General features: G+C 43.2%; 2 protein-coding genes and 2 long non-coding RNA genes across 7 annotated transcripts in view; 2 read left to right on the top strand and 2 right to left on the bottom strand.

The window, feature by feature from the left end:
- LOC109025592 (uncharacterized) overlaps nt 1-34522 on the top strand; it is a 79194-nt gene extending 44672 nt beyond the window's left edge. The window contains exon 3 of the long non-coding RNA XR_010131251.1: nt 33576-34522. This is a non-coding gene — a long non-coding RNA (uncharacterized lncRNA). The remainder of the gene's footprint in view (nt 1-33575) is intronic.
- On the bottom strand, nt 23644-24354 carry LOC115935825 (coiled-coil domain-containing protein 3-like). Its single transcript, XM_055355248.1, has one exon. It carries the CDS (start codon nt 24233-24235, stop codon nt 23672-23674), a length of 564 nt encoding a protein of 187 aa, XP_055211223.1. The 5' UTR covers nt 24236-24354; the 3' UTR covers nt 23644-23671.
- Nucleotides 34523-65520: 30998 nt separating the features above from the next.
- Nucleotides 65521-73509, bottom strand: LOC129525328 (uncharacterized). The gene is made up of 2 exons (XR_008669544.2): nt 73300-73509; nt 65521-66541 (listed from the first exon to the last, which is right to left on the bottom strand). It is a non-coding gene; the product is annotated as an uncharacterized lncRNA (long non-coding RNA).
- A 29-nt stretch (nt 73510-73538) lies between these two features.
- LRIG2 (leucine rich repeats and immunoglobulin like domains 2) lies at nt 73539-132582 on the top strand. Of its 4 annotated transcripts, none has more exons than XM_055355215.2 (18): nt 73539-74006; nt 91676-91741; nt 93567-93641; nt 93796-93930; nt 94699-94842; nt 94972-95115; nt 96233-96376; nt 96581-96724; nt 99036-99116; nt 100556-100627; nt 100765-100833; nt 107934-108097; nt 110588-110908; nt 112825-113106; nt 114737-115186; nt 116606-116755; nt 119558-119848; nt 124182-132582. In XM_055355215.2, the coding sequence occupies exons 1-18, from the start codon at nt 73768-73770 to the stop codon at nt 124406-124408; spliced, it is 3198 nt and encodes a 1065-aa protein (XP_055211190.1). In that variant the 5' UTR covers nt 73539-73767; the 3' UTR covers nt 124409-132582. The 4 variants fall into 4 exon arrangements, with proteins under 4 accessions (XP_055211190.1, XP_055211198.2, XP_063555218.1 ...); XM_055355223.2 differs by having other exon boundaries at nt 73545-73643; XM_055355231.2 differs by lacking the exon at nt 73539-74006 and adding an exon at nt 74355-74585.
- The last annotated feature ends 11597 nt before the right edge of the window (nt 132583-144179 follow it).

Genomic DNA, 144179 nt, shown 5'->3' with positions numbered 1-144179 from the left:
GTCTGGGCACGGTGGCTGAAGCCTATAATCCCAGCACTTTGGGAGGCTGGGGCAGGTGGATCGCTGGAGGTCAGCAGTTCGAGACCAGCCTGGCCAACATGGTGAAACCCCATCACCACTAAAAATACAAAAATTAGCCAGGCGTGGTGGTTCATGCCTGTAGTCCCAGCTACTTGGGAGACTGAGGCAGGAGAATCACTTGAACCCAGGAGGAAGAGGTTGCAGTGAGCTGAGATTGTGCCACTGTACTTCAGCCTGGGCGACACAGTGAGACTCTTGTCTATAAAAAAAAAAGGATATTATAAAGGATACAGATGAAGAGATAAAGAGATGCATAGGACGAGGTACAGGAAAGGACACAGAACTTGCATGCCCTCCCCAGGCTTGCCACCCTCTGGGAACCTTCATGTGTTCAGCTATCTAGAAGTTCTCCAAACTCAGTTCTTTGGGGGTTTTATGGAAACTCCATTATGCAATCATGATTGATTACACCTTTGGCCATTGGTGAGCAACTAAACTTTCAGCCCCTCTTCCCTCCCTGGAAGCTGGGGGCTGGGGCTAAAAGTCCCACCCCTCTAATTATGCCTTGGTCTTTCTGGTGACCAGCCCCTCACCACCAGTCATCTCACTAGCATACAAAACCCATCACTTTGGAAACTGTAAGTCTTTTTTAGAAGTTGTAGGTCAAGAAATGGGGTTGAAAACCAAATATATGTATTACAATATCGCACTCCTTTTTTATAGCTCTCACTAGATGTTAGGTATTGTGCTAAGCACTGATAAACTTGCCCAAAGTCAAACACTTGGCAAGTGGTAGAACCAGGAGTTGAACCAGGCCAAAGCTTATGTATTTGACTAATGGGCTAAACTGTCTCTGATGGTTTAACAAATACAGCAAAACTTGCAGTTCCAAAGTGTTTTGTGCCTTTTAAAGGAATAGATTTGGAAGAATATATATTTATTCTTAAGTTTACTTGAAGCTCTTCTTTTGGAGTTACCTGAGAAATCCTTGATATATTTTTTGAACATCCTTAACAAGGGCAAATTTTTGTTCTTTAAGATTTGATCTTCTTAATTACCAAAACTTGCTTAGTGACAAGCACAGTAAATAAGGTGGAAAATCACAATAGATATTTTAGTCCATTTTTTGTTGCTGTAACTGAATATCTGAGACTTGAGAATTCATGAAGGACAGAGGTTTATTTTTTACAGTCTGGAGGCTGAGCAATCCAAGAGCGTGGTGCCAACATTCAGTGAGGCATCTCGGCATCATAGCATGGCGGAGGGCATCAATCACATGGTGAGAGGGCAAGAGCATGCATGTCAGCTCAGGCCTCTCTTCCTTTTTTTTTTTTTTTAATCTTTCCGAGACAGTGTCTCACTCTGTCACCCAGGCTGGAGTGCAGTGGCGTGATCTCAGCTCATTGCAACGTCCACCTCCCGGGTTCAAGCAATTCTCCTGCCTCAGCCTCCCGAGTAGCTGGGATTACAGGCATGCACCACCACTCCCGGCTAATTTTTTTTTTTTTTTTTTTTTGAGACAGACTCTCGCTCTGTCGCCAGCTTGGAGTGCAGTGGCGCAATCTCAGCTCACTGCAACCTCTGCCTCCTGGGTTCAAGCGATTCTCCTGCCTCAGCCTCCCGAGTAGCTGGGATTACAGGCATGCGCCACAGTGCCTGGCTAATTTTGTATTTTTAGTAGAGACGGGGTTTCTCTATGTTGGTCAGGCTAGTCCCAAACTCTCGACCTCAGGTGATCCGCCCGCCTCGGCCTCCCAAAGTGCTGGGATTACAGGCTTGAGCCACTGTGCCCGGCCATTTTTTGGTATTTTTAGTAGAGATGGGGTTTCACCATATTGGCCAGGCTGGTCTGGAACTCCTGAACTTTTTTTTTTTTTTTTTTTTTTTTGAGACAGAGCCTTGCTCTGTCGCCCAGGCTGGAGTGCAGTGGCGCGATCTCAGCTCACTGCAAACTCCGCCTCCCAGGTTCACACCATTTTCCTGCCTCAGCCTCCTGAGTAGCTGGGACCACAGGCACCCGCCACCACGCCTGGCTAATTTTTTTGTATTTTTTAGTAGAGACGGGGTTTCACAGTGTTAGCCAGGATGGATCTCCTGACCTCGTGATCCGCCCGCCTTGGCCTCCCAAAGTGCTGAGATTACAGGCGTGAGCCGCCACGCCTGGCCCTCTTCGTCTTCTTTTAAAGCCACCCACCAGTAACATCATGGAGGCCCCACCCTGATGACCTTACCTATTATCTAATCCTGATTACATCCCAAAGGCCCCACTTCTAATCAACATATGCATTGGGGATTAAAGTTTGGAATACATAAAATTTGGGAGACACATTCAAATCATAGCAATACGAAATACCATCTTTGGTGGAAAAACATGTGGCTTAGAAAGCAAGTCTATGGTTTTGATGGAAGTAGCAAAATACGTTATCATCACAAAGCAGTATCTACTGTTGCTGACTTTACTTTCCCATCACATTAGCCTTGTATTAGATGAAGTAAAGAAATATGAGTTTTTAAGTAAATTAGGTTAACCAGAAATGCATTAAATTGTTGTAAGTAAAAATTAATTAATGGATTAATATAAACATAAAGAAAAGTTTCCAAACAAGGCTTTGTCCTTTTAATAATTCTGTAATTGACATGAATAAAGTCCTAGAAAGTGTGTTCATCAAACCTAGGAATCAAAGTTGGGAATAGGTGATTTTAAAAAAACAGAGAGAGTTTGAAAACTAAGTTTAACAAAGTTAAATGTAAGATCCTGCACTTCAAACCAAGAAAAAATAACTGCACAAGTACAAGATAAGGAATATAGCCTACCAGAAGTACACGAGAAAAATGCTTCTAAGTTTTAGTAGATGAGAACTAAATCGATGTTAATGACTTCCAAGAAAAATATTAAGATATTAGGCTGAATTAAAGGAAGCATAGACTCTAGAACAAAGGAGGGGACGCATCCACTCTACTCTGCTGGTTATTTCTAGAAACTACAATTTAAGAGGAATACGGTCAAATAAAAATGTATTCAGAAGAGAGTAATCACAATTATAAAAGAATATGAGAAATGTTAAATAGGGAGAAGACGTGTTGTTTGAAGATTAAAAAGAAAAAAATACTGCTGGTAGGGATGGCATTGGCAGGGCACTGTGGCTTTATACTGTTAATCCTAGTACTTTGGGAGGCCAAGGTAGGAGGATCCCTTGAAACCAGCATGAGCAACATAGCAAGACCTCGTGTCTACATTTTTTTTTAAGTTTCTTTAAATTGGGGGACATGATAGATTTCTATTTTTTTTTTTTGAGATGGAGTCTCGCTCTGTCGCCCAGGCTGGAGTGCAGTGGCACGATCTCTGCTCACTGCAACCTCCGCCTCCTGTGTTCAAGCAATTCTCTGCCTCAGCCTCCTGAGTAGCTGGGAGTACAGGCACCTGCCACCACGCGCAGCTAATTTTTGTGTTTTTAGTAGAGACGGGGTTTCACCATCTTGGCCAGGCTGGTCTTGAACTCCTGACCTCTTAATCCACCCGCCTTGGCCTCCCAAAGTGTTGGGATTAATTGTCTGGGCTAAATAGCTGCAGTCTTGACTCTTGGACAGAGGGATTTCCTGGTGTGTGGGACTTATTCCAGTTTTAGCATTGGGAATGTCCCAGCAAACTGAAAAGAGTTGATTACCTCTGAGCTGAGGGAATTTTAAACAAAATGGGTCCATTAAGACATGATTGAGACAAACATAAAAGATATGCAGAGAGTCAAACCTGCTTTGTTTTTTGTTTGTTTGTTTGTTTTTGAGACAGAGTCTTGCTCTGTTGCCCAGGCGGCAGTGCAGTGGCATAATCTCCGCTCACTGCAGTCTCTGCCTCCCAGGTTCAAGTGATTCTCCTGCCTCAGCCCCTGGAGTAGCTGGGATTACAGGCATGCTATCATGCCCAACTAATTTTTGTATTTTTAGTAGGGATGGGGTTTCACTGTGCTAGCCAGGATGGTCTGGATCTCCTGACCTCGTGATCCACCCATCTCAGCCTCCCAAAGTGCTGGGATTACAGATGTGAGCCACCACACCGGCCTGTCAAACCTTTGAACCAACATATGAATAAATGAAGGCATTAACTTTTCTCTCCCATGTGAGTGAAATTTGTAGATATTTGAAGCTTACTCTTCAAATGCCAACAAATGTATACATACTAGATTTAAAATGTCCTGAGACACATTAAGTATAGTTCCCTATGCTGTTTATCAAAGAATATAAAAAATAGATTTGCCTTTTTTGTTTGTTTTTTGAGATGGAGTTTCGCTCTTGTTGCCCAGGCTGGAGTGCAATGGCGAGATCTCGGCTCGTCGCTACCTCCGCTTCCTGGGTTCAAGCGATTCTCCTGCCTCAGCCTCCTGAGTAGCTGGGATTACAGGCATGCGCCATCACGCCCGGCTAATTTTGTATTTTTAGTAGAGACGGGGGGGTTTCTCCATGTTGGTCACGCTGGTCTCAAACTTCTGACCTCTGACCTCAGGCGATCCGCCTGCTCAGCCTCCCAAAGTGCAGGGAGTATAGGCGAGAGCCACTGCACCCGGACTTTTTTTTGGGACAGAGTCCCCATTAAAGTCATTCTCTTAAATCCATAGTACTCCCCTAAGGTGTTCCCTTAGAGAGAGTAAATGCTTCAGAAAAACAGATAAAGTCAAGAATACTGGCATCATTCACGTGTCTATTTGAAAGCTGAGAATTTTTTAAAAATCTCGCCAGTCCAAAGTAAACCTATTTGAAAGTGACCACTGAGAGTTGGCCTCCTGTCTAAAGGTTTAGCTGTAAGTAAACAATCTAAAAAAAAAAAAAAATTAAAGACCTTGTTTTTGTTTTTGATCACTGTTCAAAGAAAGTCTTTTGTGGGTGAAAGTTCACTAGGCTGAAATAATAGAAACATTGGAGAGTGGAATATGACCTTTACCCTTAAAGCAGGGGCCTTAGTTTATTTTTGCTAGCTTCCTTCATGGGAGAACGTGGACACTGCTTGTCCCACTTCTCAGAATATTTTGCAAGTTGATATTTGATATGAGGAGAACCAACCGAAGAGAATATGTTAAGCAGTTGGGCATCTACTAGGTCTAGGAAAACTGGGAAGAAATTTCAGGAGGGCTGGTCTTCACTTGGCAAATAACCTCCCAAATCATCTATAATGATTAAAAAGCAAAAGGAAGCTGGGTGCAGTGGCTCATGCCTGTAATCCCAGCACTTTGGGAGGCCGAGGCAGGCAGATCACGAGGTCAGGAGTTGGAGACCAGCCTGGCCAACATAGTGAAACCCCATCTCTACTAAAATACAAAAATTAGCCGGGTGTGGTGGCATGTGCTTGTAGTCCCAGCGACTTGGGAGGCTGAGGCGGGAGAATCACTTGAACCCGGGAGGTGGAGGTTACAGCGAGCTGAGACCACGCCATTGCACTCCAGCCTGGGTGAGAGAGTGAGACTCCCTCTCAAAAAAACAAAAAAAAAAGAAGGCTGGGTGCGGTGGCTCACACCTGTATTCCCAGTACTTTGGAAGGCAGAGGCGGGTGGATCACGTATGGTCAGGAATTTGAGACCAGCCTGACCAACATGGTGAAACCCATCACTACTGAAAATACAAAAAATTAGCCAGGCGTGGTGGCGCACACCTGTAATCCCAGCTACTCGGGAAGCTGAGGCAGGAGAATCGCTTGAACCCAGGAGGCAGAGGTTGCAGTGAGTCGAGATCGTGCCGTTGCACTCCAGCCTGGGCAACAAGAGTGAAGCTCTGTCTCAAAAAAATAAAATAAAAAATAAATAAAAATAAAAAGCAAAAGGAAAAAAGTAAGAGGAATTTTTCCACTCCCATAGCTCTGTATCTATCTTGCTACAGATTGCTATAAAAACCACCAGAAGCCGGGCGCAGTTGTTCATGCCTGTAATGCCAGCACTTTGGGAGGCCGAGGCAGGCAGATCACGAGGTCAGGAGATCGAGACCATCCTGGCTAACACAGTGAAACCCCATCTCTACTAAAAATACAAAAAAATTAGCTGGGTGTGGTGGCACGTGCCTGTAATCCCAGCTATTTGGGAGGCTGAGGCATGAGAATCGCTTGAACCCAGAGGCGGAGGTTGCAATGAGCTGAGCTGAGATCACGCCACTGCACTCCAGCCTGGGCGACAGCGAGACTCCGTCTCAAAAAAAGAAAAAAAAAAAAAAAGAGAAACCACCCAGAACTGAAAAAGAGAATATAGCTATTCTGACCCATTCCCTGATTTAAACCTTACTTTTGAACCTTTGCTCAAGAGATAGCAACATAAACTTAATCCTTCCTTAATGAGCCTCTAAATTAAGGGAGGTCAAAATTACAATTTCAAGAGCGTAAAGGTAATTATTAATACATGCCCATGAGTTTGCCTATGTGTTTTGGTTGGGGCAATGATATGTCCTAAATTATCTGGAAAGGTCCAGATTTCATATTTTATCTCATAAGTCCTTTATTCCACACATCATGAAGTTCAAAAGTTTTTCAGTTGGAAACTATGATTATTTTAGTTATAGTCTCATAAGCTCTATTAACAGTAACGATAAGCATGGCTGGGTGTGAAGGCTCACACCTGTAATCTCAGCACTTTGGGAGGCCGAGGAGGGTGGATCACCTGAGGTCAGGAGTTCGAGACCAGCCTGGCCAACATGGTGAAACCCAGTCTCTACTAAAAATACAAAAATCAGCTGGGTGTGGTGTCATGCGGCTGTAATCCCAGCTACTTGGGAGGCTGAGGCAGGAGAACGGCTTGAACCCCGGAGGCAGAGGTTGTAGTGAGCTGACATCCTGCCACTGCACTTCAGCCTGGGTGACAGAGCAAGACTCCATCTCAAAAAAAAAAAATAATAATGATAAACAAAGCTGTTGTAGGCTAAGAAAAGGCTGTTGAAAAGCAAATAGTCATCTTCCATCCCCTTATAACATTTTTTGAAATTATTTTTTATTATTATTATTTTTTGAGACGGAGTCTCGCTCTGTCGCCCAAGCTGGAGTGCAGTGGCGATCTCAGCTCACTACAAGCTCCGCCTCCCGGGTTCACGCCATTCTGCTGCCTCAGCCTCCCGAGTAGCTGGGACTACAGGTGCCAGCCACCATATCCGGCTAATTTTTCGTATTTTTAGTAGAGACAGGGTTACACTGTGTTAGCCAGGATGGTCTTGTTCTCCTGACCTCATGATCCGCCCGTCTCGGCCTCCCAAAATGCTGGGATTACAGGTGTGAGCCACCGCGCCCGGCCCCGTTATAAAATTTTACCAACGTAGTAACAGTCATATCCCCTATGTGGTTTTAATGCACACTAAAATAATAGGGGGCTGGGCATGGTGGCTCATGCCTGTAATCTCAACACTTTGGAAGGCCGAGGTGGGCGGATCACGAGGTCAGGAGTTCCAGACCAGCCTGGGCAACATGGTGAAACCCCATTTCTACTAAAAATACAAGAATTAGCCAGGCGTTGTGGCGCATGCCTGTAATCGCAGCTACTCGGGAGGCTGAGGCAGGAGAATCGCTTGAACCTGGGAGGTGGAGGTTGCAGTGAGCTGAGATCGTGCCACTGCACTCCAGCCTGGTCGAGAGAGTGAGACTTTGTCTCAAAAAAAAAAAAAAAAAAAGAATACCACTTAGCATGACTACTGCTAGAATTAGCCTCTCTCCTTACTCTAGTGTAGGTGGAGAGGTGGAGGGTTATTGGTTTATGTCCCTTCAGAGTTATCACCCTAGTACTTGGAAATTGCACGCTGTTCCCAGGAGCATCATATGCTCTCCCCCAACCATCTGCTCCATCATGGGTCCCCACTCACTTAATTGCAGAGCACTGCCCCAAACTCCTGGACACACTTTCTTTTGTAGGATATTATTCCCTGTGATGGGTGTAGCAAAAGAGTAAATGTGAGGCAAGGCACATTTTTCTTTAATTCTTTATCCCCTCATTCTCCACGCCTTCACCACATAAGATAGTATAAGTCTATTAGACTTAGTGAATCATTGAAGTAACTTAAGGAAATAATATTTTAGGAAGAGGGAAAAATTAAACATAACACAGTCTGCTCTGGTTGCACAATTATAGTGCATTTGATAAGTAGGAGCTCTATTTAAGCTGTCTTCCTAGAAGTCCCATCAATACTTTCAGTTAATCTCATTCATTAGGAACCTAGACTCATGGCCACACAGACTCACTGCTTTAAGAATAAAGTCTGTGTTCCACTCTCAAATTTCTCATGTCACTATGGTTTTTTTAGCTTAATGAACTTCTACCACAAAGGCTCTACAAGGGAGGTGAGCAAAATGAGTCCCTTGCCCTGCAACTACCACCGTAAGAGGAAGTCAGGTGTTGGGAAACAAAATGAGATTAGTCATACTAATGGATCAAGTTATGGATTTTTTGTACATCCAAGTTTTAGTGTATCAGTGATGGTCTTGCTAAATGACCTTTCTGATTGTCCCAGGAAAGCTAACAAGATATTACTTCCTTCCCAGGGGGTTGCCTTGTAGAAAACCTAATTTATAATCTTTTTACCCTACCCACAGGTCTGACAGTCCTGCCATTTCCTAACTTCTCCTGTGTGGTCATCCACCTACCTTTGGGAACCTCCAGTCATTACTCACAGAGTTGGTCTCATCCTGGGAACTCTCTCTTGCCTCTCCCAGTGGTTCATTCTCCAGGTCTGAGTTATTTGGTCAAAAAAAACCCCAAATGCTTCAGACAACTCTCGTAAACTTGCCATAGCTTTTGGTATTCCAGGCCACAGAAGAGCCCAGGTGGGTACATGGGCCCTCCAAGTGTTTGTTTCCTCACCACTGTGAGTGACAAATATGCTTCTTTATCCTTAAAATTGTCCAGCCAGTAACTGTTGGAACACACTGACCTAGATCCACACATGCAAACACACCTTTCAAGGGCAAATGTTAATTCACAAAGACAATTGTAAAATCTAAGCTAAAGTTCACAAATGGGAGCTGCCTTTGAAGTGAATTCAGCCCACAGACATCTTTGATTAGCACCGTGTGTTGTTGTTGTTGCTGTTTTAAATTTTTTTTTTTTTTTTTTTTTGAGACAGCGTTTTGCTCTTGTTGCCAAGACTGGAGTGCAATGGCGCGATCTCGGCTCACCACAACCTCTGCCTCCTGGGTTCAAGCAATTCTCCTGCCTCAGCCTCCCGAGTAGCTGGGATTACAGGCATGTGGCACCATTCCTGGCTAATTTTGTATTTTTAGTGCAGACGGGGTTTCTCCATGTTGGTCAGGCTGTTCTCGAACTCCTGACCTCAGGTGATCCACCCACCTCGGCCTCCCAAAATGCTGGGATTACAGGCATGAGCCACCAAGCCCGGCCCTTAAAATTATTTTTAATGTCTTTAGAAGAGGCATGCAATTTCGGATGGGTGCAGCACTCACGACTGTAATCCCAGCACTTTGGGAGGCCGAGGTGGGTGGACCACCTGAGGTCAGGAGTTGGAGACCAGCCTGGCCAACATGGTGAAACCCCATCTCTACTAAAAATACAAAAATTAGCTGGCCATGGTGGCGGGCACCTGTAATCCCAGCTACTTGGGAGGCTGAGGCAGGAGAATTGCTTGAACCCAGGAGGCGGAGGTTGCAGTGAGCCTAGATCACGCCATTGCACTGAAGCCTGGGCAACAAGAGCAAGACTCCATCTTAAAAAAAAAAAAAAAAAAGAGGCATGCAATTTCCATTCCCCACCCCCCACAGTCTCTACTCCTCCCTATTATATCTAATTGCTTCACCCATGTATAGTATAGGCTGTCCTCTGAAATAATTGGAGTTTAAGATCCCTGAATCTAAACCTGTAAGCAGGAAAATAGATATTTTCCTAATGCTCTATAATACATAAACATGTTTCCTTTTTCTCCTTCTGCTTTTATTTTTATTTTTATTTTTTTGAAATGGAGTCTCACTCTGTTGCCCAGGCTGGAGTGCAGTGGTGCAATTTCGGCTCACTGCAACCCCACCTCCCGACTTCAAGCGATTCTTCTGCCTCAGCTTCCCGAGTAGCTGGGACTACAGGCACCTGCCACCTAGTAGAGGTAGGGTTTCACCATGTTTGCCAGGCTGGTCTCAAACTCCCAACCTCAGGTGATCCACCCATCTCGGCCTCTGAAAGTGTTGGGATTACAGGTGTGAGCCACTGTGCCTGGCAAGAAGGAACATTTATGGGTGCTTGGGTGTAGTAGTTAAGAGTGGTTCCACAGAGGCCAGGCGCAGTGGCTCACACCTGTAATCCCAGCACTTTGGGAGGCCGAGGTAGGCGGATTGCCTGAGGTTGGGAGTTCGAGACCAGCCTGGACAACATGGTGAAACATGGTGAAACCCCGTCTCCACTACAAATACAAAAACTTAGCTGGGCGTGGTGGCAGGCGCCTGTAATCCCAACTACTCGGGAGGCTGAGGCAGGAGAATCACTTGAACCCAGGAGGTGGAGGTTGCAGTGAGCCGAGATTGTGCTATATAGCACTTCAGCCAGGGCGAAAAGAGTGAAACTCCGTCTCAAAATAAATAAATAAACAAATATGGAAAGGGGGATGGCTAGAATGAACTCTGCAGTGCTGGATCAGAATTGGAAATATCAATGGGAGCACATAGTTTTATAAATTTGTGTGTGTGTGTGTGCATATGTGTGCATTTGTGTATTAGTGTGATAGTCTGTCCTCTGAAAGGGCCTACAAGCCATGATACTCCAGTACAAATTAGTACACCTAGAACCCAGATTGTTCTAAATACAATTCTCCCTAAAGGAACCAGGGCTTTTTTTTTTTTTTTTTTTTTTTTGAGACAGAGTTTTGCTCTTGTAACCCAGGCTGGAGTGCAATGCCACAATCTTGGCTCCTTGCAACCTCCGCTTCCAGAGTTCAAGCAATTCTCCTGCCTCAGCCTCCCAAGTAGCTGGGATTACAGGCGCCTGCAACCACGCCAGGCTAATTTTTGTATTTTTAGTAGAGCCTGGTTTCACCATGTTGGCCAGGCTGGTCTCAAACTCCTGATCTCAGGTGATCCACCCTTCTCAGCCTCCCAAAGTGCTGGGATTACAGGCATGAGCCACTGTGCCTGGCCTTTTTTTTTTTTTTTTTTTTAAGACGGAGTCTCGCTCTGTTGCCAAGCTGGAGTGCAGCAGCGCGATCTTGGCCACTGCAACCTCCGCCTCCCTGGTTCAAGTGATTCTCCTGCCTCAGGCTCCCGAGTAGCTGGGGTTCTGGGATTACAGGTGCCTGCCACCATGCCCAGCTAATTTTTTTGTATTTTTAGTAGAGACGGTGTTTCACCATGTTGGCCAGGCTGGTCTCGAACTCCTGACCTCAGGTGATCCACCCTCCTCGGCCTTCGAAAGTGCTGGGATTACAGGCATGAGCCATGGCGCCCGGCCAGAGGAAGAGGATATTTACATAGTCTCAGAGTATCTCCTCACAAGATATTTGTTAACTATTAAGGGAAAAGTAAAGGCTGGGTGCAGTGGCTCATGCCTGTAATCCCAGCACTTTGGGAGGCTGAGGTAGGCAGATCACGAGGTCAGGAGTTCAAGACCAGCCTGGCCAACATGGTGAAACCCCATCTCTACTAAAAATACAAAAAAATTTAGCTGGTGTGATGGTGGGCGCCTGTAATCCCAGCTACTTGGGAGGCTGAGGCGGGAGAATTGCTTGAACCCGGGAGGCAGAGGTTGCAGTGAGCTGAGATCGTGCCACTGCACTCCTGCCTGGGTGACAGAGCAAGACTGTCTCAGAAAAAAAAAAAAAAAAGGAAAGATAGTCCTTTTAAAGTGAAGAAACCTGGTAGACATCCCCTTAACCAAGTAATCAAAGTTAACTTCAACAGTAATGGAACAAGTCAACTAATATTATGTAGGGATCACAACATCACTTCTGTGCTATTCCTGCTAAGAATGCATAACCTGAATGTAATCATGAAGAAACATCAGACAACCCAAGTTAGGGGACACTCTATAAAACAACTGGCCTGTAACTCCTCAAATATGTCAAGGTTGTGAAAGACGAAGTGTGGAAAATTCTATTCCAGATTAAAGGAGACTAAAGACACTTGACAACTGAACACAATGTATGATATAGAATTTATTTTACCATAATGGACATTATTGGAACATTTGAGCAAATTCAAATGAGGTCTGTAGGTTAGAAAATATTATTGAATCAATATTGATTTCTTAATTTTTATAATTGTGGTTATGAAAGAGAATATCCTTGTTTTTAGAAAATATACACTGGCGGGGCGTGGTGGCTCACTCCTGTAATCCCAGCACTTTGGGAGGCCGAGGCGGGCAGATCACGAGGTCAGGAGTTTGAGACCAGCCTGGCCAACATGGTGAAACCCTGTCTCTACTAAAAATACAAAATTAGCTGGGCATGGTGGCATGTGCATGTAGTCCCAGCTACCTGGAGGCTGAGGCAGGAGAATAGCTGGAATCCAGGAGGCAGAGGTTGCAGTGAGTTGAAATCATGCCACTGCACTCCAGCCTGGGCGACAGAGCAAAACTCTGTCTCAAAAAAAAAAAAAGCAACAAAGAAAAGAAAATATACACTGAAGTGCTTAATGGAAAGGGGCATCATGTCTGTAAGTTATTATCAAACAGAAACAAGTTCAGAAAAAAATTACGCACATACACATGCACAGAAATACAGTGAGAGAGAGAGAGCAAGTATGCAGTAGGTATTAGCCTAGGTTGCTAGGAGAATTAAAGTTAACAAGCAATTAATTCATGACTAACACCAGAAACTTGGAGAATATGCCCAATGCCCTTTTATCAAGTGCCCAGTGCCAATTTATCATTTAAGATAGCACTCCACATGGCAGAAAGACTTAAATGCCAGTAAGTCACTCTGTATGTTTGGGACATCTATAGAACACTTTTTTTTTTTGAAAACTCCTCTAGCAAAAAAATGTTTAAACTTTCATCTCACATTGGGTGACTGCAGTCATAAATTTCACACAATGATCCTGCTTGTATCATAGAATAACCCATTTTCTGATGAACAGGTTGAATCCAAATAAATTCCAAACACGTGTATAATGTAGAGTTAAAACATTTTAGACTCAAAGCTCAAAGCTAATTAAGAACCGGCATGGGCCACAGTTTGAACCACCACCAACTTGTCTTTGCTCTGTTATTGGTTTGCTGTCTTTGTCTGTTATTCCATATCACTTGCTGGAAGGAAGCAGCCATACTGAAATACAAATTTTGTTTGTTTCTTTTTTAAAAAAGGAAACAAATAGATGGTTTATTCTAAGAATGTACAGGAACTTATATTCTAAACGTCCATAAATGCATATTCTAGGGACTCTTATCATCTCAGAACCCTACTACAGATTCTCTTTAATCTTTTTAAACATCCTGTTACATAAATTGCAGCTGTATCTATAGCAGGAAGAACAATAAGATAATAATTGGTCAAACATCAAAAGCACTTGGGTGGGTCTTCCACAAACCTTTAGTCTTCTCTCCCACCAAAACTATGTTCTTAGATTTTTTTTCCAACCACATTAATGTATTTTTTGTTTGTTTGTTTCTTCTTTTTCCTTTCCCCTGAGTAATTACTATGAATTTTTGCCAGGTCAAGAATTCTTCCCAGAAACAAACCCCAAGTATTAAAAAAAATCAAACAAACAGTACCTGAAGATAAGATGTACTCTTTCCAGGCCCACCCCCTCCCTTTGATTTCTTTCTCCAGATTGAGTGGGTTTAATTGGAATTGCACGTCCTCAGCGTTTCATGAAGGACAGATTTTCTATCTGACCTATGACCTGCTAGGAATTCCCTATTAACTTTCATGGGATGAATTTGGAATTGTCCTTACCACTCAGTATTTACTAAGTAAGAAATGACACAAACTCTTATGCAGGCTGTGAATCTAATGTATGTATACATATAGCAAGCATTTCTTGATGATTAATGTTAGAGTTATGGTCGGGCACAGTGGCTCATGCCTGTAATCGCAGCACTTTGGAAGGCCCAGGCGGGTGGATCACTTGAGGTCAGGAGTTCAAGACCAGCCTGGCCAATATGGTGAAACCCCGTCTCTACTAAAAATACAAAAATTAGCCAGGTGTGGTGGTGCACGCCTGTAGTCACAGCTACTCAGGAGGCTGAAGCAGGAGAATGGCTTGAACCCAGGAGGAGGAGATTGCGGTGAGCCAAGATTACACCATGGCACTACAGCCTGGGTGATAGGGCAAGATTCTGTCTAAAAAAAAAAAAGTTAGAGTTAGGAAGAGTTTTAGAGGTCATTCAACTTGACGTCTTTTCAATAACTTTTTTTGTCAAATGGTTGCAAGCCAAAAACTCAGTTGTTATAACAAGGAGCTCCATATGGTGTTGGGCAGCTCAATCTATTGCTGGACAGCTCTCATCATAACCCTTGCTTCTTCCTGTGGTTCTCTGGAGCCTCACAGAATATGTCTACCTCTCTTCCATATGACAACCCTTCACACACTGGTAGCTGCTAATTTGTGCCAATTAAGCTGTCACCAGGTCTCATAATGATTTTTCAGATCACATTGGGTAACGCATGAACATCCAAAAGTTAATGTTTAACTCTGGAAGGTAAGATTATGGTTATGTTTTTACTTTCTTGTTTATATGTAAATTCTAAGTTTCACAATAAATATTTACTTTAATAGTGAAAACATTTGGCCGGGCATGGTGGCTCACGCCTGTAATCCCAGCACTTTGGGAAGCCGAGGTGGGAGGATCACCAGGCCAGGAGTTTGAGACCAGCCTGGCCAACAAGGCAAAACCCTGTTTCTACTAAAAATATGAAAATTAGCCAAGCGTGGTGGTGGGTGCCTGTAGTCCCAGCTACTCGGGAGGCTGAGGCAGGAGAATCTCTTAAACCCTGGAGGCAGAGGTTGCAGTGAGCTGAGATCATGCCACTACACTACAGCCTGGGCAACAGAGCGAGACTCCATCTCAAAATAAGAAGAAGAAGAAGAAGAAAATTTTTATTGAGCTTATTCTAGATGCCACTTCCTTTTAAAAAAGGAAACAAATAGATGGTTTGTTTTAATTACAATAACCCTGAGGGATAGGCACTGTAATTATCCCCATTGTACAGATGAGGAAACTGGGGCATAGAGGGATTAAGTAATTTTCCCAAGGCCGCATAGCTAAGTAAGTGGCTGATATGATATTGGAACCCAGGTTTGCCTGATTTTTAAGTATTCCTCTTTTTTTTTTTTCTTTGAGACAAGGTCTCACTTCGTCACCCAGGCTGGAGTGCAGTGGTGTGATCACTGCTCACTGCAGCCTAGATTTCCTGGGCTCAAGTAGTCCTCCCACTTCAGCTTCCCAAGCAGATGGGACCACAGGCACGAGCCACCATACCCAGCTAATTCTTTTTTTCTCTGTTAGAGATAGGGTCTCCCTATGTTGCCCAAGCTGCTATCAAACTCCTGGGCTCAAAGGATCCTCCCACTTCAGCCTCCCAAATTGTTGGAGCCACCGTGCCTGGCCAGCCTCCCAAAGTGTTGGAGCCAGCTTCCTAAGGTGTGAGCCACCGTGCCTGGCTGACCGTTCCTCTTATAAGAAAAACAATTTATTTATTTTGGCAGCAACAAGTAGGGCGTTATTTGTTTTGTTTTGTTTTGTTTTTAGTGTGGTGTCCAGAAATTAATATAATATGCTAGATTTGATGTGAACAGCATAAAGCACACTGGGATTATTATGTCCTTTGATTTGGTGACAGTATAATATATCAATGCCCCTAAGACTGCATTTGATTTTTTACCTGTAATACAAGATTACCGGCTCATACAGAGATTACAAAAAATCCTCTGGTTCTTATTTTACTTTTTCTTTCTCCCTTGACTCTACCATCCCCCGTCCTCATCTACTACCCCATCACCTGTCCCCTCCACCCCCATAATCAATTTATCAACCTAGTTGTTAATATTTTTCTCTATGCTCATATAATCACATATAGACAAATACAAATGCACACATATTCAATGCAGTTTTTTTTGTCATTTAAAAAGTGACTACTTTTTTGCCTTTTACTCAAAACATTTTTGTGTGTAAAATCCCTCTAAGTCAACTGGTAGAGTACAAATTCATTCCTCTCCATGGATGTGCCAAAATGTGAATGTACTATAATTTTTACAACCATCACTCTATTGATGGACATCCATAGTATTCACAATTTGTGTGTGTGTGTTGCCACTTAAAATGCTGCAACAAATGTCCTTGTACATACGTCCTATAGTGTTTTTACTCCAATAGTTTTATTGAAACTAATAGTTTTTTTCAGAGGATAGATTCCCAGGACTGTAATTGGGGGTCAAAGGGTATATATATTTTTATTTATTTTTTATTTTATTTTATTTTATTTTTTGAGACCGAGTCTCACTGTATCGCCCAGGCTGGAGTGCAGTTGCACAGTCTTGGCTCACTGCAACCTCTGCCTCCCGGGTTCAAGTGATTCTCCTGCCTCAGCCTCCTGAGTAGCTGGGATTACAGGCACGCGCTATCACGCCCGGCTAATTTTTGTATTTCTAGTAGAGACAGGGTTTCACCATGTTGGCCAGGCTGGTCTCAAACTCCTGACCTCAGGTGATCCACCCTCCCTGGCCTCCCAAAGTGTTGAGATTACAGGCGTGAGCCGCCACACCTGGCCAAAGGGTATATTTAAAATAATAGCTGTTGCCAGACTGCTTTCCAAAAAGGCTATAACACTTCATATTTCAGTAGCAGCACATGAAAATACGCCTTGCCCCTATCCCTGCAGCAATAGGTGTTATAGTGTATTCAGTAGCCATTCTAACAAAAACTGTGAAAGAAAATCAAAAGAAACTACTTCAACATAATAAAAACTATTTACCCCAAATGAAAAGCAACTATGATACTAACTGGCAAAATGTTAAAATTCTTTTATTCAAAATCAGGAACTACACAGGAGTTTTTAGTTAAGGCTGGGTGCGGTGGTTCACACCTGTAATCCCAGAACTTTGGGAGGCCGAGGTGGGTGGATCACGAGGTCAAGAGATTGAGACCATCCTGGCTAACACGGTGAAACCCTGTCTCTACTAAAAATACAAAAAATTAGCCAGGCATGGTGGTGGGTGCCTGTAGTACCAGCTATTCGGGAGGCTGAGGCAGGAGAATGGCGTGAACCTGGGAGGCGGAGCTTGCAGTGAGCTGAGATTGCACCATTGCACTCCAACCTGGGCGACACAGCAAGACTCCATCTCAAAAAAAAAAAAAAAGGAGTTTTTAGTTAAATAAATCTCCCAAGTCTATTTCACTCTTAACTTTAAAATTAACATATAATAGGCCAGGCACCGTGGCTTACGCCTGTAATCCCAGCACTTTGGGAGGCCCAGGCGGGCAGATCACCTGAGGTCAGGAGTTCGAGACCAGCCTGGCCAACACGGTGAAACCTCGTCTCTACTAAAAATACAAAATTAGCCGAGCGTGGTGGCACATGCCTGTAATCACAGCTACTTGGGAGGCTGAGGCAAAAGAATCACTTGAACCTGGGAGGTGGAGGTTGCAGTGAGCTGAGATCACACCATGGCACTCCAGTCTGGGCAATAAGAGCAAAACTCCATCTAAAAAAAAAAAATGAGTTAATTAACATAATACACATATAAAATGTGCACAAATCCTAAGTGCACACATCAATGATCAATGAATTTTTGCAAAGTAAACATATTTATATAACTACCACATAGGTCAAGAAAGTTATTACCAGCACTTCAGAAGCCTAACTCATGCCCCCTTCCTCCTTCCTATAGAGAACCAGTCCTGACTTTTAACACCACTGAATAGTTTTGCCTGGATTGGAAACATACATACATGTGGCATCATGCAATCTATACTCCTTTGTGTGTGTTTGGTTTATTTCTTTCAACATTTTCTTTGTGAAGTTTCTTCATGTTTCTGATAGCAGTAGTTCACTCACTTTCATTGCTGTACAATAGTTTATTGCTTGAATAATATACCACAATTCAATGTCCATTCTGTTGTTGATGAACTTTCAGGTCCTTCTGAATCTGAAACCCATCATCCAATATTTTAGCCATCAATACTCCCAGCTTTGTGTCATCAGAAATTTGGATGATCACAACATTTCTGATACAAATCATTGACTTTTAACTGTTTGATAGGACCAGACAGACTTGTATCAGCCAACTAGAGATCTCCCTTCAGGTTAACCTTAATACTAATAAATATTATTTGGACAAAATTTAGTTAGCTAAAACTGTAGCTATCTGTAGTATCATTCAACGTACCTTTCTGCATTTCAGAGGCCGAGATAGGAGAATCACTTGAAGCCAGGAGTTTGAGACCAGCCTGGACAACCTAGTGAGACCTCATCTCCACAAAAAATTTTAAAAATTAGCCAGGTGTTGTGGTACATGCCTGTAGTCTTAGCTACTTGGGAGGCTGTGGCAGGAGAATCACTTGAGCCCAGGAGTTTGAGGCTACAGTGAGCTATGATCACACCTCCACATTCCAGCCTGGGCAACAGAGCAAGATCGCATCTTTAAAAAAAAACAAAAAACAGGCTGGGCACAGGGGCTCACGCCTGTAATCCCAGCACTTTGGGAGGCCGAGGTGGGCAGATCATGAGGTCAGGAGATCGAGACCACCCTGGCTAACACGGTGAAACCCTGTCTCTACTAAAAATACAAAAAATTAGCTGGGCATGGTGGCGAGCGCCTGTAGTCCTAGCTACTCGGGAGGCTGAGGCAGGAGAATGGCGTGAACCTGGGAGGCGGAGCTTGCAGTGAGCCAAGGTCACACCACTGCATTCCAGCCTGGGCGACAGAGCGAGACTCTGTCTCAAAAAAAAAAATAAAAAAAAGCAAAAGAACCATAAATATTTGTGGAGGTCTACTGTGTTCTAGGTACTGAGTGGGGTTAGAGAAGTGGAAAAAACAGACCACACCGAGACTCTCACGAAATTTACATTCTAGTTGATGAGACAGATGTAAATAAAAATTCAGATCATTTTATGAGGAAAGTGAAATGGAGCAACACTAAACAGAATAATGAGGAGAAAGGCACACAACTTCTGAAGGCACTAGCCATGTGAAGACTGGGAGTATACCATTCCAGGCAAGGGGAACAGCAAGCACAAAGTCCTTGAGGAAGGGATGGGCTTAAAAAAACAAGGAGGGCAGTGTACCTAGAGCAAAATGTGAACAAAGGCAAGTAGAGGAAAGGTAGACAGAAACTAGATTATGTAAGGTCTTGAAATTCTTTTATTTACTCACTTACTTTTTTAGAGATGGGGTCTCCCTGTGTCACCTGGGCTAGGGTACAGTGGCTATTCACAGGAGCAATCATAGCACACTGCAGCCTGGAACTCTGAAGCTCAAACAATCCTCACCCCTCAGCTTCCCAATAGCTGAGACTACAGACTCACACAATGTGCTTGGCAAGGCCTTTTATTCTAAATGCAGTGGTGAGATGGACAAGAGATGTACCATCCATATCCTCCTTTAAGGAAGGACTTGATGCCCAGATGTAAAGAGTGTAGTCACCAAACAGCCCTTTCAGGATCTGCCCCAGGCACAGAGAGCCTCACTGCTTAAGGATATACCCTTCTTAGAGCAGACCGCTTCTAGAGATTAAGTGAGCAGGGTTATAAAGCCCCAGCTATTTTAACCTAACAATTCTGATGGATAATACTCGTTTTTCAGAGCTCCTTGATAGGTTGGCCAAGGCTATTTTTGGTCTGCATCACTGATTTGTTCCTCAGTCCAACTCAGATTTCTCTTTCTTCCTTGTCACAGATGTTAAACCTTAATAACATGTTGAATCCCAAACTCCACCTCTGCATCTGTGACTAACTTAACCTGTGACAAATGGGAAGCCATAAAAGGATTTTTTTTTTTTTTTTTGAGACAGAGTTTCACTCTTGTTGCCCAGGCTGGAGTGCAATGGCATGATCTCAATCTTGGCTCACCGCAACCTCCGCCTCCCAGGTTCAAGTGATTCTCCTGCCTCAGCCTCCCTAGTAGCCTGCCTAGTAATAGGCATGTGCCACCATGCCCGGCTAATTTTGTATTTTTAGTAGAGACGGGGTTTCTCCATGTTGGTCAGGCTGGTCTTGAACTCCTGACCTCAGGTGATCCACTCGCCTTGGCCTCCCAAAGTGCTGGGATTACAGGCGTGAGCCACCGCGCCCGGCTGCCATTGAAGGATTTTTAAGCAAAGAATTCAAATGGCCTGATTTACATTTTAGATCACTCTAGCTGCTGTATAGAGGATGGACTTTGGGAAGTAAAAGTGAAAACAAGACCAGTAGCAGTAGCCCAGGGGAGATGGTGGTGATTTGATCTAGGGAGGAGAAAGCGGGAAGTGGATGGATTTGGGATATAATTTGGTTGTAGAAGTGATAACTGTGCGGTGGCTCACGCCTGTAATCCCAGCACTTTGGGAGGCCGAGGCAGGCAGGTCACGAGGTCAGGAGATCAAGACCATCCTGGCTAACATGGTGAAACCCCGTCTCTACTAAAAATACAAAAAATTAGCCAGGCATGATGGCGGGCGCCTGTAGTCCCACCTACTCTGGAGGCTGAGGCAGGAGAATGGTGTGAACCGGGAGCCGGATCTTGCAGTGAGCCTAGACAGCGCCACTGCACTCCAGCCTGGGTGACAGAGCGAGACTCCATCTCAAAAAAAAAAAAAAAAGTGATAACGGTTCATCCCAATCATTTTGATCAGTTACCTTGCAGAAAACAAATTTAGTGTGTTGAAGGAAACCAAAATATTTCTCGCTAAAATACTGGGGATTTTAGTTTAAAAGCTTAAAACACATGGGCACACTGCCCTTCCTAACTCTGCCTTCATCCGCTCAGAAACAGCTCAGCGGTGCTAGAGGATCCAGGAGCAGACTTTACTCTTCCCATTAATTTACCTTCCCACATTTTCCTGCCTTTTGGAAGCCTAAAGATACTCTTCTTTGTTTCAGCACTTCGTAAGATTCATGGCTCTGGCCGAGTGCGGTGGCTCACGCCTGTAATCCCAGCACTTTGGGAGGCCTAGGCAGGTGGATTGCTTGAGTCCAGGAGCTCGAAACCAGCCTGTCCAACATGGCATTACCCTGTCTCTACTGAAAATACAAAAATCAGCCGGGCGTGGTGGCACACGCCTGTAACCCCAGCTACTCAGGAGGCTGAGGCACAATAATTGCTTGAACCCAGGAGGTGAGGTTGCAGTGAGCCGAGATCATGCCACTGCACTCCAGCCTGGGCGACAGAGCAAGACTCTGTCAAAAAAAAAAAAAAAAAAATTCATGGTTCTTTGTTAAAATACTATTTAAACAAGGTCCCTAAGCCACTGCCTGGAGAAAGAAATACTTTTGAACTGAGGCCTCTCCCACTTGATGGGTACAGCATGTTAATAAACTTGTTTTTCTTTTGTTAATCTGACGCTTGTTTTCAAGTGTCTCAACTAAGAACCTAAAAAGGGTAAAAAAAGAAATGATGTTGTCTCTCCAACAGTGTGTTTTTATTTCTTTCATCTACCTGTCCAGTAATCATTTTAAAAAAGAAAATAGCATTAGTTACTGCCTGTGTGATGTGGCCCCTGCTTATCTGCACTCTCCCTCCTGTTTACTGTTCCAGCCACCTCAGCTTTTTCTCTGTTCCTCTAGCATGGCAAGCTTATTCCTGCCTCATGACTCTTTCACATGGTGTTTTCAGATTTTCTCTGTAGCACTCTGCACGCATTGTCCACCTAAATTCTATTCATCCCTCAGGTAGCAGTTTAAACACTGTGTCCCCACAGAGGATTTCTCTAGCACTGCCTCCTCTCCCAGTGAAGCTAGTTCCTGTAATTATGGGCTCACATAAATCCCTGGGTTTTCTTTTTTGGCACTTATCACAAGCTGTAATTATACCATACGTTTTATTATTTGTCTTCCTCACCAGAGTTCCACAAGGGGCAGGAATGTGCCTGTTTTGTTTTCTGCTTCATCCCTTGTGTCTTGCACAGTAACTATAACTCAGAATTTGCACAACAAATATTTGCTGAATGAAAGAACTTGCCCGTAGTGGACCCATGTTAGTGCCTAGAGTCAATTTCTTTACATGCTCGTAAAACATCTTTTGATAATCCATGCCAAAATGTTCTAGAGATCATTGAAAATTTTCCTACTAGTTTTCAGAATGTAATTTTTTTCCACATGGGGAACTTTTTTTTTTTTTTCTTTGAGATGGAGCCTCCACCGTGTCTCTACTAAAAATACAAAAAATCTGTCACTGAGTCTCACTCTGTCACCCAGGCTGGAGTGCAGTGTCAAGATCTTGGCTCACTGCAACCTCCGCCTCCCAGGTTGAAGCAATTCTCCTGCCTCAGCCTCCCAAGTAGCTGGGTCTACAGGTGCCCGCCACCAGGCCCGGCTAAGTTTTTGTATTATTAGTAGAGACGGGGTTTCACCATGTTGGCCAGGCTGGTCTCAAACTCCTGACCTCGTGATCCACCCGCCTTGGCCTCCCAAAGTGCTGGGATTACAGGTGTGAGCCACCGTGCCCAGCCTGAGAACATTTTTTAAAATAAAGTTTGATTATTGTATTGTGTGTGTGTATATAGATATATATATATATATATGTTTATTTTTTTTTGAGATGGAGTCTTGCTTTTGCCGCCGTCCAGGCTGGAGTACAGTGGCACGATCCCGGCTCATTGCAACCTTCACCTTCTTGGTTCAAGGGATTCTCCTGCCTCAGCCTCCCAAGTAGCTGTGATTTCAGGTCCCGCCACCACGCCCAGCTACTTCTCAAATTTTTAGTAGAGATGGGGTTTCACCATGGTGGTCAGGCTGGTCTCAAATTCCTGACCTCAGGTGATCCACCCAGCTCAGCCTCCCAAAATGCTAGGATTACAGGCGTGAGCCACCACACCCAGCCTATATGGATGTAATTTTAAAGTAATACCAAATATTTATAACAACAACAAAACCCTACTCTATTCCACAGTCTTACTCTCTAGATATGCAACTACTTAAGCTAAGCAGGTTTGGTCAATCTCTATCTTTTTTTTTTTTTTAACAGTCGTAACAGCTCACATGTATTGAGCACTTACTCTTTTAAGCATTATGCTAACGGATTTACATAATTATAGTTTTTACATATTTAAATCATATTGCATTAGCCCTCTGACATAGATCAGGGGTGTCCAATCTTTTGGGCCCCACTGGAAGAAGAATTGTCTTGGGCCACACATAAAATACACTAACACTAACGATAGTTGATAAGCAAAAAAAAAATTGCAGACAAATCTCGTAATGTTCTAAGAAAGTTTACAAATTTGTGTTGGCCCACATTCAAACTGTCCTGGGCTGCAGGTTGGACAAGCCTGATATAGATGCTACTATTGTCCCTGTTCTGTAGAAGAGGAAACTGAGGCTCAGCATGCCAATCTTCATCTCATCTTGTTCTCATACTTTGGGAAGAACTCCTTATCCAACAGTAAAGCTTCAGGGATCCAAAGTTTATGAATGGTCTTTTTTAACAGCTGGGAGGTAAGGAGGGATAGTAGGAGAGAGAGAGGGCATACGATAATACTCTCTGATCTGGGCTTTTGGAAGAGTATTCTTGATTCCTTTGGTCACAAAATTCACACAAGGTGTAGCTACACCTTGTTTTGCTCTGGCACAGGATTTAGCCGATTCCTACCCTATTGTCTTCCTGGATTTCCCAGTCACTGGAGAAAGTCGCCAGCTGCTGCCCTTGCGAACAGTTTGAAAACTGGAAAAGGCTAGAAAACATCCTTCTGTTCTCTTGAGTGTCTGGGAAGATGGCATCTTGGAAATTGACTCCGTGAGGCAAGAGGTTATAATTTTCATCCATCCTGAGGAAGAAGAAATAGGAGTAGTCCTGGACCACGGTGTGGGAGTGGCACGAGAAGTAGCCCAGGCCGGTGAGGTTGAGCCTGGAGCCGGCGGGCACCTCCAGCATGCTGCCCCACGCCTGGTCGCACAGCATCTGGACCTCGGCCGAGTAGAAGAGGCCCCCCTGGCCGGCGTGGTACTGCCAGGGCAGGTGGTTGTAGAGGCCGGGCGCCTCGGGGTGCAGCGCCAGCACCCTGGCGTACACGACGGTCTCGGCCAGCTCGGCGCGGCAGCCCTCGCTCAGGGGCCTCCACTCGGAGGGCAGCTGGCAGGCGCGCGCGGGCGCTGGGGGACCCGCCAGGCAGAGCTTGGCGAGCAGCAGCTGGCGCAGCATGCCGGGCCCTCCCGGGGCGCACGGGGCGGCGGCGGGGAGCCCGGGGAGCCCGCCGGCCCGGGAAGGGCAGCCCTGGGCGCTCGGCTGCTCGGGCCGCTCCCGGGAGCTGGGCTCACCGCTGTCTCTGCCACGGGGCTCGGACCAATCTCTATCTTTAAAAGAAGTCTTTTTTCATACTTAAAAAATCAAAGACATTTTACCCTCTGACCCTTTCCCCACTGTCAATAATTTCAATAGTATTTCTATTTGCGGTTTGCAACCCCATTGGCAATTTCTTTCAGTATCTTTTAGTATTGGGGACTAGAAATTTTACTTTTTAAAAATTTATTTATTTCTTATTTTTTCTTTTTCTTTTTTTTTTTTTGGTAGAGATGGTGCCTCTCCATGTTACCCAGGCTGGTCTGAAACTCCTGGTCTCCCAAAGTACTGGGATTATAGGCGTGAGTCACCACACCTAGCCGAAATTTTAATTGTTTTAAAAGTAGCAGAATATCTCTTATTATCTCACCTCAATGGTGTCACATTTCTTTTCTTTTCTTTTTTTTTTGAGACAGGGTCTTGCCCTGTTGCCCAGGCTGGAGTGTAGTGGCACATTCGTAGCCTCAGCCTCCTAGGCTCAAGGGATACTCCTGCATCAGCCTCTTGAGACTACAGGTAAGTGTTCCCATGTTGAGACAGGGTTTCACCATGTTGGCCAGGCTGGTCTCAAATTCCCGACCTCAAGTAATCCACCGGCCTCGGCCTCCCAAAGTGCTGGGATTACAAGTGTGAGCCACCATGCTTGGCCTGATTTCAGGATTTTAAATGTGATATGTTTCCCCACAAGCCCCACATTTTCCAGAAGAGCTAGCTTGACACAAACTAAATTTTGCTCATGGGTGAAATGTAAAGAATTTATAATCAGCCGGGTGCAGTGGCTCACGCCTGTAATCCCGGCACTTTGGGAGGCTAAGGTGGGCGGATCATGAGGTCAGGAGATCGAGACCAGCCTGGCCAACATGGTGAAACACTGTCTCTACTAAAAATACAAAAATTAGCTGGGTGTGGTGGCATATGCCTTTAATCCCAGCTACTCAGGAGGCTGAGGCAGGAGAACTGCTTGAACCAAGGAGGTGGAGGTTGCGGTGAGCCAAGATCATGCCATTGCACTCCAGTCTGGGCAACAAGAGTGAAACTCTGTCTCAGGAAAAAAAAAAAAAAAAAGAATTTATAATCAAGCAGCTTCCTCCCCTCCCCAATGCCCTGCCACTGATCCCTTATGAACATTATTTAGGAAGACCCTTTGCCTCTACTTGTTTTTTAAAAAGTGAAATAACAGAAAGTGAAGAGGTTTTCTCAGGATGTTAGCAATTCTCCACTGTTAAGCAGGTCTTCTCTAGGTTTACAACAGAAATAGCTAAGGAGGCAGAGCTCACACCTACTTTGTCTATCTTTCTAATACTGAACAAAACCTTTACTCAACTTTGCTGCTTTCTAATGATTCTGTCCTATTTCTACTCTTTTTTGGCAAACTCCTCTAGCAAATTATCTGCACAGTTATCGTCACCTCTTAATGTCAAATAACAAATAATTTGGTTTTAGTCTCTATTGAAATATAATTAAGGGCCATTATCTACTCCTGAATAGCCCCATTAAAATGCCTCTTCTCAGTCTTTACTGAGTTCCCTATTGAGTTTGTTATTGCAAACCACTCTATTAAGGAATGGTTTTTCTTCTCTTTATAATTAAAGAAAATTACATGAACAGTATAGCAACATTAATACAGCTCTAGAAAAAAGACAGAAAAAGTCACCCACAATGTCACTACCCATCCAAAAGTAAACATTTTTTAAAAGTTTTTGTTGTTGTTGTTGTTTGAGACAGAGTTTCGTCTTGTTGCCCAGGCTGGAGTGCAGTGGCGCAATCTCTGCTCACCACAACCTCCATCTCCTGGGTTAAAGCAATTCTCCTGCCTCAGCCTCCTGAATACCTGGGATTACAGGCATGTGCCACCACACCTGGCTAATTTTGTATTTTTAGTAGCGACAGAGTTTCTCCAACTTGGTCAGGCTGGTCTCAAACTCCTGACCTCAGGTGATCCGCCCTCCTCGGCCTCCCAAACTGCTAGGATTACAGGCATGAGCCACCGCGCCTGGCCAAAAAGTTATGTTTATAGGACACTAGTGGCTGGGTGCGGTGGCTCAGCCTGGCCAGCATGGTGAAACCCTGTCTCTACTTAAAATACAAAAACTTAGTCAGGCATGGTGGCGTGCACCTGTAATCCCAGCTACTCAGAAGGCTGAGGCAGGAGAATTGCTTGAACCTGGGAGGCAGAGTTGGCAGTGAGCCGTGATCGTGCCACTGTACTCCAGCCTGGGCGACAGAGTGAGACTCCATCTAAAAAAAAAAAATTCTTCACATTTCACCCATGAGCAAAATCTAGTTTGTGTTAAGCTAGCTCTTCTGGAAAATGTGGGGCTGGTGGGGAAATGTATTATATTTAAAATCCTGAAATCAGGCTGAGCACAGTGGCTCACGCCCAGGTAGGTGGATCACCTGAGGTTAGGAGTTTGAGACCAGCCTGACCAACATAGTGAAACCCTGTCTCTATTAAAAATACAAAATTAGGCTGGGCGCGGTGGCTCACGCCTGTAATCCCAGCGCTTTGGGAAGCCAAAGCAGATGGGTCACCTGAGTTCGGGAGTTCAGGACCAGCTGACCAACATGAAGAAACCCCATCTGTACTAAAAATACAAAAATCAGCCGGGCATGGTGGCGCATGCCTGTCATCCTAGCTACTTGGGAAGCTGAGGCAGGAGAATTGCTTGAACCTGGGAGGTGGAGGGTGTGGTGAGCTGAGATCACGCCATTGCACTCTAGCCTGGGCAACAAGAGGGAAACTCCGTATCAAAACAAAAAGGCTGAGTGTGGTGGCACATGCGTGTAATCCCAGCTATTTGAGAGGCTGAGGCAGGAGAATCGCTTGAACCCAGGAGGCAGAGGTTGCAGTGAGCTGAGATCGCGCCTTTGCACTCCAGCCTGGGCAACAAGAATGAGACTCCATCTCAAAATAAAATAAATAAATAAAATAAAATCCTGAAATCAGTTAAGCCTTAGTGAGGGTCTCTTAGGGCCTCCCCAGATGGGCATATGTTTTCAGGAAGAAAGTAGAGAGAACAAAAATGACAAGGGGGCCGGGCACGGGGGCTCATGCCTGTAATCCTAGCATTTTGGGAGGCCGAGATGGGTGGATCACCTGAGGTCAGGAGTTCAAGACCATCCTGGCCAACGTGGTAAAACCCCATCTCTACTAACAATACAAAAATTAGCTGGGCATGGTGGCATGCACCTGTAATCCCAGCTACTTCGGAGGCTGAGGCACGAGAATTGCTTGAACCGTGGAGGTGGAGGTTGCAGTGAACCAAGATTGCACCATTGCACTCCAGCCTGGGCGACAGAGCGAGACTCCGTCTCAAAAAAAAAGACAAGGGAAAATAATGATTAGGTTGATGAACAGAAAGGCCCTTAGGCAAAATTATGCTTTTCCTATGTAGTTCTGGAAGTAATGTCCTCCTCTTAGTTTAGCAGAAAGGATTACCTCTCACTGGCAGAATTTCTTGCTAGGTAGAAAGGGAAGGTAGAAGCAAGCCAGTGGAGATGTATTTTTACAATGCATTGGATCTTTCCACACTTCTCAGATCACACTATGTAAAGAGTACCCTCTTCCAATACATAGAACACTCTTTCTTTAGGCCAAATCAAGATTTCTGGATACTCTATAATGGTCAGGCTGGATAAACGGTTAGGGAGGGAAGGAAAGGGACTTTTCACATCATATCTGTTATATCTTTTAAATTTTGTATTACGATCATGTGTCATTTATTGAAACAGTAAGTTGTTACTTTAAAGACCCAATTAAGGCTGAGTAGTGAAATTTAAGATTTAGTTTTTTGGTCAGCATAGCCTCCAGTATTTATTTCTTTCCTTGCCCAATTTGTTCATCCGCTTTGTGATTTTGTATTGTGGAGTTTTAGTTTAGAGACCTCTCCCTGCAAGTGATACCCCCAACCGAAGTTATCAAATCTAATCTAAACAGATCAATTTATGCGTGACATTTCATTTTCTTCCATAAGCTCTGTTTCCCACCAGCAAACAAAACATCTTGTTAAAACAGAGACTGTCCACTTCAAGCTTCAGATGAGAATTACAGTCAGATTCCAGCCCTGCTATTTACTAGCTACGTGACCTTCTGCAGGGCATGTTACCGCTCTGGGATTGGGTTTCCTCATGTGGGGCTGTAGAAGGTGCACTCAATTTACTAGATAGAGGTCAAAGGATGTACTTCAACTTCTGGCTCTGCCACTTTGTTGCTGTGCGACCTTGGACACGCTGCTTGGCCTGTAAGCTTCCGTTTCTATAAAATAGGGATAACGCTTCCTTCCAGGGAGGTTTTGAAAGTGGGATGAGGGATCTAAGATGCCTAGGACACATGAGTGCTTAAGCCATGTTAGTGTCTTCTCCTTTCTCTTCACCTGTTTCTTTCTGGGCTGTTTTTGTTTGTTTGCTTTTACTTTATAAAACAAGAACAGTGAACTACCTATTATGCAGATCTCCTGCCTTTCATAGTGCTTTATAAACTGTGAAGCAGAAAGCAGAATGTGTGGTTGTTTGGGCACCAGGAGGACAAAGGGCCCCAGGCTTTGAATTTCTCTGACCTCTCTAAATTGTGTTTGAATTCCAGAGAAGAGCTCTGTTTTTCTAGGTGAGAATTAGGCAAGCTTTTCCTGGAGCTCACCCCAGTCAGCATCCTGAGGGCTGAGGGCTGAGGGCTTCCCTTCCACAAGACCTCCCTGTCTTTGTAAGGCTCAGCATCACAAAGCCACCTGGGGAGTCAAGGGTAGGTATTGTTCTTCAGAGACACCTGGATGCTGGCTCACTCCCTGAGGAGGAGGGAAAGCTGCTCTGGCCTTTGAAACATTGTATTGAAAACTCATACACAGAAGCCAAAACTGACAAGGATGATAAGCTGCTAATATGCTAATAATAATAATAATGAACTATGCCTGTTCTTCACATACTGTGCTCTGAGAGAGGTTAAAATGCCTTTAGGCCAGTACTTTGATTTTTTTTTTTTTTTTTTTTTTGAGATGAAGTTTCAAAAAAGCTCCGTCACCCAGGCTGGAGTGCAATGGCATGATTTCGGCTCACTGCAACCTCCGCCTCCCAGGTTCAAGCGATTCTCCCACATCAGCCTCCCGAGTAGCTGGGACTACAAGCACACGCCACCATGCCTGGCTAATTTTTTGTATTTTTAGTAGAGATGGGGTTTCACCATGTTGGCCAGGCTGGTCTCGAACTCCTGACCTCAGGTGATGCACCTGCCTTGGCCTTCCAAAGTGCTAGGATTACAGGCACAAGCCACAGTGCCCGGCCAGGTAGAAGTTTAGAAGAGTTCATTAAGACTCTGCCACTCGGTGGATTTGTAACCTGTATTAAACATTAACCCTCTCTGGGCCTGAGTTTCTCTATCTTAAGATGAGAATACCTAACACACTTCCTAGCTCTAACTAACTTTGCTAGGCCAGATGCTTACAAATTGAAATTCTTTGATGTCAATCCTATCTTATTCCTTGGACAAAGGGGAAGAGAAGAAAGGTCTTAGTTTTTATAGAGCAACCAGCATGTATCAGGCATTATATGAGGGACTTTATGTCCACTAATGTATACACTGATTTCTAGCACAGCATTGCTTTGTTAATTTGACAAATGATCTTCTAAAAGGGTGGGCACGTGTGCCAAGGGTACTATCACAAGGTTCTCTAATTTTAATCTTATCAAGGAAACAAGTAATCAAAAGACAGAAATGGGAGGCAGAATTAGTACATAATTTTAAAGTTGCATTGGTGTGATACTGTACTAGACACTGGAAATAAGGTAATCACAGTTAACCTACTAAACAGATATTTTACTTGATAGCAATAGAGAATACATAATATGTCTAAATCAAGTATCCTGTATAAATCACAGGTGAGCTATTTCTCAACACATTATTTGTTTCCTTCCTTCTCTACTTAAAAAATTATACACATAATTCATAAATCATTCTCATTATAAAAGGGTCAACAACATAGAGCAAAGACTTAGGGGTCATTCTCTACTCAGGCTTCCTTTCAGCCCCCAGCCCCTTACCTCACTCTCCCACCACCCAATCCCCTTAACAGAGAACCACAATGATGTATATTCCAAGTCATTTTCAAGTTAAATTTCATTATTGGTATCCTTACATTTTCCTTTAAGAAAAAAGAAACTCTGGGCCAGGTGCAGTGGCTCACGCCTGTAGTGCCAACACTTTGGGAGGCCGAGGCGGCCCGATCATGAGGTCAAGAGATTGAGACCATCCTGGCCAACATAGTGAAACCCCATCTCTACTAAAAATACAAAAATTAGCTGGGCGTGGTGGTGCGCACTGTAGCCCCAGCTACTCGGGAGGCTGACGCAGGAGAATTGCTTGAACCCAGGAGGCAGAGGTTACAGTGAGCCGAGATCTCGACACTGCACTCCATCCTGGCAACAGAGCGAGACTCCATCTCAAAAAAAAAAAAAAAAAAAAGAAAAACTCTGAAAAGGGTAAGGAGGAAGTGGGATTCAGTAACCTACAAAGCATTTAGGCAGGACGCTTTTCAAAATGCAGTTGGCAGAAATGGAAGTTGAACTGAGTGTGGTTTCCGGTACAGGGCATCTGGCCACCTTCACCTCAGTAAATACTGCTGATTGACTCTCTCTGGCTCTGGCTGTCCTGCCAGAGACAGCCAAACACAGGAGACATGACAAATTACTAGTATCTTTTGCTTCTTTATTTTTATTATTATTATTTTTCTTTTTGTGGAGAATAGCGTCTTGCTGTATTGCCCAGCCTGATCTCGAACTCCTGGGCTGAAGCTGTTCTCCTGCCTCTGCCTACCCAAGTGCTGGGGTTACAGGTGTGAGCTACTGCACTCGACCTTTATTTTTATTCTGTATATTCATCAGTCCCCTTGTGCCCTGATAATGGCTAGAAATAGGAGTTTCTCTTATATACAGTAGCAGGGACACACTTTCTCTCCTTCTCTTTCCTTTCTAAAGGACAATGTCAAGGACATGTCCAGGACAGGTCAGAGAATGTTATATCAGAGATACTGCTGCTATATTTACCCCCACTTGCCTTTCAAGCAAAGCAATTTATATGATTAAAACCAAAACAAAACAAAACAAAAAACAGCAGAGGCAAACTGTCCTGGGTATCTTCAGAGAAGAAAAACATTGAATTTTAAAGCTGTATTTTACTTTGCAGTAAATTTTTCTGGGGGCTAAATTTCCTTCTTCTCTTTGTTTTTACTTTTTTAAATTCTCTTAGGAGAGAGTTAAAGAGATGTATCAGCCGGGTGCAGTGGCTCGTGCCTGTAATCCCAGCACTTTGGGAGGCCGAGGCGGTGGGGAGGGATCACCTGAGGTCAGGAGTTCAAGACCAGCATGGCCAACAAGATGAAACCCCGACTCTACAAAAATACAAAAATTACCCAGGCATGATGGCGGGTACCTGTAATCCCTGCTACTTGGGTGGCTGAGGTGGGAGAATCACTTGAACCCAGGAGGCAGAGGTTGCAGTGAGCCAAGATCGTGCCACTGCACTCCAGCCTGGGCAACAGAGCAAGACTCTGTCTCAAAAAACAAAACAAACTGTAACCCCAGTCAGCAGATAAGAGTCCCAAATTTTAGATAGAGAATGCTGAGAAAATTAGGGTGTTAGGGGAAGCTTTAAAGGAGAGAGTGGTATTTGAGAAGGGAGGGGACAAGAAGACATTCCAGATAGAACAAAGAAAGGTGTAGAAGAGCAACCATTCAAGATGTGCTTAGGGAACAATGACTACACCAATCTGACACGTCAGGGAACAATGGGGTGATAAGTTGGGCTCACATTTGGAGAGGCTAAAAAGTCTGTACTTAATTCCATAGATAATTCCATAGCGTGTCTGATATTTTCGTTGAGAAATGACATGATTAAAGTAGTGCTTTAGGGCAATTAATATGGCAACTACCCTGGTGGTGGGGACAGATTGGAGGGATAAAAGACCTAGGTGCTTCAATGTGGGTGATAGCAGAGCATAACAAAGTCTTCCTACCTCCACATCAAATGCAGCTCAAGGGAGAACTTCCCACCTAGCACTTACATATTCAATTTTTATACTTAACCAATTATGTTTTTAGTTGGTCTTCTTTCTTTTCCAAGCCTGACTCGTGACTCCCGTAATATTAGAGTGAGCTTCCTGAGAACGGGCCCTTAATTGTTCTTTTCCTCTTCCTCCCTTTGTAACAGAGGCCCAAATTCCCTCCACACTGTGTCCAGCCTAGTAGTGAACCTCACTCAGGAGGAACAAACTGACACACAACTTCTGGGTGGGAGCCCAGCCTACACTTTCCTTCTGCTTTGGTTTCAGGCATTTTTGACAACATCTAAAACATCAAATTAATTCAGAGGGTGAAAAAAAAGGAATTGGCAGGCAGGTGGGGATGAACAGATGTGCCTGTGTCATAGTGAAAGACAGATTTGATTTATGGTCCGTTAAAAAAATTTATGACATTCATTGAGAAGTTATTGTATGTCAAGCATCTTGTAGTTCAAATGTATTATCTCATTCATCTAGTTGGCAAGCCTATGAGATAGTTTCTATTATTTTACAAATGAGAAAACTGATGCACAGAGAAGTTCAATAATTTGTTAATTATTAATAGCAAGTGGCAGAGTCAAGATTTGAACTATGTCTCTTTACTATTAAAAGTCCATTATTTTGGCCAGGTGTGGTGGCTCATGCCTATAATCTCAGCACTTTGGGAAGGCAGAGGCGGGCAGATTACCTGAGGTCAGGAGTTCCAGATCAGCCTGGCCAACATGGTGAAACCCCATCTCTATTAAAAATACAAAAAGTAGCCGGGCATGGTGGCATGCGCCTGTAGTCCCAGCTACTCGGGAGGCTGAAGCAGGAGAATCACTTGAGCTCGGGAGGCAGAGGTTGCAGTGAGCCAAGATCACGCCACTGCACTCCAGGCTGGTTGACAGAGTGAGATTCTGTCTCAAAAAAAGAAAAAAGTCCATTATTTTAACCACCGTAGACTACTGATTCTACATTAGAGACCTAGATATCAAGGCCGGTGTATCTTCAACTCTTTAATCCATACCCTTCTCCTGAAACGCAACAGCACTGTTGCCTGAGTGTTTGTTGAAGAGGTTTATTTCTTTGGTTTAAGACTTTGTTCTCCCTCTCCCCCTCCCCCTCCCCCTCTCCCTCTCCCTCTCCCCACGGTCTCCCTCTCCCTCTCTTTCCAGGGTCTCCCTCTGATGCCCAGCCGAAGCTGGACTGTACTGCTGCCATCTCGGCTCACTGCAACCTCCCTGCCTGATTCTCCTGCCTCAGCCTGCCGAGTGCCTGCGATTGCAGGCGTGCGCCGCCACGCCTGACTGGTTTTCGTATTTTTTTGGTGGAGACGGGGTTTCGCCGTGTTGGCCGGGCTGGTCTCCAGCTCCTAACCACGAGTGATCTGCCAGCCTCGACCTCCCGAGGTGCCGGGATTGCAGGCGGAGTCTGGTTCACTCAGTGCTCAATGGTGCCCAGGCTGGAGTGCAGTGGCGTGATCTCGGCTCGCTACAACCTCCACCTCCCAGCCGCCTGCCTTGGCCCCCCAAAGTGCCGAGAGTGCAGCCTCTGCCCGGCCGCCACCCCGTCTGGGAAGTGAGGAGCGTCTCTGCCTGGCCGCCCATCGTCTGGGACGTGAGGAGGCCCTCTGCCTGGCTGCCCAGTCTGGAAAGTGAGGAGCGTCTCTGCCCGGCCGCCATCCCATCTAGGAAGTGAGGAGCGTCTCTGCCCAGCCACCCATCGTCTGAGGTGTGGGGAGTGCCTCTGCCCCACTGCCCCGTCTGGGATGTGAGGAGCGCCTCTGCCCGGCCACGATCCCGTCTGGGAGGTGAGGAGCGTCTCTGCCCGGCTGCCCCTACTGGGAAGTGAGGAGCCCCTCTGCCCGGCCACCACCCCGTCTAGGAGGTGTACCCAACAGCTCATTGAGAACGGGCCATGATGACAATGGCGGTTTTGTGGAATAGAAAGGGGGGAAAGGTGGGGAAAAGATTGAGAAATTGGGTGGTTGCCGTGTCTGTGTAGAAAGAAGTAGACATGGGAGACTTTTCATTTTGTTCTGTACTAAGAAAAATTCTTCTGCCTTGGGAAAAAAAAAAAAAAAAAGACTTTGTTCCCAGAGATTAAATTGCAGATCCCGAACCTTCTCACTACTAAGTAGCTCTTAGGAGTGGATCTCAAAGCTTCAAAAGATTTTAGCCTGCCAGACAAATATCATTAATTAATCCCTTTTCCCTTAAGACAGCCAGGCCTACCACACTACCTTGATGGGTTTCTGGACAAAAAAAAAAAAAAAAGCAAAGGTAGCATAAATTTAATTGATGATTTCTATTAGACTTCTTTGGAAAGGAGAAAACAACTCTTACACCTTCATTAACACCTCCATGGAGCCTCCAGGATAGTGGTAGTAGGGGTTCAGGACTCACATTAGAAATCCCTGTTTTGACCTTTTCTGTTAGAATGCTTGACTGCCTGGTATTTTCCTGTTAATACTAGGATTTTTTTTTCTTTTTTTTTTTTTTGAGACAGAGTTTCTTTCTTGTCGCCCAGGCTGGAGTGCAATGGCGTGATCTCAGCTCTCTGCAACCTCCGCCTCCTGGGTTCAAGTGATTCTCCTGCCTCAGCCTCCCAAGTAGCTGGGATTACAGGTGCCTGCCACCATGCTTGGCCAATTTTTTGGATTTTTAGTAGAGACGGGGTTTCACCATGTTGGCCAGGCTGGTCTCAAACTCCTGACCTTAGGTGATCCACCCGCCTCAGCCTCCCAAGGTGCTGGGATTACAGGTGTGAGCCACCAAGCCTGGCCCTTTTTTTTTTTTTTAACTTATCCTATCTCATATATAACAATCCAAGAAATATTAATAGCTATCAGTTAGAATGTGTTTTAAAAAACACTTCTGCTGGCCCAGTGGCTCACGCCTGTAATCCTAGCACTTTGAGAGGCCGAGGTGGGCAGATCATGAGGTCAGGAGTTCCAGACCAGCATGGCCATCATGGTGAAACCCAGTCTCTACTAAAATACAAAAATTAGCTGGGTATGATGTCAGGTTCCTGTACTCCCAGCTACTCGGGAGGCTGAGACAGGAGAATCACTTGAACCTGGGAGATAGTGGCTGCAGTGAGCCAAGATTGCGCCATTGGACTCCAGCCTGGGTGACAGAGCGAGACTCCATCTCAAAAAAAAAAAAAAAAGAAAAAAGAAAAGGAAACATAGGCTGGGCATGGTGGCTCACGCCTGTAATCCCAACACTTTGGGAGGCTGAGGCGGGTGGATCACCTGAGGTCAGGAGTTGGAGACCAGCCTGGCCAACACAGTGAAATCCCATTTCTACTAAAAATACAAAAATTAGCTGGGCATGGTGGCGCGCACTTGTAATCTCAGCTACTCGGGAGGCTGATGCAGGAGAATCACTTGAACTCAGGAGGTAGAGGTTGCAGTGACTCGTGATCACGCCACTGCACTCCAGCGTAGGTGACTGAGGGAGACTCCCTCTAATAAAAAAAAAAAAAGGATTTAATAAACAAATGAGAAGTGATAGGAGATTTTAGCAGATACCTATTCTGCTCTGCTGTGGTGGAGCCTAGCCTTAGGACATGAGACACTACTCTATAAGCCTAGGACCCCGACTCTGGCTGTGGCTGTGGGTGATTCTGAACAGTGCTAAGTGGAAGCCCATGAAAGAACAGACTGTTCTCAAGGCCCATGGAGGAAAAGATGTTACAAGCCATCCCTCCAGATTCCTGGACAAGCTCTGAGTCCCTGCTCAGAAACCAAAAGGTAAGGATAAGTGGGCCAAATGCAAGGACTCCAGGTTTTCAGTCTTTACCACTGACCAACAAAATAACCGTTTTTTTTTTTTGTTTTTGAGATGGAGTCTCACTCTGTCACCCAGGCTGGAGTGCAGTGGCATGATCTTGGCTCACTGCAACCTCTGCCTCCCAGGTTCAAGCAATCTCCTGCCTCAGCCTCTGGAGTAGCTGGGATTACAGGCATCTGCCACCACGCCTGGCTAATTTTTGTATTTTTTAGTAGAGATGGAGTTTCTTTTTTTTTTTTTTTTTTAGATGGAGTCTAGCTCTGTCACCAGGCTGGAGTACAGTGGCGCAATCTCAGCTCGCTGCAACCTCTGCCTCCCTGGTTCAAGCGATTCTCTTGCCTCAGCCTCCTGAGTAGCTGGGACTACAGGCATGTGCCACCACGCAGAGAGAATTTTTATATTTTTAGTAGAGACGGGGTTTCACCATGTTGGCCAGGATGGTTTTGATCTCTTGACCTCGTGATCCACCCGCCTCAGCCTCCCAAAGTGCTGGGATTACAGGTGTGAGCCACCGTGCCCAGCTAAAATGACCTTTGACATCTGGCCTGACCTCTCTGTTTCTTCCTTTTTTGTTAAATGAGTACTCAAATAAACAATAATAGGGCCAGGCACGGTGGCTCCCGCCTGTAATCCCAGCACTTTGGGAGGCCGAGGCGGGCGGATTACCTGAGGTCAGGATTTCAAGACCAGCCTGGCCAACATGGTGAAACCTCATCTCTACTAAAAATACAAAAATTAGCTGGGCATGGTGGCACATGCCTGTAATTCCAGCTACTCAGGAGGCTGAGTCAGGAGAATCGCTTGAACCTGGGAGGCGGAGGTTGCAGCGAGCCGAGATCGCACCACTGCACTCCAGCCTGGCGACGGAGCAAGACTCTGTCTCAAAAACAACAACAACAACAACAACATTAATAGCTTCCATGGCCAGGCACTTTTTAAGATAATTTACATAAATTTTAAAAGTAGTATTAGTAAAAAAAGAATAATATTTTAATTTATAAAACATTATTCTCATTTTATAAATTAGAAAACTCAGGCCAGGCGCAATGGCTCATGCTTGTAATCCCAACACCTTGGGAGGCCGAGGTGGGCAGATCACAAGGTCAGGAGTTTGAGACCAGCCTGACTAAACTATTTTTAGTTTCTACTAAAAATACAAAAATTAACCGGGCATGATATCATGTGCGCCTGTAGTCCCAGCTACTCAGGAAAAGAAAAAGAAAAAAGAGAGAAAAAAAAGAAAACTGAGGCACAGAGAGATTCAGTACCTTGCCCAAGAGTGCCCAAGTATTTGTGTACATGACTGAGTCAGGCTGTGTGACTCCAAGGTGAGTAACCTATGCCAGTTACAGGGAATGGGCTGAAAGGGTTTGCAAAGGAAGCTAAAGACCATTCTCACCCTGCCCTGGGGGAATCATGGAATGGTGCCGAATAGAAAAGGCAAGTTTAGGCTGTTCTAGGTTTCCCCTTCCAGAAATGACGTTGGCCTAAAACCATGGTCGTCAAATGTTTTTGTTCTTATATTTTGTAAGAGATTTGAAAAACCATGTACCCCCTTGTACGTTTTAAAGTTAGCAACTGACATTTTTCATTGTAAGTTTAAAGAGTTGTAAGATAGAATTACTGGCTTTTTGTGATTAATATAATAAAACTATGAAAGCGCTTTGTTTTGTTTTGTTTTTTGGAGAAGGAGTCTCACTCTGTTGCCCAGGCTGGAGTGCAATGGCATGATCTCGGCTCACCGCAACCTCCACCTCCCGGGTTCAAGCGATTCTCCTGCCTCAGCTTCCTGGCTAATTTTTGTATTTTTAGTAGAGACGGGGTTCCACCTGGCTGGCCAGGCTGGTCTTGAACTCCTGACCTCAGGCGATCTGCCTGCCTCGACCTCCCAAAGTGCTGGGATTACAGGCTTGAGTCACTGAGCCCAGCCGAAAGCACCCTTTTAAAGGAATCTACAGGAATATAAATATAGTAATTTGATATTACCATCATCAATTTAGAAAATTCATGACTACACTCTTTTTTTTTTAAATTTTTATCTTTATATATTTATTTGAGACAAGGTCTTGCTCTGTTGTCCAGGCTAGAGAGCTGTGGCACATCACAGCTCACTGCAGTGTCAAACTTCTGGGCTCAAGCCATCCTCCCAGCTCTCATATCACACTCTTTAATTTTACATTCTTTCTTTTTTTTTTTTTTTTGGAAATCATATTTTGAATCCATTTCTATGTAATCTTGTACTAATATAATTAGTGATTAAAAACATTTTACGGCCGGGCACAGTGACTCATGCCTGTAATCCCAACACTTTGAGAGGTCGAGGTGGGCAGACCACCTGAGATCAGGAGTTCGAGACCAGCCTGACCAACATGGAGAAACCCCGTCTCTACTAAAAATACAAAATTAGCCGGGCATGGTGGTGCATGCCTGTAATCCCAGCTACTCAGGAGGCTGAGGCAGGAGAATCGCTTGAACCCAGGAGGCGGAGGTTGCAGTGAGCCGAGATCTTGCCATTGCACTCCAGCCTGGGGGACAAGAGTGAGACTTCGTCTCAAAAAAAAAAATTCGGAATTGTCCCTTTGATGCCTTACATGCTTTTTTCACCCCAGAGTAATGCATCATTTGTCAGGATTAGGGAAGAGTAAGAGATAAACTTTTTTTGATAAAGTGAGAAGAGGGCAATTGAGAAAATGAGATGGGAAAAGAAAATCAGGGCTGCAGATGTCCTCTGGGGCGCATCAAATTGAGGATCTAGAAATTGATTTCTTTGAAACTAACCACTGCCCTGTACTCCTTGGAAAGTATTTACATACCTACCCTAACCACTACTGGCAGCCCTAATGATCTCCATGTTAACTGTGTTTCTCCCAGCCACACCTGCCCAGAGGGAGAAGCTGGGTCATGGTAGCAGTAACCAAGCAGTGCTCTTTGTTCCTTACCCCACCAGATTTACACAACCTATAACCCTCTCAGTGATCTTCTGAGTCATTCTGGAGTCTCTGGGGGTAGATTTCATATGCTCACTAATTGGTCTTCTTGGCCTCTTGGTGGTTTCTGCTCATTTCATTCATCTCCTATAGCTTGGCACAGTAGAACTGCTAGCCTCTTAGCTGCCAGAGCCAAACAGACTGTTCCATGAGAGAAAACCAACCTCCAGATTCCTGGGGCATTTCTGGTGTAGCGACCTTCCAGAGGGAAATCTACCCCTACTCCTATCCATTACTCTTCCCTGCCATGAGGGGATTTAGAAGGGAAAGCACTCCCTGCTGACAGTTCTTACAGGGGTTTGTGAAACAAATAATCCCATTTGGTCACCCTTTTGGTTGAGAAGTGGTGATAAATGCTCAAAGTGGTCTGAAGTGCCAGGTGCTATAAAAGAACAGAAAGGGGCCTCTGATCCCTGACTGCACTTTATATTTCAGCATTACTCACTATTTTTTCATATCCCACGACTCAAGATTCCCTCTCAAGTCTTTGCTCTTTGGTCTCCTTGATGAACTCACATTCACCCTTCAAATCTCAGCTCAATCCCTTCTTTCAGGATGTGTTCCCATTCCACTAATGTCCTTGAGGGTTTTCTGCTATCTCCATGCTTTTACTACATTTTGGTTTATTTGCTCTTACTATATATTTGCTTGTTAGTCTTTGTATCCAGTTAGACTATGGGCTCCTGAGGGTGTTGGGACTCAGGAGATACCACATTTAAGTATGACTGTAGGAGACAGAAATATGCCACCCCAAAACATGCCTTTTTGGCATATTAATTATTTCCAGCTGGTTATTTTGAGAAATTGCAGACATAGGAGTAGCTTTGGAAAGTTACTCTTGTAAGAGAAATGTGCAGTTGACCCTTGAACAACATGGGTTTGAACTGCACAGGTCCACTTATACTCAGATTTTTTCTTTTTTTTGAGACAGAGTCTCACTCTGTCACCCAGGCTGGAGTGCAGTGGCACGATCTCGGCTCACTGCAACCTCCACTTCCTGGGTTCAAGCGATTATCCTGCCTCAGCCTCCGGAGTAGCTGGGATTACTGGTATGCACCACCACACTGGCTATTTTTTTTTTTTTTTTTTTGAGATGGAGTTTTACTCTTGTCACCCAGGCTGGAGTACAATGGCATGATCTCGGCTCACCGCAACCTCTGCCTCTTGGGTTCAAGCGATTCTTCTGCCTCAGCCTCCTGAGTAGCTGGGATTACAGGCATGCGCCCCCATGCCCAGCTAATTTTGTATTTTCAGTAGAGACGGGGTTTCGCCATGTTAGCCAGGATGGTCTCGATCTCCTGACCTCGTGATCCGCCCGCCTCGGCCTCCCAAAGTGCTGGGATTACAGGCATGAGCCACCGCGCCCAGCCCAGATATGTTTTTTAAATTAAGAAAAAGTTGGGCCGGGCACGGTGGCTCACGCCAGTAATCCCAGCACTTTGGGAGGCCAAGGCAGGTGGATCATGAGGTCAGGAGATCGAGACCATCCTGGTTAACACGGTGAAACTCCATCTCTACTAAAAAAGAAAAATACAAAAAATTAGCCAGGCGTGGTGGTGGGTGCCTGTAGTCCCAGCTACTTGGGAGGCTGAGGTGGGAGAATGGCGTGAACCCGGGAGGTGGAGCTTGCAGTGAGCCGAGATCGTGCCACTGCACTCCAGCCTGGGCGACAGAGCAAGACTCCATCTCAAAAAAAAAAAAAAAAAGAAAAAGTTGAGTGTGTCATAAATGCATAAAATATATGTAGATACTAGTGTACTTTATTATTTACTGCCATAAAAGATATATAAATCCATTATAAAAAGTTAAAATTTATCAGAGGCCAGGCACGGTGGCTCACACCTATAATCCCAGCACTTTGGGAGGCCAAGGCAGGCGGATCACCTGAGGTCAGGAGTTCGAGACCAGCCTGGATAACATAGTGAAACCCTGTCTCTACTAAAAATACAAAAAATTAGTCAGGCGTGGTGGCACACGCCTGTAATCCCAGCTACTTGGGAGGCTGAGGCAGGAGAATTGCTTGAACCCGGAAGGCGGAGATTGCAGTGAGCCGAGATCATGCCATTGCACTCCAGCCCGGGTAACAGAGCAAGACTCTGTCTCAAAAAAAAAAAAAAAAATCAAAACTTACACATAAGTACACTTACAAACACTTGCACCATTCACAGTGGAAATAAATGCAAACAAAGATAGAGATGCAGTATTAAATCATAACTGCATACAATTAACTGTACTAGGCTGGGCACAGTGGCTCACACCTATAATCCCAGCACTTTGGGAGGCCGAGGTGGGTAGATCAATTGAGGTCAGGAGTTCAAGACCAGCCTGGCCAACATGGTGAAACCCCATCTCTACTAAAGATACAAAAAACAATCAGCTGGGCATGGTGGTGCATGCCTGTAATCCCAGCTACTTGGGAGGCTGAGACAGGAGAATTGCTTGAACGCAGGAGGCGGAGGTTGCAGTGAGCCGAGATTGTGAACATTGCCCTCCAGCCTGGGCAACAAGAGTGAAACACTGTCTCAAAAAAAAAAAAAAAAAAGTGATCTCTCAGTTCTCACATAGTTTTTATCATGTTTAGTGCAATACCATAAACCTTGAATAACACCTTGGGACCATATGAAGTGCCATTAGTGATGCTGGAAGTGCTCCCAAGAAGCACAGAATAGTTATATCATTACAACAAAAAGTTGAATTGCTTGATATTTCCAGAGATTGAGGCCTGCAGCTTGTACTTGTCTGCCATTTCGAGATAAATGAATCCAGCATAAGAACCATTAAAAAAAAAAAAAGGAAAGGAAATTTGTGAAACTGTCACTGCAGCTATACCAGCAGTCATGAAAACCTTGCACTTTTTGCAAACTACCTTTATATCTTGTATTGAAAATGCAACTTTTATATTGGTGCGGTATTGCTATAAGAAATTCATACGTATATACTCTAATATGATTCCAGAAAAAGCAAAGTCATTATATGACAACTTGAAGCAAAAAGAAGGTGAAATCTAAAGCGAGAGAATTTAATGCTAGCAAATGATTGGTAATTTTAGAAAGAGGTTTGGGTTTAAAAATGTCAAGATAACAAGAGAATTATTAGCTTCTGTCAACTAAGAGGCAGCAGATGATTTTCCAGACGTTATGAAAATCATTGAGGAAAAGGGATATCTACCTGAATAGGTTTTTAATGCAGATGAAAGTGCTTGATTCTGGGGAAAAAAATGACCCAAAGGACATTTATTGGTAAGGAAGAGAAGCGAACACCAGGATTTAAGGCAGGAAGAGATAGGCTAACTCTACTGTTTGTACAAATGCAGTCAGGTTTAGATTAAGACTGCCCTTATCTGTAAAGCTGCTAACCCTCAAGCTTTGCAGGGAAAGGATAAATACCAGCTGCCAGTCTTTTAGTTGTGGAACAAGAAGGCCTGGATAATGAGAATCCTTTTCTCTGGATTGGTTCCACTGATGCTTTGTCCCTGAAGTCAGGAAGTACCTTGCCAGTAAGGGACTGCCTTTTAAAGTTCTTTTGATATTGGACAATGCCCCTGGCCACCCAGAACCTCATGAGTTCAACACCGAAGGTGTCAAAGTGGTCTATTTGCCCCCAAATATGTCTCTAATTCAGCCTCTAGATGGGGGGTTCATAAGGACCTTTAAGGCTCATTACACATGATACTCTATGGAAAGGATTGTCAACAGTATGGAAGATAACCCTGATAGGAACATCATGACAGTCTGGAAGCATTACACCATTGAAGACATCATCATTGTTACAGAAAAAGCTATGAAAGCCATCAAGCCCAAAACAATAAATTCCTGCTGGAGAAAACTGTGTCCAGATGTTGTGCATGACTTATCAGGATATATGACAGAAGCAATCAAGGAAATCATGAAAGAGATTGTGGATGTGCCAAAAACGGTGGGAGATAAAGGGTTTCAAGATACAGATCTTGGATAAATTCAAAAGCTAATAGACACCACACCTGAGGAATTAACAGAAGATGACTTGATGGAGATAAGTGCTTCCAAACCAGAGCCAGATGAAGAGGAAGAACATGTAGAAGCAGTAGTTCTAGAAAACAAATTGACATTAGACAATCTGGCAGAAGGGTTCTGATTATTCAAGGCTGCTTTTGACTTCTTTTACAACAAGAGCCCTTCTGTGATATGGACACTAAAACTAAAGAAGGATTGGTACCATATATGGAGGCTGGGAAGTCCCAAGATCAAGCTGCCAAAGAGGGCTGGTTCCTCATAAATGATGCTTCCTAAATGTGTCTCACAGTCTCCCTCCAGCTCTTTGTTTTGAGACGGAGTCTTGCTCTGACGCCCAGGCTGGAGTGCAGTGTCGCGATCTCAGCTCACTGCAACCTCCGCCTCCTGTATTCAAGCGATTCTCTTGCCTCAGCCTCCTGAATACCTGGGACTACAGGCACGCGCCACCACGCCCAGCTAATTTTTTAATATTTTTTGTAGAGATGTGGTTTCACCATGTTTGCCAGGCTGGTCTAGAACTCCTGACCCAAAGTGATCTGCCTGCCTCAGTTTCCCAAAGTGCTGGGATTACAGGCGTGAGCCACCACGCCAGGCCCCCCAGCCTCTTTTATAAGGGCACTAATCCCATTCATGGGGGCTGTAGCCTTCTGACCTAATCAATTCCTAAAGTCCCCATCTCTTAATTGGTATCACATCAGGGACTAAATTCCAACAGATGAATTTGTGGGGACATCAACATTCAGACCATAGCAGCACTTCTGTCTGTCTTGTTATCTTCTGCTGCATAAACAGAAGGGAGTAGTGCCTTTAAATCAGCCCAAGCGCCTCTGGGTATCTTGAAGATAACCAGCTCTTTCCACAGGCCTTTGTGACTCTGGAGGTTCTCAGATCTGGAGGGTGCTAAGGAGGGGACAGGTCAGAAGCCTCTGGGCATGAGTTGTTGGACACAGCCAAGGTCAGAAGAATTCTTGATTTTTAAGTAGGTAGAGCATCCATCTCTGCTGGAGGGGAAAGGAGGGGCCTTCTGTGATTCTTCTGCCAGTTGGGATGAAAGAAACAGTCAATGGAGAACCAGCCTATTATCTGAGCTCAGCCCTCTCCAAACAATGCTCTTGTTGATACATTCTCTGCTTCTTTTTCAAGGGGAGGGAACAGCTGTAGGCTGATCTATGAAATCTTCTGGCCTGGAATTGGAAGGATCTGGCCTGACTCTTCTGGGGGAGGCCATCATATCAGGATTTTATCCAAGCAAGCCCCTGGCTCATATCTATACATTCTATTTCACTGCATTTGTGTACAGCAGTGCTGCTCAAAATGTGGTCAGTCCTCCACTGGCATCATTAAAATACCTTAGGAGTGTTAAGAATGCAAATTCTTGGGCCCCGGGAATTCCTGGGTAAGGCCCAGGAAGCTGTGGTTTAACAAGCTCTCCAGGTGATTTTTATGTTATGCTAAACTATGAAAAGTACTGCTATGTGGTATTCTCTTTCTCTCACACACACACATACACATACACGCACACCACACAGCTACCTAAAACTCCTGCAGCTGCTGATGCCACTTGATCATTTTCCTGTGGTTTTCCTCAGCAGGGCCCTGGGATTTGTTTTTCTCCACTGTGGACCTTGTTCATTTCCTGCTGCTTCCAAGAGGTTGGGAGAGGAAAGAGAGCAGGAATGAAGGCGGGAGGGGGAAGGGGTTAGCTAAGGCAGTGTAGCTTTCAAGAATGAAAAGGAAAAAGCTTAGTGACAGTGTTCCTTTGTGAAGAATTCAGCTTTATGTTGATGGAGCTGCAAGTCATTAGCAACCCAGGCGTATGGCCCGAGTTGACCGGGTCATTCTCCGGGGCCAGATCGCCCTCTGCTGCTGACTGATAAATAACACTCTGGGACTCGAACTGCCAAGGAAAAGAGGAAGAGTCTCTGGAGCTAGGGTGGGAGGGAAAGAGGACATGACTAAGGCCAAGAGATCACAAAGTCACCAGGCTGTAGAAGAATCTTGTTAAATTCCTGTGTGCAGGAAAGGAAGAAGTAGCCAAATGAGCGGGCGTTTCTAGGACTCATTCAAGAAACAGTAGGATTCACCCAAGATCTCCACTAGCTCCTGTGATCCTAGCTCCCAGCCTAATGAGGCTCTGCAACCATTCTCCCTTTTATTCCTCACCTTTACCTCACTTGGAACATAAAGGGTGTTTAAAATGGGAAGACAGGCTGGGTGTGGTAGCTCACGCTTGTAATCCCAGCACTTTGGGAGGCCCGGGTGGGTGGATCACCTGAGGTCAGGAGTTCCAGACCAGCCTGACCAACATGGTGAAACCCCGTCACTCCTAAAAATGCAAAAATTAGCCAGGCATGGTGGCGCACGCCTGTAATCCCAGCTTTTCGGGAGACTGAGGCAGGAGAATCGTCTGAACCTGGGAGGCAGAGGTTGCAGTGAGCCAAGATCGCACCATTGTACTCCAGCCTGGGCAACAAGAGCGGAACTCCATCTCGGAAAAAAAAAAAATTAAAAATAAAATGGGAAGACAGCCACAAAAAAGAAAAAAATGACAAAGTTTTGGTGTCGAGGCATTTAGGGGCAATTAGGCTTTTCAGAGGTTTTTGTTTGTTTTTTTGTTTTTGTTTTTTAATCTCCTTGTCTCAGACTTTCTTTGTTTCTTTTGCCTCCATGAAAGCCCTGTGTCTTTCAGTCTTTCTTCTCCTGCCAGGGAACTCTTACTCCACAGCTGTGGAGTCAGCCCTTCTCAGCCCTTCTCAGCCCTTGCCCCACTTTATTGCAGTTGGGAATGACAGTTCATGTGGGTCACTGGTGAAGAGAGCAAAGATTTGTTCACAGAATAAAAGCTCAGTCACAGCAGTTGCTCTGCCAGCCATGGGCAGTGACCCATTTCCTCCTTCTTCTTGCCTTTGTCCCTTCCCAGCTCAGACTATAGCTGGTCACTGAGGGTCTTCACCCCTCTACCACTCACCCTTGCGACTCCTGCTGGGGAGATAACTTCAGAGTCAGGTCTGGAAAATTACTTAAATCGCCCTAAGGGGCTGAGGTGGAGTGGGGGGAGGGGTGTAGGAGGTGGAGAATTGGGGGTGGAGATGAGAGTGCAGGTGGGCTGGAGATCAGTGCCATAGCCAAATTCTTCAGAATGTTTTCGTGTCAGCCCGGCACGATGGCTCATGCCTGTAATCCCAGTACTTTGGAAGGCTGAGGCAGGTGGACTACCTGAGGTCAGGAGTTCGAGACCAGCCTGGCCAACATGGTGAAACCCAGTCTCTACTAAAAATACAAAAAATTTGCCGGACGTGGGGGCGGGTGCCTGTAATCCCATCTACTCGGGAGGCTGAGGCAGGAGAATCGCTTGAACCCAGGAGGTGGAGGTTGCAGTGAGCCGCGATCCCACCACTGCACTCCAGCCTGGGCTCGACAGAGCGAGACTCCATCTCAAATAAAAATAATAATAATAATAATAATAATAATAAAACAAATAGAATGTTTTTGTGTCATGAAACACTCTAACCTCTCCCCCAAGCACCCTCATGTATAGGGTGAGTCCATCTAAGTGAGGCCAAGCCCTTTAACCAAAACAAACATCTTTAAATAAAATTTTATTTGCTTGGTTTTTGGTCTACATGGGACCAAATATCTGAATCTACCACATTTGGATAATTTTGTCAATATTACCCCAAATATATGCCGGTTATCTGTTCGTGTCACTACCTTGTGGTTATGGTACTTGAAGGACGATTTCATCACTCCTAAGTCTTCATCGTGAGCAAGGTTTTTTGCATCTCTGGAGCAATAGTGTGCCTGAGTTGACTATAATCATGAGCTTTTGTTGGCAAGATGTGGGACTGGTCTCTGCACATACAGGCAGGTAGGGGGTTAAAGAGAAGAATGGTTACTAGAAGGCATGAATCACTTACATAATTTGCAGGGCTAAGTGTAGAATGAAAATTCAGGATATCTTTTATTCAAAAATTATTAAGAATTTCAAGATGATGACAGCAGAACACTAAGCATGAAGCCCCTTCTAAGACTGGGGACCTGTGTGATGGCATAGGTCACAGGCCCATGAAGCCAGCCCTGGTAGAAGGTACCCTAGGGAGGGTGCGGGCTAACAGATTCAAAGAGCAGTGGGACATCCCCTCGTGTTTAGATTTTCCTCAATTTTAGTGTCATTCCCTTCTGTGATTCTCAAAACTTCTGTCAGGCTTTTTTTTCCTGGCACCTACTTGTTGGTTTTAGGTATTCTTTGGGGAGTAAAGGGTAGAGCCTGTGTTCAGGCTTGGGGAACCACATCTCGGGGAGAAAGCAGCAGCAGTCAGGGAGAAGTCAGTCCCCAGATGGCATCAGGTGACCTGAGAGCTATGGAGCACAGCAAGGGTGGCAAATGTACTTGGGGAGGACACCTGCAAATGCCAGGGTCATATTGACTTTCTCCCGGTATTCCTGCCACAAACAAACAAACAAGTAAAGGGAAGTCTAATAATAAGAATTAGCCTCTCAGGCCCGGCGCGGTGGCTCACACCTATAATCCTAGCACTTTGGGAGGCCCAGGCGGGTTGATTGCCTGAGCTCAGGAGTTTGAGACCCGCCTCGGCAACATGGCAAAAGCCCGTCTCTACTAAAAATACAAAAAATTAGTCGAGTGTGGTGGTGTGCCTGTAATCCCAGCCACTCAGGAGGCTGAGGCAGGAGAATCGCTTGAACCTGGGAGGCAGAGGTTGCAGTGAGCCAAGATTGCGCCATTGCACTCCAGCCTGGGTGACAGAGCGAGACTTTGACTCAAAAAAAAAAAAAAAAAGAATTAGCTTGTCATATTCCAGAGAAGACAATTGGAATCATTGAAATTTGTATATTAAAGAAAATGTCAGCCAGGCATGGTGGCTCATGCCTTTAATGCGGGCACTTTGAGATGCCAAGGCAGGTGGTCACGAAGTCAGGAGATCAAGACCATCCTGGCTAATACGGTGAAACCTCATCTCTACTAAAAATACAAAAAATTAGCTGGGCGTGGTGGCACGCGCCTGTAGTCCCAGCTACTTGGGAGGCTGAGGCAGGAGAATTGCTTGAACCTGGGAGGCAGAGGTTGCAGTGAGTCGAGATTGCACCACTGCACTCCAGCCTGGGTGACAGAGCAAGACTCCGTTTCAAAAAAAAAGAAAAGAAAATGTGGCCGGGGACAGTGACTCACGTCTGTAATCCCAACACTTTGGGAGGCCTAGGTGGGTGGATTGCTTGAGGTCAGGAGTTCGAGACCAGCCTGGCCAACACAGTGAAACCCTGTCTCTACTAAAAAAAAACACACACACACAAAAATTAGCCTGACGTGGTGGCTCATGCCTGTAATCCCAGCTACTTGGGAGGCTGAGGCAAGAGAATGGCTTGAACCCAGGAGGCAGAGGTTGCAGTGAGCCAAGATGGCGCCACTGCACTCCATCCAGACTGGGAGACAGAACAAGACTCTGTCCCCCCCCGCAAAAAAAAAAAAAAAAAAGAGAAAATGTAACCTGATTCTGTAGTCTCAGGCTGATGAATTTTGGAACACTTAGCCGTATAATCAGGTGTCACTGGTATGACATACTCCACAGTTTGGGATGTAAATATAGTCTCATCTTTTATTTTTCCATTAATCACTTGAGAGCCCAACTGCAGTTAGTGGCAGGAGGTCCAGTATCTCCCTGGAGACCTTCCTACCAACCCTGTGAATTGTTCAAGAACAAGGGCTTCTGCCTGTCTTGTCAGGTCCTTGGGAGAGAGTGGAGGAGATGGTGTTCTTCTGTTAATTGAGGCTGAGAAAGCAGCACTGCTCACGTTTTGCTTTATTTTCTTCCTCTCCTAGGCAGAATCAGTGTTATATTTGTGGTCAGATGAGCTAACGACATCCTTCCTGACTTCTTTCTCAGAATTAGGAAACCCTGATTAGCATTTAGAACCTCATTTTCACAGACTTCACTCATTAAAACATCAAGACCTAGGTAACGCACCAGTGAAATTTCATAATATGGAGGATATGTTTAAATATGTTTAAAATATGTATTTTTAACTGTGGTTAAAATATGTTTTTAAAATGTTTATGAATCAAAATAATTAAAATTGCCATTTAACATAAGAATTGATTGTTGCTTCTTCTTCTTCTAAGAGAGATGACAAAATTCTGTTTGGTGGGGAAATAAATCTCTATCTTATTCCCTGCTCTTCCCAGAAGCTATTGGGGGAGGCAAAAGGAAAAGAGAGCTCGAAGTGGTCCTGAGGGGTTGGATCTGGGGAAAATGCTCACAGGATAGCAGGGCACAGTCACAAAGCTAGCTCTGCAAAGAAGGCCTGGGGTTGAATGGGGGTAGAGAAGTCAGTTGCTTGTGTAACAAAATTGAGGGGAATTGAGTTTCTGGGGAGGCCAAGGGAAAAGGAAGAGGTGCCCGAAAATGGAATTAGCAAGGAGGCGTTGGGAAAGAAATGATGGTCAGATTCACTTTTGCAGTGTTTCTGTCTCTCCAATGTAAACCCCCTCCCTCTCCAGGGTCTGATATACACACCAATACCTTTGGCTAATAACTAATAAAACAAGTAATTATGTAACATTTGCATGTACCATACTGTTCTATGTATTTTACATACATGAACTTATTTAATTGTCATAATCTTATGAAGTTGGTACTGTTATTATTCCATTTTCATAGATGAAGAAAATGAGGCACAGAGGGTGAGTAATTTGCCTATGAATACTCAGTTAATATTCTGAAGCCTCACTAGATATTAACATGCTATTATTTATTTAAATGTCAGTAATCCAATAGGTTAAAAACCACTGGTGATAATGTAAATTACTACAACCTCTATGGAAAACAGTATGGAGATTTCTCAAAAAACTAAAAATAACTACCATTCTATCCAGTAATCCCGCTACTGGGTACCTACCCAAGGGAACATAAATCATTATATCAAAAAGACACCTGCACTCATATGATTATCTCAGCACTATTCACAATATCAAACATATGGAATCAACCTAAGTATCCATCAACCATAATTGGATAAAGAAAATGTGGTATATATACTCAACGGGATACTATTCAGCCATAAAAACAAATGAAATCATGTCTTTTGCAGCAATGTGGATGGAGCTGGAGGCCATTATCTTAAGTAAAACAACTCACACACAGAAAGTCAAATAACACATATTCTCACTTACAAGTGGGAGCTAAATAATGTGTACACCTATACATAGAGTGTGGAATGACGGAGCTTCAGAATGGTGGGAGGGGTTGAGGGTTGAGAAATTACTTAATGGGTACAATGTACACATTATTCAGGCGATAGATACACTAAAAGCGCAGACTTTGGCCGGGCGCAGTGGCTCACCCCTGTAATCCCAGCACTTTGGGAGGCCAAGGCAGGCAGATCACTTGAGATTGGGAGTTCAAGACCAGCCTGACTAACATGGAGAAGCCCCATCTCTACTAAAAATACAAAATTACCTGGGCTTGGTGGCGCATGCCTGTAATCCCAGCTACTCAGGAGGCTGAGGCAGGAGAATCGCTTGAACCCGGGAAGCAGAGGTTGCGGTGAGCCGAGATCGCGCCATTGCACTCCAGCCTGGGCAACAAGAGCAAAACTCTGTCAAAAAAAAAAAAAAAAAAAAAAAAAAAAGCCCAGGCTTCACCACTACAAAATATAACCATGTAACAAAACCACACTCCTTAAACTGTATTTCTTAAATTTATACAAATGAAAAAAACCTGGGAGATATTTAATGCTAAGAACACTGTGCAGGAGGCTTTAAATACATTTTCTCAGGCCGGATGCGGTGTCTCAGGCCCATAACCCCAGCACTTTGGGAGGCCGAGGCAGGCGGATCACAAAATCAGGAGATCAAGACCATCCTGGCCAACATGGTGAAACCCCGTCTCTACTAAAAATACAAAAATTAGCTGGGCATGGTGGTGCATGCTGTAGTCCCAGCTACTCGGGAGGCTGAGGCAGGAGAATCGCTTGAACCCGGGAAGCGGAGGTTGCAGTGAGCAGAGATCACACCACTGCACTCAAACCTGGTGACAAAGCGAGACTCCGTCTCAATAAACAACAACAACAACAACAACAACAAAAATGTTCTCATTTAACTCTAGCAAAAATCTTGTATGGCAGCTATTACTATCCTCACTCCACAAACGAAGAAACTAAGGCATAATAAAATTAAGAATTTGCCACAAACCGTACCACAATACTCAGGATTTGAACACAGATCTGGCAGACTTTTCCACCCATATGCTCAGTCACTAAGCACACTGCCTTTCAGAAGAAAGAAGACCTAGTCAGTACTTTCCTAAGTTAAACGGTGCCTTAACACAAACGGTTAAAGACTCTGGGTCTGTTTAACTTAGAGAAGTAAAGGGAGTGGAGCTATTTTAAAATATTTTTAAAGTCTTATTTAGAAAATATGGTTCCTGAGGGCATAATTAGGGCAAAAAGATAGATCACTTATCTGCTCCATGTAAGTTTATAATCATTGGAACTGTCCAAAAAGGGAATGAACTGCTTAGAAAAGAATAATTTGTGTGTACATGTGTCAGGTCACTAGGTACTGGGATAGAGCAGTGACCTAAGTTCCTGTCCTCAGGGAGTTTATTTCCAGTGTTTCTTTTTCTTTTTCTTTCTTTTTTTTTTTTTGAGACAGAATTTCACTCTTGTTGCCCAGGCTGGAGTGCAATGGCGCAATCTCAGCTCACAACCTCCACCTCCCAGGTTCAAGTGATTCTCCTGCCTCAGCCTCCCTAGTAGCTGGAATTACAGGCATGCACCACCACGCCCAGCTAATTTTTTTGTATTTTTAGTAGAGATGGGGTTTCTCCATGTTGGTCAGGCTGATCTCGAACTCCCGACCTCAGGTGATCCACCTGCCTCGGCCTCCCAAAGTGTTGGGATTACAGGCGTGAGCTACCGCGCCCAGCTATTTCCAATGTTTCTAAGTTTGCAAGGAAAATATGGCTGGTGGCCTCTCCAGATTCCTTCCAGAAGTGGTGACATACACATTGGGCCTATACTAGATGGGCACTTGGATCGGTGAAATCTAAGTTTGCAATGAACTCAGTAATTCCTATTTATCTCTTTTTTTTTTCCTTTTTGTGGAGAACAGGGTCTCGCTATATTGCCCAGGCAGGTCTCGAATTCCTGGGCTCAAGCTACCCTCCCGCCTCTACCTCCCTAAGAGCTGGGATTACAGGTGTGAGCCATCACGCTCAGCAATAATTCCTATTTGTAAACATTTGGATAACTGGATGTTTACAACTTTATTAAAATGTTTGCTACTCACACATTGAAAAGGAAACAGCTCCCATGTTGCCACTACCACTCTACCCAGGTCCTCTCCTCAGTCACTCACAGCTGTTGCTATTGTTGTTTTAACAGTTATTCAAATCAGATTGGTTTGTATGTGTACACAGACTTGTACATAAACATTCAGAACAGTTTTATTTGTCATAAACAACTGGAAATGATTCAAATATCCATCAATAATGCATGGGTAGACAAATTAAGGTACATCCATACCATGGAAATACAAAAGTATGAAAAGGAATCAACTACTGATACACATAACAATGTAGACAGATCTCAGAAACCTTATACTGTGTGGAAGAAGCCAAGAAAAAAGAGTACATGCTGTACTATTTTATTTATATAAGAGTTTAATGTATAAACTAATCTATAGTGACAAGGCAGATCAGTGGTTGTCTGCAAACAGGGTTGGTGGGTGGGTGAGTGAGGGATGCATTACAGAGGAGCATGAGGAATGATGGGTGATGGATGGTGCATTTTTTTTTTTTTTTTTTTTTTTTTGAGACAGAGTCTTGCTCTTGTTGCCCAGGCTGGAGTGCAATGGTGCGATCTCAGCTCACTGCAACCTCTGCCTCCCTGGTTCAAGTGATTCTTCTGCCTCAGCCTCCAGAGTAGCTGGGATTACAGGGACCTGACACCACGTCCGGCTAATTTTTGTATTTTTAGTAGAGACGGGTTTCACCATATTGGCCAGGCTGGTCTCAAACTCCTGACCTCGTGATCTGCCCGCCTCGGCCTCCCAAAGTGCTGGGATTACAGGCATGAGCCACCGCACCCGGTGGATAGTGCATTTTTAATCTTGACTGTGGTTATGGTTTCACGAGTATATGCATATGTTGAAACTCACAAAGTTGTACACTTAAAATATAGGCAGTTTATGTTACATCAATTATACTTCAATAAAGCTGAAATTAAAGAAAAAGAAAATGTGTGAAAGGAAATACAGGAAATTCTAAGCAGTACCCTTTGAAGTTAGGACTGTGGAAGGGATGACTTAATTTTCCTTTTTTGTGCTGTTTAAATCTGTTATAAAAAATGAGGGCCAGGCGGCCGGGCGCAGTGGCTCACGCCTGTAATCTCAGGACTTTGGGAGGCCAAGGTGGGTGGATCACCTGAGGTCAGGAGTTCGAGACCAGCCCGGCCAACATAGCGAAACCCCGTCTCTACTAAACAAATACAAAAAATTAGTTGGTCATGGTGGTGGGTGCCTGTAATCCCAGCTACTTGGGAGGCTGAGGCAGGAGAATTGCTTGGACCCAGGAGGTGGAGGTTGCAGTGAACCGAGATCGCACCATTGCACTCCAGCCTGGGTGAGGGAGCGAGACTCTGTCAAAAAAAAAAAAAAAAAAAAAAAAAAATGAGGGCCGGGCACGGTGGCGCATGCCTGTAATCTCAAGACTTTGGGAGGCGAAGGCGGTCAGATCACGAGGTCAGGGGTTCGAGACCAGCCTAGCCAATATGGTGAAACCCTGTCTCTACTAAAAATACAAACAATTAGCCGGGCATGGTGGCGTGTACGCCTGTAGTCCCAGCTACTCAGGAGGCTGAAGCAGGAGAATCGCTTGAACCCAGAAGGCAGAGGTCGCAGTGAGCGGCGATCACGCCATCACACTCCAGCCTGGGCAACAGAGCAAGCCTCCATCTCAAAAAAAAAAAAAAAAAAAAAAAGGAAAAAATGATAGGCTTCGTGGGATGGCTCATGCCTGTAACCCAGCACTTTGGGAGGCCAAGTCGGGCAGATCGCTTGAGGTTAGGAGTTTGAGATCATCCTAGCCAACATGGGGAAACCCTGTCTCTATTAAAATACAAAAATTAGTCAGGCATGATGGCGCATGCCTGTAATCCCAGCTACTCAAGAGGCTGAGGCAGGATAATTGCTTGAATCCAGGAGGCGAAGGCTGCAGTGAGCCGAGATGGCGCCACTGCACTCCAGCCTGGGCAACCGAGTGAGACTCCGTCCCAAAAAAGAAAAAAGGGGGACGGGTGAGGTGGCTTACACCTGTAATCCCAGCACTTTGGGAGGCCGAGGCAGGCGGATCACGAGGTCAGGAGATCGAGACCATCCTGGCTAACACAGTGAAACCCCGTCTCTACTAAAAATAAAAAAAATTAGCCGGGTGTGGTGGCGGGCGCCTGTAGTCCCAGCTACTCGGGAGGTTGAGGCAGGAGAATGGCGTGAACCCAGGAGGCGGAGCTTGCAGTGAGCCGAGATCACACCACTGCACTCCAGCCTGGGCGACAGAGCGAGACTCCGTCTCAAAAAAAAAAAAAAGAAAAAACATATCTGGTTTTTGTTCATCTTCAACATGTACTTCGCTTAGAACATGCAAGGCACTAGAATGGAAACGAATGGTTGTCTTTATAGTAATTGTCACTGTAATCATCATTATCATCATCACCATAGTTAACCTGTACAAGGCACTCAGTTAGACGTCTTTACATGGAGTATATTGTTTGTTTAATTCTAACAGTCATGTACACTATTACTATTATTATTGAGATAGAGTTTCGCTCTTGTTGCCCAGGCTGGAGTGCAATGGCACTATCTCGGCTCACCGCAACCTTCACCTCCGAGGTTCAAGCGATTCTCCTGCCTCAGCCTCCTGAGTTGCTGGGATTACAGGCATGCGCCACCACGCCCGGCTAATTTTGTATTTTTAGTAGAGACAGGGTTTCTCCACGTTGGTCAGGCTGATCTGGAACTCCCGACCTCAGGTGATCTGCCTGCCTTGGCCTCCCAAAGTGCTGGATTACAGGCGTGAATCACCGTGCCCAGCCAGCTATTATTTTTAATCTTCATTTTACAGATGATGAAATTGAGTCAAAGAAGTATTTTACCTTAAGTTACAGAGTTAATGAGTGATAGAGTTGGGATTTTATTCTAGGCTCTTCCAGAACCAGTTTACTTAACCACCACTTTATACTGCCTCTCTAGGGTACTGAAATGAAAAAGATAGAGGCCCTGCTGTTGAGGCATTCATGGACTGGTGGGGAGATGGGTACCAAAACACACTGACCCAACCACAAGGTGTGTACAAAGTACCATAAGAGGACCAAGGAGGCCAGGTGTGGTGGCTCACACCTATAATCCTAGCACTTTGGGAGGCCAAGGTGGATGGATCGCTTAAACCCAGGAGTTTGAGACCAGCCTGGGCAACATACAGAAACCCTGTCTCTACAAAAAAAAAAAAAAGAAAAAAAAGAAAAGAAAAAATTAGCCGGGCGTGGTGGTGTGCACCTGTAGTCCCAGCTACTCGGGAGGCTGAGGTGGGAGCATCCTGTGAGCCCGGGGAGGTCAAGGCTGCAGTGAGCCATGATCACGCTAATGCACTTCAGCCTGGGCAACAGAGTGAGACTCCGTCTGAAAAAAGAAAAAAGAAAGGACCAAGAAAGTCCCCCTAGCCCTGCTTGGGGAAAGCAGAGAAAGTGGCATTTGAGCTGGATGTTGCAGGATAGGTGAGACTGCCACACAGAGAAGGGGCAAAGGATATAGCAGGTAAAGGGAACTGCATGTACAAAGGGCACTGGAGAATAAAACACGAAAGCATTTCATATTTTGGAGAAAAGCAAATCACGTGAAGAGAGAATAGGGTGTTACAGTGGGAGGTGAGGACGGAGCCAGATTATGAGAGGCCTTGATGGCTGTTCAGGAGCCGTGGAAAGTGTATGAACAGAATGACAGGGTCAGAGCTGTGGTGAGGATGCTGGTGTGACTCCACCTTATCAGCTTAACATGGAGAACCTGAGACTTTCACAAGTCCAAAGAGACCCTGAGCTCAAACTGGTTATGACTTTGAAAGAAGAGGAGTTACTGCTCTGTTTATTGTTTATTTGCTTTTGCTTTATTTGCTTGGGCTACTGGTTTTAGAAGGGGCAGGAAGAGGCTCCGGCAAAATACTTGCTATTTTCTTGTAAAATAGAAACACCAGGCATGCTTCCCTCTTCATTGTTCTTACAACCTATATAAGGAAGGTTATTATTCTATTTGGATGCTTTCAGTTTCAACTAACAGAAAAATAAACTTGAATAAGGAATTTGCACTTCATTATGCCGGAAAGTCCAGAGGCAACTGGCTTTAGATGAGGCTTGATGTAGCCCCAAAACAATGTCTTTCTTTCTTCTCTACTGTGTTTATACTAAAGCTGACCTCCTTTGCAATCCCAAGATGGGCTACCTACCTGCTTTCTCTTTATGCTCAGCAAGAAAGACAGCATTTTTGTCCCAGTGCTTCCAACAGTCCTGAGAATCACCCTGATTACAAAGCTTTGGCCATATGCACCAATCATAATAGCGGTGGATAAAATGCAATATTACCTTTGCCTTTAGGGATTTCTTCCTTGACCCCTGAAATCAGGGAAAGAATCAACTTTTCCAGGACTCAAGATGTCCAAACGTAAAACAGGACTCCTGGGAAAGTGGAAAGGGATCAACCAACAACCATCCGCTACAGTCATAATGAAAATTCAGAGGACTCACTAAAAGCCTTGATTTTTCACATAACCTTACCGATCTTTAGTAGCCCTGAAAACTTCACACTCAAAGCCTCTGTTTAATCCATTGATTCTCAATGCCTTCAGAGATTCTGACTTCACTGGCCTAGATATAAGCATTTTGTTTTGAGCTCGCCAGGTGATTCTAATGAGCAGACAGAGCTGAGAACCATTGCATTAATCTTTCATGATTGCCACTTCTGCAGTCATATGCTTAGTTTTACGTACAGCTGAACTATGTTGAAACTAAACAAATAAGAATGATAAAGTCAAACATATAATACAAATAATAATAACTCTTATTGAGAATTATGTTTCAAGCACATTGCAAGATGTTTTACATACATTGTCGCATTTCATCTTGTGAAACACAGAATATTATTATTATTATTATTATTTTTGAGACGGAGTCTCACTTTGTCACCCAGGCTGGAGTGCAGTGGTGCAATCTCAGCCATGGCAACCTCCGACTCCTCTGTTCAAGTGATTCTCCTGCCTCAGCCTCCTGAGTAACTGGGATTACAGGTGTGCGCCACCACGCCCAGCTAATTTTCGTACTTTTAGTAGAGACGGGGTTTCACCATGTTAGCCAGGCTGGTCTCGAACTCCTGACCTCGTGATCCGACTGCCTCGGCCTCCCAAAGTGCTGGGATTACAGGCATGAGCCATTGTGCCCAGCCTATTTCTTAACTTAGTTGTCCAACTTAACTTAGTTGTCCAAGATCACGTATCTAGTATGTGGCTAAGACAGAACTTGAATCCATATGTACCTGACTTCAAAACTCCATGCACTTAACCCCTGTTATAAATTGTTTGTTCCAGAACCATGACTAGAAGAGATCTCATTTAGAATTCAACAATTTCCCAGTGCTCTTTAGTCCCTGACCCACCTGTGTATTTGTCAGGGCCTGCCAGGTCACATTTAGGTGGGTTTTTTTTTTTTTAACTACCTCTTAGTGCCTCCTGCACCATCTTCCATGTTTTATATATACTGTATTGCACACACCCAGATTACATTTAGTATATAGCCACAGGTATAAAAAAGGGTGTGACAAATGTGCTTATGGATTACATATTGTGCACTTTAGAGTTTATATACACACTTATATTTTACACAAATATAAAAATGGTGAATATAACGTAGGGAAGAGAATATTGACTCAGAGTTCCATATTTGACTAGCACTGTGACCTTACAGGCACATTTGTTGAATTTCTTTTTAATCATATGTAAAATGGGGAGATAATGAGTGCTTTTCCTAATTGCACTATTATCTAAGGATCAAATGAGATCCCACACCTAGCAAGGTGTCTTGCTTGTACATTTTTATTTGCCAGCTAATGAGCTGTACCTATGAAGTCTTGTAAATATATATGTAAAAGCTGCTATCACCTTTTACAGAGTAATATTGCACCTTTGTGTATCTTTGTTGATTAGCCATAAACTCTCCCTCCCCTGTTTCTCACCTACTGACAAATTTCTGGAATTCTGTGTAATAAGCATGGGTCAGAGGTTGGAAATGTAATAGAAAACAGAGGAAAGGACAGAAGGAAAGGGAGTGAGAGAAATATTTGTTCAATTGACATACTAGCATGTTTTGATTTGTTTTTAACTAAAAAACGAGTCACTGTTGGCTAGGTTTATACACTATTGTTGGAAGTGTAAATTGCTAAAAATTTTGAAGCGGGGCTGGGTGATGTGGCTTATGCCTGTAATTCCAGCACTTTGGGAGGCTGAGATGGGAGGATCACTTAAAGCCAGAAGTTCAAGACCACCTGGGCAACACAGCAAGACCAACAAAACTCTATTAAAAAAATAGCAAGACTTTACTAAAAATTAAAAACAAAAAAAAAAATTATCCAGGTGTAGTGGGATGTGCCTGCAGTCTCAGGCCTGTAGTCCCAGCTACTTGGGAAGCTGAGGTGGGAGAATCGCTTGAGCTCTGGAGGTCGAGGCTGCAATGAACTATGATCATGCCACTGCACTCCAGCCTAGGTGACAGAGTGAGACCCTATCTTCAAAAAAAAAAAAAAAAAATTTAAAGAGCTAGTTATCAAATTGAAGATCAACATATAAATCCCACTTTGTATTAGATAATAAAAAACAAAAAATTAAGCTCACATTTATACCAAGATTTACACAGAGAAGGTACAAAAAGATAAACAAATGATTAAATTAACCATGGCTATACCTCGTGGGTGGGGTGTCTGGGAGGGGAAGTTTCACTTTTTACTTAATATTCTTCTGTATAGCTTGTTTACAAGCATTTACTATTTTTTGCAAAAGTGAAATAAGCCCAGAGCAGAGAATAGCTAGATGTGCATACATCAGCTGTACTCCTGTGTTCTTCTTCCTTGGCTCCTCTCTGCAAGGCCAGTTTACTGTCCCGGGAGGGTGCTGACCCCTGCCTGCCTGGTTCTTCTTGTTCTGTTTTGCAGTTCATTACCAGCTGCTTAAGCAGCAGGTTCCCAGTGGCTGGTCAGCTGGAACTGCTTCAGGAGGACAAACAGGAAGGATGCAGCTGCCAGTGCAGATTACCCTGTTAGCCTTATTGACAGGAAAAAAAATTTAAACCTTAAAATGTTGAGGAAAATGTCATGCTATTAACAACTCCCTCATGCCTCTGCCTAGATCGGCAGTGAACTGGATTTGGGTTGCTCAGAAGGAATCCTCACAATTGCATGTAACAAACCTCCAGCTCCACGTCCTAGCAACTTGCCCCCAACACTTGGTTAGGGGTTACGTTCCACAGGCTAAATCCCATGGCAATCCTAGCCCCCTATGTCAAACTAAAGCTTCCTCCATGGAAAAATAAAACGTCTCACCATTCCTGCAGCTAGCCTTCTCTCATGTAGGATGCCTGCAGGAGCTCAGAGTAAAGGGAAAATTCCTTATAAGACAATCAAGGTAAGAAGTGCAGCTGTAATGGATGAAGTGCAGGTAGATGGGTATTGTATCTCTGCTCTGACACTTTCTAATCATGTGGCTTTAGGCAAATGACTTCACCTCTCTTAGACTAAGTTTCCTCATCTGTAAAACAGGGAAAATAAATATACCTGCCTCATAGGGTTGGACATAGAGGAATGCAAGTGCTATATTTATTTATGCAGTAAGCCTCATTTCCTATCACTCCCCACAATAGCAGTGGTTAAGAGTTCGGGCTCTGGGCCGGGCGCAGTGGCTCACACTTATAATCCTAGCACTTTGGGAGGCCAAGGTGGGCAGGTCAGGAGATCGACAACACGGTGAAACCCTGTCTCTACTAAAAATACAAAAAAATTAGCTGGGCATGGTGGCAGGCACCTGTAGTCCCAGCTACTGGGAGAGGCTGAGGCAGGAGAATGGCGTGAACCTGGGAGGCGGAGCTTGCAGTGAGCCGAGATCCCGCCACCATACTCCAGCCTGGGCGACAGAGCAAGACTCTGTCTCAAAAAAAAAAAAAAAAAGAGTTTGGGCTCTGGAATCAGATTGTCTAGGTTCAAATCCTGGCTCTATTACTTATTTTATTTATTTATTTTTTTGAGATGGAGTCTTGCCCTGTCACCCAGACTGGAGTGCAATGGCGTGATCTCGGCTTACTGAAACCTCTGCCTCCTGGATTCAAGAGATTCTCCTGCCTCGGCCTCTGAGTAGCTGGGATTACAGGCGCATGCCACCATGCCCAGCTACTTTTTTGTATCTTTAGTAGAGACAGGGTTTCATCATGTTGGCCAGGCTGGTCTCGAACTCCTGACCTCGTGATCTGCCCACCTTGGCCTCCCAAAGTGCTGGGATTACAGGCATGAGCCACTGTGCCTGGCCTATTCCTTATTATGAGTATGATTTTGGGCAAAGCTCTTTGGACCTCAGCTTTTTCATCAGTAAAATGAATATTCTCATCTCATAGGAATCTTACGAAGATTAACTGAGTACATGTAAAACAGTAAAGTGCCTGGAACACAGGCAATCAGGAAATGAGGCTGTTCTGATTTGCTGCTGATGAAAAAATAGCATGTTTCATATATAGAATATGAAGTTTGTAGAACCATCTTCTAAGTCCCTCCCCGGCCTCTCCCCAAACACTCAGAAAGTGAGCTGCTGGCTCTGGTCTTAAATCTAGTTCTGTCTTCCTGTGCTATACAATGTTCCTCTCTTCATTCCTTTCCTTCTCACTCTTCCAGCTTCTCTTTCTCTCCCTGCCCAGGCCTCTCATTAGTCCAGTTAATAAACTGTTGCTGTCATTTCAGTTCAGCTCCAGGATCAGGGTCCCTTGGGGATAGGCATTATGCTGGGGAAGTGAGATGATGGGGGAGCTGCAGGGACATCCTAATTTCCACAGTGGAGTGGAAATAGGAACCAGGGTTGACAGCAGATGAACCTCCCTAGGCCCAGGTCTCCTGGGCCATCATCAGGATAATCAGTGAGAACTTCATTATATAGGGTGAGAGTCTGGCTGTTTGGCATTGTGCCAGGGTCCTATTCAGGGACAGGAAGGTTCTGGCTTGGAGACAATGACCAGCCTGGGGCCTCTGGCCTTCTGTGCACTGGCCTTCAGCTCCCTCTTGGGCATGCACACATACGCATTCATGCAGGCACGCACACAAGTTCCCTGGGCTTTCAGTCAGCTCAAGGGTTTGTGGGTACATTCCCAGCCTGGAAAGCTGGTGAACAGAGTGAGGCTGGAGGGCCCAGAAACGCATGACTGCCTCTGCTGATTGCTGAGAATAATCAAACTCTGAAGTTCCCACCAAGAGCCCATTAAACCAATACAAACGTCTCATCCAGAGTGACAGCAAGGTTTCCTCCCAACCTTGGAAGGATAAAGGGGCAGGTCTGGGGAATAGCCGAGCTAGCTGAAAACACAAAAATGGGACTCGCTGCAGGTTAGCTCAGAAGCTCAAGCAGCCCAGGGACAAGATGGTTTGCTGGGTATGGGATGGAGGTCAGCATTTTCAATCCCCTCCTCCCCACACCTTCAGGGTATGAATCAAGTTTGTGCTGAGGATGGGGACTAGGGTCGGGGCTTGAGGGGCATGGTTTGATTTTCTCAACCAGTTACATTGTACTTACTTCTTCAGGCATGTATTTGGAAGAGGGGGTTCATATCACACTAATTCTCCTGACATGTGGCTCCCACCTGCTGCACTGTCAATACTCCTATTCACCACCTAGAATTATGAGCTTCTGTGCTGGCCTCAGCCCAAAGAGAATGTAGAAAACGGCAGGCTTTCATTCACTGCCTCTTAATTCCTCACAACCACAAAAACACCTGTGTTATGTAGACAGACTTTACTGTAGGTCTCACAGTGTGGTTTTTAAGCATAATCCATGGACCAGCCACTTCAGCAATACCTGGGAACTTGTTAGAAATGCAAATTTTCAGGTCCCACTTTAGACTTACTGAATCAGAAGGTCTGGGGGCCAGCTCAACAATCCATATATTAACAAGCCCTCCGAGTGATTCTTTTATGGTTGTTATTATTATTATTATTTTGAGACAGAGTCTGGCTCTATCACCCAGGCTGGAGTGTGGTGGTGCCATCTTGACTCACTGCAACCTCCATTTTTTGGGTTCAAGTGATTCTCCTGCCTTAGCCTCCGGAGTAGCTGACACTACAGGCGTGAACCACCACACCTGGCTAATTTTCTGTATTTTAGTACACGCACGGTTTCACCTTGTTGCCCAGGCTGGTCTTGAACTCCTGAGCTCAAGTGATCCACCCATCTCGGCCTCCCAGAGTGTTGGGATTATGGGCGTGAGCCACAGGCATGAGCCACTGCACCCTTCACAAGCCCTCCAAATGATTCTGATACTTGATGAAGTTTAAGAACTTACACTGTATGTTTAAGGGTGACTTGAAAAAAGTTACAACGTAATGAAGGAAACTTAAAACTGATTTTTTTTCTTTTCTTTTTTTTTTTTTTTGAGATGGAGTTTCACTCTTGTTGTCCAGGCTAGAGAGCAACGTCTCAAACTTGGCTCACTGCAATCTCTGCCTGCTGGGTTCAAGCGATTCTCCTGCCTCACCCTCTCAAGTAGCTGGGACTACAGGCACGAGCCACCACGCCTGGCTAATTTTTTTTGTATTTAGTAGAGATGGGGTTTCACCATGTTGGTCAGGCTGGTTATGAACTCTTGACCTCAGGTGATCCACCTGCCTCAGCCTCCCAAAGTGCTGGGATTATAGGCATGAGCCAACATGCCAGGCCAAAACTGAATTGTAAATAGAACTGTGTAAAAGCCTACAGGAGCAGCTAGGTGCGGTGGCTCACGCCTGTCATCGCAGCACTTTGGGAGGCTGAGGCAGGTGGATCATGAGGTCAGGAGATTGAGACCATCCTGGCTAACATGGTGAAACCCCGTCTCTACTAAAAATACAAAAAATTAGCCGGGCATGGTGGCATGTGCCTGTAGTCCCAGCTACTCGGGACGCTGAGGCAGGAGAATCGCTTGAACCCAGGAGGCAGAGGTTGCAGTGAGCTGAGATTGTGCCACTGCACTCCAGCCTGGGCGACAGAGTGAGACTCCATCTCAAACAAACAAACAAACAAAAGCCTACAGGAATATAAAAAGCGTCTTCCATGGGGTTTTGCTTCCCTCTCTGGAGGTCCACGTGGTAGAGGTTGATTTTTTTCTCCTACTAAGTTAATAGAAAGCATGTACCCATACATTCACACATTAACTCATTCCTCACCTTTTCTCCACAGAGGTCACAACATTTTTGAATTTGGTATTTGTCATTCTTGTGCATGTTTTTACTACATATTTCCTACATAGTATTTTCGTTTCTTTTTTTTCTTTTTCTTTGAGACAGAGTTTCCCTCTTGTTGCCCAGGCTGGAGTGCAATGGCGCGATCTTGGCTCACCGCAACCTCTGCCTCCCACGTTCAAGCGATTCTCCTGCCTCAGCCTCCTTAGTAGCTGGGATGACAGGCATGTGCCACCATGCCTGGCTAATTTTGTATTTTGAGTAGAGATGGGGTTTCTCCATGTTGGTCAGGCTGGTCTCGAACTCCCGACCTCAGGTGATCCGCCCGCCTCAGCCTCCCAAAGTGCTGGGATTACAGGTGTGAGCCATCATGCCTGGCTCTACCTAGTATTTTCCACATATTTTGAACATTGTATATTTTAGATATATTGTACATATTTGTTAGCAGTTTGCTTTTTTCCCATTTACCACTGTTTTCAGATTTATCTGTGATCCTACTACATCTACCTTTTTTTTTTTTTTTGAGATGGCTTCTTGCTCTGTTGCCCAGGCTGGAGTGCAGTGGCATGCTCTCAGCTCACTGCAATCTCCGCCTCCCGATTTCAAGAAATTCTCCCGCCTCAGCCTCCCAAGTAGCTGGGATTACAAGCCTGCGCCACCACACCGGCTGATTTTTGTATTTTTAGTAGAGACAGGGTTTCACCATGTTGGCCGGGCTGGTCTAGAACTCCTGACCTTGTGATCTTCCCGCCTCGGCCTCCCAAAGTGCTGGGATTACAGGCGTGAGCCACCGCGCCTGGCCATTTCTACTTTTTTAACCCTGAGAGTGTCTTTGTGATTATTTTCACCTTAGAACACCATGCACATTTGGGATTTTTACTGGGAATGCATTCAATCTATAAATCAGTCTGAGAGAATTGACATCTTTTATTCGTTTATTTTTAATGTATTTTTATTTTTAGAGAAAGGGCCTTGCTGTGTTGCTTAAGCTGGCCTTGAACTCCTGGGCTCAAGCAATCCCCCTGCCTCAGCCTTCCAAATAATTGAGATTACAGGCCCACACCACCACACCTGGTCATCATCTTTATAATAGTGATTTTTTTTTTTTTGAGACAGAGTCTCACTCTGTTGCCCACGCTGGAGTGCAGTGGCACAGTCTTGGTTTGCTGCAATGTATGCCTCCTGGGTTTGATTGATTCTCCTGCCTCAGCCTCCGGAGTAGCTGAGATTACAGGGACCTGCCACCACACTCAGCCAATTTTTGCGTTTTTAGTAGAGATGAGATTTCACCATGTTGGCCAAGCTGGTGTTGAACTGCTGACATCAAGTAATCTACCTGCTTCAGCCTCCCAAAGTGCTGGGATTACAGGCATGAGCCATTTTGCCTGGATTGTAATATTGATTCTTTCAGTCTGAGAGCATAGTATTTTTCTCCATCTATTTAGATCCTCTTTTTATTTATTTATTTATTTATTTATTTATTTTTATTTTTTTATTTTTTTTATTTTTTAGTATTTATTGATCATTCTTGGGTGTTTCTCGTGGAGGGGGATTTGGCAGGGTCATAGGACAATAGTGGAGGGAAGGTCAGCAGATAAACGAGTGAACAAAGGTCTCTGTTTTTCCTAGGCAGAGGACCCTGCGGCCTTCCGCAGTGTTTGTGTCCCTGGGTACTTGAGATTAGGGAGTGGTGATGACTCTTAAGGAGCATGCTGCCTTCAAGCATCTGTTTAACAAAGCACATCTTGCACCGCCCTTAATCCATTTAACCCTGAGTGGGCACAGCACATGTTTCAGAGAGCACGGGGTTGGGGGTAAGGTTATAGATTAACAGCATCCCAAGGCAGAAGAATTTTTCTTAGTACAGAACAAAATGGAATCTCCTATGTCTACTTCTTTCTACACAGACACAGCAACAATCTGATTTCTCTATCTTTTCCCCACATTTCCCCCTTTTCTATTTGACAAAACCGCCATCGTCATCATAGCCCGTTCTCAATGAGCTGTTGGGTACACCTCCCGGAGGGGGCGGCGGCCGGGTGGGGGCTGCCCCCCACCTCCCTCCCGGATGGGGCGGCTGGCCGGGCAGGGGCTGCCCCCCACCTCCCTCCTGGACGGGGTGGCTGCCGGGCGGAGACACTCCTCACTTCTCAGACGGGGCGGCTGCAGGGCGGAGGGGCTCCTCACTTCTCAGACGGGGCGGCCGGGCAGAGATGCTCCTCACCTCCCAGACAGGGTCACGGCCGGGCAGAGGCGCTCCTCACATCCCAGAAGGGGCGGCGGGGCAGAGGCGCTCCCCACATCTCAGACGATGGGCGGCCGGGCAGAGATGCTCCTCACTTCCTAGACGGGATGGCGGCCGGGAAGAGGCGCTCCTCACTTCCCAGACTGGGCAGCCAGGCAGAGGGGCTCCTCACATCCCAGATGATGGGCGGCCAGGCAGAGACGATCCTCACTTCCCAGACGGGGTGGCGGCCGGGCAGAGGCTGCAATCTCGGCACTTTGGGAGGCCAAGGCAGGCGGCTGGGAGGTGGAGGTTGTAGCAAGCCGAGATCATGCCACTGCACTCCAGCCTGGGCAACATTGAGCACTGAGTGAACGAGACTCCGTCGGCAATCCTGGCATCTCGGGAGGCTGAGGCTGGCAGATCACTCGCAGTTAGGAGCTGGAGACCAGCCCGGCCAACACAGTGAAACCCCGTCTCCACCAAAAAAATACGAAAACCAGTCAGGCGTGGCGGCGCGCGCCTGCAATCCCAATCACTGGGCAGGCTGAGGCAGGAGAATCAGGCAGGGAGGTTGCAGTGAGCCGAGATGGCGGCAGTACAGTCCAGCTTCCGCTCAGCATCAGAGGGAGACCCTGGAGAGAGAGGGAGAGGGAGACCGTGGGCAGAGGCAGAGGCAGAGAGGCAGAGGCAGAGGCAGAGGCAGCTAGATCCTCTTTTATACTTTCCAATAAAGTTTTATAATGTTCTCTATATACTTTTTCTCTTGTATTTCTTTGTTTGATCTAGGTATATTTTAGTTTTTATTGCTATTGCATATGCCATCTTAAAAATATTTTATAATTGCTGATTTATTATGATAAAATTGATTTTAGTATATTGATCTTGTAGTCACATCCTTGTTGAAATTTTTTGTTAGTTTAAATAGTTTGAGATTCTTTTGGATTTTTTTCTGCAGAGAATCATATCCTGTGTAAGGGCAGTTTTGTTTGCTCCCTTATGATTTTATACCTTTAATATCTTTTTCTTAACTTGTACTGGTTAGGAACTCTAGAATAGTGTCCAGTAGAAGCAATGATAGGCATCTTTGTCTTGATCCTAATGTAAAAGGAGTTTTTTTAATGTTTCACTGTTAAGTAAAAGTTGCTATAGGTTTTGGTAAACACCTTTTATTAGCAAGAAGAAGTTCATTCTATTCCAAGTTGGCTACGAGTTTTTGTTTGTTTGTTTGTTTGTTTGTTTGTTTGTTTGTTTTTTTGAGATGGAGTCTCACCCTGTTGCCCAGGCTGGAATGCAATGGTGCGATCTCGGCTCACTGCAACCTCCGCCTCCCAGGTTCAGATGATTCTCCTGCCTCTGCCTCCTGAGTAGCTGGGATTACAGATGCCTGCCACCACGCCCAGCTAATTTTTGTATTTGTAGTAGAGATGGGGTTTCACCATGTTGGCCAGGCTGGTCTTGAACTCCTGACCTCAGGGGATCCACCTGCCTTGGCCTCCCAAAGTGCTGGGATTACAGGTGTGAGCCACCACACCCGGCCAAATCTTGGTGATATATTATATATCATACATTATATATTTACATATTTTCTATATATATATGTGATATATATTATATATCAAATAGTACATATGTGTTAAAGAGAAAAAACCATACTATTTCAGGATATACAAATATATGCTATATATATATGACATATCACATATATCATATAAAAAGTCATATTTTTTCATATACTAATATAGTTATGTTTTTTCTCCTTCACTCTGATAATGTAGTGGATTGCTAGCACTTTCTAGTTTACCTATTAAAGAGGCCATTTATAGGCCTGTTTGCTGTGTGGGTGGTTTTGATGGGAACAAGACGGAAAGAAGAGTTCAGTTACGAGGCTACTAAGGTTGTATAAATGAGAGATTATTGTGTCTTGGATTGGTGTGGAGGTAAGAGAGATGGAAAGAAGTAGTCAGTTTAAAAATATATTTTAGATTTGCTGATGGGTTGCAGTAAGGTAAGGAGTAGATGGAGAATAAAGGGAAAGGAAAGAAAAGACTCAAAGATGAGTTCTAAATTTCTGGAGATTTTTCTTTAAAAATTGTGGTAAAAAATATATAACATAAAATGTAACAATTTAGAACTATTTTTACGTATACAGTTCTGTGGTAGTAAGTACATTCACATTATTGTGCAACCATTGCCACCATCTATCTCCAGAACTTTTTTCATTTTCCCAAACTGAAACTCACTATGCATTAAACAATAACTCCCCATTCTCTCCTCCTCCTAGCCCCTCCCAGCCCAGACAATCACCAATCTATTTTCTGTCTGTATGAATTTGACTACTCTAAGTACCTCATATAAGTGCAATCACACTATTTGTCCTTTTATAATTGATTTATTTCACTTAGCATAATGTTTTCAAGGTTTATTTATGTTGTAGCAAGTGTCAGGATTCCCTTCCTTTTTTATTTTTGAGATGGAGTTTTGCTCTTATTGCCCAGGCTGGAGTGCAATGGCACAATCTTGGCTTACTGCAAACTCCGCTTCCCAGGTTCAAGTGATTCTCCTGCCTCAGCCTCCCGAATACCTGGGATTACAGGCATGTGCCACCACGCCGGGCTAATTTTTTGTATTTTTAGTAGAGACGGGGTTTCACCATGTTGGCCAGGCTGGTCTCGAACTCCTGACCTGAGGTGATCCACCCACCTCGGCCTCCCAAAGCGCTGGGATTACAGGTGTGAGCCACCGTGCCCGGCCAGGATTCCCTTCCTTTCAAAGGCTGAATCATATATATATATATGTACACACACACACACACACACACACATATATATATATATATACACATACACATATATACCAAATTTTGCTTGTTTATTCATCCATTGATAAGACACTTGGGTTGCTTCCATATTTTGGCTATTGTGAATAATACTGCTATGGAACATGGGTATACCCATATTTCTTCAAGCTGTTTCAATTATTTTATGTTTAATTTTTTGAGGAAATGCTGTACCATTTTCCACTGCCTCCCCTCCCCTCCCCGCCCTTCCCCTCCACTCCCCTCTCCTCTCCTCTTCTTTCTTTTTGAGATAGAGTCTTGCTCTGTTGCCCAGGCTGAAGTGCAATGGCATGATCTCAGCTCACTGCAACCTCTGCCTCCTGAGTTCAAGCAATTCTTCTGCCTCAGCCTCCTGAGTAGCTGGGATTATAGGCATGCACCACGAGGCCCAGCTAATTTTTGTATTTTTAGCAGTGATGGGGTTTCACCATGTTGGCCAGGCTGGTCTCGAACTCCTGACCTGAGGTGATCCCCCCGCCTTGGCCTCCCAAAGCTCTGGGATTACAGGTGTGAGCCACCGTGCCCGGCCAGGATTCCCTTCGTTTCAAAGGCTGAAATATATATATATATGTATATATGTATATGTATATATGTGTGTATATATATATATATATACACACATACCAAATTTTACTTGTTTATTCATCCATTGATAAGACACTTGGGTTGCTTCCATATTTTGGCTATTGTGAATAATACTGCTATGGAACATGGGTATACTCATATTTCTTCAAGTCGTTTCAATTATTTTATGTTTAATTTTTTGAGGAAATGCTGTCCCATTTTCCACAGCCTCCCCTCCCTTCCCTTCCCCTCCCTTCCCCTCTCTTCCCCTCCCCTCCCTTCCCCTCCCCTCTGCTCCCCCTCCTCTCCTCTCCTCTCCTGTCTTTTTGAGATGGAGTCTTGCTCTGTTGCCAAGGCTGAAGTGCAATGGCGCGGTCTCAGCTCACTGCAACCTCTGCCTCCTGAGTTCAAGCAATTCTGCCTCAGCCTCCTGAGTAGCTGGGATTATAGGCATGCACCACAAGGCCCAGCTAATTTTTGTATTTTTAGCAGTGACGGGGTTTCACCATGTTGACCAGGCTGCTCTCAAACTCCTGACCTCAGTGATCTGCCACCTTGGCCTCCCAAAGTGCTGGGATTACAGGTGTGATCCACCATACCTAGCCAGCTACACCATTTTATATTCCTACCAGGAATGTACAAGAATTACAAGTTTCTCCACACCGTCACCAAACTTGTTATTTTCTGGTTTCTATACATATACATATACATATACATATACATATACATATACATATACATATACATATAATATATATATAATACCCATCCTACTAGTTGTGAAGTAGTATCACATTGTGGTTTTAATTTGGATTTCCTTGATGATTAGTGATCTTGAGCATCTTTTACTTGTGCTTATTGGTCATTTGTGTATCTTTGGAGGAATTCAAGTCCTCTGCCTATTTTTAAATTAGGTTGCTTTTTTGTTGTTAAGTTGTAGGAGTTCTTTATGTTTTTCTGGATACTAATCCCTTATCTGATATATGATTTGCAAATCTTTTCTTCCATCACATGGCGTACCTTTTCACTCTGTAGATAGTGTCCTTTAATGAACTGTTTTTAATTTTGATGAAGTACAATTTATCTATTTTTTCTGGCTTTAGGTTTCACTTCAATAAATAGTAGTTACAATTGTTATCATTATTCCTTCTTTGCTTTAGTGGGAAAAGGAGATAGGGGAAGGAAGAGATGGAAGGAGACAAAAATGCATTCTCACTAGATTTGGGCATATTTACAGAGAAGCAGTGAAATTAACAGTAATTTTTTTTTTTTTTTTTTGAAATGGAGTCTTTCTCTGTTGCCCATGCTGGAGTGCAGTGGTGCAATCTCGGCTCACTGCAACCTCCGCCTCTCAGGTTCAAGCAATCCTCGTGCCTCAGCCTCCCCAGCTGGGATTACAGGCGTGCAGCACCAAGCCTAATTTTTGTATTTTTAATAAAGACGGGATTTTGCCATGTTAGCCAGGCTTGTCTCGAACTCCTGAGTTCAAGTAATCTGCCCGCCTCGGCCTCCAAAAGTGCTGGGATTACAGGCATGAGCCACTGCATCCGGCCAAATTAACAGTAATTTAGTCAACAATAAATATTTATTCAGCATTGCCTATATTCCAGACACTGCTCTTAGCAATGGAGATATAAAATGAGAAAACATATCTGTAACATTATGCTTTGGAAAGATAATTCTAGTGACAGCTTAGAGACTTGGAGACAGGAGAGATTCGAGGACAGGAGATGGGTTCAAAGGTTATTGAAATAGTAGTCATATGAGATGAAGGTCTGAACTAAGTAGCAGTGGGGATGGAGAGCTGGGGAAAGATCTGAGACATTCCTGAGGGGGAATCAAGAGAGTCTAGTGATTAGATGTGACAGGAAAGAATGGGGGGAAAGCACAGGCAATCCTGAGACTTCTAGTTTTAAAGAATAGAATTGATCAGGTTAGCTATGACTTTGCAAAGAGTAAAGTCCCGAGGTAAGGAGATACAGAGCAGCTAAATTGTAAGGGATTGGGGTTTATGTTAAGGTGTGGAACAAGGGATATCAAGTGAGTAGTTTTTTTTTTTTTTAAGTAATCTGGAGCTGGGGTATTCTGTGCTTATGGATTCCACTGAACTCTAAAATCTCAGTCCAGGTACTTTAGCACCCACGAATTAATTAGACAATTGAGGGCAATGAATATAAAAGCTCTATATTCCATCGTTAATCAGAAATGAAATCATTAAATTCTGTTAAAAACACATATTTGCGGCTGGGTGTGGTGGCTCATGCTTGAAATCCCAGCACTCTGGGAGGCCGAGGCGGGCAGATCACCTAAGGTTGGGAGTTCGAGACCAGCCTGACCAACATGGAGAAACCCCAACTCTACTAAAAATACAAAATTAGCTGGGCGTGGTGGCGCATGACTGTAATCCCAGCTACTCAGGAGGCTGAGGCAGGAGAATCGCTTGAATCCAGGAGGCAGAGGTTGCGGTGAGCCGAGATCGTGCCATTGCACTCCAGCCTGGGCAACAATAATGAAATTTCATGTCAAAAAAAAAAAAAAAAACAAGAAAAACGTGTATTTGTGGCCAGTCACAGTGGCTCATGCCTGTAATCCCAGCACTTTGAGAGCCCAAGGTGGGTGGATCACCTGAGGTCAGGAGTTCGAGACCAGCCTGGCCAAAAAGGCAAAACCCCGTCTCTACTAAAAATACAAAAATTAGCCGGGCATGGTGGTGCACACCTGTAGTCCCACCTACTCGGCAGGCTGAGGCAGGAGAATCGCTTGAATACGGGAGGCAGAGATTGCAGTGAGCCACTTACTGTGGAGGATACAGGTTAGAGAGCATTAATTTCTAATGGCCCCATTTGGTATAGTTTCATAGGAAAGCTCTGAAACTATAATGTAGAAAGGAACTAAACTGCCTCCTTTTCTTTTTTGTAAGGTTCCTGCCTATGCCGGATTTCTTACCAGAGTTTGTTAAGTCTGCTCAACAGCTAAGGGAAGGAGGCTAAGAGTAAGTTTCATTCCGCTGTCTTGGCTTTAAAAGTTTGGTTTGGACTGTAGCATTGGATATGGCCTTGTTTCCAGTATATACTTCAGTATTAAAAAAAACAGAAAAAGGTTTTTAAAAACATAATTATGACTCCATAATCTGCCATGGGAAAGATTGCTTTCAGTTACTTTCTATGAGAACCCTAACCTAGGCATTATCATTCTTTTTCACCTGCTCAGATTTTCAATTTATGTCAGAAAACCCATGTTAATGTCGAACCTGCCCCTGCCTCAGAGTAACCTGGTTTAACGTCTTGGGGCTTGTTGCATTATCAGCAATAATTGTCTTGCCAGTGTCACAGTCACTGAAGGAGCAAACAAGGTAACAGATGCAAACGCCCTTTGAAAAGTTCACTACATATAAGTGAACCATCACTATTATTCTCAAAGTCTTATTTACAACCTTGGATGGCTGAATGAGCATAAGATGGCCAGACTTCACTGTTCCTAGTAAGTTTTCCATGGCCTCTGCTTTAGGAGAAAAAAATTTCCTCACATCCAGTCTTTGCTTTGTTGACTGCTCAACACCCTCGTCTCGCTTGCTTTTCTGAGAGTGACCTTGACAGCATCCCTCCAAAGAGAAGGGTATTTCCCTTATATAGACATGCAGGTGCAGTCCCACCAAAATTTATTGAACTCCAAGCTAGAACAAAAGGTGGAGGTGCACCGATGAAGAAACAGGGCCTCTGCCTTCAGGAGCTTACAAGGCCATTAACAGAGAGTGATATTGATCTTATGCAAATGGCAGTTGCCGCCTACTTGCAGAAGAGCAGGGGCTACAGCCAAGCAGCAGGGGGCAGAAGAGGCTCGAGCTCGGCTCTGGAGGCCGATCTGGCCAAAGCCAGGATAGAAGCTCCCGTGACCATTCGTGTGTGCGACTTGGAAGGCAGCCCTTCTGCCACTCCCCTTTCTTAAAGCCCAGAGCAAATAAAAGATCCTTTTCTACTACAGTAGATATACCTGTAGTCAGGACTTTGAACTCACAGCTATTCGCCGCACCATTCCCTCTTAAGGAACTACTGCGCCCTCCAGCGGAAGAACAGCGGCGGAACTCCACAGCGGCAGCTAAAATCCCTGAACGCTTTAAAGTCCTTCTCCTCAAGATACTCGGCTGCGTCTGGCCCCGCCCCTCACTGAGTTCCGCCCCGGGCGCAACCTCATCTTATGGCACCGATTGGCTGGCCCCTGTGCGTGAGGACGTTGCGCCGTGGGGAGGGGCGAACGAGAGGTGTCCGTCAGGCCGTGTGTCCCAGGCCGTCGAACCCGCTGTCGCGCTGCGTCTGCTCCTTGCATGCCTTTAGATGGTACAGCCTTCAGCCGGGGCTTCGGGAGACAGTGCAGCCGCCGAGCATCTCTGCTGAGCTTCTCCGCCGATCCTCCTTTTCTAGCAGGCAGCTCTTCTAGGCCACGTCCAGGTCGAGGGGGAAAATGGCGCCGGCGCCCCTAGGCGTCCCGGAGGAGCAGTTGCTGGGGTGTCGATCTAGATTGCTTTCTCGGTTACTCTTCATTGCCCAGACCGCTCTCCTCCTGTTGCCCGCCGCCGGAGCAGGTCTCTGCCCCGCGCCCTGCTCCTGCCGCATTCCTCTCCTGGACTGCAGTCGCAGGAAATTGCCCGCACCGAGCTGGAGGGCGCTGTCGGGCTTGCTGCCCCCCGACACCGCTATCCTGTGAGTAGAGCGGCCAGGCAGAGTGACCAAAAGGAGGGGGAGCCTTCCCTCTACAGGGGGCAGGCAGGAGGGAGACAGGCCTGGTCGGAGGGTGTGGTCGAGAGCCTAAGCTCTGAAGGAAACTGCCGTCAGGATTTTATGAACTTTGTTTTAGGTGGTGGGAGCCTGAAAAAGCCGGTGTTAAGGTTTCTGGAGAATTGTATGAAGACGAGGGTTAAGATTCTTGGGGCCAAGGAGTCTGTGATTTCCTCAACTGGGGAGGAAATGGGGCGGGCATATTTAATGGTAAGGACTCACGGGTCCTGGGCACCAGCATTGACTTTGGATGGTTGGTGGGGCGGGGGGTGGGTTGAGCACGGAACAGTGCTTTCTGCTTATTTTGAGCTGCATTATTTGGTGTGTACCTCAGACTTAGTGGTCCTCAGGCACGTGATTTTATCATCACAATCGCCAAAGACCTATGAACTGTCTAGTCCTTAGTTCGCATGTTGGCTGATTTTGTGCTGCAGTTTTGATACTTAACAGGGTTGAAAAGTTCATTATGATGAATCAGGAGATCCTGTAATTCAGAATATCTTTGTAAGTAGCATTCTTGATCTAATTTAAACTTCACTGTAAAGAGGAGGAGTATTTTTTCCAGAACCATTTGATGCTTTGTTTTCAGCGCATCTTCTTGTGTCAAAGAACCCAAAAATCAGTTCTGCTTATTTATGTATGTAAAGCAGGTACAACGGTTGAATGAATTCTGGAGTTTCCACTGTTGAGTTTTCACTTTGACAGGTCTTTATTAGACAGTGGAACTTGGAGGGCTCCTTAGTCTGAGTCAGCCTGGTGGTATTAGGAACAACAGCAGGTATTAAATGCTGCAATTATGGGGCTTCTTAACCACTAACATACAGTTATTTCTCGTCAGTAACTGAGCAGCACGTTTATTAACTGACAGATTTCTGATGGAGTCGTTAAGAAAGAGTCATCACTGGGCCAGGCGCGGTGGCTCACGCCTGTAATCCCAGCACTTTGGGAGGCCGAGGCGGGCCGATCACGAGGTCAAGAGATCGAGACCATCCTGGCCAACATGGTGAAACCCCGTCTCTACTAAAAATACAAAAAAATTAGCTGGGTGTGGTGGTGCGCGCCTGTAGTCCCAGCTACTCGGGAGGTTGAGGCAGGAGAATCGCTTGAACCCGGGAGGTGGAGGTTGCAGTGAGCTGAGATCACGCCACTGCACTCCAGCCTGAAAAGAGAGCGAGACTCCGTCTCGGGGGAGCGGGGGTCGGGGAGGAAGAGGGGCCGGGTGCGGTGGCTCACGCTTGTAATCCCAGCACTCTGGGAGGCTGAGGCGGGCGGATCACCTAAGGTTGGGAGTTCGAGACCAACCTGACCAACATGGAGAAACCCCATCTCTACTAAAAATGCAAAGTTAGCTGGGTGTGGTGGCGCGTGCCTGTAATACTAGCTACACCCTGAGGCAGGAGAATCACTTGAACCCGGGAGGGCGAGGTTGGGGTGAGCCGAGATCGTGCCATTGCACTCCAGCCTGGGCAACAAGAGTGAAACTCTGTCTCAAAAAAAAAAAGAAAGAGTCATCACTAAAAAAACAGGTTGAAGTGCAATTAAAATATGAGAGGCTGCTTGGATTTTTATTGGAAATAGAATACAAATCAGAGGTGTTGCGGAGGTTAATAAGTATTTATATATTTGCAAATAGGTTAGCACAGATAGGAAAGAAAGCTACCTCATGTAGTCATTGAAAAAATTAACATAAATAATCAAATCTTTTAGTAAACATAGAACTGCAGTGTAGTAAGATGCTTTCTCTTTCATGGTAGTGACACCTGTAGTCACTTCTGGTTTTATTGACCCAAATTTAAAAACTCCTATCAGTGTGCAGTGTAGTGTCAGTTAAACCTAGCACAGTCTCTTTGTTATGCAGCAAGTGCCTTTTTCTAAGACATTCTTGGAAGACCTACCTGATTATAACAGTAAGTCTGGCACAGATTTGACAAAACAGCTTCATTTAGCTGTAATTGAAATGAATGTGACCTATACTTTTTTTTTTTTTTTTTTGAGATGGAGTCGCGCTCTTGTTGCCCAGGCTGGAGTGCAATGGTGTGACCTCGGCTCACTGCAACCTCTGCTTCCCAGGTTCAAGCAATTCTCCTGCCTCAGCCTCCCAAGTAGCTGGGATTACAGGCGTGTGCTACCATGCCTGGCTAATTTTTCGTATTTTTAGTAGAGGTGGGGTTTCACCATGTTGGCCAGTCTGGTCTTAAACTCCTGATGTCAGGTGATCCACCCACCTCAGCCTCCCAAAGTGCTGGGGTTACAAGCATGAGCCACCAAGCCCGGCCTGGCCTACTTTTTTTTTTTTTTTTTTTTTTTTTATTTAAGAGAGAGTCTTGCTCTGTCACCCAGGCTGGAGTGCAGTGGCACGATCTCGGCTCACTGCAGCCTCTGCCTCCTGGGTTCCAGTGATTCTCCTGCCTCAGACTCCCAGGTAGCTGGGATTACAGACTTGAGCCAGTATGCCCACCTAATTTTTGTATTTTCAGTAGAGACGGGGTTTCACCATGTTGGCCAGGCTGGTCTTGAACACCTGACCTCAGGTGATCTGCCCACCTTGGCCTCCCAAAGTGCTAGGATTACAGGCACGAGCCACTGCGCTTGGCCACAGCCGGGCCTACGTTTAAGATTCTCCGTTGGTTGGTAAACATTTAGAAGTAATTTTATGTAAGATATATTTTTGTGTTAAGGTTTGATTTTTGTTTAATCAAGACTAATTGCCTAGAGCCAAGTGACATTCAGAATTTTTAATGTCCTATAATGAAATGACATTTTCAGTTGAAGTGAAATGACTTAGAGAACAATTCAGTTGTAGAAATGTAATTGGATGGAAGTCTTACATTGGTAGAACTCTTAGAATATTAAAAGATAGTACCGTACTATTTTAAATTGAGAAATGAAACATTCTTCAGCAGTTGCCTTTAGCTATAAAACCACCAAGTACATTTGGGTTTCTTTATGTAATTTTGAATGTTGAAATACATGTAATGCTTTAAATATATTAGGGATTCAAATATATGCTCAAACTTGTGACCATCAAAATGATTATGGACAAAATTCATTAATACTGATTTTTGGAAACATACTCAGATACTGTCTTTATGCTTCTCTGTATGAGAAACTCTCTAGAATATTATTTGATCATTCAGAGCTTGACTGGGTTCTCTGTGGGTATAGAGCTCTGTTTCACGTTGTTCTGATTACACACACATACACAGCATTGAAAGACTAGGTTTATCACTCAACTTCTTATTTTGCAAAGTAACTTTGTTAGAACCCCTTTCCCCCAGTGATGTGTTGTCTTGGTCATTTCATGATAGTACCAAAACATTAAGAAGTATGTATTTTTAGGGTTAAGGACGCTTCTATAGATTATATAGATTTAGCTTTATGAAATAAAAGTAACCTTTTCCTTACTGTTTTATTTCACTGTAGACTGTTAAATTTTTTTTCTTTTTTTTTGAGATGGAGTTTCTCACTTTCACCCAGGCTGGAGTGAAGCAGCCTGATCTCGGCTCACTGCAACCTCTGTCGCCCGGGTTCAAGTGATTCTCCTGCCTCAGCTTCCCGAGTAGGGATTATAGGCGCCCTCCACCACGCCCAGCTAATTTTTGTATTTTTAGTAGAGAAGGGGTTTTGCCATGTTGGCCAGGCTGGTCTCGAACTCCTGACCTCAGGTGATCCGCCCACCTTGGCCTCCCAAAGTGCTAGGATTACAGGCATTAGCCACTGTGCCTGGCCAGCTGCTAAAAATTTTGTCATGGATCAGTATTGGGAACCAGTGCTGTACTTGATTAATTTATTGAATTATTTATATACTTAGTTACCTATAGTTTTTTAGTTCTTTCTATTTTCATTATAATTGTTTAAAATTTGTTTGCATTTGTTTCTTTATAATAGTTGTGAACAGATTCGTTTTTTAGCATAGAGGACATAAGCTTATGTTGAATAGCTCTAGGGAAGTCTTTCCATGTGTGACTTGAGCTTCAACCTCTGTAGCTATTTTAGTAACCCTGGCAAAATGTTTTCACTATTTATTTATTTATTTATTCTACTTTAAGTTCTAGGGTACATGTGCACAACTTGCAGGTTTGTTACATATGTATACATGTGCCATGTTGGTATGCTGCACCCATTAACTCGTCATTTACATTAGGTATATCTCCTAATGCTATCCCTCCCCCCTCCCCCCACCCCATAACAGGCTCCGATGTGTGATGTTCCCCTTCCTGTGTCCATGTGTTCTCATTGTTCATTTCCCACCTATGAGTGAGAACACGCGGTGTTTGGTTTTTTGTCCTTGCAATAGTTTGCTGAGAATGATGGTTTCCAGCTTCATCCATGTCCCTTCAAAGGATATGAACTCATCCTTTTTTATGGCTGCATAGTATTCCATGTGTATATATGTGCCACATTTTCTTAATCCAGTCTATCATTGATGGACATTTGGGTTGGTTCCAAGTCTTTGCTATTGTGAATAGTGCCACAGTAAACATACATGTGCATGTGTCTTTATGTTTTCACTATTAACATGTGGATTTAGTCTTTTTTTTTTTTTTCAGATGGAGTCTTGCTGTGTTGCCCAGGCTGGAGTGTAGTGGTGGGATCTTGGTTCACTGCAACCCCCGCCTCCTGGGTTTGAGCGATTCTCCTGCCTTAGTCTCCCAAGTAGCTGGGATTACCGGTGCCCACCACCACGCCAGGCTAATTTTTGTATTTTTAGTAGAGACGGGGTTTCACCATGTTGGCCAGGCTGGTCTTGAACTCCTGACCTCAGGTGATCCACCCACCTCGGCCTCCCATGGATTTAGTCTTGATCCCTTAAAAGAGTATGAGCTCACTAGCAATGACTTGTGTGATGTCAAGCAAAAACTTCATAGCTTTGCCTGTATTTCATATTTCCTTCCTAAAGGGGCAGATCATTTGCAGTTCCTTTCTACTTTTTTTTTTTTTTTTTTTTTTGAGACGGAATAGTTTCATTCTTGTTGCCTAGGCTGGAGTGCAATGGTCCAATCTCAGCTCACTGCAACCTCCGCCTCCCAGGTTCAAACGCTTCTCCTGCCTCAGCCTCCCGAGTAGCTGGGATTACAGGCATGCACCACCACGCCCGGCTAATTTTGTATTTTTAGTAGAGATGGGGTTTCTCCATGTTGGTCAGGCTGGTCTCGAACTCCCAACCTCAGGTGATCTGCCCACCTCGGCCTCCCAAAGTGTTGGGATTACAGTTGTGAGCCACCACAACCGGCCAGAGGAGGCAATATTTTTTGAGATAACTTTGTAACTTGCGGTTGGATAATCTAGCTGAAATGTGAAAGTAATCTACTTTAATAGCTTTAAACCACAAGGTGGTAAATTGAAAATGAGCCCTGTGACCTGGTGCAGTGGCTCACGCCTGTAATCCCAGCACTTTCGGAAGCTGAGGCCGGCTGATCACTGGCCTAGGAGTTCAAGATTAGGCTGGGCAACGTGGCAAAACCCACTCTCTGTCAAAAAAAAGTGCAACAGTTAGCCAGGTATGCTGGTACACACCTCTAGTCCCAGTTACTTGGGGGGCTGAGGTAGGAGGATTGCTTGAGCCTGGGAGGCAGAGGTTGTAATGAGCCGAAATCGTGCTGCTGTACTCCAGCCTGGGAGATAGAGCAAGATCCTATTTTTTTTTAAAAAAAAAAAAAAAGAGAGAGAAAATGAGCCCCTTTAAAAAAGGTACAGATGGCTGGGCACAGTGCTCACACCTGTAATCCCAGCACTTTGGGAGGCAGAGGCGGGTACATCACGAGGTCAGGAGTTCGAGATCAGCCTGGCTAAGATGGTGAAACCCCATCTCTACTAAAAATACAAAAATTAGCCAGCTGTGGTGGCGGGCGCCTGTAATCCCAGTTACTCTGGAGGCTGAGGCAGGAGAATCGCTTGAGCCCGGGAGGCAGAGGTTGTAGTGAGCTGAGACCACTGCACTCTAGCAACAGAGCAAGACTCCATCTCAAAAAAAAAAAAAAAAAAAGAAAAGAAAAAAGAAAGGTTATACCTTTGGAGGGAAATCAGGAGAAATCTTTTTTTTTGTTTGTTTGTTTGTTTGTTTTGAGGTGGAGTCTTGCTTTGTTGCCCAGGCTAGAGTGGAGTGGCACAATCTCGGCTCACTGCCACCCGAGTTCAAGCGATTCTGCTTCAGCCTCCCAAGTAGCTGGGATTACAGGCGCCCACCACCATGCCTAGCTAATTTTTGTATTTTTAGTCAAGACGGGGCTTCACCATGTTGGCCAGACTGATCTCGAACTCCTGACCTCGTGATCCGCCTGCCTCAGTCTCCCAAAGTGCTGGGATTACAGGTGTGAGCCACTGCGCCTGGCCCAAATTTTTTTTTTTTTTTTTTTTTTTTTGAGACGGAGTCTTGCTCTGTCGCCAGGCTGGAGTGCAGTGGCACAATCTTGGCTCACTGCAACCTCCGCCTCCCAGGTTCAAGCGATTCTCCTGCCTCAGCCTCCCAAGTAGCTGGGACTACAGGCACGTACCACCTCACCCAGCTAATTTTTGTATTTTTAGTAGAGACGGGGTTTCACCATGTTGGCCAGGATGGTCTCAATCTCTTGACCTCGTGATTGGCCCACTTTGGGCTTCCAAAGTGCTGGGATTACAGGCGTGAGCCACTGCCCCCAGCCTATCAGGAGAAATTTTAAAACAAGTTAAAGCAACCCATTCTCATTTGCTTCTGGTCTTTTTTCTTTATTTATTTTTTTGGAGACGGAGTCTTGCTCTGTTGCCCAGGCTGGAGTGCAGTGGCGCAATCTCGGCTCACTGCAAGCTCCGCCTTCCAGGTTCATGCCATTCTCCTGCCTCAGCCTGCGGAGTAGCTGGGACTACAGGCACCCACCACCACGCCCGGCTAATTTTTTGTATTTTCAGTAGGACGCGGTTTCACCGTGTTAGCCAGGATGGTCTTGGTCTCCTGACCTCATGATCCACCCGTCTCGGCCTCCCAAAGTGCTGGGATTACAGGCGTGAGCCACTGTGCCCGGCCTGCTTCTGGTCTTTTAACTATCTTACTATATGGTTTCTTTTCAAGGTACCTCATTATCCATAGTAAATGTTGTGAATGAATCAGGGCATTATCTTAGCTAATTATTTCAAAATCATCTTTTTAAACAAAGAAAAATTCTAAATATGGGAACACTGAAAGTTTTTTTTTTTTTTTTTTGAGACGGAATTTTGCTCTTGTTGCCCAGGCTGGAGTGCAATGGCACAATGTTGGCTCACTGCAACCTCTGCTTCCTGGGTTCAAGGGATTCTCCTGCCTCAGCCTCCTGAGTAGCTGGGATTACAGGCATGTACCACACGCCTGGCTGAATTTTGTATTTTTACTAGAGACGAGGTTTCACCATGTTGGCCAGGCTGGCCTCAAACTCCTGACCTCGTGATCTGCCTACCTTGGCCTCCCAAAGTGCTGGGATTCCAGGCATGAGCCACCGCGCCTGGCCCAAAAAGTTATTACTAACTCTGGTTCCCATCTGACTCTGCATCTGGGATGTTTCGTCTAATTGCCTCAAAATTCGGAAAAACGTATCCATAAGTAATCTTTCATTTTTTTCTTATCTTTGTTTTTATAGAGCCTTGCAGCATCCGTTAGATAGTTACTAAATATTAATGAATAAGTAGTTGCATGCAGTGTCATGATGGCTGACAGCTGTAGATGGAGGTGTTTTTAGTGGTCTGAAACTGTATACTGGTCACCCATTTCTATTTTTTTTTTTAATTTTTTGAGACAGAGTCCTGCTCTGTCGCCCAAGTAGCTGGGACTACAGGCACGTGCCACCATACCCAGCTAATTTTTGTATTTTTAGTAGAGACGGGGTTTCACCATATTGGCCAGGATAGTCTCGATCTCTTGACCTCGTGATTGGCTGGAATGCAGTGGGGTGATTTCAGCTCAGTGCAGCCTCTGTCTCCTGGGTTCAAGCAATTCTCCTGCCTCAGCCTCCCGAGTAGCTGGGATTACAGGCACCCACCACGAGGCCTGACTGATTTTTGTATTTTTAGTAGAGATGGGGTTTTACCATATTGGCCAGGCTGGTCTCAAACTCCTGACCTCAGGTGATCCGCCCACCTCAGCCTCCCTAAGTGCTGGATTACAGGCGTGAGCCACCGTGCTCAGCCTCCAGCCACCCATTTGTAAAGTTGAGATACTTCAAAAGTATTGTGGATGTCTCTCACATAATCTCATGTAATAGAAAGATTATCTTTTTTAGACAGTAGCAGAAACAGCAGTTTTAGTTTGCAAAAGAAACACTTTAACTGGATATTAGTGGCCAAGTAAAAAAATTAAGTAAATAAAAGATGTAGTAAATCCCTCAACCAAATTGGGGATGAGGCGTGGGAAAAGCTGCTATGTTTCCAGAATCCAATATGCTTTGCCCCTGGCTTGCATGATACTGTTACAATGAACTTTTTCACTTGCAACAGTCATTTCAAAGCATATACGATGCTTTCACTGTATTAAGGATTTTAACATATTTTATCTTCTTTATCCTGGTATATCTGGAGAAGTGGTAAACAGCAAATGTGAGCCTTTAAAATCTAGTGATATCTTCAAGACATTTTTGTTAGTTTATAAGATATCTGAACAAGAAAATCTGCAACAAGAGAGCCTAAAGAAATCTGATCTAATACAGATCTGATACAGATCACTTGGGCTTGGTTGTTACACAATTATACCCTGGTGTATTAGTCTCTTGCACTGCTATATACAATTAAATCAGACTGGGTAATTTATAAAGAAAAGAAGTTTAACTGGCTCACAGTTCTGTAGGCTGTACAGGAAGTGTGGCACTGGCATCAGCTTGGCTTCTGGTGAGGCCTCAGGGAGCTTTTACTCGTGGCAAAAGGCAAAGCGGGAGCAGGCAATTCACATGGCAAAAGCAGGAGTGAGAGAGAGAGTTGTGTAGGGGAGGTGTCACGCTATTATTTATTTATTTAGAGACAGGGTCTCTCTTATTTATTTATTTATTTGAGACAAAGTCTCTCTGTGCTGCCCAGGCTGGAGTGCAGTGGTGAGATCTCAGCTCACTGCAACCTCCACCTCCCAGTTTCAAGCAATTCTCCTGCCTCAGCCTCCTGAGTAGCTGGGATTACAGGTGCCTGCCACCATGCCTTACTAATGATTTTATATTTTTAGTAGAGTGTGGTTTTGCCATGTTGGCCAGACTGGTCTCAAACTCCTGACCTCAGGTGATCCACCCACCTTGGCTTCCCAAAGTGATGGGATTACAGGCATGAGCCACCACGCCCAGGCTGGAGTTCAGTGTTGCAATCATGGCTCAGTGCAGCCTCAACCTCCCTGGGCTTTGAGGATCCTCCCACCTCAGCCTTCCAAGTAGCTGGGACTACAGACGTGTGCCTCCATGCCTGGCTAATTTTGTGTCGATTTTATAGAGACAGGGTCTCGCCATGTTGCCCAGGCTGGTCTTGAACTCTGAATCTCAAGCAGTCTGCCTGCTTCAGCCTTCTAATTACTGGCATTATAGATATGAGGCACCATGCTTGGCTACTGCACACTTTTTTTTTTTTTTTGATATGGAGTCTCCCAGGCCTGGAACTCCTGAACTCTAGTAATCTGCCCACCTCAGCCTCCTAAAAAGCTGGGATTACAGGCATGAGCCACTGCGCCTGGCTGCTCACTCTTTTTTTTTTTTTTTTTGAGACGGAGTCTTGTTCTGTTGCCCAGGCTTGAGTGCAGTGGTGCCATCTTGGCTCACTGCAACCTCTGCCTCCTGGGTTTAAGCGATTCTCCTGCCTCAGCCTCCCGAGTAGCTGGGATTACAGGCACGTGCCACCACACCCGGCTAATTTTTATATTTTTAGTAGGGACGGGGGTTTCTCCATGTTGGCCAGGCTGGTCTCGAACTCCAGACCTCAGGTGATCCACCTGCCCTGGCTTTCCAAAGTGCTGGGATTACAGACGTGAGCCACTGTGCCCGGCCAGCTGCACACTTTAAAGCCACCAGATCTCATGTGAACTCAGAACATCCTCTGCCCATCAGGCTTTGGGTTATTAGATGGATTTCTGGACTGGTAACGTTCTCAGCCCCACCTGTATGTTAGACTGTTGCTTGGAGAGCTTTTACAAAATACCATTGTTGAGAACACTTGGACACAGGGTGGGGAACATCACATGCCAGGGCCTGTTGTGGGATGGGGGGAGGGGGGAGGGATAGCATTAGGAGATATACCTAATGTAAATGACGAGTTAATGGATGCAGCACACCAATGTGGCACATGTATACATATGTAACAAACCTGCACGTTGTGCACATGTACCCTAGAACTTAAAGTATAATAATAATAATAATAATAATATTGGCCTTATCCCGGTGATTCTCTGATTTGTTTGGTCTGGGGTGGGACTTAACTATCAATATTAATCTTCCCTAGTGAGGCTAATGTGCAGCTGTGATGGAGAACCACTGAACCATAAGCAATTTTTGCTTATTGAATGTTAGTTGAGGAAATCTGTGCTTTACTTAATTCTTTTTTTTTTTTTTTTTTCTGAGACAGAGTCTCGTTCTGTCGCCCAGGCTAGAGTGCAGTGGCGCAATCTCGGCTCACTGCATCCTCTGCCTCCCGGGTTCACGCCATTCTCCTGCCTCAGCCTCCCGAGTAGCTGGGACTACAGGCACCCGCCACCATGCCCGGCTGATTTTTTATATTTTTAGTAGAGACGGGGTTTCACCGTGTTAGCCAAGATGGTCTCGATCTCCTGACCTTGTGATCCGCCCGCCTCGGCCTCCCAAAGTACTGGGATTACAGGCATGAGCCACTGCGCCCAGCATACTTAATTCTTTAAAATTATTTTCTGCTTTGGAGGACCCATTTATTTTTGTAGAGATTAATGTCCTAATTATGTTTCATTATATTAAAAATGTTTTGCATTTTCCAATGTAAAACAAATAAAATCAGCACATGAGTAATCAAAGGATTGCTTGTATATTAAGATAATCACTTGGTTTCCTAATGCTAGAAAATACATTTCCTTCATCTTAGATCGATGACATTTTATATGCTTTATTCTTTAAAGGTCTTTCAATCCTGATGGAAAACTGGCGTTTAACCAGTTGAGAAAAGATCACATCATATTAACTAAAGGCTTAGCAAAATGTTTTTTAGAAATACTCTGAAAGCATTCTTATATTTCCTATGCTAGAGAAAATGACTCAACACATTTATTCTGTATTATTTCAGTCATGAAAAATGTTACAATACTCAGTTGGTGCAAATAAAAAATAAAAGCAATTTAAGTAATTACACTCTATCGAAATTATTTATTTCATGTTTGGCAGAAAAACCTGGAGAATGGAATAGTTAATTGAACTTTACTTTGTTGTAAACCAGTTTTTTAAGGTATTTGTATTCTCTATCTCCTTTTGCCTTCCTCAGCCTTTCCCAAAAAAGACTGTAATTACGTTATTTGTAACAAATAACTGGCAGAATAATTGCCAGAATAACTAGTGGGTGATTAGCAGTTTTAAAGTTAAACCATTAACAGAGGAACAGTAGTGAAGTGTGGTGTAAATCAACTTGTAACTAAATTCTTGTTTTTTTGTTTGTTTGTTTTTTTGAGACAGAGTTTCATTCTTGTTGCCCAGGCTGGAGTGCAATGGGGGGATCTCTGCTCACCACAACCTCCGCCTCCCGGGTTCAAGTGATTCTCCTGCTTCGGCCTCCCAAGTACCTGGGATTAACAGGCATGCGCCACCATGCCTGGCTAATTTTGTATTTTTAGTAGAGATGGGGTTTCTCCATGTTGGTCAGGCTGGTCCCGCACTTCTGAACTCAGGTGATCCGCCCGCCTTGGCCTCCCAAAGTGCTGGGATTACAGGCGTGAACCACTGTGCCCGGTCTATCCTGAAGATCTTTACCTAATGTTTATCCAATATAGCTAGCCATTTCTAGTTCAACCACAAAGCAAAAATGCTTCCAGGAAGCATTTATTCACAGAAAAGACTCAGATCTCATTTACTCCTAATTCAGATAGTTCTAACAGGAGGTGGGGTCTCCTAGCCTATGGCAATTGATTAGAAACAAATTTTGTAAAAAGTTAAGTAGCCTGTTACAGAAAGGAAGACTGAAAGTTCCAAGAAGTGAGAGCTTTTAGTGTAAAGCTGTTAGTTGTAGAGGAAAAGCCAACTTACAAGAGCAGACAATTTTCAGAGTTGTTTTAGAATTCTTGTGTTTAGTTCAGTTTACTCCAAGAATATTCAAGATCATAAGCACGTTAAATCACAATATGGTAATTGATTATAATGGTAACCCTGAGGTTTTTTTTTTTTTTTTTTGAGATAGTTTCACTCTTGTTGCTCAGGCTGGTGTGCAGTGGCACCATCTTGGCTCACTGCAACTTCCGCCTCCTGTTCAAGCGATTCTCCTATCTCAGCCTCTGAGTAGCTGGGATTACAGCCACACGCCACCACACCTGGCTAATTTTTTGTATTTTTAGTAGAAATGGGGTTTCACCATGTTGGCCAGGCTGGTCTTGAACTCCTGACCTCAGGTGATCCACGTGCCTCGGTCTCCCAAAGTGCTGTGATTACAGGCGTGAGCCACTGTGCCCGGCCAAGTATTATTTTTAAAACTAAATTATGCTAGGTACACTCTTAACAAGGCAAGGATTTCCATTCACAAAAGGAAGTATAAATTATGCAGGCTAAATGAAGCACTGTCATACCCAAAATATTAGATACAATATTTTCTTATGCTTTAACTTTTACAAAGGGCCTCTTTGTCAGAAGTTGCTGAAGTTCCCGGTTTAGCCTATTATTGCTGCATATTCTTGAAAACAAAATTGTTGATGATTCAGATGTATGTGTGACTGTGCAGAAGAAAACCCCTCCATTTCTGTTGCTGTAGGACTTTGTTGCAATTAGCTTGCTGAACTTGATTTTCTCTTCGAACTGTTGTGATTGCTTTGTACGTCCTATAAATAATTTACCCCTGATTGGACTAAACGACTATGTTAATGGCACCTCTGGCTCCACATGATATCAGGGACATTAATAATTCATCATTTATTACAGCTACATCCTTGTAGATTAGCATGAGTGGGAACTGAGTTTACAACATTGAGATCAGGCCCTCTGAGAGACCTTTACTCCTCTGTCATCATATCTATAAATATTCAGATATTAGTGGTGTTAGAAAATAAAGGAAAGACTGTTACAGAGCTAGACTTTAGGTTAAGTTTATTAAGCATTAGGTTTACAGCCTGGGCAACATAGGGAGACCCCATTTCTACAAAACAGAATAAATTAGCTGGGCTTGGTGGCATTTGCCTGTGGTCCCAGCTGTAAGGAGACTGAGGTGGGAGCATTGCTTGAGCCTGGGAGGTGAAGGCTGCAGTGAGGTGTGATGTCACCACTGCATTTCAGCCTAGGCAACAGAGCTTTAGATTACTTCAAGTTCTTAAGTACATTTTAGGGATATTTGAAAGAGAGTTCTCCATTTCAGGACTCCTGCTTTTTTAAAAAAAATTATGCAAACCACCTGGAATTAATGGGCATTGGGAAGAACAGTGAGAGACTTCAATTTTTAAAATCATCCAAATCCATATTCCACGAGTTTTAAATCTGATATTTGAAGTCTTCATTTATTTGTTTATTTTTAATTTTTTAATTTTTTTGGGGATGGAGTCTAGCTCAGTCATCCAGGCTGGAGTGCAGTGGCACGATCGCAGCTCACTGCAACCTCCACCTCCTGGGTTCAAGCGATTCTCCTGCCTCAGGCTCCCGAGTAGCTGGGATTACAGGTGCCTGCCACCATGCCTGGCTAATTTTTGTATTTTTAGTAGAGATGGATTTCACTATGTTGGCCAGGCTTGTCTCGAACTTCTGACCTCAGGCGATCCACCCACCTCGGCCTCCCAGAGTGCTGGGATTACAGGTGTGAGCCACTGCGCCTGGCCCCGAAGTCTTCATATTTTAGTCTTCTGTCTTTTGGGAGGTACTTTTAAAAAAAGAAATAGGAAAGGCATGCTTAAGGGGAACACGAGTATGCCTGTGCACTCCTGTGTGCACGTGTCATTTGATCAAATTCCAGAGTGAAATTAGGCGTAAAAGCTAATTTACCCATTTGCAGTAAAGGAGAATAGTAGAGTTGATGTTGAATTTTCTTACAGTTTTGGAGTGACTGCACCTCTGAGAATTGTTAAGTGTTGCTTTCGGAAAAAGAAAAAGGTTACTAAAGTTGACAGTGCTTACAACCCTAGCGCTTAGTCCACTGCCTGGCACATGGTCCAATAAGTGTTTATTGTATGCATGACTCATCAGATCAATCCATATAATTCTAGTTAGACACTTGATAACTTAAAACAGTTGTACTGATGCTGATGTATATTAGTTGCTTTCTATGATAGTACTGCTTTGGGAATATATTTCAGTTCACCTTTAGTGTTTTTTAATCTTACTAAATGTGGGTTTGTTTTAGAGGGTCCAGAGAGCCTCATTATATGGGGCTCTGACCTATGAGGCTGTTTGAAAGCATATATCCTTTCAACAACATTATCCGGTACAGAGGCTGCAAAGTATTTCAGGTATCCTTTGGGTTGCATTGAAAAGCCTATAGGTTCTTCAAAGATAGGAGAAAATTACTCTTTCCCAAAACAGAGGACACTGGACAGTTTTCACTAATACCAAATACTAAGTTATTTATAATGTATAAATTGAGTTTCATTTTATTGCTTCAGATTTCTTTAATAATTATTTTCTTTAAAAATGATTATGTGGGTCAATGATTATTGACATTCATAGGAGAACTCTAGGGGATGAATACAGTCAAGAGTTACATTGCCAGGAAGATTTAGGGTTGGGAAAGGCATTACGAACACTGTTAGGATTAAAATGAAAGCCCTTAATCTGGAAGGGGAAAACTGCTAAGTTATAGTAGTCACCAGATACAAAATTAGATCATATTATGCTAGCCTGCTACACAGATGATATTAGCTCTTCATTTGCCAGACTAACCAGCTTGGAGTAGAATATAGAATATCTAACTTAAATTAGAACAGTTGAATTTCTCCTTGAGTCAAAACACCACAAAACAACAACAAAAAACATCTTTTCACTTATATTTTTATACAAGTGTATGTGTTTGTTGTTTAGTAGCAAGAGTGAATTGGATGAAGTATCTGAATATGAGATTTTTATGTGTAGTGAATTCATATTTTTATCTTTTATATTTTCTGACACCCTCCTCCATTCATGAGTGTCCTTGAGCTGATACCTTGTGCCAGACATCTTGGAATATTTTAGAACTGTTGTGGAAAAGTGATGGTTTAACACACAGCTTTAGTTATGTCATGGTGTAAATTAAGCTCTTAAATGAAAGTGGCTAGCTTTTACAGATGGGCCGACATGAATCTAGCTGAGAACAAATTGTTCTAATGTGATAGAGACATTATTCAAACTTGCATGCATCTGTCAACTGCCTATGGTGGCATAGTGAGATAAAGTGATCTGTAATGTTTCTGTAATGTGTCCCTGTTGCTAGCCATATTGTAACATACAGCACATCTTTTAGGCAGACAGCTTGTGTGGGCTGCATTCCACCTCAGCCTTGTAAAGATGCCAGAAGCATCAAGGTGAATTTTTAAAGCCTATTTAACTATTTAGACTTGACTAATTTCAGTGAAATCTCTACTGTATCTAATAAAGTACTTGCTAGAAGTGAGATGAAATTTCAAATTTATAACTTTTATTAGTTGTGTGACCTTAGATTGGCCAATCAGTGATCTTTCTATGCCTGTTTTTATATTAGGAAAGTATTTTAAAAGTATTTGCCTCATAAGATTGTTGTGTGGATTTAGCCAGTTAATATGTGTCAGGTGCATAGAAGAATGCCTGCCTTTATAAATGCTGGCCACCAATGCCGTCATTATTATTAACATAATTTGGGGTGAGATTAATTTCCTCTTCCTGAAGGTGGATTGCTTTTTTTTTTTTTTTTTTTTTTTGGAGACAGAGTCTTGCTTTGTCACCGAGGCTGGAGTGCAGTGGTGCAGTCTTGGCTCACTACAACCTCACTACAACCTCCGCCTCAAGGGTTCAAGCGATTCTCCTGCCTCAGCCTCCTGAGTAGCTGGGATTACAGGTGCGTGCCACCATGCCTGGCTAATTTTTTTTGTATTTTTAGTAGAGATGGATTTCACTATGTTGGCCAGGCTGGTCTTGAACTCCTGACCCCGGGTGATCCACCCGCCTTGGCCTCCCAAAGTGCTGGGATTACAGGCGTGAGCCACCATGCCTGGCCTTTTTTTTTTTAAAGGAAGACCACATCCCTATCAAGGATGTGGTCAACTTCAATTTTAATTTAGAAGCTCACCATTTTGACTTGTGAAATATATCTTCAAATGTATTTACAGTTAAGGCATAATACATAATCACTACAGGGAATAAAGAAACTCTTTAAATACTGCAATGGAATGATCTAAGATGTATTATTGAGTGAAAAAAGCAAGGGGCAAAATAATGTGTAAATTGTGTCATTTCTGTAAAAATTTGCTGTACATGCATAAAATATCCAGAAGTCTGCACAAGAAATGGCATGTTTTCATTTGTTGTTACTGGGAAGGGGAATTGGGTGGCTGGAAACAAAAGTGGGAGACTTTTTACACTTTTTGATTATTGGACCATGTGAATATATTCCCAAACTCAGAAGCTACACACACATATATAAATACACACACGTAAAGTAAAATAGCTATTTTGAAATTCAGATACATTTTTATTCATCCTTTATAAACATTCTTGTCTATACTACTCAAATTGACATTTAAGAGGACTTTTTTTTTTTATTAAAAAATTTTTTTTGGCTGGGTGTGGTGTCTCACGCCTGTATACCCAGCACTTTGGGAGGCTGAGATGGGCAGATCACGAGGTCAGGAGATCAAGACCATCCTGGCTAACACGGTGAAACCCCGTCTCTACTAAAAATACAAAAAAATTAGCCGGGCATGGTGGCGGGCGCCTGTAGTCCCAGCTACTCGGGAGGCTGAAGCAGGAGAATGGTGTGAACCTGGGAGGCAGAGCTTGCAGTGAGCCGAGATTGCACCACTGTACTCCAGCCTGGGCAACAGAGCGAGACTCCGTCTCAAAAAGAAAACAAAAAAAAAATTTTTTTTTTTGAGACAGAGTCTTGCTCTGTCACCTACGCTGGAATGCAGTGACGTGAACTTGGCTCACTGCAACCTCTGCCTCCTGGGTTCAAGTAATTTTCCTGCCTCAGCCTCCCGAGTAGGTGGGATTACAGGCGTGTGCCACCACACCTGGCTGATATTTGTATTATTAGTAGAGATGGGGTTTCACCAGGTGAGTCTTGAACTCCTGACCTCAGGTGATCTGCCACACCTGGCAAATATTTGTATTTTTAGTAGAGATGGTGTTTGCCAGGTGAGTCTTGAACTCCTGACCTCAGGTGATCCGCCTGCCTCAGCCTCCCCAAGTGCCAGGATTACAGGCATGAGCCACTGTACCTGGCCAAGAGGACTTTTTGTATTTCTATTTAGTTTCTTTTTTTTTCTTTAGGTCTACTTTCCAGGACTAAACTAAGAATGATATTTTGTCCTCTTTCAGGGATTTGAGTCATAATCGGTTGTCTAACTGGAACATCAGCTTGGAATCACAAACATTACAGGAAGTGTAAGTTATTTTTATTTATTTAAAGTTATGTTAAATTCCTGAGGGAACTTAATAAATTGTGATTTGTGGGATGTTTAATCCAGAGATGCCATAAAAAAATTGAAGGAAAAAATTAGTTAAAAGAAATTATTTGAAAACCTAAAATGTTTTCTTTGGCTTTGTTATTATCAGACTGTCTTGGCATTGGGTTGGTGATTTCAAGTTGCAGGCTGTGGGGGAAATATTTTACCTTCCTGGGGCCAAAAGTAAGATTTACGCCTCTTCAGAGTAAATATGTTTTGATTTTGGCCAAATTTTCAGCCAGTGAAAGTCTGTTGTATAACCTTTTTAAATGTCTTGACATGTTATCTAAGATTGGGAGCATCATGTCTAAAGTAGATTTATATGAAATAGAGTATTCTTGATATCGTATGAGAATGTAATGGTTGATAGAATTAAGTTTTTCTCTTAACTAAAGTTTTTCCTTTAATACTGAGATGTATTATGTAATTTTGGAGGGAGTTTTCTAAGATATTATTAATATTAGTTTTTGCATTGTTACATTCCTAGAGGCACAACCGTTAAGGTATATAGGCCTATTTGCCTCTACACTTAACACCATCGGAACCCTGAGATTTACTTTCCTTTTTAATTCTTTGCTAACAGGGATAACTTCTTCATGCTCATTGTCTCTGCATTCTCTCCTCCTGGCCCCAGATTCACTGCTTCTAATACGTTGTGGATGAGTACACAGTTGACAAGTTTGTTAGCTGAAAGAGTAGGCACTGAGGAAAGGCCTGAAAATGCTTCAGTGGGAAGTGCATGAGCTTTATTGCATGGACTTTGTAACTTTGGTTGGTTTCCTGAAGGTCTTTACTTCTGGTTTCTTTTCTGTGTTCTAGATTGTTGAGGTTGTTCAGTGACTAAAAACCAGGTTAATGAAATGTGATTGTATTAGATTTGCTACTAAAACATTTGAGACAAACTGTTTAAAGGGCTGCTGGGATCAGATGCAACATGTTATGTTATCTGTAAAATTAGTCATAGGTTCCATCTCTGGGTGGGCTGATAAATTTCATCTGTGGTCTCAAGTAACACTCTCTAACATTTGTATAGCTTTAGAAAAAAAATATATACATTTGTGTGTGTGTGTTTATATATATTTAGAGAAAGAGAGATCTGGATGGACTGATTATGCCTTCTTTGTTTAAGGACTCAAATTAGCTGCCATAAACCCAACTTATTCAAAGAACTTTGCTTGAACTAACAATATTTAATGTGCAAAATACTTCGTAACCTTTCTGATATTAATATCAATAGTAGATCAACACTATGAAAATACATTTCTTGGCCAGGCATGGTGGCTCACGCCGGTAATCCCAGTACTTTGGGAGGCCAAGGTGGGCGGATCACCTGAGGTCAGGAGTTTGAGATCAGCTTGGCCAACATGGTGAAACCTGTCTCTACCAAAAATACAAAATTAGCCGGGCGTGGTGGTGCATGCCTGTAATCCCAGATACTCAGGAGACTGAGGCAGGAGAATCACTTGAACCCAGGAGGCAGAGGTTGCAGTGAGCCAAGATTGCACCATTGCACTCCAGCCTGGGCAAAAAGAATGAAACTCTGTCTCAAAAAAAAAGGAAAAAAAAAAGAAAGAAAATACATTTCTCATTAAAACCTCTAATTTCTCAATAAATATATTTTTATTTTAGTCTAACTCATTCTGAGTCATATTCTTTTTCAAATTTGGCACCTATTCTAAAGAATATGTGTTAGCCAGAAGGTAGAATCCAAGAGGTAATATTTCCCTCACTAAACATTTAAATCTGTTTTTCCTCTTGCCTAGGAAAATGAATTACAATGAACTAACAGAAATCCCATATTTTGGAGAACCTACATCTAATATTACTCTACTTTCATTGTAAGTTAGTAAGTTTTCAGGTTTTTTACTTAAATTATGAAAAGTATACATTTTTTTTTTTTAAGCACATATATTGTTGATTCTAATTATTTAACATTTTTGTGGCCTGGGGTGGATCAGTGGCAACAGCTTCATTATAATCTTTATTTTACAGAGTCCATAATATAATCCCAGAAATAAATGCACAGGCGCTCCAGTTTTACCCTGCTCTGGAGAGTTTAGACCTCAGCTCAAATATAATATCAGAAATCAAGACATCTTCATTTCCTCGCATGCAGCTTAAATACCTGTAAGTAACACAGATTAAATTAGATTTACTTTAAAGCACATGTTTATGGGGACTGTTGTGGGGTGGGGGGAGGGGGCAGGGATAGCACTGGGAGATATACCTAATGCTAGATGACGAGTTAGTGGGTGCAGCGCACCAGCATGGCACATGTATACATGTGTAACTAACCTGCACATTGTGCACATGTACCCTAAAACTTAAAGTATAATAATAATAAATAAATAAAAATAAAATAAAGCACATGTTTATTATTCATCAGTACCTATCCAAAAATATTTGGTTATTTATTGTGCTTTTTATATGCATATGTGAGACAAACCTAGAGTTGGTGTGTTGGGTGGTTGGCTTTGCCACTCACCCCACAAGCCCCCTAAAGAAAGATCGCACTATTGTCAGAAAATATTGGTAGATATCAAGGGTAATTTTGAGATTCAATTTTGTTTTTTTTTTTTGAACCAAGCTTTCTAAAAGGTAAATAGAGATTTGTTAAACAGTGGCTTACTGTATATAATGATAATTAGCATGTGTGCCAGTGTTTTCCAGTTTACAAAGCATATTCACACATCCTGTTTTGTAACAACCTAAATGAAGTAGGTAGCCTCTTAATTTTGTAGATGAAGAAACAGAGCAGTTAAATGATTTATAAAGTTGTGGATGGGCATTAAGTGATAGAGCTGGGGGCTTAGACATAGATTTTTGGCAGCTTTCTAGTGGTAGAATTTTTATTTTACTAAATTTTTTCTTTTGCTATTATCTTGTTTATTTTAGGAATTTAAGTAACAACAGAATAACCACCTTGGAGGCTGGTTGCTTCGATAATTTATCAAGTTCCTTATTAGTGGTAAAGTTAAACCGTAACCGAATTAGCATGATTCCACCCAAGATTTTCAAGCTGCCTCACCTCCAATTCTTGTGAGTAACGAAATAGACGGATTATAAGAAGATAGTTTTTTCTTACAGGGTCTTTTTCTTTTTAATTTAATTACTGTTAGAACATTTTAGCAAACCAATTTCCTCACTGTAAAACTATTTTTGTTAAAGGGAACTTAAAAGAAACAGAATTAAAATTGTGGAAGGTCTTACATTCCAAGGGCTTGACTCCTTAAGATCTTTGAAAATGCAGCGGAATGGAATTAGCAAACTTAAGGATGGAGCATTTTTTGGCTTGAATAACATGGAAGAACTGTAAGTACTCGGGACTAGAGGTGATTATTAGGAAAGTAGTCTGTTTGGGACTTTTCAGTGTCGAATGGCTAGGGTAGTTGTTCTGATTATAGAGATACATTCATTCATTCCCTGGTCACTGATGTGAAATAAGTGTACATAAAACCTTTAAAGTTTTGTTAGCTAACTGATCAATTTTGAAATAATTCTTACAAATTTCTCATCTAAAAAGTTTATATTCTTTTTTTTTTTTTTTTGAGATGGAGTCTCACTCTGTTGCCCAGGCTGGAGTGCAATGGTGTGATCTCAGCTCCTGCAACCTCTGCCTCCCAGGTTCAAGTGACTCTCCTGTCTCAGCCTCCTGAGTAGCTGGGATTACAGGCGTGTGCCACCAGGCCTGGCTGATTTTTGTATTTTTAGTAGAGATGGGGTTTCACCATGTTGGTCAGGCTGGCGTCGAACTCCTGACCTTGTGATCCACCCACCTTGGCCTCCCAAAGTGCTGTGATTACAGGTGTGAGCCACCGTGCCGGGCCAGAAAGTTTATATTCTTAATGTTTTGGCTAATGAAAATTATCAGAATTTATCCAAACACGTATACTATACCACTTGGCCTGTTGGTTTTGTAGAGCTCCTATTTTGGACAGTCTTACTACCTTCTAGCACTAAATCTCTTTTTTTGTTGTCGTTGTTGAGATAGAGTCTTGCTCTGTTGCCAGGCTGGAGTGCAGTGGCACAATCTTGGCTCACTGCAACCTCTGCCTCATGGGTTCAAGCGATTCTCCTGCCTCAGCCTCCCGAGTAGCTGGGACTACAGGCGCGTGCCACCGTGCCCAGTTAATTTTTGTATTTTTAGTAGAGATGGGGTTTTACCATGTTGGTCAGGATGGTCTCAATTTTTTGACCTTGTGATCCGCCCACCTTGGCCTCCCAAAGTGCTGGGATTACAGGCGTGAGCCACTGTGCCCGGCCAAGCACTAAATCTTAAATAAGATATTCATTTTTATTGAATAGAATTGGTCAGCTCAGTTGGGTTGAACAAAGGTATATGCTTCTCTGGGAAAAACTTAAGATTTAAAGCTAGTTATTGAACTGCCTTGTTTTGGAACGTATTTCTTCTCTTTCTCTAATTCTGCAGAGAACTGGAACACAACAACCTTACACGAGTGAACAAGGGGTGGTTGTATGGCTTGCGAATGTTACAGCAGCTCTATGTGAGCCAGAATGCTATTGAAAGAATCAGCCCTGATGCATGGGAGTTCTGCCAAAGACTATCCGAACTGTAAGTGTTGGATAGCATTTCACTGGAGGCAGTTAAGACTAGAGCAGATTGGAATAAATCATTCCCATGGGCAGTAATGAGATGTAACATCCCTCTTTACTAGAAATTTGTAGAAGGCTCTAAATTTACCACGTAGATATAATAAGAATTGTAAGTTGAATCAAATACAATGAATTCCTTACCTTCCACATTTCTTGTGTTCAGTGATTTGTCCTATAACCAGCTGACCCGCCTGGATGAATCTGCCTTTGTGGGTCTGAGCTTATTGGAGAGATTGAATTTAGGAGACAACAGAGTCACTCATATTGCTGATGGTGTATTTAGATTTCTTTCCAATCTTCAGACATTGTAAGTATATCCATTCTCCTTTTTGGTTGTTGTTACTGATTTTTTTTGTACAATAAAGCAAATTAATTAAAACAACTAATCAGTCTGCAAATTCTGTATGCTAACATTTTGTGGTTCTTCTGTCCTGTGCCTCAGAGCAAGATGGTCTTATTTGTCTCCATCCCCATAAAAATCCCAAGCCTGTCGTAGGCAATTCAGTTTGTAGTTTAATTCTGAGTTAATCCCATAAGCATCAAAGCATGTCTTATTGTGTTAGTTGCTGTGGAATAAAACACAGTTGCTAGTGTCAGGAGTACAGTCATTTTCTTGTTCCTTTGACTTTGACAATACACCAGAGCTACTAGTTCTCATTCAAAAGGATGCAGGATGTGTAGTGGGAACTGCCGTGGTAGGAGACCAGTTCACTGTTACTGGTTTGCTACATGACTTTGGACAGAAGAAACTAATACTATCTAATATGTGCCAGGTACTTTCAAATACTAGGATGATACTGCTGTTTTCCATATTAGGAGGGTGAGGTTCAGAGAAATTTAAATAATTTTCTCTAAGTCACATAGCTTGTAAATGTTGGGCCAGAATCAGATCCCAGGTCTGTTTGATGCTAAAGCTCATGTCCATTTTATCATACCAACAGAAGAACAAAATCACTTAGCTTTTCCTGGCCATCATTTTTTTTTCTCTTTTATACGGTGAAGGAAGGATATAGGATTAGATGGTTGCTAAAGGCAGTTTCCACGCTAAAATTCTGTGGTTCTGTAAGTTATTCAATTTACAGAATATAAGAATGTGTTTTTATGAACTTTATATATTTATATATAAATATATCTAATTTTAGAATATAATTTTATTAAATGAAGAGGTATTTTAATGAAATATAGTAATCTCAAACACAGAGCAGAATAAAAGAAAACAAAGAGTAATTAGTAGAATTTGTAGATTCTTAAGCTTCCTGAATAGAGGACTTTGTGGTCATTAGGTTTCGAGTTGAAATGGTTCAGAGAAGAGGCAGGTTCCCAACTTGGAGACCTAACCATCAATGAGAGGGAAAGCAAGATAATTTTGTGAAGGGTATATACATGCACAGGTGTGTATTTGATTTTTTTTTTAATTCCTTTAGATTTGGCCTTGAAAAATTAAAAGTGATTGTATTTTTCCTTTTCCTATATTATCAGAAGTGAAACTGGATCAATGCAATCTCAGAAACTTAGATGTAGCTGCAGCCTTTTGGCAGTTGAAGGGATGGCATATAGGTTATTTTAGTATACCACTGATTATTACTTTTAGAATTAAAGTTTAGGGAAGTAATAGCAGAAGTAAATGGTTGTGTAATGCCACAGAGATAGTTAAGACAGAGTTAGGATCAAATCTGGGGAATTCTGGCTTTAGCCTCATGCTCTTGCCAGGGTAGATACAGTTCTTAATTTGTTGAATGGTTTCTATTTATGCTGTGCTGTGGAGGAGGGGGAAAATCCTGAAGAGTTGAGCCATTGGTTCTTTCATTATTTATTCCTTAGTAAAATAAAATGAGCTTTATTAGCTTTTCACTTAAAGAAAGCTAAGTGAAAACAGGGATCTCCTCTTTACTGCTAATCACACAACTCTACATGTCCCTTATAAAGTAGAAAGCTTTGTGCTTTATTATGAGATGACTTAAGGAAGCAAAAGCGATCAAATATTTTTAATTATATGGAAATAATTCTTTTATCGTAACATGATGTGGTACAATTGCATTTCCTCTGAGAATGGAACAGTGAATTTTAGGAGATCCATACTTTCCCTTTGAAAGAAAATCTGATGACACTCTAACACATGGGTTTATCATTTTTGCTTCCCATGGGGCATCTTTAATTGCTCTTGAGCAATGAAACTGTATTGATATTACTCTCTGTCAGCCATTGTAAGTTTGAGTTCCCAGAGGAAGGCTTGGGTCACCCAGAAATCCCGTTAATCTGAAATCAGATTTATAAGCCATATACCCTGCATCTTGAAACCCGCCTGCTCTTTTCAGGACCCTGTCTATAATTTTTAATATGCTAACATAATGAAGGGCTCTTTGCTTGGAAGAGTAATACTTTTAGCAGGTTGCTTTATTTACCAAGGCCAGCTTAATTCTTAGCTTATAAGAATCAGTTCTTACGTGTTTATTACAGATATTTCTTAAGAAGCAGAGTTGAGCCTTCATCATAAATAACTGTTAAAGTAAGGATCAGAATTAGCACGTGCACCTTGACATCACCATACCAGGATGCTGCTCAATGTTGTGATGGTTGTATTGACTAATAGAACCTGTCTTTCTCTGACATTTTTGTAGAGACTTAAGAAACAATGAAATTTCATGGGCCATAGAAGATGCTAGTGAAGCCTTTGCTGGACTCACAAGTCTCACTAAATTGTATGTATTATAATATTTATGTATGTCTACATAGGCATGTTTTCAAGAACCGGCTGTAAATATGATTGAATTATGTTTATTTCATATGGCTACAAAGTCTGAGCTTTCTGACACTCTGGGAGCTCTGTGGGGTTTCTTTGTTTGTTTGTTTGTTTGTTTTTTTGAGACTGAGTCTCACTCTGTATCCCAGGCTGGGATGCAGTGGCGCGATCTCAGCTCACTACAACCTCTGCCTCCTAGGTCCTGGTTCAAGCAATTCTCCTGCCTCAGCCTCCTGAGTAGCTTGGATTACAAGCGCATGCCACCATGCCCAGCTAATTTTTGTATTTTTAGTAGAGACAGGGTTTCACCATCTTGGCCAGGCTGGTCTTGAACTCCTGACCTTGTGATCTGCCTGCCTCAGCCTCCCAAAGTGCCCGGATTATAGGTATGAGCCACTGAACCTGGCTGGTTTTTTTCTTTTTTTCTTTTTTTTTTTTTTTTGAGACAGGGTCTTGCTCTGTCACCCAGGCTGGAGTGCTGTGGCGCAATCACAGCTCACAGCAGCTTCAACCTCCTAGGCTCAAGTGATCTCCCACCTTGGCCTCCTAAGGAGCTAGGACTAAAGGTGTGTATCACCGTGCCTAGCTAATTAAAAATTTTTTTTTTGTAGAGACAGAGTCTCACTATATTGCCCAGGCTGGTGTTGAACTCCTGGGCTCAAGTGATCCTCCCACCTTGGCCTCCCAAAGTGCTGGGATTATAGGCATGAGCCACCATGCCCAGCTAGTTTTTTTGTTTTTGTGTTTTTTTGTTGTTGTTGTCGGGGCACTTTTTATTGAAAAAGCATTCCTGTGGACACTTAAAGAGAAGTTATTTATGGAAGTAGAATTTCTATTCAAGTAAAAGGAATGCATTGAGAAAGTAGAGTAATGTGTTGGTAATCTGTTTAATTTGTAGTTTGTTTAATTGTAGGAGATTTATGAGTAATTTATCTAGCAGAAGTAGAGCATTCTCTCACATAAGATTTTAGATCTTTTCCCATGAGAAGAATTTCTCCAAAGGTTCACACTTTGTCTGAATTTCTTTCATCTGACAATCTTCTGCTCTGAATGGAGACATGAGGAATATAACGAATTTAACATCTGAAAATTACCAGTTTATCAGTGGTCAAGATGGTTGTTCACCTCATTGAGCTTTAACATCTTGACAGACACTTTCATGCTATGTTTTGCATTGATTAATAATTAAATTTCATAACTTTCTTAAAAATGCGCGTTCTCATCAAATTGTACACATTAAATATGTGTAGTTTTTAGTATATCAATTGTACCTCAGTAAAGCTGTTAAGTATATAAAAAAGTACGCTACGCTTATTTTCACTTTTTATAGGTAAATGTTTAATGAATTTAATTTTGTTTAGTGGAGAGCTTTCTTAGAAAGGTCTGTTTATATTTCAGAATCTTACAAGGAAACCAGATTAAGTCAATTACAAAGAAAGCATTCATTGGTCTTGAATCCCTTGAGCATCTGTAAGTATTTTGCATACATTTTGCTTACTCTATAAATAATCTTTGCTATTAGCAGAGGTTTTCATGACCATGTAAAGTGTTTATGTAACTTGATATAGAAATGGTGACTGATAATATTTCATTTCTCTTTATTTCAGAGATTTGAACAATAATGCTATAATGTCTATCCAAGAAAATGCTTTTTCTCAGACTCATTTAAAAGAACTGTAAGTAACTTGTCTTTTTAAAATCACCAGTTGGATCATTGTTCCTGCTTGTTGTGCTTAAAGTGTGATGGGAGTGACCCAAGTTATTTCCAAAAGCACATAGTTCAGGCAGGAAAAAAGAAAGTATTAATACTCAGTTATTTAAGCGGCTAGAGGTAATTTTAAAATAGCCAACATTGAAAAGCCCAGAGTGTGTGGCACCAAGACCTTCTGTTTTGCCTGTTCTACCAATGCTCATAATTAGGAGACCTCAGCACTGCTCCTTATGCTTTATGTATACCCTACTGTTCCTTTTTGGATTATGAGAAACATGTGTTACCAGTTCTTAACACCTTGTGTGGGTTACAATAAAGGTATTATGTGATTTTGTTTTATAGTTTCCGAGGTGATTTAACAGTTAGTATAATTGTCAGAGACGGTTCTCTAACCTGTTCAAACTACTAAAATGTCAAAATAGACAAGTGTGTGTATGTATCATTTTATACCCTTTTTCACTGATGAGTGTTAAAAATTGTTCTTACTGGTTTCGAGATTTCCCTAGGGGATTGGAGGTTAGTTGGGCATTGGTATTATTTATATTTATATATTTTTATATTTTTTTGGAGACAGTCTTACTCTATCCCCTAGGCTGGAGTGCAGTGGTGCGATCTCGGCCCACTGTAACCTCTGCCTCCTGGGTTCAAGCGATTCTCACCTCAGCCTCCAGAGTAGCTGGGATTAGAGGCGCCTGCCACCATGCCCGGCTAATGTTTGTATTTTTAGTAGAGACAGGGTTTCGCCATGTTGGCCAGCTGGTCTCGAACTCCTGACCTCAGGTGATCTGTCTGCTTCAGCCTCCCAAAGTGTTGGGATTACAGGCGTGAGCCACCGGTCCCGCCTGGTATTATTTTTAAACTCTATTGATTCAAATATGCAGTCAGGGGTAAGAACCACTAGATTATAGAAATTATTTTGCCTTGCCTGGGAAGCTACTCAAAGGATACTCTGTGGAGCAGAACTGGTTGATGAGAAGATAAGGATAGAAATGCAGAATAAGCCTTTAGAAACTTTTAGAACAATTTGACATTACTGTGACACTTTTGTTGTAGTTTATAAAAGTATTGGTCTGCAGTGGATTGGAAATTTAAAAGACTGGTGCTTACCATGGATAATTTGAGATGCACTGGAAATGTGTGAGTTTTCAAACGGGCTAGGTTCAAATCCTTACTCCATTCCTTACAACTGTGTGATAATGGGCAAACTGTTAGCCTACGACTCGGTTTCTGTTCCCAGAATGGGAATAGCACCTCCCTCAGGGTTATGTGAAGATAAAATGAGATAACTTGTTTACTCAAATATTTATTCATCATCTGCTATGTAGGATACTGTTCTGGATGATGAAAACATTAGTGCACAAGACAGAATCTCTGTACTCATAGCATATTACAGTAAATCCTAGTGAGGAAGATAAATAATAGACCAGTAGATATATAATATCTCATCAGGTAACAACTGAAGAAAAAAAAAACTAAGTCAAAGGTATGAAGAGTGATGGGGATTGCTATTTTAGATAAAGCAGTGAGGGGAAACTCTTTTGAAGATACAGCATTTGAACCAGGACCTTAATGAGATGGCAAACCATGTGAACACTGGGTGAATGGCTTTCCAGGCACAAGGAGTAGGAAGTAAAATGAGTTTAGAGAGTTAAGCAGAGTAGAATAATTAAATATCTACAATTTTTTGATATTAATCATCTTATTTCTCATTAGTCATTCTCTTCATTTGTTCCAGTATTTTTATTTATTTATTTATTTATTTTTTTGAGATGCAATCTTGCTCTTGCCCAGGCAGGAGTCCAGTGGTGCCATCTCAGCTCACCGCAACCTCTGCCTCCCGGGTTCAAGTGATTCTCCTGCCTCAGCCTCCTGAGTAGCTGGGACTACAGGCGCCCCCCACCAAGCCTGGTTAATTTTTTTGTATTTTTAGTAGAGATGAGGTTTCACTGTGTTAGCCAGGATGGTCTCAATCTCCTGACCTCGTGATCCGCCCGCCTTGGCCTCCCAAAGTGCTGGGATTACAGGCATGAGCCACCGCGCCTGGCCTGTCAAGATTTTTTTTTTTTTTTACCCCAAACTGCTTTGTTCTAACTTACCTTTTTTGTTGTTCTTGAAAAGCATATCGAATTTACAGTTTTAATAGGTCCAACAATAAAATTATGTTCATATTTTTCTTTTTAAAGAGAGAGTTAGGAGGCAGATCATAATAGACCACAAGGAATTAGGATTTTTGCTTTCTTGTATGCATTAGGAAACTGGAGGGTTTTGAGAAAATGCTCAGCACAGAGCTTGGCACAGAGTAGAAGTTGAGTAATGTTAACAATAAAAACTAAAATTAAAATGTTATGAAAATCATCATTAGTTATTTTCTGCCAGATTTTTAAAGTAGATATTTTGATCTGTTGAGATATTTTGAGTTATTTCTCATAGGCTTAGTTTAATTATAAGTTGTGACTTACTACAAATTAGTATACTCCGCCCCCCTCCTTTTTTTTTGCCAGTGATAACCTGAGAGCTGGCAAGAAAGTTTTAACTGTTACAAGAACTCAGTTTAACATAAAATTTAAACAGTAGGTCAAAGCAAATATTGCAGTCTCAATCTTCAGAGAGTCATTTAGTAATTTGAGAGTTGTCACAAAGATTCTTTGCTTAACCAACCCATAGGCAAGCCCTTAAACCTTCTCCTAGGCCTAGCTGTGTAAAATCCAATTTTAGCACAAACCCTGTAAAACCAGTTTAGCAAGAACTCTTCCTCATTGTAGACCATTCCCAGGTGATGTCTGATCACCCTGGTCTGTCTTCAGCAAGAATCCTGTTAGGGTTTAGCCAGAGTCTTCCTTACTCTGGATGTTATTTTTTAGTAATTTCACATCCACTGAGTGGGATGAAAGCAAACCCACCTTGCTCCTTGGCTATACTTGCCCTTGCTGTTTCCCTACTGTCTCTCCCTCACTGAGTCGAACCCAGTCTCTCTCCCCAACTGCAACATCACATTGCCGTGGTCCCTATATCTATTGAGATGATCCTGAATAACGTCTACCTTACCATGCTTTAACAAGTATCACTGAGTAATTTTTTATTTAACAGTTACGGTGCTGTGACTCCGATAGGATCAGATTCATCATTGGACCCCCAGACCTCTCACCCAGGACCCCAAGTGTGCACCTTTGAAGCCATTGTCTTCACTCCTGACTGATAGATCGGGGATCCAATGGTGAGTCAGACTAACGAACCATTGCTCCGGACAAACATCTGTTGAAGCTGGTAAGGAAAGATTTCGATTCTCAAGATTGTGAATATATTCTCTGGAGTTGGGCTAGAGGCCAGACTTCTTTTGAAAGGTACCTCCTGGGCTTGAAGGTCTTCTTCCTGGCTCTCTTTCCTGAGTGGGGTTTATTCCCTGACTCCCTGGACTAAAAGTCCTTGGAACTCTGTGAGGCTACTCTGTTGTCTCTAATGGATCCTACTTCTCCCATGGCAGTTTCTCTGGCATCTGAATCCCCTCTGTTTGAGCCCCTGCTAACTATATTGCTCCACCACTGGTTCTGTCCACCTCCTCCTTGTTGGACCTTTATTGGCCTGTTTGGAATACTTAAGATCTCCCCAGACCGCATCCTGTAAGCTGTCTTTCTTCCCATTGCTACTGCTCCTTATTCCTCCTCTTACCACCTTTAATGTTCCTTCCAGTTCCCTTGAGCCCTTTGATATGACTCCCTTCAAATTCTTACATCCTCCATCCATCTGTCCACCCACTGCTAGACTTTTTCCTTCTCATTCTGGACTCTTTGTCACTGGGACTGTAGGCCCCCCACCCTTCCTGGGGATCTCTCAGGGGACTTGGGGACTCCCAAAAGTAATGACTTGGGTTGAAAAGGAAAAAGAACAATTGGAAATAGACTAAGTATTTTATCTACACTCAGATGGGCTTTGGAGATATCCAGACAGCCCCTAGATGTCTCTTCAGCCTCCATAAGATTACACATCATGGCAAAATAAAAGTTTTTTTTTTTTGAGATGGAGTCTCCCTCTGTCACATAGGCTGGAGTGCAGTGGCACGATCTCAGCTCACTGCAGCTTCTGCCTTCCGGGTTCAAGCAGTTCTGCCTCAGCCTCCTGAATAGCTGGGATTACAGGCACCCACCACCACACCCAGCTAATTTTTGTATCTTTAGAAAAGAGGAGTGACCTCGTCCAATTTATGTTTTCTTAGGTATAATATAAGCTGGACTCAAAAGACCTGGGCTCATATCCTAACTCTACCATTTATTTTAGACATGATACTGAATGCCTCCAAAATCTCAAGTTTCCATTTCTAGAAAATGGAATTAAAAATGCCTACCTCAACCGGGCGCGGTGGCTCATGTCTGTAATCCCAGTACTTTGGGAGGCCGAGGCGGGCAGATCACGAGGTCATGAGTTCGAGACCAGCCTGGCCAATATGGTGAAACCCTGTCTCTACTAAAAATACAAAAATTAACCAGGCGTGGTGGCATGTGCCTGTAATCCCAGCTACTCAGGTGGCTGAGGCAGGAGAATTGCTTGAACCTGGGAGGTGGAGGTTGCGGTGAGCTGAGATCTCACCACTGCACTCCAGCCTGGGTGACAGAGCAAGACTCTGTCTCAAAAAAAAAATAAATAAATAAAGTATTTAGCCCAGTGCCTGGCCACAGACAAAACTTAATTCACAGTAGCTCCCTTCACTTCTATGTCTTTTGCTTCCTTCCATTCTTCATATACTAACCAAATCCTGACCACAAGTACTTAACAGAGTATACGGTATTCTCTCAACAAATGTGTGGATAGATTATACTAAAATATTGCTAGTGGTTGTCTTTGAGTAGTGAGGATTTGAGGAGCTTTCTCTCCCTCTTGGTTTAATGGTACTTTCTAATTTTCTACTATAATTATATAATTTTAATGGAAAGTATTTTAAAATTTATATGCAAGTTTTTCATACACCTCCTATTATTGATGCAAAGCCTTGTGGGGAATACCAAAAAGTATAGAGAGATTTTAATAAATGTTGACCTAAAAAGTATTATAAATATGACTTTTAAAGTAACCAAAAGCAACCAACAATTCTCAGTAAAAAAGTTGCATTAGAGCCAGGTGTGGTGGCTCATGCCTGTAATCCCAGATACTCAGAAAGCTCAGGTGGGAGGACCTCTGAGTCCAGGAGTTAGAGACCAGTCTGGGCAACACAGCAAGTTCCTGTCTCACAACACAGTTGCATTAAAGTTCCTGCAATAGCAGTTTGTTCAAACCAACTGTTAGAGAAAAAATTACTCAATGAAACTTGTTAAAGCATTATAAAAGCATAGTAATCTTTGCCAGTGCCTCTCTTGTTTAATAACAATATGTCAACTTTGAACAGTTGAACAATGTAAGTCAATTTTTTTCATTCTTAAAATTGAAACTTTGCCAGGCGTGGTGGCTCACGCCTGTAATCCCAGCACTCTGGGAGGCCAAGGCAGGTGGATCACGAGGTCAAGAGATCAAGACCATCCTGGCCAACATGATGAAACCCCGTCTCTACTAAAAATACAAAAATTAGCTGGGCATGGTGGCACGCACCTGTAGTCCCAGCTACTTGGGAGGCTGAGGCAGGAGAATCGCTTGAACCCGGGAGGCAGAGGTTGCAGTGGTCCGAGATTGCGCCACTGCACTCCAGCCTGGGCAACAGAGTGAGACTCTGCCTCAAAAAAAAAAAAGAGTTAAAATTGAAATTTCTGTGGAATCAGATCTTAGATACTTTATGCCAAACATTAAACTTGATAAGGATTTGATCATGCACATAAAGCAAGTTCTCAAAATCATTTACTTTCCCTGCTTCTAAGTGGATGGGACATTTAAGGGGTCATTGAGAGAAAATACTGATTTTTCAGATATGTTTTACAGGGTTATAAACCACAAATACTTTTTCAGTGCTGTTAGTTTAGATTGCATTACACATTGCACGGTGCTGAGGTGGGTTTTCTTTTTGTTTTGTTTTTGGGAGACAGTCTCACCCTGTTGCCCAGGCTGATGTGCAGTGGCGTGATCTCGGCTCACTGCACCTTCTGCCTCCCGGGTTCAAGCAGTTCTCCTGCCTCAGCCTACCAAGTAGCTGGGATTATAGGTGCCATCCACCACGCCCAGCTACTTTTTGTATTTTTAGTAGAGATAGGGTTTCGCCATGTTGGCCAGGCTGGTCTGGAACTCCTGACCACAGGTGATCTGCCCGCCTCTGCCTCCCAAAGTGCTAGGATTACAGGTGTGAGCCACTGAGCCTGGCCTAGTACTGAAGTGTTTTTAGTGTTGATGAAATAATTTGACAATAATTATATGTTGTCTACAACAAAGATCTCTCAATGCTCCAATATATAGTAAGTGTTTCCCCATACTTTCATGGGAAAAATTTAAACCTCAAAAATTTAAAGGAAGGTACAATTAACACTCCATACCCTTTATCTAGATTCACCAATTGTTAACTTTTTGCTGAATTTGTTCTATTTCCCTCCCTCCTCCTCTCTCATTTTATCTCTTGCTCTCTCTCCACATACACACAAATATATATATACATATACACACAGTTTTTTTGCTGACCATTTAAAAGTTGCAGCCATGATGACACTTCACCTCTAAATATCTCAGCATGTATTTTTTAAGAACAAGTACATTTTCTAACGAAGACATCACCATTACCACACCCAAAGAAATTAACATCGATAAGGTAATATTAACTAATACAGAGTCCATACTCAAATTTCCCCAATGTTAAAAAAAGTCATTTGCAGATGTTTTTTTTCAATCAAGGATCACACATTTCATTTTATTGTAATGATTCTTTAGTCGTCTTCAAAACAGATCCCTGGCCACCCTTCTTCCCCTCTCTTTTTTTAGTGTCTTTCATGAGGTTGATATATTTAAAGAATTTTGGCTGACAGTCTCAATTTGTTTTCTCATGATTTACGTTAAATGTTTTTGGCAAGAATAATGGATAAGTGTGTGGTAAGGTTTTAATACTGAAGATGTTTAGAATGAAAAGTAAAACAAAGGATGCTTTTCCTCTTTTCTTTCCTGCAGGATTCTGAACACAAGCAGTTTGCTCTGTGACTGCCATTTGAAGTGGCTACTTCAATGGTTGGTTGATAATAACTTTCAACATTCTGTGAATGTAAGCTGTGCACACCCTGAATGGCTAGCAGGGCAAAGCATCCTGAATGTGGATCTGAAAGATTTTGTCTGTGGTTTGTATTTTTGTTTTAAAATTTTATATATTACACACTTATAATCTTAACAGAATTAAAAAAATTAAACCAGAATGGTTTTCCACTAGGAATTTTTGTAATCATACAGTTTTAATTGCCATTAAAAATGATCACAGGCATTTTAATGAATGAAGGCTTTTCTCTTTTAGGGGGACTGTTAACCTTAGGTTAGGTATTTGGTAGTCAGATTCCTGAATCAAGCAATATGAGTTTTTTTATATGAACATTTTTAGTAGATCTTGAAAAGTGCCACCAGGTACTTTCCAAAAAGATAGCACTAGTTTAAAGTTGTCACCAGCAATGTATGAATATACTGATTCTGTGTGTTTCATATTTTTTGTGTGGTTTCATAACATTAAAGTGGCAGAGTTTTGTTTTTTCCTTGAGGGGAGAGAGATAGTCATAGACAAGTTGTCCTGATTCTAGCACTTATAATTTCAAATATACTTTTTTTTTTTTTTTTTTTTTGATGGAGTCTTGCTGCGTCACCCAGGCTGGAGTGCAGTGGTGCGATCTCAGCTCACTGCAACCTCTGCCTCCCGGATTCAAGCGATTCTCCTGTCTCAGCCTCCTGAGTAGCTGGGATTACAGGCGTGTGCCACCATACCCGGCTAATTTTTGTATGTTTAGTAGAGACGGGGTTTTGCCATGTTGGCCAGGCTGGTCTTGAACTCCTGACCTCAGGTGATCTGCCTGCCTCTGCCTCCCAAAGTGCTGGGATTACAGGTGTGAGCCACCGTGCCCAGACAATTTCAAGTATACTTCTATATTATTCTTTCTCAATTTGGAACATTTTCCTTTACACTTAAATTTCCTTTAGGCCGGGCACTGTGGCTCACACCTGTAATCCCAGCACTTTGGGAGGCCGAGGCAGGTGGGTCACCTGTGGTCTGGAGTTCAAGACCAGCCTGGCCAGCATGGCAAAACCCTGACTCTACTAAAAATACAAACATTAGCTGGGCGCGGTGGCACACGCCTGTAATCCCAGCTTCTCTGGAGGCTGAGGCAGGAGAATCGCTTGAACTGAGAGTTGGAGGTTGCAATGAGGCAAGATTGTGCCACTGCATTCCAGTCTGGGCAACAGAGTGAGACTCTGTCTCAAAAAAAACAATTTTTTTTTCTTTAAAGTGGAATGACTGATTCTTAGCTTTACATAGGAGAACTTTTAGATCAGTGTATCTATGTTGGATATCCCTAGTATCTCTGATCATTTGAGTACCTATATATTGCCAAATCTGTTTTCACAGTGTACTTAAAGATGGTTGGAACAGAACACACACTTGGAAGTTCGGGCTCACAAAATACATCCATTGTTTTTTACAAAGTTTAAAGAAGAAAACAGAATCTAGTAAAGGTTAAATTCTGCTGACATTGCCACACATTCCCTTTTTACTTAGTTTTAAATATAGACATACCATATATTTCTTCCTCCCCTTCCACTTAACTGCTTTTATGGCACAATGAAATGTTATGCAGTGGAGATACTGGTTAAGAATTTATATACCTGCTTCTCTCAATCAGTCCAATAACATTATTAATTATGAATCCATATTTTATTAGCCAGTCCTAAGCCAATCTTCAGCTGGACATTTGACCTATTTGGATTTTTTCACTACTTCAGGTGAAACCTGTGCACATACAAAATGCTTTCAAATAATTTGTTTTATTAGGTATTCTCTGTGAAATATAAATCATTCATAATCCCCCCATTTTATATTGGCACAGAAAGGATAATGGTTATATATATACATATATTTTTTGAGACAGAGTCTCGCTCTTTTGCCCAGGCTGGAGTGAAGTGGCGTGATCTCGGCTCACTAGCCACCTCTACCCCCCCGGGTTCAAGTGATTCTCCTTCCTCAGCTTCTCAAGTAGCTGGGATTACAGGCGGCCGCCACCTCGCCTGGGTAATTTTTGTGTTTTTAGAAGTGACGGGGTTTCGCTGTGTTGGTCAGGCTGGTCTCGAACTCCTGACCTGAGTTGATCCACCCACTTCGACCTCCGAAAGTGCTAGGATTACAGGTGTGAGCCACCGCGCCTGGCCATATACATGTTTATCTATCAGATACATATATACAAGGGGTAATAGAAGTAGAACTTGTCTTCAAATCCTAATATAAGGTTTCTGTTTTTCCCCAATAACTGATAATGCTTGAGAAATATATTCTGAGCACACAGGTGACAGTAAGGGCTAGTAGAAAAGTGCTGGATCCTGAAGTCAGGAAACCTGAGTTCCAGTCCAGGCTCTGCCACTGACTGACATGTCTTTGAGCAAGTCATTTGAATTTTCTGGGCCTCATTTCCCCCATCTTTAAACAAGGAAATTGGACTGTAGCTCTGTAGTCTCTTTCCACTTTAATATGCCACTTTGTAAACAGAACACACGATTTTATAGTATTTGTTTTAAAATTGAATCTAAAGGAAAAATAAATAACTGACTTGGCTACAGATGCATTTTTTTCCCCTTAGATGATTTTCTCAAGCCACAGATAAGGACACATCCTGAAACCATAATTGCTCTAAGAGGCATGAATGTGACTCTGACGTGCACTGCAGTGAGCAGCAGTGATTCACCCATGTCCACTGTGTGGCGCAAAGACGGTGAAATCCTGTATGACGTGGATACTGAGAATTTTGTTCGTTATCGGCAGCAAGCTGGAGAAGCTCTGGAATATACTAGTATCTTACATCTTTTCAATGTGAATTTCACAGATGAAGGAAAATATCAGTGTATTGTTACTAATCACTTTGGTTCTAATTATTCTCAGAAAGCCAAACTGACAGTAAATGGTAAGGAATTATGCTCCTTGATTTTTTTTAGTTTAGAAGGATTTTTCATGTTCAGTTTTGAATCACTTGAGAGAATTAGACTAAATCTGACATTTCAGTAGGATTCTTACTGTTATTGTCTTTTGAGTTGTGATAACTTATCAAGTGGGTGGGATTTTTGGATTAGTCAATCTGCCCACTTATGGTCTCTAATTGGTCTTTGATTGAACGGTAAGTGCTGTGGCCCTAGGAGATGTGCTACTTTCACTGCTGTTTATGCTTTTGAAGACATTCTTATGAAATTCTCAGTTTTCATTCCAGAACCATAAATCTCTCTTGATAACTATGAAATTTATTCCTGATGGGCCTTCTAATAACTGGGAATATTTAGGACATTTTTTGGGTCTAATGGTCATTATCATTGTCTAAATGTAGTTACACAGGATCATTTGTGTGCGTGTGTGTATTTTTATTTATTTTAATTTCTCTTGGTTTTTTTTGTTTTTTGTTTTGAGATGGAGTCTCGCTCTGTCGCCCAGGATGGAATGCAGTGGCATGATCTCGGCTCACTGCAAATTCCGCCTCCCAGGTTCAAGCGATTCTCCTGTCTCCTGTAATTCGAGTAGCTGGAATTACAGATGTGCGCCACCAGGCCCATCTAATTTTTGTATTTTTAGTAGAGACAAAGTTTCACCATTTTGGCCAGGTTGGTCTCAGACTCCTGAGCGCAAGTGATCCGCCTGCCTTGGCCTCCCAAAGTATTCGGATTACAGGCATGAACCACTGCACCCAGCCTTATTTCAGTACCTTTTGGGGTACAAGTGAGTTTTTTTCCCATGGATGAATTATAGTGGTGCATTCTGAGAATTTAGTGCACCCATCACTGAGTAGCGTACCTAGTATCTAATGTGTAGTTTTTTATCCCTAGCCCCCGCTCACTCTCCATTCTGAATCTCTAACATCCATGATACCACTCTGTATGCCTTTGTGTACTCATACTTAGCTCCCACTTATAAGTGAGAACATATGGTGTTTGGTTTTCCACTCCACACAGGATCATTTTAAAAATGAATACTCTTCTTTCCTGCAAAAGCTTCTTAAAAACAGCTTGATTTATCTATTGCCTATTAAATTGAATAACTACAACATTTTAGGGTTTGTACAACCAAAAGATGTACTTATGTTTCGCTTCTGTGTTTTTTAATGATACTTTTGAAGGCATAAGTTTTTTTTAGCATGCAGTTTCCTTGATAGCTTTGTAGATGTTGGTTTGGGAACATTTTTGAGATGGACTCTCACTCTGTCCTGCAGGCTGGAGTGCAGTGGTGTGATCTCAGCTCACTGCAACCTTCGCCTCCTAGTTTCAAGTGATTCTCCTGCCTCAGCCTCCCAGGGAAGCATCATTTAGCTTCATAAGTGAGAGAGTCATACTAAATACCAGGTTCTAAAATATGAAGTTCAAAGAAGGTTTGTGGCCTTCTGCTTTCCCTAGTTCCAGCTGATGATTAAGTGTATCATGCATCCTAGAAGACACAGTCATCAGTGTGCTCCAAATACTCTGAGGTTCTGGAAGAAAAGATGTTCTCAAAACCATATTCACTCTTGGCTGGGTGCTGTGGCTCAGGCTTGTAGTCCCAGCACTTTGGGAGGCCAAGGTGGGAGGATAGCTTGAGGCCAGGAATTTGAAGCTGCAGTGAGCTATGATTGCGCCAGTGTACTCCCGCCTGGACAGCAGAGCAAGACCCTATCTCTAAAGTTTGTTTTTGTTTTTTTAAATTCATAAAACTATATTCACTCTCAATCAGAGAGCCTGTCTTCACAAAGAAATGGAACATTAGGGGGTGTCTTGCCTACTAGATTCTTTCATGCCTATTTGTATGCATATATGTGTCTTTGTTCCCTTGCCCACTTTTTCTTGGTGATTTTTCTGGAAACAGAGATGCCATCTTTTCTGAAAACGCCAATGGATCTGACTATTCGCACTGGTGCCATGGCCAGATTAGAATGTGCTGCAGAGGGACACCCTGCACCTCAGATTTCCTGGCAGAAAGATGGTGGTACTGACTTTCCTGCGGCTCGAGAAAGACGCATGCACGTCATGCCCGAGGATGATGTCTTCTTTATTGCCAATGTGAAAATAGAAGATATGGGAATCTATAGCTGCATGGCACAAAATACAGCAGGAGGTCTCTCAGCAAATGCTTCCCTAACAGTGTTAGGTACGTTTACTGCTCCATGGGTCCCTGCTTTTGTTGGAGTCTTTGGGAGCTACTCTTGGTCTTAATGAGCAAGAAAAATAAGTTTGAGATTACCTCTGTGATTCTTAGATCTTTATCTTATTTCACAATTTTATGCAAGGTTATGTCAGTCTAGGAATTAGTGGGTCAGATAACTGAAATGTGGGAAAATACATAGGGCAAAATTAGGTAGGCATCCTTGTCACAATAATTGAAAGTTCAAATTCCTTTATCAGCTGAGCTTTTTAAGTCCCTCTCTGTAAGGTTTCTGTTTCATGTAGGTGTGTTTACTATTCAGTGAGTTTGCATTGAGAGTTCCACTGTTCTTTTAGGAGTATCCCAGCCATTTGATGCTGCTTCACTTATTGCTTGATAGGAACCTAAGACTATTTAACTGTTTGCTCCTAGTTCATTTTCAAAAAAAATTTAATACAAAAAAAAAAAAGATGTGTTTTCTGGTTAGAGTTTCTGCTTTCCTTTTCAGTGTGTTCTTCTTAACCGTATTTCTGGTAAAATGCCTGTTTTCCTAAAAATTTTCCCCTGCTAGCCTGGGTTTTTTGTTGTTGTTGTTGTTTGTTTGTTTTGTTTTTTCTTCCTTATTACAATACTTTTCTTCATGGAACTCAAATCCAGGGTAAATTCTACTTTCCAGTTCTCTATTTTCCTAGATGTCAGTTATTATTTTTTTTAAGTTTGTTGGTTTGTATTGTTTACTTGTATAACCAGAAAAATAAGAAGTCATTTATTTATTTATTTATTTATTTATTTTGAGACGGAGTCTCATTCTGTTGCACAGGCTGGAATGCAGTGGCGCAATCTCGGCTCAGAGCAACCTCCACTTCCCGAGTTCAAGTGATTCTCCTGCCTCAGCCTCCTGAGTAGCTGGTACTACAGGCATGTACCACTGCGCCCAGCTAATTTTTGTATTTTTTTTAGAGACGGGGTTTCACCATGTTGGTCAGGCTGGTCTCGAACTCCTGACCTCATGATCCGCCTGCCTCAGCCTTAGAAAAATAAGTCATTTATTGTTTTAAAATGTTAAGATATACAGAAAATTAGGAAAAGGGGAGGAAAGTCACTCAAATACTTAAGGATTTTAGCATATTCTAGACTTTCCCTCTCACTTTTATGTAGTCAAATATACCTACATTTTTTTCATTTAATATTGTACCACAAGTTGCCTTGTTATTAAAGTCTTTGTAAAAGATCATGTGACTATAATTTACTTAATCATTTTTCTGCTAGATTTAAAAATATTTTTCTTTATTCTTTAAAGTTACACATTTTGTAGTAAACATCTTTGCATATAAATCTTTGAATTTCTTTTTTTTTAAGTTATTTTTAATCTTTTTTAATGGGTCACCCCTGCTCACCCCCTCCAGCTATTGCAGCTGCCCTGAACTTCTTTCTTAGGATAGCTTGCCAAAGCTGGAATTATCGAGAAAAGATCGAGACTTTTTTCAGGATTTTGTTCTGAAACATTAACTTCTAATCCTCCCATGAGTATATAAAATTACTCATTTTATTGTACCCCCATTGGTCTAATTCAGTAGGAATTAGGGAATAAAATTGCCTAACTTTTCATTTTTTTTTTTAAATGTTTTCCTGTTAGAGACACCCTCATTTATTAGACCCCTGGAGGATAAGACAGTAACCCGAGGTGAAACTGCGGTGTTACAGTGCATAGCTGGAGGGAGTCCTGCCCCTCGTCTCAACTGGACTAAAGATGATGGGCCTTTGCTGGTGACAGAACGACATTTCTTTGCTGCAGCCAATCAGCTTCTCATCATTGTAGATGCCGGGCTAGAAGATGCTGGGAAATATACCTGCATTATGTCTAACACCCTTGGGACAGAACGTGGCCACATTTACCTAAATGTCATTTCATCCCCCAATTGTGACTCTTCCCAGAGTAGCATTGGGCATGAAGATGATGGCTGGACCACAGTTGGCATTGTCATCATTGTTGTGGTCTGCTGTGTTGTTGGCACTTCTTTGATCTGGGTCATTGTTATTTACCACATGAGAAGGAAAAATGAAGACTATAGTATCACAAACACAGGTAAGTAGTACCCACATGACACCTATGGCTTGTACTTGAGTCAAGAATGTAGTATAGGATTAATTGTACAATATAAAAAACTGAGAGCTGATCATAGTAGCACATGCCTGTACTCCCAGCTACTCAGGAGGATGAGGTGGGAGGACTGCTTGAGCCCAGGAGTTCAAGGCCCACCTGGACAACATAGCGAGACCTCATCTTCCCCCTCAAAAAACTGAAGAGCTGTGATACATTACCTGATATGTGATAGAAGGGAGTTTTTGTTGTTAAAATGTTCAACTTCTTTGATATAACAGAACCTCTTTGAGGAATAGGTTCATAACAGAACCTGTTTGAGGAAAGAATTTTGTTTATTTGAGATAGGGTGTTACTGTAATGCCCAGGTCAGAGTGTATCGGTACATTCATGGCTCACTGCAGCATTGACTTCCCAGGCTCAGGTGATTCTCCCATCTCGACCTTCTGAGAAGCGGGGACTATAGGCATGTGCCACCGCGCCTGACTAAGTTTTTATATTTTTAGTAGAGTCGGGTTTTGCCATGTTGCCCAAGCTGGTCTCAAACTCCTGGGCTCAAGCAATTTGTCTGCCTTGGCCTCTCAAAGTGCTGGGATTACAGGCATGAGCCACTGCGTCTGACCAATTTTAAGAATTTGTAAATACTTTTTTTTTTTTTTTTTTTGAGATAGAATCTCGCTCTGTTGCCAGGCTGGAGTGCAGCGGCATGATCTTGGCTCAATGCAACTTCCACTTCCCGGGTTCAAGCGATTCTCCTGACTCAGCCTCCTGAGTAGCTGGGACTACAGGCGTGTGCCACCATGCCCAGCTAATTTTTGTATTTTTAGTTGAGACGGGGTTTCACCATGTTGACCAGGATGGTCTCAATCTTTTGACCTCGTGATCCACCCACCTTGGCCTCCCAGAGGGCTGGGATTACAAGCGTGAGCCACCATGCCCGGCCAAACTTTACTTCTAAAAACGCATTACAGATGCATTCTCTTTAATGTCTAAGGTTCCTTTTCATCATAATTTTGCTGTAAGGAAGAGTGGAGCCCTTGTGATTGAGATCAGTCTCTTTTTTTCCCTTGAATATCAAACTGGATCATTGAGGTCAGTCTTTTACACCTCTCACCCTGAAATCCTGCAGGAAAAGAAATCTAGGCAGATAGATTATGAAAGTGTGGCAGTAGATAAGATTTCAACCTTTAGGTTTTGTTTCTTTCAATGAAACTTTTAAAGTGAAGCTTTGAGAAGAATTCTAGTGAGAAATAGTTTTAGGGGAAGTAGCAAGAGCTGTTGCGGTCCTAGGTACGTACAGTTTTTCTTGCTAATAGTATCAAAGTGGAACACATTTGCAAAATAGTCTTCTGAGTGTTGGCTTCAACTGCCTACCTTTGAGAGTTAAAAATGTCTCTTTTACAGAGGAGCTCAATCTGCCTGCAGACATTCCCAGCTACTTGTCTTCCCAAGGAACGCTGTCTGAGCCACAGGAAGGCTACAGCAACTCTGAGGCAGGCAGTCATCAGCAACTTATGCCTCCTGCCAATGGATATATACACAAAGGCACTGACGGTAATGACTCTGTTGTTTATGGTTACAATTTCAGCCTATTCTATTGAGTTTACTTTTCAGTGTGTAGTTTCTCCATTAATCTGAAGCAATATTTTAAAGTAAGATACCTAATGAAAGCATTTAGCCACATGCAAAATAGGATGAAAATTGACTAAAGTCTTAAAAGGATATGAAAATCATCTTACAGAGTGGAGAAACACATTAAACAAGAGATCAGAGTACACAGCAGAGGCTCCCAAACTTGTGTAATTATAGGAAAGGGATATTCTGCAAACTTTTTTCAGGTATCTCTTTCTTACCCTTTTCAGGCGTGGGCATCCTTCAGACCACATCCAAGGGAGGCCGGTTTCTCTTCCTGACAGGTAGACATTCAGTAAAGTTTAAAGGGTAGCTAGGAGCCAGGCATGGTGGCATGCCTGTAGTCCCATCTACCCACGAGGCTGAAGCAGGATTACTTGAGGCCAGGAGTTCGAGGCTGTATTGTGCTGTGAGCGCACCTATGAATAGCCACTGTACTCTAGCCTGGACAACATAGCAAGACTCCCCATCTCTAAAAGAAATCAACAAATGGCAGCAATGGTTCTCAGCATATACTGGAGAACATCAGAGAGATGTAAAGAGTTCTCTAATTAAATGAACCTGACATCCCAACACATAGAGATGCGTACCCATACACAGAGTTCTTCTCCCTCCACCCTTTTCATAGCCTCGCTCCCATAGGGAGTGACAGAACTGAATGAATTAAGGGACAGAAGAATTGGGTTTAATTGATACTTCTTCCTTTTTCCAGCTCTGTGACCATGAAGCTAGTTACTTAAGATCTGAGCTTTACTTTTCTAATTTTTAAATAAAGAGACAATATTTTGTAAAGCACTTCCCCCAAGATTCTCACAGATCTTTTCAGCAAATCTGTGTGGTACTTCAAATACTATACAAATGGAAGATTTATTCCATTTCTTCAGAGACTTTTTTAGGCTGGGTGTCAACAGAACTTTATCTAATTGATAAATTGGATTTTGGCTTTTCATGAAAAATATAGTAGTTCTGACTCTTTTTTTGTTTTTGAGAAAGCATCTCATTCTGTTACCCAGGCTGGAGTGCAGTGGCACGATCTCAGCTCACTGCAACCTCCACCTCCCAGGTTCAAGCGATTCCTCTGCCTCAGCCTCCTAAGTAGCTGGGATTACAGGTGCGCGCCACCATACCCAGCAAATTTTTGTATTTTTAGTAGAGACGGGTTTCATCATGTTGGTCAGGCTGGTCTTGAACTGCTGACCTTGTGATCTGCCTGCCTCAGCCTCCCAAAGTGCTGGGATTACAGGCATGAGCCACCGCACCTGGCCGGCATTTCTGACTTTTAAAAGAATACTTAAAAGTCTGTTCTTTGAAGTATGTGGGAAATAACACTGCTTTCTGGGTTAAACTAAATTACTTTTCACTCTCTTCCAATTCTAACATTCTGTTGCATGATTTTTGTTTGTTTGTTTTTTTGTTTTTTTGAGACAGAGTTTCATTCTTGTCACCCAGGCTGGAGTGCAATGGCACCATCTCAGCTCACTGTAACCTTTGCCTTCCGGGTTCAAGCGATTCTCCTGCCTCAGCCTCCTGAGTAGCTGGGATTACAGGCACCTGTCACCATGCCCGGCTTATTTTGTATTTTTAGTAGAGATGGGGTTTCACCATATTGGCCAGGCTGGTCTCAAACTTCGGACCTCAGGTGATCCACCTGCCTCGGCCTCCCCAAGTGCTGGGCTTACAGGCATGAGCCACTGCTCCTGGCCTGTTGCATGATTTTGAATAAGTAACTCACTCTTTATTTCTCACTCTCTCTTCTCTCCTTCATCATTCAGTTTTCAAAGCACATAATAATCCAGGGAGTTCATTGTTAAACCTATACTTCTGTCAACCATGTACTTGTCAGGCAGGACTTCTCATTGTCAGAAGCTTTCCCTAGGGATGCTTGTAGCAATTGGTGTTACTTAACCTCTTGACTGATGAAAGTAACATGGTTTTTCATGAAGTGAAGTCATCATAACTCCTTATTCTCTGACTTAGTTTGCTTAAGCCAAGCATGGGTCTTGTAGCACAGTACCAGCCTTATCTTGCTCCCTTGATTTGGGCATGATCTGTCTATCCACGATAGACAGAGATGGTTCAGTGTAGTTTTCAAGAGCGTGGGCTCTGGAGCCAGAATGGCTGTTTCTGCTCCTCACTCTGGCAGTATGACTTTGTTTTTTTTTTTTTTTTTTTTGGAGACAGAGTCTTGCTGTGTCGCCCAGGCTGGAGTGCAGTGGTGTGATCTCGGCTCACTGCAAGCTCCGCCTCCTGGGTTCACGCCATCTTCCTGCCTCAGCCTCCCGAGTAGCTGGGACTACCGGCGCACGCCACCATGCCTGGCTAATTTTTTGTATTTTTAGTAGAGACGTGGTTTCACCGTGTTAGCCAGGATGGTCTAGATCTCCTTACCTTGTGATCTGCCCGCCTCGGCCTCCCAGAGTGCTGGGATTACAGGCATGAGCCACTGCGCCCGGCAGCGGTATGACTTTGGTTAAGTTACTTAACTTCTCTGTGCTGTAGTTTACCCTATCTGTAAAGTGGGGATAATAATAATACCTACCTCATAGGGATGTTGTGAGGATTAATGAATCAATTCACAGAAATGGCTTGAAACTTCACCTACTTTATAAAGTAAGTGCTCAATACATGCTAGCAATGATGATGACAACTTTTGAACAAAACTGATGATTGGCAAAAAATAATTCCTTAACAGAAAGATATTTAGATTCTTTTTCTTGTTATTAGGTGGCACTAGTACCCGGGTGATTTGCTCAGATTGTTACGACAATGCCAACATCTACTCCAGGACCCGAGAATACTGTCCATACACCTATATTGCTGAGGAGGACGTTCTTGATCAGACGCTGTCCAGCCTCATGGTCCAAATGCCTAAAGAGACATATTTAGTACATCCTCCCCAGGATACTACTGCCCTAGAGAGCCTGATACCGTCAGCCAACAGAGAGCCATCTGCCTTTCCCACCAACCATGAGAGGATAAGTGAGAAGAAACTTCCCTCCACAGAGATGAGCGGTGGTAAGGGATGTATTTTTGTTGTTATTTTGTTTTTACTTTCGTCTAATTGACTCTTGGGTATATAGGAGTAACTGGCCATTGTTAAATGGTATAAACTATAGCCAGAGATTTCTGCATACTAGAGTTACAAAGAAGTCTTCATCTATAGGATGGAAACAACTTTTGTGGGGGTAACAGGATCACACTACTGAAAATTCAGAGGCCATACACAAAAAGCTTTTAAAAGGTTTCATATAGGCTATTTATTTATTTATTTGAGACAGAGTATCACTGTGTCATTCAGGTTGGAATGTAGTGGCGCAATCTTGGCTCATGCCAACCTCTGCCTCCCTGGTTCAAGCAATTCTCATGCCTCAGCCTCCCAAGAAGCTGGGACTACAGGCGTGCACCACCACACCCAGCTAATTTTTGTATTTTTAGTAGAGGTGGGGTTTAACCATGTTGGCCAGGCTGGTCATGAACTCCTGACCTCATGTGATTGCCTGCCTTGGCCTCCCAAAGTGCTGAGATTACAGGTGTGAGCCACCGCACCTGGTATCATATAGGGTATTAATTTTTCTCCAATCTTTATTTAAATAAAAGAATAAAATATGGGGGGCCGGGCACAGTGGCTCACGCCTGTAATCTTAGCACTTTCGGAGGCCAAAGCAGGTGGATCATTTGAGGTCAGGAGTTTGAGACCAGCCTGGCCAACATAGTGAAACCCTGTCTCCACTAAAAATACAAAAATTAGCCTAACATGGTGGTGCATGCCTGTAGTCCCACCTACTCGGGAAGCTGAGGCACGAGAATCACTTAAGCTCAAGAGATGGAGGTTGCAGTGAGCTGAGATCGTGCCACTGCACTCCAGCCTGGGCAACAGAGTGAGACTCTGTCTCCAAAAAATAGTAATAATAAAATTTGGGCATAATTTGGTGATGGTTTTTACTGAGATTTTTGGTTTTTTTTTGGGGGGGAAATGGAGGTTCGCTCTTGTTTCCCAAGCTGGAGTGCAATGATGCCATCTTGGCTCACCAGGACCTCCGCCTCCCGGGTTCAAGCAATTCTCCTGCCTCAGCCTCCTGAGTAGCTGGGATTACAGGCATGTGCCACCATGCCCAGCTGATTTTCTATTTTTAGTAGAGATGGGGTTTCTCTATGTTGGTCAGGCTGGTCTCAAACTCCCGACCTCAGGTGAGCCACCCACCTTGGCCTCCCAAAGTGCTGGGATTACAGGCATGAGCCACCGTGCCCAGCCCACTGAGAAGTTTTTTTTTTTATTTGAGATGGAGTCTAGCCCTGTTGCCCAGGCTGGAGTCCAGTGGCGTGATCTCGACTCACTGCAACCTCTGCCTCCCAGGTTCAAGCGATTTTCCTGCCTCAGCCTTCTGAGTAGCTGGGATTACAGGCATGTGCCACCACAACCGGCTAATTTTTTGTATCTTTATAAGATGGGGTTTCACCATGTTGTCCAGGCTGGTCTCGAACTGCTGACCTCGTGATCTGCCTGCCTTGGCCTCTCAAAGTTCTGGGATTACAGGCGTGAGCCACCATGCCTGGCTGAGAAGAGTTTTAAATGTTTTGTTTTGTTGCTGTTCTAGCAGGTAAACATTTAATCTCAGCTTCACTTGGCGGGTGTTTTTTTCTATGAGGTATGATCAAGGTCATAAGTGAGAACGCAGTTTTGGGCTTGTGTCCCCTGTCTCACATGGCCCAGGAAAAGAAATATACATTATATTGTATAGATTAGGCATTTGATAACCACTTGGCATTTGAAACAAAACTCTTTCTAAATCATGAAGAGTAATGCTGAGCATGTGTGTCTTCCTGTCCATCCAAGCTTTTCATCAGCTTTCATCCTTCTGTCAGCCTGACATGGAAGAGCACTGGAATAGGGTAGGAGGTCAGGCTGGGCGCGGTGGCTCACGCCTGTAATCCCAGCACTTTGGGAGGCTGACGCAGGTGGATCATGAGGTCAGGAGTTCGAGACCAGCCTGGCCAACATGGTGAAACCCCATCTCTGCTAAAAAAATTAAAAATTAGCTGGGCGTGGTGGTGGGCGCCTGTAATCCCAGCTACTTGGGAGGCTGAGGTAGGAGAATCACTTGAACCCAGGAGGCAGAGCTTGCGGTGAGCTGAGATTGAGTGATTGCACTCCAGCCTGGACATCAGGGTGAGACTCCGTCTCAAAAAAAAAAAAAAGACAGGGTAGGAGGTGAGAACTACAGGTTTACAGAGGAAGGCAAAGTATACTGTGATACTCCCGGGGATGGTTCTGGCAGGAGTGAATAATCTAATGTCCCACGTTAGATTATGTCCCACAGGTTACAGGATCATGCTTTTGATTTTAATTTTAGTAGGACTTGGAACATTCAAGATGGTAGTGAGGGCACATGAAACTCTTCAGGATGAAATCTGGGCAGAGACTTATTAATTAATTTTGCATTTACTACTTCATGTCCCACATTAGATCATTTACTCCTGCCAGAACCATCCCTGCAAGTATCTGAGTTAGGCTCACTTTTTTTTTTTTTTTTTTTTTTTGAGATACAGAGTCTCGCTCTGTCACCCAGGCTGGAGTGCAGTGGCACGATCTCGGCTCACTGCAACCTCCGCTTTCTGGGTTCAAGCGAGTCTCCTGCCTCAGCCTCCTGAGTAGCTGGGATTACAGGTGCCAACCACCATGCTTGGCTAATTTTTTGTATTTTTTTTAGTGGAGACACGGTTTCACCATGTTGGCCAGGCTGGTCTCAAACTCCTGACGTCAGGTGATCCACCCACCTCAGCCTCCCAAAGTGCTGGGATTACAGGCATGAGCCACTGCACCCAGCCTCTATTGTTCTTAAGAGATCAAAGACTTGTAAAGAGGTTACAGGTCAGAGGAAAGCACTATTACTGAAGTTAATCTCTTATCTTTACATTAAGTGTTCATGAAAGAAATGCATCAACAGTAAATCCACTTTTACTGTTGGATGTCTTAGAAGAGTTAATACAAAAAGGGTTTAAGAAGGACCAGAAATGTAGTCCCATCTTTTTTGTAACTTTGGGGATGCCTTCATTTTTAATCTGGTCTGTAAGTAAGGAAATCAGCAAATGAGAGTGCTTCGGCGCATTGGCGATTTTTTATGTGGGGTATCCTAGCTTCTTCTTACTCAAAGTCTGGTCTGTTGACTATCAGCATCACCATTACCTAAGAGCTTGTTAGAAATGCAGAGTAATGACCCCAGAGCAGATCTAGCAAATCAGAGTCTACATTTTAACAAGGTCCTCAAGTTATTTGTGTGCATATTAATTAAAACTTGAGAAACCCTGCTCTAGCTTACTTTTCACATGGATTTTATTTTTATTTCTGGGTATTTGTTTTTATAATGTTTGGCTAGCTTTTTCTAAAATGTACCCTATGAAGTTAATATAACTTTTGGTAAACAGTCTTTGGGAAAATAGTTCACCATTGTAATTAAAGAAGAATGAGAAATGCGTATTTGAAACCAGTGTGCAGATAATCTGATTTAATACAGCTCCTTTTGACTATCATTTGTTGTTAGAATTGTTGACATGCTAGGAGTTGGAAGGGAATGGCTGTTTATTTTTAAAACAATTTTGTGACATATTTAAAGATATAATGGCTGCACTGAATCAATGATTATTACCTATCATGAAACTTTCATTACAATATGGATACCATTTTGTCTTTTAGTTCTTTTCCATGTGTCTAAAGAGTTTTATTTAAAAATTTTGTGGCCGGGCACGGTGGCTCACGCCTGTAATCCCAGCACTTTGGGAGGCTGAAGCAGGCGGATCACCTGAGGTTGGGAGTTCAAACTAGCCTGGCCAACATGGAGAAACTCCTGTCTCTACTAAATATACAAAATTAGCTGGGCATGGTGGCACATGCCTGTAATCCCAGCTACTTGGGAGGCTGACGCAGTAGAATTGTGTGAACCCGGGAGGCGGAGGTTGCGGTGAGCCGAGATGACGCCATTGCACTCCAGCCCGGGCAACAAGAGCGAAACTCCATCTCAAAAAAATAAGTAAATAAAATAAAAAATTTTGTAGCAACAGAATCGCTAAAATAACAGGTGACAGTAGACGATATATAGTATGATCTCAGTAAATAATTGGTTAGGTTTGTGAAGTAGAGGGATTTGAAAGACCATGTTCTGGTGGTGTGTGTGTGTGTGTGTGTGTGTGTGTGTGTGTGTGTGTGTGTGTGTGTGTGTGTGTGTGTGTGTATGTGTTTGATTTCAGTGTCCCTATTCAGGAATATTGAACATCTTTATTTCTTTGAGGATTTGGCTAAAAGGATATTAAGTTTTACCAGTCACTACTGATAATTCTTGTCTTTCATTCTCAGAAACATTGCAGCGGCCCGTGTGGAGCATAAACAGAGAATTAGGCCTGCCTCATCCTGCTTTTTCCCAGCAGCCAGTCCATGAGTCACCACAACTTCATCAAAATGAGGGCCTGGCAGGGAGAGAGCCAGACTGTTCTGCTTCTTCCATGTCCTGCCACAGGTTACAGGATCATGCTTTTGATTTTAGTAGGACTCGGAACATTCAAGATGGTAGTGAGGGCACATGAAACTCACTTCAGGATGAAATCTGGGCAGAGACTTATTAATTAATTTTGCATTTACTACCTCAGAGCTCAGAAGAAACTCCGAAGTCAGCATTTGCTTTACTCTTTCTTTATGATTGCATCTGACCGCACCAAGGTGGGCCATGTGTTGTTTGGTCTTATACCTGATGAAGAAATGGCAACAGTTGACAGAAATGGGTACAGCTCATCAAAAATGTGCAGCACCGGCAGAGGGAAGATACGGGGCAAATGTGCTTCCTGATGCTTCCATGGGGATGTGCCCTGGTGTGCATCTGCCTGTAAGGAAGAGTCACATTGCTGCTTAACATGGTGGATTGCCCTAGTCTTCAGAATGGTCCTGAGAAAACATCACTACTTCGATGTTCTACTTTGCTTTCCAAGGAGCAAAAATAACTTTGGAGCCTTCTGGGAAGTGTGCCTGGGATTCTTCAGTGGTTTCAGGCAGATAGTTGAGACTGGGGCTTTGATATTCAAGGTCTTTGGCAAGAATCCCAGGCTTGACCAACTGGTACCAGGTCAAAGATTTTTGTATTCTTGTGAATTTTTTTTTTTGGTCCCTATTGCCCAGGGATGTCATTGTAAATATATGTGCATTTATAAATAATTTTTGTATTCATTGACCATATGTGTTGGCTGCAATGTAAATATTTTTGACATGCCAAAATTATATGTAATATCCAGTTATAATATTGACAAGTAGCTTCTCAGATCACAGATTTTAAATAACTCAATTTAGTGAGATCTAAAAATTTTATTTAAAGTATAAAAACTGTGGCTCACACCTGTAATCCCAGCATTTTGAGAGGCTAAGGTGGGAGGATTGCTTGAGGCCAGGAATTTGAGACCAGGCTGGGCAACATGGTGAGACCCTGTGTCTGCAAAAAATAAATTAAAAAAATAGCTGGACATTGTGGCATGCTGCTCTAGTCCTAGCTACTTGGGAGGCTGAGGTGGGAGGGTTATTTGAGCCCGGGAAATCAAGGCTGCAGTGAGCTGTGTGAAGCCACTGCATCCCAGCCTGGGTGACAGAGCGAGGCCCTGGCTCAAAAGTAAAATAAATAAAAAGTTTTAAAAACTTACTTGTTAAGAAGTGTATCTATAGAGGCAGCTACTTAGTGATTGTATACACATAAACACAGTCTTGGTGTAATTAACCGCCTTCTTCATGCCTGGAGGTTCATACTTCTGGTCATTTGCCATCTGATTAAAAGTGCTAGGTGATACTCCCTTTCTAACAAACATAAAAAGCTTGTTCTTTCAGAGCCTGGCAGTCCTGTCACAGCTGTATGCACCTAGAGGAAAACTTGTTTGGAAATTCCTTTCATTTCCTCTCCCTCTCCCTCCCTCCTTCCCTCTTTTTTACTGAAACAGAAATTGATTGAGGAAGGTTCAGTCATTCCTTCAGGAACCAATGAGTTAGATCGGGTTGTTACTTTATGTATAATGAACGCTTCAAAAACTGGAGGCTGATTTAAAGATTGCAGAACTTGAGTCAGAATCATAAGCAGTACTGTGACATGAATTGGAGCCAGAATAGTTGCTGATATCAGAACCATCTCTTTCATTCTGTGACTTTGCTCTTGCCATGTTCTGACTGGGGTGAGCCGCTAGGATACAAATCACTATCACTGTCCATATTTGAGTCTGCAAATCTTGTCATTGTCTGCTTTAATGCTCTTTGAGTTGCAACAGGTGTATTATTTAAATGAGTATTTGAAATTCTGTGAACAGGAATTCTTTTGGTAGTGAAATAGGTTCTCACACCTGCTTGCTCAGAATGTGAAAATATTATTTCTGAGTTCTCTTTGTTCACTTTCTAAAGTGACTGTTGTTTGGTGTTGGAGATGTTAACTGGGTTCTATTAGGTGTGCTATATCTTGGCAAATATTCCCCATGATGAACTCTTCCTACTATCACAATCAGGACTATGACTGGATTTCTCAGTCTCAGTGCCCCAGATTCACCATTTCTGATTGTGTCTGGAGAACAGTTTCCTGGAAAGGCATTCCATGTTCCAAAAGCTACAAAAACATTCCACTTTGCAACTATGGGTCAGTTATTTGCTCTCTCAATGTCTCATGTTGCTGAGTTCTAGAAAATCTCTGTCTCATTTACCAGGGGTCATTCAAAAGTCTGAGATGTATATTATTATGAAATATTTGTGAAATTTCTCACCATGAATTTGGAGGGAACCTACTTTTGTTTCTCGCTCTGGTTCTCCATTGGTCTGGGCTCTTGCTTCTCAGTCTTCTCTGACCTCTGGTAAGTGGAACTTTCATTAATACTTCTGTCGCACTTTGTACCTGACCTAGGTGGCCTTGCAAATGTTGACTCAGATTGTGGATTTTCCACTTTCCTCTGTTTTCCCTATTTTCTCCCCTGGGAAGTCTTGCAGATGATGCATATTCATTTTCTGTATTCAGCCTTCCATTATTAAGGATAAAATTGATCCCTACATTGAATCTGAAATTACCACTATATGGATTACTCTGGCTCACTGCTGTCCAAGCTTGGTTTTCTCTTTGCTTACTTCCTGTCATATTTTCAGTTTGCCCAAAAGAGGTAAGCCACTTTATTACAGACCCATTACTAGTGCTAGGCGTCATCCACCTCTGTTTTCACCTGATTCTTGTGGGGAATCCTCTTTAATTTGTTGTAACCTTCTCAGCAACTCTTCTGTACTTCACCTATAGTGCCTAGCAAATTGTTATCACTCATAAGCCTGTAATCTTCATCACTCAGGTTATTTGCAAGTAGAAAGCTTCTGGAACCAATTTGTCCATCCGACTTCTGCACTGGGCCACATCCATCTTCTTCATTGTCAGAATCTGAGTTTTCTGTCTTGAAGAACAGCTGGAAAGTTGTCTGGCTGTTATGACACAGTATTGAAATACCAGACTGAGTTTCAGTTGTTTCTAGTTGTGTTCACTTTGTGCTTTCTCTGAATGGGAATATCTTCTTTCAGCAAAGTTCTTCATTGACCAGGAAACCAAAGATTGCTTCTTTTCCAAGTTTGTTTTGTTTTTAATCTTTTACCAATGTGCAGTATATCTTAAGAAGGGAAGAGTGCTCTTGGGAGTAGAAGAACATGCAAACATTCTTTTTTCTTTATTATTATTTGAGATGGAGTCCCTCTTGGTCACCCAGGCTGGAGCGCAGTGGCATGATCTTGGCTTACTGCAACCTCCGCCTCCCAGGTTCAAGCAATTCTCTTGCCTCAGCCTCCCAAGTAGCTGGGATTACAGGCACACCACCATTTCCAGCTTTTTTTTTTTTTTTTTTTGGTATTTTTAGTAGAGATGGGGTTTCACCATGTTGGCCAGGCTGGTCTTGAACTCCTGACCTCAGGTGATCTGCTTGCCTTGGCCTCCCAAAGTGCTGGGATTACAGGCATGAGCCACTTGCCTGGCCCGAAAATTCTTATACTGTAAAGCCTTGTAGTGGTCCTTATTTTTTTTTTTTTTTTTTTTGAGACGGAGTCTCGCTCTGTCACCCAGACTGGAGTGCAGTGGCACAATCTCGGCTCACTGCAACCTCTGCCTCCCGGGTTCAAGCCCTTCTCCTGCCTCAGCCTCCCGAGCACCTGGGATTACAGGCATGCACCACCATGCCCGGCTAATTTTATTTGTATTTTTAGTAGAGACGGGGTTTCTCCATGTTGGTCAGGCTGGCCTCGAACTCCTGACCTCAGGTGATCCACCCGCCTCGGCCTCCCAGAGTGCTGGGATTAGGCGTGAGCCACCGAGCCCGGCCGGTCCTTGTTTTATACAAGTGATTAAGCCAAAAAGTTTTCTTGAATTTCTGATACCAAAGAGCTTTAGGTAAATAAAGAACTTCACACTCTAATGCAATGTAATTCTTTCTTTGTGCTTTCAGATTTCCTTACACTTCCTGTCCAGTTCTCTCCTCTAAATCCAATATTACTCACTAGATAATTTCAGCCACTTAAATAAAAATATCTATTTTTAAGTCCTGGTTCAAGGGTTCCAAACTCACATAATTTCTCAACTTTTTGCCAGAAAGTTGAGCATTTATTCATACTTATTTTCAATCCTAAGTGTTCTCCCATGGGCAGCAGCACTTCTTGAGCTGTTTAGTACTGCCATACCTTTTTCTTTCTTTAATATGTCAGCCTCTGATCATTTTCACTTTGAACTTCCTAAAGATCACAATTTCCTATCCCTTCAATCTGCGATCCCTCTTCTTCCTTTCTTACTAGATTATGGTGTAGTTTGTACTAGACTGACTCATTAAGACCTTGTACGCTTCCTGACTCTGCTTGTTACTGGCTTTGTAATCAAGGGTGAGTCTTTTTACTTCTCTAGGCTAGATTTTCTCATTTATGAAATGAGGACATTTTTCTAGATGCTGTAAAGCCCTTTCCAGCTGTAACATTCTATGAATCTGTAATTCCCTCCAGGAGCTAAGGAGGATTATGCTACTTTAATAAAAAGCTGCTTTGGTGACATTTGTTCGAGTAGAACAAGAGTGATGCTGCTCATTCTGACTTGAGCCAGATGTATTTCCTTTATAGCAGGAGTAATGGTCTAAGAAATACTCATTAGGAGAAAAAAATTCTGCTTCTAAACAGTATTAGTAAACAAAGAATCTTGACTCAGTTGAAAAACCACCCATTGCTCTCTAGAGCAGAATGTCTGAATGCTGGTTTTATAGCACACTAGAATATCAGAATGAGTTGACAGGTATACCACAACTAATTTGTAACTAGTTTGTGACTCACCTTGCTAACGTATTCGAAGTTATCCCTATAATTATATTACTCTCGCTCAAATTCTGATAGATTTCCTGAATGGAATAGGTGGAGTTAGGGCTAGGCTGCCAGAGACTGTGCCAATGAGCATCACCCGTCGTGTGTGAGAGAGCAGAAGATAGCCTGTGAGCCAGTGCTCTAGAAAACATCATGTAGGAGGCCAGTCACGGTGGCTCATGCCTGTAATCCCAGCACTTTGGGAGGCCGAGGTGGATGGATCACGAGATCAAGAGATCGAGACCATCCTGGTCAACATGGTGAAATTCCACCTCTACTAAAAATACAAAAATTAGCTGGGTGTGGTGGTGCGCGCCTGTAGTCCCAGCTGCTCGGGAGGCTAAGGCAGGAGAATCACTCGAACCTGGGGGGCAGAGGTTGCAGTGAGCCGAGATTGCACCACTGCACTCCAGCCTGGTGACAGAGTGAGACTCCGTCTCAAAAAAAAAAAAAAAAAAAAAAAAAAACCCGTGTAGGAGTACTGCCTCTGCTCTAGCAGTGGTCCTTCTACTGACAGTGCTGTCAGAGTCTGGTCTCCTAAAGAGCCAGGTCATTTTCCATTGTGTCAACTCAGATGGTTGAGATGTCCTTAGGTATTCCTAGCTTGCCTAAATAACTAGTCAGCAATCTATTTAAATGTGAAGAGCCTATCTCTGGTCTTTAAATAAACACCTCCCCCACCCCCCCCCCCCCCACCCAGGAAAAGGAATGCCTGAAACTTTTCATTATTGCATATGTTTCTGATCAAGCAATATGTTAACCCTCTAAGTAGGATTAGTGTCCCATGAGTATTTCTTCCAGCAGAATCACGTCTGCCTAATGCTAATCAGGAATGTTGCAAACTGAAATGCTCCTTTCCCCACTGCCCCCTAATGACCATTTTCAGGAGGAATACATACATTCTCTTGATTTGTTTGTCCCCTTTCAGGCTGATTCTCCACTTCTACCTGGAAGAAAAGACAGTATTCCTTGAACTCCATGCCCTACTGGTACAGGATCTACACTTATGCCATTGGCTTTCTGTCACTCCGCAACTTGTACTTTTTTTTTTTGAGACAGGGTTTCACCCTGTCAGCCAGGCTGGAGTGCAATGGTGTGATCGTGGCTCACTGTCGTCACTGCAGCCTTGATATCTCAAGCCCAAGTGATCCTCCCACCTCAACCACCTGAGTAGCTGTGCCACCACACCCGGCTAATTTTTGTATTTTTTGTAGAGATGGGGTTTCACCTTGTTGCCCAGGCTGATCACAAACTCCTGGGCTCAAGCCATCTCCCCACTTAGGCCTCCCAAAGTGCGGGGATTATAGGCATGAGCCACCGCACCCCGCAGTACTTTCCCTAATATACAAGCTACTCTCCTGAAAAAAATAGCAGGAACCCATTCCAATGTCCAAGCTCCCCTAAAGTGCCAACTCAGAATAACTTTCATGTTTAAAAACAGCTGTCTTCACATTGCCCATTGTGAGGTTGTAAAAGGAAGTTAAGATGTCAAGCAATTTAGATTCTGTTACCCATTTCCCTATGAAAAGAGATGTGTTAAAAGTCTTTAACTACTTAAAGGGTCATCATGAAAAATAAGAATTCTATTCCAGAAGCCAGAGTTATACACAGGGAGGTGTATTATATACTTGCTAATAGATTTTGTGTAGGCTTTTTAGTAAATTTATCTGATAATGAAATAATCAGCCTTTTTGGTGGAAAGGTACATACAGAAGCTAAATCATCATGTGTTAATAGTGTTTAAGAGATTTCTTCATTGAGATGGAATATGGGCAAGATGACCTTTAAGGTCTTTTTCACTTTTATCATTGGAAATCCCCAGAAGCAATCTGATAGTCTTAAAACTTTGTCCTTTCTAAGTCCTTTGTATTCATTTTAGAGCTCTTCAGGAAACTAGAGAATTTTGGACTTTGGTTGACAAAAGCGGTCTGACCTGTGTTCGTAGCTGGGAACATGAAACACAAAATTCTGGGTTTAATCTTCTGAAGAAATCTACAAGTAGTTACTAGCATAAATGGCATTACTATACTAACAAATTTAAAAGCCTATAATGTATTAAAACTCTTTTTTACTCGATTACTTTTATTTTTTTAAGACAGAGTCTTGCTCTATTGCCCCGGCTGGAGTGCAGTGGCACGGTCTCAGCTCACTGCAATCTCCGCCTCCCAGGTTCAAGCGATTCTCCTGCCTCAGCCTCCCAAGTAGCTGGAATTAATTACAGACGCCCACCACCATGCCCGGCTAATTTTTGTATTTTTAGTAGATGGGGTTTCACCGTGTTGCCTAGGCTGGTCTTGAACTCCTGACCTCAAGTGATCAACCCACCTTGGCCTCCCAAAGTGCTGGGATTACAGGCATGAGCCACTGTGCCCAGCCCTCTTGATAATTTTTATTCTTGTTTCTTCTTATCTGTGGGACTGCAATTAGAATGGGGTTGAGATTGTGGTGTTCAGTTTTATACCAATATTTTACCCAAGTGTGTCATGGCCTTTTCTAATCATTTTAATATCCCCAGAAATGCCAGAAGTGTAAAGGAATAACAGAGGTAAATTTGCTGTCATTTTATGCCACATCCTCTTTTGTTACTTTGCTTCTTGATACAGATTATAGAGGTAATTGTGAAGACAGTTGAACCTTAGAAGATTGAGCTAAGATTCTTTTTTTGGCAACCTGCAAGTAATGTTTCATTTTTCTATTACGTGATCTCTTTCCCCATACAGTTGGCAGATGTTTTTTCCCCCTTTTTCTACCTTAAACTTTTTTGTTTGGAGTACAGTCTAAACCAACATCAGTTAGCCTTGATTTTCTTTCTTTTTTGGACAACTGTCTGGTTCATTGACAAAAGTAACAAGTTTGGAACTAAGAGATATGTTACAAGCTGCACTTAACACCACCTGAAAACCCAAGAATCATCTGAAGGTTTTGTCAGTAGTAAGGTAGGTTTTGTGTGTGTGTGTGTGTGTGTGTGTGTGAAGATGGAATAGGGTGAAGGTGAAGAAACAGCTTGACTTGTGCCTGTTTTCAGATAAAGGAGTAAAGTGATCTACAAACTGTAACTATCTTGAAAGAGAAATTGATCATCAGATGGTCAAGTACTCTTGGAATGTCTCTTTGCTGTTTACTGTGGCCTCTTTACAATGGTGAGACTTATTTCTACCCTCTACTTTCCACTATTATTTTTTTCCCCTATTGGATAATGCCAGTCTGAGCAGCCCTAATACTAGATGTACCTAAACAGAGATACAAGCCAAGTCATTGTTCAGTGTAGTCATTTCTTAGTATCTGTTTATATTTTGTCACACATCAGAATGTATATTTTATAGAGCATGTGTTTGTCTACTTGTTTGTCTACTATAATATGTCTTTAATAAAGCTAAAAACATTCTGATTTTCTGGTCTTTTTTTGCCTAGCATACAGCAGTGAAATGGTACATTTATGAGTTTGTATCCTTTTGAGGGGTCTTCAAGTAGCTGTACAAGTGAGAACAGGGCAGAGTTGTTTTCCTTTAGTTCTTGCCAAGTCACATATTGCCTTGAGCCTGCCCCTGGCCGCCCCTGCAGCTGTGAGCTGTGAGGACAGGCACTGTGTGCTCTCCTGCTTCCTCCTTGGTGGTATCCACCGTGGTGCTAGATGCCTGGCAGGTATGGAAACAAATACACTTCATAATTCATTAGAAAATAAGAGTGTTTTCTGCACAGGGAAGGATATGAAGGCAGCATTTTCTAATTTGGTAAATCTTTGATTAACAGGATATTTGAACAATGTCAATATTCTGGTCAACTTTGTTACTATATCACAGGGGCCATTTTCTTTGAGGCTACCAACTCTTTGAAAGCTCGTAATATTTACCCCATTGTGTACTTCTACTGCACTTTATTTTTTATTTTTTTTGAGACGGAGTCTCACTTTGTCACCCAGGCTGGAGTGCAGTGGCACGATCTCAGCTCACTGCAACCTCCGCCTCCCGGATTCAAGCAATTCTCCTGCCTCAGCCTCCTGAGTAGCTGGGATTACAGGCACGTGCCACCACACCTGGCTAATTTTTTTTGTATTTTTACTAGAGACGGGGTTTCACCATATTGGCCAGGCTGGTCTCGAACTCCTGACCTTGTGATCCACCCGCCTCGACCTCCCAAAGTGCTGGGATTACAGGCGTGAGCCACCGTGTCCAGCCAAGCACTTTATTCTTTAGGAGGCACTTTCCACAGACATCTCACTTGAATTTCACAACACTCTTATGATATAGATTGGGTAGACAATTTTACTTTCCACATTTTATAGTTATGGCAACTGGCTTGGTGACAGTATCACTTACCCAATATCAAAAGTTTTTGTTTCAGCTCACCCACTTCCTCTTGTTCTTTGTTTAAAAACTTTTGATATTAGGTAAGCGATAATTTCACCAAGTCCCGGGCAGCCCATCCCTGAGAGCATTGGCCAGAAAGACAGCAGAATTTGAATCCAGGTTTTCTGACTCAGATTCAGGGTTTTCCCCACTATGATACCTTACAATTCAAGCAGAGTATCTTCTCTATAGTCTGCATAAACACTTCGGTAAAACCCTCCGGACACTGATCACTTCCAGTCTGAAAGTTTGGACTGGAATTTACCCTAGTAAAAAATGCTTTTTACTAAATTTCTAACAGAAAAATTAGACTTTTTTTTTTTCTCTTTTAAGGTGACATGCAAAAAAAAAAAAAACGCCGTAGTGTTAATTGTATTTTTTGTTTTGGAGTGGGACATGCTAGGGCCTATATGGTAGCCTCCTGCTGAGTTATGAAAGATATTTGTTCACACTTGTAGATATTTACAGGTTTGTGACAGTGCTTAAGCTATCTGTGCTGAAGGACTAGTTGTCATGGATCAATACTTTTGTAAAATGCAGTAAGAATGAATTTCTAGAAAAATTAAGACAAAATACAAACATAAAATTTTTATTACAGATTCAACACATAAAATTACTATCAAACTGCAATTAAAATTTCTAAATGCTTATTCTCGGTTTCTGTAGTTTATCGTGGACAAAGAGCAAATAGTTTGTGGATTGGCACAAGTCTGCAGATCACTTCTGTAGTAGTGTTGCTGTAACTGTGTAACAGTGCATGTATGTGTCAGGATGGGAATCGGTTTTACTTATTTAGGGGATTCCTTTTAGTCTTGCTGGTATGATATGATTGAAACTGAGGACTGGACTTTTGTCTAGAGGCCTCTCTGACTAGAAGCAACAATTAAAACACCTTTTCAGCTCACTGACTTCCTCCTGTTCTTCAGCTCCTCACTTGCTGGGTAGAGCATTTGTAGCATGCTATTTGTTTTCCAGGCCTGCTGCCTTTCTGGCCAATGCTCTCAGGGATGGGCTGCCTGTGATTTGTTATAAAGGAAATTCTATCACAAGAGAGGGAAAGGGAAAAGGAAGTACATGGGTCATTATACTGGGAGGAAGGTGGTCTGATGCTATGTAGTCTGATGTGGACTTGTGGGTGATCACTAGAGTAATACTCCATTTGGGCTGTTCCTTTCTTTTCTTTCTTTTTTTTTTTTGAGACAGAGTTTTGCTCTTGTTGCCCAGGCTGAAGTGGAATGGCGTGATCTCAGCTCACTGCAACCTCTGCCTCCCAGGTTTAAGCGATTCTCCTGCCTCAGCCTCCCAAATAGCTGGGATTACAGATGCCCGCCACCACGCATTTGGGCTGTTTCATTCACCACCTCTACTGCTTTGTTCAGCCAGTCAAGAAATGTTTCTTGAAATCTCTAGGATAGAGATTTGTCCCTGTTCATTTAGTTCTCAGACCCTCCCCAAGGCCAGTCATCAAAGCACTGACAAAAAGAGGCAAATAGGAAGTTTTAATCACAGTTACTGCTGGGAAGAAATGATGTAACTAACAGCAAATACATTCTGCTTACTCCTTTCAGATACTGTGAAGCATTTTACATACTTAACATTTACTTACAAAAATCCCTTTGAGGGAGGTATTCTTATCTCCTATATTGTGCTGTTCTTGCATTGCTATGAAGAAATACTTGGGACTGGGTAATTTATAAACAAAAGAGGTTTAATTGGCTCACAGTTCTGCAGGCTTTACAGGAAGCATGGTGCCAACATCTGCTCAGCTTCTGGGGAGGCCTCAGGGAGCTTAAAATCATGGAAGGCAAAGCGGGAGCAGGCATATCACATGGAGAAAGCAGGAACAAGACAGAAATTGGTGGGGAGGTCCCACACACCTTTAAACAACCAGATCTTGGGAGAACTCACTTGATTCATAAGAACTGTACCCCCACGATGCAATCACCTCCCACCAGGCCCCATCCACAACACTGGGATTACATTTCAACATGAGATTTGAGTGATGACAAATATCCAAATTCTATCATCCCCATTGTACAGAGGATGATCCTGGGTAAGCAAGTTGCCCACATCACATAATTAGCAAGCAGTACAACTAGGAGTTGAAATTATATCTTCATTATTTCAAAGCACACATTCTTTCCCTGAGCCTAAGAAAGGGAAAAAGTGAGCTTTTATGAAACTCCTTTGTCATTTAGTCTTTGTTATTGGCTAAACTGTTGTCCTTTCAACCCTCCAAAATTCAATACATCAAAGTCCTATTCCTCAGTACCTCAGAGTATAATCATATTTGCAGATAAGGTCTTTAAAGAGGTAATTAAGTTAAAATGAGCACAGAGCAAAAACCAAAGACCATGTATGGATTCATCAAGAAGGAAACCACAGAGAGAGCTCTCAGAAGAAACCAAGCTTGCTGACATATTGATCTTAGACTTCTAGCTTCCAGAGCTGTGAGAAAATCAATTGTTTAAAGCCATCTGGTCTGTGGAATTTTGTTATGGTAGCCCAGGCAAACTAATATGGTCCTTCAGCAACCCAGCCAGGCTGGTAGGATTTTCTTCAAATTTTGCAAATAAGAAAATTGTCTCAAGCTATGTGATTTGCCAGAGGTCATGTGCTCCAAAGCCCCTGCTCTTTCTACTGAGCCACCCTGTCCTCAGACCCCAGCTGGTTCCTTGTATACTGAAATCTGCTGTAGACAATTAATACTCTTTTTTTTTTTTCTTTTTAGACAGAGTTTTGCTCTGTTGCCCAGGCTGGAGTGCAATGGCACGATCTCAGCTCACTGCAACCTCTACCTCCCGGGTTCAAGCGATTCTCTTGCCTCAGCCTCCCGAGTAGCTGGGACTACAGGCATGTGCCACCATGCCTGGCTAATTTTGAATTTTTAGTAGAGACGGGGTTTCTCTATGTTGGTCAGGCTGGTCTTGAACTCCCGATCTCAGGTGATCCGCCTGCCTTGGCCTCCCAAAGTGCTGGGATTATGGGGTGAGCCACCACGCTGGGCCTGAGACTTAATATTCTTCTGGACATTCTGAGGAGAAATTGGAAGTGAAATTGATGAATACACTGGCTAGCATGCTAGCAGTTCTGATGCACTGCACATCCCCAGCCTCACCAAAGTTCAAACAAAAGGCATCTGCGGCACTGAACTATACTTGCCACAAAATAAGAAATTGGAATGTCTTTAGATAAATGAGTGCATCTGGGGACAAAGAAGCAAGTTATTTGGAGCTTTCAAGAGTAAATGCTCTTAAGCTCCTGTCTTATTGTTTCTTCCCAAGGACAAACTGGATTTTGAAATCAATATGTAGAATCTCATATGTGGAATGACTGGCTGCTCTTGAGTTATACTCAAAATTAAGTAGTTTAATTTTGTCTCTTTTCTAAATGCTCCATCAAAGCCAACGTGAATTTCTCTGTCTTGAAAACAGTAAGTATGTGATTTAAGGTCAGCAGTTATAGAGGCTAGTTTGAATTATTTATTCTGGGCAAGCTCCAAAGGCAAGCACTCGGGTATATGTTCCATGCCAGAAACAGCTAGTGCAGAAAGAAACAATTGTCATCAAATAGTGAATTATTGCTACCTCCATGGTTTTGTTCTTTATACATGTAACCTGGGGGTGGCTCAGGGACCACACAGATAGGCTCTTACTAAAAAGGAACTTAAGGTTAAGTTCTTTTTTAGGTGTGTGAGGTTGAGTGTTTTGACTTTTGGAGAAGCACAAAATCATCATCAGTTGCAGGTCTGGGGGAAAGCAGTGCATCATGTCGGCAGGAGCGTTACCTTTTGGGCCCCGCTCCTGCACGTGCACCAGCTTTCTCACACCTTTTCCAGACCTCAGTCACTTGTCTCACCTGCCAAATGTGTACTATTTCCCGAAGTGCCCCTGAGTGCAAAAGACTATAAAACCCAGGGAGGAGAGGAGAAGTTTGAAAACTACCTCATGTCTTCCCCTGTTGAAAGCTGCAGTATTTTTGCGTTTGGGCAGCCTTTATTTAGAGAAGGCCCTAAGACTTTTCTTAGTTCAGTGAAGGGATTTTGTAAAGATAAATCCCAATTTACAGAAATGACTGTTCATTTTGACCAGAAGTCCTTTCTTGTGTCTAATTTAAGTTCTATCTGATGTAAGACTTGTTAGTGAAATGGTTACTGAGGCTGGTGGAAGAATTGAAGAACAGCATTTCTTCTGCAGCTCTTGAATGCAGGGGTGTGGCTTTTAGAAGGTCTTTGGCTACAGAAACAAACCTGTTCTGTTTTCTTTCTCTCCCCATTAAGCCAGAACGTTTCCTTTCTCATTGCTCTTCCTACCTTTCTTCCAACCCCCAATAGAAGAGTTTGGGCAAAAGAACTAGAAACTAAACTCCCAAGTCTCCAGTTTGCCATCCATGGTGGGAGTTCCATGGCTAGGCAGGGGCTGCCAATTTACTGCAGATACAGCTGGCTACATATATGAGGATTCCTTGTGGTAAGCCAAAGTCCTTGGGCCCTGCATTTACTATATGGTTTTTAAAAGTGAGTGATTCAGAGCACTGCCTTTGACGGTGAACAGAGCTGGACTCCAGTCCTACCCCCCACCTCTTAACCAGTTGTGGGAGTTTAAGCCAGTTTCTTAGAAGCGTTGTGCCTCGTTCCCCTTATCAGTAAAATGGAAATAGTCATGCTTACCTTATATGTTTGTTGAGATAATTAGATAAGCTGATGCATATAAAGTAATAAGCACAGTGCCCAGCACAGTGCTCAACACATTTTGGCTGCTATTAGCTATTGTTATGGGCACTCAGAATGGAGCACCCTCTTCCCACTCCCTTCTCTATCTGGGACAATTCAAGATGGGGCATGGGGAATGTTAGTAGCGAGAAGTAACCCCAGTGAGCTATTTTAGGGGTAGCCCTAGAGACTGGGATTCCTAGTTGGATTTTGCTTAGAAACAACATACAATGTTCTGAAACTATGATTAAATGAAAAGTGCAGGCCAGGCATGGTGGCTTATGCCTGTAATCCCAGCACTTTGGGAGGCCAAGGCGGGTAGATCACCTCAGGTCAGGAGTTCAAGACCAGCCTGACCAACATGGTGAAACCCCGTCTCTACTAAAAATACAAAAATTAGCCAGGCATGGTGGTTTGTGCCTGTAGTCCCAGCTACTCGGGGGGCTGAGACAGAAGAATCACTTGAACCCAGGAGGCAGAGGTTGCAGTGAGCCAAGATCACACCACTGCACTCCAGCCTGGGCAACAGAACAAGACTCTATCTCAAAAAAAAAGAAAGAAAACTTCATCAGCTAGAGTCTATTGGACTTGGATTCTGAGCAGTTCTGCCCCTCACTGACTGTGTGATCCTGGGAAGTCTTGATATCACCTGATGTCTCCCCATCACTGTCCCCACTGTGTCTTTGTTTCTTCCAATTGGTTTATGGTGGTTCTTTTTAACTTTCCCAGGAGAGGACTCCCTTTACCTGGAGAACAATAATGACAAAGTCTTGTAGGAGATTTTATAGGGGTCAAAGAGTCTGTCTGGCTTAAATGAAGAGAATGAAGTAGGAAACAGTCAAGAGAAACCTTTTTGTTTGATTGAGAAGTTTTGACCCTCCCAGAAAGTATATAGTGTTAACTGACCAACAATGAGCACCATTCCTGAATGAGGGTTGTCCTTGGCCCACTGATTCCACCTATAGTGTAGTTCCAGTGGTTGTGTAGGAATTCATGCAACAATCTATGGCAAACTGAATTACTTCTCAGAAAATTTTCTTTAGGACTTAGTATGTTGGCTTCATGCCAAGGGGAATGGAGGTATTGGGAAAACTGCAGATGTTCTGGAAGCAGAGCACTTGAGTTCAAATCTTGACTACTCCTCTTACAGGCAAATTACTAAATTTCTTTTAGCCTCTGTTTCCTTCTCTGCACGACAGCAATGATAGTACTTACTTCACAAGATTACTGTGAGCACCAAGTGGAATCATTTCTGCTGGAGAGAAGGAAACACTTCAGTTTTTAGAAGTCTAACTTATTTGGGTGGATGGGTAAAGGAAATGGCAGTTTCATTTCCTCTGGGCCCTTTGGCCGATCAATGGACTGCACTTTATCCTTGGGGAACAGCTGTGGCTTTTTCATAAATTCAAACATCAGTCTAATTTTCCCAAGGTTCCTCCAGGTTTACTCTAAAGGGAGCCCCTTCTTTGAATTGTTGTTGGTCTGAAGAGGGACCAGCAGCTGCTTGCCTGCAAAAATGTATTGCAGCCTCTGTGGGCATTCCCTGGACACTGCACACACTGCTATCCCCAAGCAGTCACAAACTAGGATGCTCTGACAATGAGAGTTTGAATATTTTATGTATCTTGTTTTCCAATTATACTTAAGAATTCAATAAGCTGAGTAGTGGGAAGCTGAATTACTAGACTGGCAAAGGAATGAACAGAAAAACCTAAAAAATTCAAAAAGAGGATTAAGAAAACTGTCCTTGCTCATTTTGGGAGTCCGGCTTACTTTTCTTAGTACTCTGCTGTTCCTGATACTGTTCAAGCTGGGGCACTGAAGATCTGGAACCATGTAGCTTGGATTTTCTTCAGACCAAAATACCTCAATGCTCTTTTTTTTTTTCTTTTTTTTTTTTTTTGGGACAGAGTCTCACTCTGATGCCCAGGCTGGAGTGCAGTGGTGCGATCTCGGCTCACTGTAGCCTCTGCCTCCCGGGTTCAAGTGATTCTCGTGCCTCAGCTTCCCAAGTAGCTGGGATTACAGGCATCTGTCACCACATCCGGCTAATTTTTGTATTTTTAGTAGACAGACGGAGTTTTGCCATGTTGGCCAGGCTAGTTTTGAGCTCCTGACCTCAGGTGATCTGCCTGCTTTGGCCTGCCAAAGTGCTGGGATTACAGGCGTTGAGCCACCATGCCCGGCCTTGATGCTCATTTTGAACTATCAGCTTACCTTCGATGCCTTTGTAGACTCATCCAGCTACTTCTCAATAAATGGTCCAGGATTAATGGGTATTCATGTTCAGTGTAGGGCAGCTGATTCCAGAAATGTAAGCCAAATTAGCAAACTCTCCTAAAAAGGACATCCTATCTTCTGCTGAGCTGTCTTCCCAAGCTAGCCAACGTGTCTGAATTTGGGCGTGAAAGAAGAGGAGCAGATGGGCTGGGGTCTGACATGCAGGGCAAACTGGAGGGTTTTCTTGGCATATTTGTTCTTCAAATCTAGACTTTAGAATATGTGAGAAACAGTGACATTCTCACATTGGTCCCAAGCCATGGAGGAAATCCTGCCCCATTGAGAAGTGGAGACATTTCAGCCCTTGCATATCTCATCAGCAAAGATGGAGTCCTTTTAAAGGTCTTGTGCCATTTTCTTGCCTTTTATCTTTTTGTTCAAAGATAACTCTTGTTTTGTTTTCTATCTTGAGGCAAAATTGAAAACTTGGCCTACACATTGGTTTGGGCTAGAACTGGCCTCTAGGTGGCGATTCAGTACAGAGAATGGTGGTGGCTGGCATCACCTCGAGCCACCATTTCTCAGAGATACCATTATATAAGGGGATTCATGAGAAATCGGGCGTCACAATAGAGGGACAGCTTGGCCTCTGACACTGTTCAAGCTGGGATCCTGAAGAGGTTGGGGTGCATGGGGAGCAGCGAAAGCACCTAGTCTCAAGCAATATAACACGAGTTTAAGGCTCCCACTAGGACGGAGTCCAGAGTAGTTTGGCAACGGTTGCAAGGTTTGGGCTTGGCCTGCTAGGAGAGTGAGCCCTGAGCTTCAGCCTTGGTTCCCTCACTCCTGTGAGGCCTCGCTCAGGCTCACAGCCCCTGATGGAGCACTCAGCTTGGCGGCTGCCTGCCCGAGGTCTCCAGAAAAGGCAGACAGCTCCTAGTTGAAGTCCTCCCACTTTACTTCCCCTTCCTTCCCCCTGCCACTCCCTCTCTTCTCCTTCACCCCTCCTTCCCTTCTGCCTCCCGTTCCCTCTGCTTCCTCCTTCTTCCCCCTCTTCCCCACCTCCTCACACACCCCATTCTCACCTTCTGCTATTTACAAAGCCCTTTCCCCTGTGTGATCTCATTTGCTGCTCACAGACTCCTAGGGAAGAGAGACAGGTTGAGCCCTCCCTCACTCCCTGGCACACTTTGAGGACACAGTGCAGAAGTGCTTATAAATATCCAGTTATCTGACTGTCGCCACCAGCAAATAGTGAGTACCTTAGGGCAACTATTGAATTCAAATTAGTGCATGTTGCTTGGCATGGAAGAGGTCTCAAAATTATTTACTGAATGAATAAATATTTATAGTTGCAAAGAACTGAATCAAGGGACAGTAGGTGGTAGAGTCCATTCTAGAAGTTAGGCTTCATACTTGTAGGACCTGCGACATTGCTGCACTAGGTACTAAATATGTCACCATTTTCTAGTAAAAAATACAGTATGTAAGTGCATAAAGGGACCCATGCAGATCTGTTTGCATATCTGGCTCTCAACCACATGAAACTACTCTGGCACCAGTCTGCTGTCTGTCAAGAGACACTAGGAGCTGTGGGTGGATCTAGGGGAGCAGCTGGCCTTTCTGAGGCCTTCCTTAAAGTATGGGATAGACACTGGGCCCCTCAGCTATCAAAACCCTTCTGTCTTTAGCTGATCTAACATATTGAGATAAAAAGCACCACCCAGTTATTACTCATCCCACTCCATTCCAATCCATGAATCAGCACTTTTTGTTTTTTGCTTAAATGTACATATTTCAGGCAGTTTAGGACTCTGCGATGAGACTATATAGGTTCAAATCCTAGCTCTACCACTTCCTAGCTGTTGAGGCTTGGGTAGGTCATTTAACCTCTCTGTGCCTCTATTTCTCATCTTTTAAATGATAAGAGTATTTAACTCATAACATTACTGTGGGGATTTAGAGAGTTAATATATAGAAAACAATGAGAACAATGCCTGGCAATAAGTCAGAGCTAGGAAGTGTTCACCCAATCTCTCGTTACGGTTTCCTGGGTTTGAGAATTGGTTTGTGTTCAACTGATGGAGGCACTTCATGATTTTGTAGAATTCCCTGGAATGCTCTCATTTTAGCTGTGAGGTTTCAACATTTTCCCACTCAGTTACAGCTTTCTTGAGGCCTAAAGAAGAGAGGAAGCAACTTGAAGTGTATTTTTCTGCTAATGAAGGCTGTGGCATTTGTTTCATATACAGCATCCCCAGGTGGCTCCAGACAGAATTCAAGGGCTTTTTTCTCTACGGCAGTGCTTACCACTTAACACACAGTAGGTATTAAATAAATGCTTGTGCCAGAAAGGGAGGAAGGAAGATGCAGTACAGAGGAAAACATTAATTAGTACATAGTAGTTTACATGGACAAGGTCCCAATGGGGTATACACTTGCTCCCTAAGATCTACTGACTAAGCATGAACATCACCAAGGAAATGCGATCAACTCAGAGGAGAAGGAGGGGGAAGAGAAGAGAGAAGAAACTGGAGCAGCCTGTTACCTGACCGAAGATATCAGGCTTTCCATTGCAAATGGTTCCATCAGCTCAGGCCAAGTGGAAAACCTTGCCGCTGCTCTGGGACATCCAAGGCATCTCCAATTGCTGTCTGCCCCAGAGTTTCATCCTTCCAGGGGTAGTTTGTCACTTGTTTTGTAGCCTCTATGGTACTCTTTCTTATGGCTAAAGACCAGCTAGCTCACCAGACATTTCTGTGGGTTTTGGCAGGAAACAGAGATGGGAGGCAGACAATGCTCTAGGGCGGTTCTTAGGAGAAACTTTTCTGACCTTGGCAGTCTTACTCCAATTTTCATGCCAAATTAGACTAATAATAGATCCTCACCCACAACCCAAATCCTCTAGCCTGAAAGGCTTAGAGTAGACAGAATGCAACTAGAAACTACTCTATGTTCTATAAAGGAGTTGAAACTGAAACAGAGCTTTTCTAGTGAACACATTAGCTAATCAACTAGGTCACTGATGGTAAGGACTGTCTCAACTGCATGCCAACTCTGATTGATGGATAAAGCCTGCCTGGGGAATTGTATTGAGTTGGATTCTGAGTCTCCATCATCACATCTAGGCCCCAGAGGCAAGTGTTGTAATTCACCAACAATGTCTGTCACAAGTGCAGGAATAGGGAGTAGCCCCAGGAGGCATAGATACATACCTGCTCCAGGAGGCTATTTGGAGTTAGGAAAACAAAGATGGTTGAAGGTCAACTATGCTCATTTAATTAAATCATGATAGACCTTGAGCAATTCAACTCTTGAGGAAAATGTGGGATTACAGATGTGAGCCACCGCGCCCGGCCTAAGTTTTTGTATTTTTTGTAGAGACGGGGTTTCACTATGTTGCACAGGCTGGTCTCGAGCTCCTGAGCTCAAGTGATCCGCCCACCTAGGCCTCCCAAAGTGTTGGAATTACAGGTATGAGCCACAGTGCCCTATTAAGGATTCTTAATGAAATCTTGGAGCCTTCTAATCTGCTCCAATCTGGACTGGTTGTTCTCTGGGCCTCCTGCGTACCTGTGGACTTCATTTTCTGTGAGATCATTCTAGGCATTCCCTTTAACTCCCTCTTGTGTTAGGCCCCATGTCATCTTTTTTGATTTATTTGCTCAATTTGGTAGAACCCATTTTCCAGTAGTATTGTAGAAACTA

The sequence above is a fragment of the Gorilla gorilla genome, chromosome 1 (assembly GCF_029281585.2).
Source record: "Gorilla gorilla gorilla isolate KB3781 chromosome 1, NHGRI_mGorGor1-v2.1_pri, whole genome shotgun sequence".
Lineage (NCBI taxonomy): Eukaryota > Metazoa > Chordata > Mammalia > Primates > Hominidae > Gorilla > Gorilla gorilla.
Note: the sequence above shows the minus strand (reverse complement) of the source record. Positions and strands in the feature narration are given on the sequence as shown.

Coding starts and splice junctions, on each gene's coding strand:
- LOC115935825 (XM_055355248.1), bottom strand. CDS start 24,235: ATGCTGCGCCAGCTGCTGCTCGCCAAGCTCTGCCTGGCGGGTCCCCCA.
- LRIG2 (XM_055355215.2), top strand. CDS start 73,768: ATGGCGCCGGCGCCCCTAGGCGTCCCGGAGGAGCAGTTGCTGGGGTGT. Junction 74,007..91,675: donor CCCCCCGACACCGCTATCCT/GTGAGTAGAGCG, acceptor GTCCTCTTTCAG/GGATTTGAGTCATAATCGGT. Junction 91,742..93,566: donor TCACAAACATTACAGGAAGT/GTAAGTTATTTT, acceptor CCTCTTGCCTAG/GAAAATGAATTACAATGAAC.